This window comes from Oryctolagus cuniculus, chromosome 18, assembly GCF_051225735.1.
Source record: "Oryctolagus cuniculus isolate XC-2025 breed Fujian yellow rabbit chromosome 18, ASM5122573v1, whole genome shotgun sequence".
Classification (NCBI taxonomy): Eukaryota; Metazoa; Chordata; class Mammalia; order Lagomorpha; family Leporidae; genus Oryctolagus; species Oryctolagus cuniculus.
The window spans coordinates 7,995,015-8,125,589 of NC_142884.1; the positions used below are offsets into that span (position 1 = coordinate 7,995,015).

Consider the following 130,575-nt stretch of genomic DNA (forward strand, 5'->3'; position numbering starts at 1 on the left):
ACCTTGCGGCGCCGGCACACCGGGTTCTAGTCACAGTCAGGGCGCTGGATTCTGTCCCGGTTGCCCCTCTTCCAGGCCAGCTCTCTGCTGTGGCCCGGGAGGGCAGTGGAGGATGGCCCAAGTGCTTGTGCCCTACACCCCATGGGAGACCAGGAGAAGTACCTGGCTCCTGCCATCGGATCAGCGCTGTGCACCGGCTGCGGCGGCCATTGGAGTGTGAACCAACGGCAAAGGAAGACCTTTCTCTCTGTCTCTCTCTCTCACTGTCCACTCTGCCTGTCAAAAAAAAAAGTAATATGCCTTTGGGAAAAATACACGTACAAACACACACACCTCTCTGAGATAAACCAAAGTTCTGGAATGGTCATTACTTTGGATGTTTTTTTCACTTTTATTAGGTGGGGCCTGGTGACCCTGGGTGGCCCAGTCTGGCCTCCTTGCTGCCCTGGGGGCCCAGCTTCCCTGGTACAGGCTGTGGGGAAACCTGTCCTGTCTGTCTGTCTGTCTGTTCCTCGTGGCTTCTGGTTGCCACCACCCCTCTCCTCACCCACCCGCTGCGTTTCTCCCTCCCTACCCCAAGGATTGGCTTATTCACCTGGCTCAAGGGAAATAGCGCCGGGAGGTCTTGTGTCCCCGACACACACAGCTGAGACTGGCTGTCCCACCCAGAGGAGGGCCTGGTGTGTCACGGCCAAGTGGGGCCTGGCCTGGGGTGGGTGTATCATGGCCATGGGGGTGTGGCACGGGGCGCACGTGTCACAGCCACAGGGGCCTGGCACGGAGCTCAGCTACTTTCCATCTGTGGCCATGGCTCTGCCCTGAGAAGCGCGTGCCGCAGGTGTTCAAGGTGGCCAACTCGTGGGGTCATGAAACCTGGGGCGGGGGAGACCCCAGCTGGGACCAGTGAAGACTGACACGATGCGCAGGTCACATCCATGATGGGAAACTCCAACTCCCACTGGCGACGTGACGGGGAAGTGGGTGCAGGGCCGCTGCGATGAGCATCAAGGTTGTGGCACAGAGGGAGAGAGCAGGGGCCCAGCCGTGAGCTCGCAAAGACAGGAAGGGGACGGTGGCCGAAGAGCACGGTGCAGTGTGTGAGTGTGTGTGACTTGAGTGTGTGAGTGTGTGTGTATGTTTTTGAGTTTGTTTGAGGGTCTGTGAGTGTGTGTAAGGGTCTTGTTAGTGTGTCTTGTGTGGGTGGGTCTGTGCGTGAGTGTGTGAATATTTGAGTCTGTGAATATTTGAGTGTGAGTGTGTGTGTTCCTGTGACAGAGTGTGAGTGTGTGAATGTACCTCTGTGTGTGTCTGCTTATGTGAGAGTAGGTGAGTGTGAGTGTGTCTGTGTGTGGGGTGTGTGTGTGTGAGTGTGTCTGTGTGCGAGTCTGTGTGTATGTGTCTCCTGTGAGTGTGTTTGTGTGAGTCTGTGTGTGAGTGTATGTGTGTGAGTGTGTGGGGGTGAGTGTCTGTATATGTGAGTGTGTTTGAGAGTGTGTGTCTGTGTGAGTGACTATGAGAGTGTGTGTGAGTCTGAGTGTGTAAATGTGTGATCGCAGGTGTGTCTGTGTGTGTGTCTGTGTGTGAGTATATGAGTGTGTGTGTCTTGTGAGTGTGTCTGTGTATGAATGTGTGGGTGAATCTGTGTGTGAGTGTGTGAGTATGGGGTTTGTGTGTGAGTACCTTGTAGTGTCTTCGTGTGTTGGTGAGTCTGTGTGTATGAGTGAGTCTGTGTGAGTGGGTGTGAGTCTGCGTGTGGGTGAGTCTGTGTGTGAATATGTGAGTGTGTGAGTCCGCGTGTGTTAATTGTGTGAATATGTGATTGTGGGTGTGTCTGTGTGTGAGTGTGTTGTGTGTGTATGGGAGAGTCTGTATATGAGGGTGCCTGTGTGTGTCGGAGTGGGTGGGTGTAAGTCTGTATATCAATGTGTGATTGTGTGTGTGTGAGTGTGAGTGTGTGTGGCAGGGGTGGGGAGGGGGTGTAGGAGGATGAAAAGAGGAAGAGCTGACATCAAGAAGGGAGCGCTCACTAAACCCACTGAGGAGTCTGCCGCCATCGGACCAGGCTGTGAGGAGTCTGCCGCCATCAGACTGGGCTGTCAGATTCTGCCACCATCACACTAGGCTGGCCCGAGCACGAGAGGGCGCAGGTGAGAGCGCTGACGTCACTGTCACCCTCAGGAGCCCACACAACAGCTGCGCCCACAGACTCTGGGCAGGAGAAGGCGCAGCACATCAGGCCCTGACCCCGGATGCTGAGGACCGGGGAAGGAGACAGCGGGGAACGCGGAGCGGGTGCTGTGTCCTGACTCCGCGGTCTCCCTGCACGGCGACCTTGCTGCCTTGCTCCACACCTGCGTGGACGCCCCTGGCCGGCCTGTGCCCAGGAGGACGGTTTCCTAACGCGCTGTCTGCAGACACCCACGGCCGAGTTCTGGGTGGGTGATGGCCACGTCCTTTATCCCTGATGGTTAACCTTGACTGCACAGTCATCACGGGGAAGATGTAGCCTTCGTCTGCCCGTCGTCACACTGAAGTCTCTCTTACAAAGGAGAAGGCGGATCATGGGTTTCCCGGCACCCTCCCTGGACTCCACGAGGTTGGGCCCTAGACTGAGCTCCACGGTGGCCGCCTGGCTCCGGTTGCCTTCGGGATACCCCACTGGGTGGGAGAACGTCTCCCTTGGGACAGCCCTCCTGAGTGGGCCCGAGCTTCCCGGCTGGCACACAGGACCCCCGGGCCACGAGGACCCACGTGGGAGGTGCCCCGGCCCCAGCCGTCCCTGAGGACAGAGGCCCCCACCTCCATGACACTCAGGCTGCAGACGCCCTGCTTCCTGCCAGCTCTGACTGCTGCTCGGGAATCCAAGGTCTGGCTTCTTCCCAGTGCTCGGGGCTCCTCCCTGGACGGGGGCCGCGGAGCTGCCCCCTCGCCCCCGCCCCGGGACTGGCCCTCGTGTCTCCTCCCCATCTGCGTCGACTCCCGGGGGATGTCACTCTGATCTGAACATGACCTGGCTTCTCCCGCTCCGGGGACCCCGAATCTCCACCTGCAGTGTCTCTGGGGGTGGGAGGACGGCTGGAGGCAGATGACCCCCGCCTCACTCGCTGTCCCACGTGGGCCCAGTTCCCCTTAGGCGGGGACCACAGCTCTTGCTCAGCCCCGGCTTCCTGTCGAGCTGCCTCGGCCCCACCCCACGCTCCGGGCACTTCCTTCCCACAGTGGGTCCTGGACGGCGACTCTATGCTGCCCCTGCTGCTGCTGCTGCCCCTGCTGTGGGGGGGTGAGTGGGCCGGGGGAGGGGGAGGCACAGGTGGGGCCGGGCAGTGGCTGAGCCTCTGTGTCCCCCTGCCCAGGGTCCCTGCAGGAGGCTCCCGGGTACGAGCTCCAGGTGCAGCGGTCGGTGACGGTGCAGGAGGGGCTGTGTGTCTCTGTGCCCTGCTCCTTCTCCTACCCCACGTCCTACTGGGGTTCCTCCAGCCAAGTCTACATCTTCTGGTTCCGGGAGGGGGACCACATCTACTACGATGCCCCTGTGGCCACAAACCATCCACAACGGCCAGTGAAGACGGAGGCCCAGGGCCGATTCCACGTCTCCAGCGACCTCTGGACCCCCAACTGTTCCCTGAGCATCAGAGACGCCAGGTGGGGGGACACAGGGTGGTACTTCTTCCGCGTGGAGACAGGACGTGATGTGAAATACAACTACGTTGAAACGAAGCTGTATTTGCATGTGACAGGTATGGCAGGGGACCCGGGTGAGGCCGGGGGCTTGGCCACCCCGTAGTAGGTCAGGGGCAGGGTGGGCTGGGCTGCTTAGAAGGGATGTGGGGTCAGGACCCAGCCTGGGGCCCGAGGCCCGGGTCGCTCTCATGGTCGCCCAGGTCCCCCACCCTGGGCCAAGTACCTGCCTCTCTGCCCAGCCCTGACCGAGAAGCCTCACGTCCACGTCCCGGCGTCCCTGGAGTCCGGCTGCCCCACGCAGCTGACCTGCAGCCTGCCGGGCTCCTGCCCCGGGGGGAGACCGCTCTCCTTCTCCTGGGCGGGGGAGGCCCTTGGCTCTCGGGACCCCAGGACGCTGCGCTCCCCACTGCTCACCTTTACGCCGAGGCCCCAGGACCATGACACCAGCCTCACCTGTCGGGTGAACCTCCAAGGAGCTCGGGTGACCACAGAGAGAACCGTCCAGCTCAATGTCTCCTGTGAGTGCTGGGGTGAGGGGTGACTGCTGGGCCCCGGAGGGCGGTGGGAGTGGTGTGTGTGTGAGTGTGTGCTTGTTTGTGCGTGTGTGTGAGTGCGTATGTGTGTAGGGACAGAGATGACACTAGCTTGAGGAAGCTTGCGTGTCTCTGAGCCTGAGGAGTGTGGGTGTGGCGTGGTCAGCAGACCCCGGCCTTTCCTTGGGTGCCCCCCGGTGCACGCCCCGCCCACCCTCACCTCTGACAGGGCCCTCTCTCCCGGCAGATGCTGTGCAGAACCTCACCGTCAGGGCCTTCCTGGGAAACAGCACAGGTACAGAAACCTCTGCTCTTGGGGATGCCAGTCTAGGGGTAGAGGTGGGGCGTCAGAGCTTGAATGGAAACAGAAGACAAAGGCCAGCATCCTGCAGCGCTGGCATCCTATATGGGCGCCGGGTTCTAGTCCCGGTTGCTCCTCTTCCAGTCCAGTTCTTTGCTGTGCTCTGGGAGGGCAGTGGAGGATGGCCCAAGTGCTTGGGCCCTGCACCCCGTGGGAGACCGGGAGGAAACTCCTGGCTACAGATTGGTGCAGCTCCAGCCATGGCGGCCATTTGGGGGGTGAACCAACGGAAGGAAGACCTTTCTCTCTGTCTCTCTCACTGTATATAACTCTACCTGTCAAATAAAAAAAAAGGAATCAGCACCCTTCACGTGTGTGCTCATGTACACACACACACACATGCACACATACACATACATGCACTTGCATTCAGGCACACATGTGCCCACATGCATGCACTCATGTGTACCCACATGCACATACATGTGCGCATATATACACATGTGGTTGTGTGTGTGCCATGTGCACTCGCATACCCACATGTGTATATGCATATGCATGTATGTATGCATACACATGCATGTATGCAAATACACATGCATGTATGCAAATACACATGAACAAATGCAAATACACATGTGCTCACATTTACATGCATATGGCCATGTGTATGCAGTGTGCACTTGCATAGCCACACATGTATGTGCATATACATGCTTGCACATATGCATGCACACACGTGCAAACACGTGTGCACATATCTATGTACATGTGCACACATGCACTCGTTTGCATGCACAGTGTATGGATATGCACACACAGACACATGCACATACACATCTATGCACACAGGTGCACAATATACTTACACACACATACACACATGCTCACACATCCATTCACAAAGACATGCACACACACGCATGCCCAAAGCCATGGGGAAATGCACACTGCCCATCCCCCACCCTCCCTGTCCAGTTCTAATCACAGGCACCAAGGCCAAATCCACTGCCAGCACACTTACGTTGGCTCAGGCTCTGGCTCTGATCCTGACACCAGATTTCACAGTCAGGAGACAACGAGCCCAGCCCCCGCAGAGGTCCTGGGTGAGCCGGCCAAGTGTGTGGGGGCGGCTGGACCTCAGGGACTCCCAAAGTGGTCCCTGCACCCCACTTTCCTCAGCTTTAGCTCAGTCTATGGGGGCTGCATTTCTGAAGACCCCTGTAGCTTGCAAAGTCATCAGGGCTGCCTGTTCCCCTGCCCTGCAGCCCACGCCTGCCCTGCTGTTCCCCTGCCCTGCAGCCCATGCCTGCCCAGTGGGGTTGCTGGGCCTCTTCTGCACAGCTCCCTGAGGGTGTGAGGCTCGGCCTGTGGGCCAAGAGGGACCCCAGGGCATGGGCTTAGGGAGGGGAAGGGGTGCCAGCCGGATTCTGGGGAGGGGCGAAGATGGAGGCCGTCCGCCTCCCTGCACCGCCCTCCACGCCTTCTCTCCCCAAAGGCTCCCAGATCCTGAAGAGCGGCTCAACCTTATCCATCATGGAGGGTCTGGCGCTGCGACTGCTGTGCCAGGTGGACAGCAACTCCTGTGCAAATCTGAGCTGGTTCCAGGGGTCTCCAGCCGAGAATGCCATCCCCATCTCCACCAACAACAGCCTGGAGCTGCCGCAGGTGCAGCCGGAGCACGAGGGGCTGTTCACCTGCCTCGCCCAGAACCCGCTGGGCTCCCTGCAGGGTTCCGTCAATCTCTCTGTTTACTGTGAGTTTGGGGGCACCTGGGGCCAGAACCCCACGACATCAAGGACAGAAGGGGCCCCCTGCTGAGTCCTGTGCCTCCTCCCTCCCTCCTCACAGACCCCGCACAGCTGTTTGGCCCCTCCTGCTCCTGGGAGGCCGGGGGTCTGCGCTGCAGCTGCTCCTCCCGAGCCCGGCCCGCCCCCTCCCTGCGCTGGCAGCTCGGGGAGCGGCTGCTGGCGGGGAACAGCAGTGGCAACAGCAGCCACGCCTCCTTCACCGTCACCTCCAGCTCCGCCGGGCCCTGGGCCAACAGCTCCCTGAGCCTCCACGGGGAGCTGGGCTCCGACCTCAGGCTCAGCTGCGAGGCCCGGAACGTCCACAGGACCCACAATGTCACCTTCCTGCTATTGCCAGGTCAGGGGCCCTGTTGGGGTCCTGAGTGGTGGGCGGTGGGAGATGGGGGGCTGGGGCTTGGCAGGACAGGGTCCCCCTGTCTCTGGGCTGAGCAGGAGCTAAAGCAGCCTCCATAAGGAGGAGGAGGGCAAGAGACATTCCTGGGCTCAAGGCAACTCAGCACCCTCTTTCCTGCAGGGAAAGCGGCCTGGGAGGGAGGAGTGGTTTCCACCGCCCTTGCGGGAGCTGGAGCCATAGCCCTGCTCGGTCTGTGTCTGTGCCTCCTCGTCTTGGGCATGTAAGTCTCCGTCTCGGCGAATAGTTGTAATCTAGGGTCTTTAATTCAAAGAGCACCTGTTCTGTGATTGGCAGAGAGGCAAGACAGGTGCTGATGGGGTACACAGGGGTCAGGGCGCACAGGGCCACAGAGTGACTGAGCCATGGTTCAGGGTGTGACACAAGCAGATCTCACGGGGCGGTGCTGGGACAGGGGATTCTGACTGGAGGTTTGGAGCATATAGGCGTGGCTGAGCTGCTGAGCGGCTGGCCCCCGGGCAGTGACTGACCGTCCACGCGGGCTTAGGGTCAGCGGCAGTCCAGGCGGTTGTCTGGGGCAGGGGTCTGGAGGGACTGCACCCAGGAAGCAGACTCGGAAAATCAGAACCTGTCAAGGGTGTGACAGAGTCCAGCCTATGTGCAGAGTGGACGCCAGGATGATTTAGAGGACAAGCGTTCCCTGCAGAAGGCATGGGGTGGGGGTGTGGGAGGCAGGAGCAAGGCCACTGAATCCCAGACAGCAGAGCTGAGCCATCCCGCCTGAATGAGTCGCACTTTTGACGCGATGCAGCTGCACTCAGGAACTGTGCCCTTATCGCCACGAGCCATTTCAGAACTTCCCCTGCCCCCGCCCCACCTCCACCCCAGATGAAAACGGAACTGAAGAAAGAAGGGAGGGAGGGAGGGACGGAGGAAATCCCACACCCCTGGGCTGTCGCCTCCCAACTTTCCCACAACTGGAATCTGTTCTCTCTCTCTATTCTGGGCACTTCCTGTGCGTGGAATTATAAATATGTGGTCCTCCTTGATTGGATTCTTTGCTTAGCGCTGCGTTTTCCAAGTCCATCCAAGCTGAAGCGTCCAGCAGTACTCCACTCCTTCCTATCCATTGTCCAGACGGCCCACGCTTTATTTGGCCCTTCTCGTGCCGATGGACATCCGGGCAGCTGCCACTCCTTTGCTGTTACGAGCAAGACTGTTAGAGATCCTATGGGAGCGAGTTTTTGTGTTAGGGGAGGTCTTCAGTAAAGGAAGTTTCGTCTCAGGCCACCTTGACCGAATCCCGGCTCATCTGGGATCACTCGGGCACTGGATACCTCGGCCGTCTTTCTCATGGTCTTCCCAGGGGCGGGGGGGAAGCCTGCTCCCACGTCCTGAGCCCTCCCTGCTACAGCATGCCGGTTCTTCTCTTAGAGTGAAGATCTGTAGGAAGCCAGCCGCTGGGAGACCGGAGGGCGCGGAAGACGAAGATCCTGTCATGGGTTCCGTCACCTGGGTGAGTGACGTGGTGCCCGAGGGCCCTTGGTCGTGCCCGCTGGGCGAGTCCACGCGGAGCTCCTCCGTGGTCGCCTGGGCAAACACGTGAGCATTGTCCTGTGGCTGACGGATCGTCACCTCCCAGCCAGTCTTCTCCCTAAGTAAGGCTAAGTGGCTCTCTGCTCCTCCTCGTCCGCCTGTTTCCTCTCTGCTGACCGCCAAGCCCAGCTGGCTTCCTGGACACAGGTTGCCTAACCATCTCCCCGGAGCTGTCGCTTCCCAGCCAACCTGGAGTTGCAGCGTTGTCCGTCCCACGGCTTCACCCCTGGTGATGGCCACCCCAGCCTGCTCCTGGCCCTGAACCCGCCCTGTAGTCTGGCCGCGCAGTCCTGTCTGCACACAGACTGAGCCTCTCACAGCTTTCAGCCTTTCCACGTACAATCCTTGCCCCATTTCCACCAGACTTCCTTGTCTAACGCTTGTAGCTCCGATCTCAGTACCTCCTACTCTTCTTCCCCTCCTGGTTCATGTCCGCGCCTCCCTCCTCCACGTGCCCCCAGCTGCACCTGCACCCCTGTTCTGAGAGTCTCAGCATGCGCCATAGCACTTACCTCCTCCTCATATTGTGACGTTCTTGAGAACAGGAGCCACTGTGTTTTCACTTACTCTATTCCTGCCCAGTATATCCCCTTCCTATTCCTTTTATAAAACCGAGTCCATATTGACCTAAATAGAAGTATTCAACATGGGGACCGGCGCCATGGCTCACTTGGCTAATCCTCCACCTGCGGCGCCAGCATTCCATGTGGGCGTCGGATTCTAGTCCCGGTTGCTCCTCTCCCAGTCCAGCTCTCTGCTGTGGCCTGGGAAGGCAGTAGAGGATGGTCCAAGTGCTTGGGCGCCTGCACCTGTGTGGGAGACCAGGCAAAAGCACCTGGCTCCTGGCTTTGGAACGGCACAGAGCTGGCCGTAGAGGCCATTTGGGGGGTGAACCAACGGAAGGAAGACCTTTCTCTCTCTCTCTCTCTCTCTCTCTCTCTCTCCCTATCTGTCAAATAAATTTAAAAAGAAGAAGTACTCAACATGTCTATTTCACAACCAGGCTGTTACCACTAGAGCAAGCATTGTTCACTCATGCTTCCTTATTTCTTCTATTTCATTTATCTTGTGATAAACGCTGATGTCCTGAAACACTGATGATAACCTGTATCTACTATCTTGATCCTTGTTCAATCCCCAGTAACCATCGCTCTGAGTCTGGTCTTCCTAGTCTGAGACTTACAAAAGTTCAGGGGAAAAGTGAATTAAGAGATACGTTTACTGGGGTAGATATTGGGCACGGCAGTGAAGTTGCCTGTTGGGTTGCCCGCATTCCGTATCAGCACCTGGTCGGAGTCCTGGCTCTGTGTCTGACTCCAGCTTCCTGCTCATGCACACCATGGGAACTAGCAGGCGATGGCTCAAGTACTTGGGTCCCTGCCACCCACAGGGGAGACACAGACTGGTTCCTGGGCTCATGATTTCAGCTTGGCCCAGTCCCAGCATTTGTAGGCATTTACCTAGTGAGCCAGAGGATGGAAAGATCTCTATCTGTTTCTGTCTGTCTTTCAAATAAAATTTTTTAAAAATAGTAAAGGTACACTTATTTTGCAGCAAAAAAAAAAAAAGTTGAAATCCGTGCTTAGTTTTGTTCGTGTGTGTTTTTGAAGACCTGTTGCACGCCGGGTTGAGCCGTTCCTGAACCTGCACAGAGCGTCTTGCTCCACGTGCTCTTCCTGAGCTCGCCTTGTTGACTCAACAGGGTATTGTGACGACTCACCCACAGTATTGCACAAAGGTGCAGCTCAGTCCTCTGCCCGGCTACTTGATAACTCGCTTTAGAGTTGTATCTGTTACCTGAGCTCCTGCTCCCAGGCATGAGGCGCCCCTCTGTCCTCGGGAACATTCTTATTCACATCTCATATTTACATGCAAGAGTGTTGGGTTGCAAGGTGTGTGTCCATCTTTACATCACAAGCTCTTCAAAAAGACCGCATCCACCGTCCACTTAACTCCCGCCTGCGCTTAGGAGACTTTGCTGATCTGCAGTCTCTCTGGTATTTGCTTTTCTGTTTTCTCAGGGTTTTTTTGTCATCTTACTATGGGATTTATTTGCATTTCCTATGTTACCAATGAGGATAAAAAACAATCTTTCTCCCTTTTCACTGTCGTATGCACACCTCTTCTACGAGATCTTGGTTATGTATCTCTAGAGCACATCTTCCTACCAAGTGCTTGATCTTTCTGAATTTGTTGCAGGGCTTTATGTATTTATACCATTTTTCTACTTATATCATAAGTCTCATTCCCCAGCAGGTGGCTTGTCCTCATGTTTCCTAAGGTGACCGATGATGAACGTAAGTTCTTAATTGTAATATAATCATATTCACCAATCTTGTCTTTGCTATTGAGGGCCCTTTGGGTCTCATTTAGGAAATTCTTTTCCATCCTGGCATTCAAGTATCATTTCTACTAAAAGCGCTGCATTTCCCTTTTCATATTTAAGAATCTGATGTATCTAGAGTTGATTTCCATGTGTGATATACAGGGTTGATCCATATGTCCCTCCAGCTTGTGATCAGCTCCTTCCTCCTCCATTGATCGGCCACAACATTTCTGCCAGATATCCATTCTATATACATGTAGGCCTCTTGCTGTGACCTTAACTATCCTTTTTTAAAAAATATTATTTATTTATTTGAAAGGTAGAGTTACAGAGAGGCAGGAGAGAGAGAGAGAGAGAGAGAGAGAGAGAGAGAGAGAGAGAGAGAGGTCTTCCATCCACTGGTTCACTACCCAATTGACTGCAATGGCTGGAGCTGTGCTGATCTGAAGCCAGGAGCCAGGAACTTCTTCCAGGTCTCCCACACAGGTGCAGGGGCCCAAGCACTTGGGTCATCTTCTACTGATTTCCCAGGCCACAGCAGAGGGCTGGATCAGAAGTGGAGCAGCCGAGACTCAAGCTGGCACCCATAAGGGATGCCGGCACTGCAGGTGGCGGCTTTACCTGCTACACCACTGCACCAGTCCCTTAACTTTATTCCAGTGGTCAATTTTTCCATCTCTGGATCAGAACTATCTAGTATCAACAGAATGTCAGGAATCATGGAAAGATGGAATGGACAGAAACTTATTTTGGTGCAAAATTTTTTGAAATATATGCATAGGTTTTTCACAATATGCGTTTCTTATGAACTTTTTAAAGATGCCTCATATAATCTCAAAAATGAGTCCCAGGGGCTAGTGATGTGAGGCAGCCCATTAAGCCACTGCCTGCAATACCGGCATCCCGTATGGGCGCCAGTTTGTGTCCCCACTGCTCCACTTCCAATCCAGCTCCACGCGGATTGCCTGGGAAATCAGCAAAAGGTGGTCCAAGTGGTTGGGCCCCTGCTACCCACATGGGAGACCCAGAAGAAGAGCCTGGCTCCTGTCTTAGGTCCGGCCCAGTCCTGGCTGTTGGAATGAGCCAGCAGATGGAAGATCTCTCTCTCTCTCTCTCTCTCTCTCTCTCTCTCTCTCTCTCCCTCCCTGTCTCTCTCTCTCTCTCTCTCTCATTCAAATAAAAAAATATTAAAAAATTAGTCCCTATGTCTAATAGAATAAGATCCTTCCTTGATCTCCTTCAGTAATGTCTTGGCTAGTATTTTTTGATCCACTTAAATGTTACAATCAGTTTGCCAGATTCCAAAAAACACTCCTGTTGGCGTTCTGATTGGAGTCACACTGAGCCCAGATCTCAGTTTAGGAAGAATTTGCCTATCCATGAGTTCAGGTCTTCTCATCTGCAGCAACAGATGTATCTCCCTTGTTTGTGCATCTTCACTGTTTCCAGGAAAGATGTGGGTTTGCCTAACACAGCTCTCACCGTCTCTTGCTGTGTTTCTTCCTGCACGCTGATAGGGCTGTCTTTTCTAGAAGTGTTTTTTCTGATGCTTACTGCTGAAATGCAGAATGAAACATCCATGTTTTCTTTCTGCAAGTAATAAATCCCCAAGTTGGTCTTGGTGTCATTTAAATCTTGCTGTTTTGATTGCCGGAGAAATCTTGGATTTTTTTTCATCTGCCTGCTGATGGCTGTTTTCAGAAACGGAGACGCCACCTGAAAACGTGGTGGTATCCTTACGTTTAACTTTCGCGGTGTGCGGATCCAAAGCAGCCGATGCAAACCTAAAGCTGTCTCCTTGGAGAACTGACTCATCTTCTGGGGCCTCAGGTTCTGAGAAGGAAACGCTTGGCCTCATGTACGCCCTGCAAGTAGAACCAAGCCGAGTTCAACCCATGACCGGCTTTCCCGGATGCTTGCTTTGAAGGGGAAGTGAGCACACAGCCGCATGTGGCAACAGGCGTCCGAAACCTCGAGCTGTGACTGCACCAAGCTGCTTTTCATTTCCCTACCGTTTGTCAACAGGACCTTCTCCGGTTCCCCTCCCACAGCGGTGGGGTTGAATCCCCCGCTGAGTTCCTCTCAAGTCTCCATTGGGATGGTGCATCCCTTCACAGGGACACTCGGCCTCCTCTGGGGTCAGCTGTCTGGGCGCTGGGAGTCACCTCCATTCTCTCACTGCATGCAGCAAGTGACCAGCCATTTTTAAGATTGATCTAAATCCTTCCAGCTTGGGAAGCCTCTTATTAGTTCAAATAATTTGTATATGACTTTAAAATATCAAACATTCATCCTGGGTATTATTTAAAAATCTGTTTTTTAAAGATTTATTTTTTTATCTGAAAGGCAGAGTTACACAGAGAGAGAGGAGAAGCAGACAGAGAGAGAGGTCTTCCATCCGCTGGTTCACTCCCCAGTTGGCCTCAATGGCCAGAGCTGCACCAGTCTGAAGCCAGGAGCCAGGAGCTTCTTCCAGGCCTCCCACACAGGTGCAGGGACCCAAGGACTTGGGCCATCTACTGCTTTTCCAGGCCACCACAGAGAGCTGGATCAGAAGTGGAGCAGCCAGGACTCGAACCCGTAACCGTATGGGATGCCGGCACTGCAGGTGGCGGCCTTACCCGCTACACCACAGCACCAACCCCTTTAAAAATCTTTTGATACCTCAGATTACATGATTATATCATCTGCAAAGTCCTAACAGCCCATTTCTTCCTGTATCTAAGCACTTCATTCTGATTTCTTCTCTTCATTTGCTGTCTCCAGTCAAATACAAGTGGTAAACCTGGACATCTTTCATTGCTCCTGATTTGAAAGGAAATGGCCAACAGTCTACCATTTAAATTTGTCTTTGTTAACTTTGATGAGGTCAAGGAAGTCCCTTTCTATCTCTAAACAACTTTGAGTTTTCTTTTTCTTTCTTTTTTTTTTTTTTTTTATTTTTTGACAGGCAGAGTGGACAGTGAGAGAGAGAGAGACAGAGAGAAAGGTCTTTCTTCCGCTGGTTCACCCCCCAGTGGCCGCTGCAACCTGTGCGCTGTGGCTGGCGCACCGCGCTGATCCGAAGGCAGGAGCCAGGTGCTTCTCCTGGTCTCCCATGGGGTGCAGGGCCCAAGCACTTGGGCCATCCTCCACTGTACTCCCTGGCCACAGCAGAGAGCTGGCCTGGAAGAGGGGCAACTGGGACAGAATCCGGCGCCCCGACTGGGACTAGAACCCGGTGTGCCGGCGCCGCAAGGCAGAGGATTAGCCCATTGAACCACGGCGCCAGCCTAACAACTTTGAGTTTTCATCACAAACTTCTTTGAACCTTTCAAATGCACCTGCTAACAGGATTTTCTCCCTCACTCCATGTATCAGCCAGCTTTGCATCACTATAAATTCCTGAGGCAGCTCAGTTTCTCAGAAGAGGTCTGCTCACGGTGTTGGAGGTTGAAAGACTGAGATTGGCTTGGCCTCTGGTAAAAGCAGCAGATGGTGGAGGGCGCACAGAGGAAGGATCTCACGTGAGCCAGGGGTGTTGGAGAGGGAGTGGACCCAAACTCCAGTTTTTATAATAATCCTTTTGTGAGAACCCAGCGGGTCCCATGGGAGCTAGCTGTGAGTCACACCCTCATGACCTGAGGACCTCCCACCAAGCCCCCTCCCCTAAAGTCCCACCCCTGTCCAGTGATGCCACCCAACAGGGCTTTGTGAGATGTTGAACGCTCTGTGAGCAACCGTGAAAGGTTTTGCAGAATCCCCCGGGGAGGAGCACGTGGCACGTGGCGCGTCTGTTGTAATTCTGTAGTAGCTTCAGTTTGGGGGCCTTTTGCTTAGCCCTTTGGCACCCCCAGGCGTGGCTTCAATGGACCCGCCATTTTCCTCTCTCCTCCTGTTCCCTCTGTTGAGGCATCAAGATGGCGTTGAGAAGTTGGGGGCTATTCCCCCAACTTCTACTACCTGGAGAGGAGTGCATACAATTGGACTAACATGGATCTTGAATGATTAGAAAATGTCGCTTGTAGAATCATTTGGGCACGGTGCTGTCTCCGGGGGCAGTTTCTTCGATTCCATCATTTTGTGTGTTCTTCAGTGAGCTTTGTGTTCTGGGACTCGTTCATTTTGTCTCATCCAAGGTTTGTAATCTTTTCAGAGAGTGCTATGGGCGGTGCTCTCTGGTGTTTACATGGTTTGTTGAGATGGCTTCTCCCTTCATATTCGTGACATTGGTCATTTGTGATCCCCCGCCCCAGGTAACTCGCTTGCCTATTTCAAAGAACCAACTGTTTGGATTGTTGGTTTTCTCTTTGTATCTTTGTTTTCTATATTTATATTCATTTTCTTGTGTTCTTTATTACTCTCTTTGTTTATTCTGATGTCTTTACTAATTTTAAGGTGGATACCTAGTTTATTAATCTATAGTTCTCCCTTGCTTATGAAGCAGTGATGGATAACTTTCTCACAAACATCACTTTTGCTCAATCCACAGATTTTGGTGTATGCTGTCTTTATATTTTTTGTTCTGGGTATTTTAAAAACCTATAATTTCTTCTTTCAATCAAACTATTTGGGATTAAAAAATCTAAGTGTTTACAAATGTTTAAACATATTTCCATGATTAGTTTATTGTAAGATGATTTTTTTTTTGGTCAGGATACTTGGTTTTTATGAGATCTGTTTTTTTTTTTAATTTGTTAAGTTTTTTAATTTGTTAAGTCTTGTGGCTTGTATGTATATATTTTTGTATCTATTTCTTGTGTGATTAAGAATAATGTGAATTTTTTATTTCTTAAATGCTGGATAAGATTACCAGGTCACTGCATTAATTTTAATGCTCAAATACTCATACTGATAGATCTTCCTGACTTACTGATATTTGAGAGACACGTGTTGAAATCTTACAATGTTAATATATTGGTCAATTTCACACGTGTTTCTTACATTTGATTTATAAATTAAAACCATATATTTTGGAAGAGTTTTTCTCCTCATCTGAATATCTTATCACATGTAGTGATCCTCTCTATACTCATTATTTTTAAAAAATATCTATCTATCATCTATCTATCTATCTATCTATCTGAAAGGCAGCGTTACAGAAAGACAGCGAGTTAGAGAGAGAGAGAGAATTTTGCAGCTACTGGTTCATTCCTCAAATGGTCGTCATGGCCAGGGCTGAGCCAGGCTGAAGTCAGGGGCCTGGAGCTCCATCCTGGTCTCCTATGTGGGTGGCAGGAACCCTGTACTTGGGTCATCTTCTGCTGCTTCCCCAGGTGTATTAACAGGAAGCTGGGTCAGAAGTGGAGCAGCCAGGACTATGGGATGCCGGCGTCATAGGAGGTAGCTTAACCCACTGCACCACAACATACCCTACATTTGGTATTTTTTCTTGGAAGTCTAGTTCCAAACAGCTGCATCAACTTGTCGTTGGTTGGTCGGTTGTCTGATGCTTCTCCATGTTTTTTTCTCCCAAAATTTTATGTGTTTATGTTTAGTAGTAACTTCTGTAAAACGTGTATAACTAAGCTTTTAAAAACCCAATTTGACCTCATCTGTTGAGTTTATTCTATTGAAAATTTATCGTGAATATTGATTTATGCAAATTTCTTCTACTATTTTACCTTCTACTGTCACGTGGTTTCATGTTTTCAATATTTCACTTTTGTCCTTAGTTAAAAATTAATGTGTCTGGCCGGCGCCGCGGCTCACTAGGCTAATCCTCCGCCTAGCGGTGCCGGCACACCGGGTTCTAGTCCCGGTCGGGGCGCCGGATTCTGTCCCGGTTGCCCCTCTTCCAGGCTAGCCCTCTGCTGTGGCCCAGGAGTGCAGTGGAGGATGGCCCAGGTGCTTGGGCCCTGCACCCCATGGGAGACCAGGAGAAGCACCTGGCTCCTGGCTCCTGCCATCGGATCAGCGCGGTGCGCCGGCCGCGGCGGCCATTGGAGGGTGAACCAATGGCAAAGGAAGACCTTTCTCTCTGTCTCTCTCTCTTACTGTCCACTCTGCCTGTCAAAAAAAAAAATTAATGTGTCTGTATTACTCATAGCAGAAGGACTTGAGCGTGCTTTTATATTTCCTGGTCTCTCTCCACCCCCACCCCACCCCCCCGCAATGTTGATGCTTTGCTGCAGATCTGAGTTTTTATCCTGGATTGTTATAAACACACTTAACTTTTTTTTATATTCTTTGGTATTTAAAAAAAAATGCAGTACACATTTTATACCTTTATATCCCAGCCATACCACCAGATTTCCTTTCTGTTTGTTTTCTCATTTTATTTGAATTTTTCCATTTGGGTTTCTCTGTATCAAGGCTTCTGAAGTCTCACGTGTCTGAAAATGCGTCTGAGGCCCTCACATTTCGATTTCACCTGGCAGAGTGTGAACACTGGGACCTAATGTCCCATCAACCCCATGTGAGGTCGCTCTCAACAGAGCGGCCATGAACCCTAGCGCAGGCGCTGGAGCTCCAGGGGTTTGGTCAGGGGTGTACACAAGATCCTTCTTTATCCTGACGCATGGCCTGACGCTTAAGTGCCCATCCCGGGACCAAGAGTCCCTCTCGCAGGAATCTCACTCACACCAGCAGGCAACTCCGTGGCTGCCGTCTCACTGACGTCCATTGTGCTCACACCAGGAGCCATGGGAAAGGTCGGGTCGGTGTGGCAGTGAGATAAGGCAAGGACTCAACAGACACAGGAAACCCCAGGAGCAGCTTGTTGGTCACAGACCCCAGAGAAAAGAGGGCGCCTGCCCCTCAGGACCCACGTGTGTACCTTTGGGGGGCTGGGGACATCAGGACAGCACAAACAGCAGGTGTGGAACGTGAGGGCGATCTGGCTGCAACATCTGTCACCCCATTGATCGCCAGGGTTGATTTGGCTGATCTGGCTGGCTGGGCGGGTGTCCCCTTCCTCCCTCACTGCTCCATGTGTGTCCCTCCCGAAGCTGCACGCTTGGTTGAAGAGGACGACCTTCCCCGCTAGAGGAGGACCGGTCTTCGGTCAAGGGTATACGAGTAGCTGCGCTCCCCTGCTAGAACCTGAAAACTAGCTCTCAAATAGCAGGTGTGGGGAGAGTGGGACTTGTCAGTGTGGAGCAGGCAGGCATGAGTGCTGTGCAGCCACACTTGATTGACAGGTGGTTTCTGCATCGTCCATGCAGGGGTGTGAGGGTGTGCAGGCAGGTCAGGTAGGTTGTCCATAGCTGTCCCACGGGGACGTGGTCACCAGGAGGCGGTTGTACAAGGCAGAGATGTGGACTAACCATCTCCAGGGACAGGCAGGAGGGTGGCAAGGGTTTCCAAGCCCCACTTCCGGCTGCATAAAGCTCAATTCCTTTCCAAAACGGACGTCAAGGCGTCGTGAAGCTCCAAGAGGTCGCTGCACCACCCCTGCCTCGTTGTCCCTGCCTTGACTGTGTTCTCTCCCCTCCCCTCCCCCCAGGATTCCCGGCAGAAGGCCCCCAAGCCAGACGGCCCCCAAGAGCAAGACTCTCCCGCGGATGCCGCGCCTCTCCCACAGCAGCCACAGGAGCTCCACTACGCCTCCCTGAGCTTCCACGGAATGAAGCCACGAGAGCCTCAGGAACAGGAGGCCACCAGAGCCACGGAGTACTCGGAGATCAAGAAGAGCAAGTGAGGACCCGGCTGTGGCTCGGTGCTGCCCGGAGGCATCACGGCTTTGTGGGGGGAAGGACATGGCTGGGACTGACCATGGAAGCACAAAGAGCCCTTGTGACAGCGTCACGGGGTGCAAAGAAGACAGGCCATGGGGTTAGGGACACTTGGGTTCATATCCAAGAGCCAGCGCTATCTAAGAACGCATTGCTGTCAGCAATTCGCTTCCCTTCTCCGTGCCTTGGTTTCCCACTCTGTATGTCCCAGAGTCCTACCTCTGTTGTGAGTCCTACCTCAAAGGTCGCTGTGAACATCGAAGGAGTGAGCGCATGAAAATCGGCCAACAGAGGCTGTGTCGCACAGCGTGTGCTCAGCGCTTCCTTGAACAGGAAGCTCCCAAGGTGACTGTGCACAGAGAACCTGGCGGCAACACGTAGGCGTGGCTCCCCTCCTCAGGACCACCGGGAAGGCTCTCAGGGAAGGACCAGCCCCCCATCTGGAACTCAGCTCCTCACGTGGCATCTCCTACCCTCTCCAGAGTCATCTCATCACCCAGCTTCTACCTCTCAATCCTTCTGCAGGTCCCCTCCCCCACAGCAGCCTCTCCCCCCATTCACGGGATTCTCTGGGCTCCTTCTAAGAGCCAAAGTTCCATTTAAGTCTCTCTGGCTTTACATAATACATCACAAGTACCTCCCCACCCCCTGGAAGGCACTTAGAGACCTTCATGGTCTCCCTGCCAACTATTCATCTGCCCTCTCCTCCGGACCCACCCTTCCACGCCTTTGCCGTTGGGACCCCTCCTCCTGAAAGGCAGAAGGCTCATGCCACCTCGTCCTTCAGACATGAGCTCCTGGGGCCAGCGCTGTGGCACAGAGGGTTAAAGCCCTGCCTGCAGTGCCAGCATCCCACCAGTTCAAGTCCCGGCTGCTCCACTTCTGATTCAGCTCCCAGCTAATGCACCTGGGAAAGCAGCAGGAGATGGCCCAAGTGCTTGGGCCCCTGCACCCAGGTGGGAGACCCAGAGGAAGCTCCTGGCCCCTGGCTTCGGATTGGCTCAGATCCGGCTGTTGTAGCCATTTGGGGAATGAATCAGTGGATGGAAAACCTCTCTCTTGTCTCTACCTCTCTGTAATGCTTTCAAATAAATTTTTTAAAAAATATGAGCTCACGAGTAGACTTGGGTTGAGAGGGTGGACTGAAGAAAGACCTTGTACTCTTCCTCCTCTAAAGTCAAATTAATTTTTTAAAAAAGTGCTAAACCTGAGACCGCCATTGTGATGTAGTGAGTTAAGCCACCGCCTGTGATGCTGGTATCCCATGTGTGCCAGTTTGGGTCCCAGCTGCTCCACTTCTGATCCATGTGCCTGGGAAAGCAGCAGGAGATGGCCCAAGTGCTTGAGCCCTGCCACCCACGTGGGAGACCCAGATGAAGCTCCTGGCTCCTGGCTTGGGCATGGCCCAGCCCTGCTTATTGTAGCCATTTGGGGAGTGGGTAGAAGATCTTCCTCTCTCTCTCTCTTTCTCTCTCTCTCTCCCCCCCATCTCTTTCTCTTTCTCTCTCCTTCTGTGTCTCTGCCTTTCAAATAAAATAGCTTTAAAAAAAAAAGTACTAAAAGTTCTCCAGCAGCTCACACTGATGATAATATTATTTCCTGGACTTTGGAAAGTGACCAAGAGGAAAGGAGTGGACAGTCTAGCATGGGTCTGGGAGGACGCTGATTCCTAACACCCACTCCCCAAACCCCATTGTCAGTACTGTAGGTGGAGTTGCGATTGTTTCGGCAACAACAGGGTAGATTGCTCTTACCAAGCTTACATTGGAACTAACAAAGTCCTCTGGAAAAAAATGAACAAGAAAAAATTTTTCACTCGGAAAGGACAGAAAGTCTGAACATTTGCCAGGTCAAAATCTGGGGTGTGGGAGTCTGAACCCAGAGAATTAAGCAGACTGTCTCAGCCAAAATTTCCAGGGGCGTTTACCCATACTGACAACGCGATCTTTGGTTCTGTGCACCTGGAAAATTTTGGAAGAAAAAAATAATTCCCCTAGAAGAGAGTAAGACAGCAAGCTAATAAAACATCCCTTTAACTAACAATCTCAATGCATTTGACGTCATTGGAATTAAAAATGTTTTGTCCAAGATCACTTCGGCCAGACAATAGGAGGCAGACTGGAAGGAGAGACGATTGTGTCGTGGGGCAGCAGGGAGAGGGCCTGGTAGACAGAGAATCCCAAGATCAGCAACGCCAGCACTTGGCTCCTCCCCTCTCCTCAGCCAGATCATAGAAAGAGTGATCCTTAGGGGAACAGGAACGGAAAGATGGAAGGCTGACCACATGAGCCCAGCCCTCTCTCACCGTGGCCCTTGCTTCCTCCTTCCCAAGAGGAACCCGGCCTTTAGATGCCCTCGGATGTGGGTGCCTCGCTGGCACAAGGCCCAGGGCCTCACGCCTGTGAATTTTAGCCTGTGCCCGAGTGGAGAGTGCCCCAAATCCAGAGCCCAGCTGCGCTCCAGAACCACGGACAGCGCCCACCCTGCAGCCACCTACTTCCCCAGCTAGCACGGTGGATGGCACACCTGCTGGGGGCAGAACTCTGGCCTCCCTCGCATGCAGAGACTGTGGGAGGGGAGTGGGGACATTCGATACTACAGGACATGTGCTGGTGGGCGGGGCACCCAAGCTCCTCCCCAGTCTCCCCTTGAGAGCCCCCTCCCTCATCCTGGGAAAGAGGGGACTTAATTTCACAGAGATGATGCGTTTCTCACTGGCCACTGGGTTCTCTGTCTCTTGGGTCTGACACTACCCTCACCCTCTCCAGGAAAACCTTGGTGTCAGAGTCTTTTCTCTCTCGTGGGCAGATATTTTGCACTTGCTGTTAATCCCTTCCTTGTGCTGTCATGGAGCTCTGGACAAAACAATATTATGGGGCCGGCGCCGCGGCTCACTAGGCTAATCCTCCGCCTAGCGGTGCCGGCACACCGGGTTCTAGTCCCGGTTGGGGCGCCGGATTCTGTCCCGGTTGCCCCTCTTCCAGGCCAGCTCTCTGCTGTGGCCCGGGAGTGCAGTGGAGGATGGCCCAAGTACTTGGGCCCTGCACCCCATGGGAGACCAGGAGAAGCACCTGGCTCCTGCCATCGGATCAGCGCGATGCGCCAGCCGCGGCGGCCATTGGAGGGTGAACCAACGGCAAAGGAAGACCTTTCTCTCTGTCTCTCTGTCTCTCACTGTCCACTCTGTCAAAAAAAAAAAATATTAAGCGGGATCCTTTTCTGTGTCTGACTTTATATCAAGTCCTGCTCGGCTCACACGAAGGGAAGTATGAGAAAGCTGGTTGAGAAGTTATGGTCTTGGGGCCGGCATTGCGGCGTAGCGGGTAAAGCCAATGCCTGCACCACCAGCATCCCATATGGGTGCCAGGTGGAGTCCCAGCTGCTCCACTTCCAATCCAGTTCCCTGCTAATGCACCTGGGAAAGGCAGCGGAAGACGACCCAAATGCTTGGCCCCTGACACCCATGTAGGAGACCCAGAAAAAGCTCCTGGCTCCAGGCTTCAGCCTGGCCCAACCCAGCTATTGCAGCAATCTGGGGAGTGAACCTGCAGATAGAAGTGCTCCCTCCCTCTCTCTCTTTCTCTCTCTCTCTCTCTCTCTCTGTAACTCTTTCAAACACATAAATAATTCTTTAATAAGAAGTTATATGCTTTAAAAATGATTGCATAATTTGCTTGAAAAACAGAGAGACAGAAAGCAAACAAGCTCTTGTGTGCCAGTCTACTCTCCCCCACAACAGCCAGGGTTGGGTCAGGCCAAAGCCAGGAGCCCAGAATTCAATCTGGGTCTCCCAGGTGGATGGTAGGGACCCAAGAACTTGAGCCATCATCTGCAGCCTCTTAGGGTCTGCATTAGCAAGGAGCTGGAATTGGTGGTGGAGCTAGGGCTCGAACCCATGCACTCTGATGAGGGATGCAAGCAGCTTCAAGTTGCAGCTTCAAACACCTGCCCTGAGAAATTGTGTGTGTGTGTGTGTTTAAATTATTATTTATTTGAAAGACAGAGAGACAGAGATCTCCCGTCTGTTGGTTCGCTTTCCAGAAGCCTGAAACAGCTGGGGTTGGGCCAGGCCAAGGCCAGGAGCCCAGAACTCAATGCCAGCATCCCCTATGGGTGGCAAGGACTGAGCTATTCCAGCCATCGTCTGCTGCTTCCCAGGGTGCACATCTGCAGGAAGCTGGAGTCGGAGGGAAAGCAGTGACTCAAACCCAGGCTCTGATACGGCACGCAGGCGTCCCATGCACCATCTTCACTGCTGCACCAGATGCCAGCCCTCATCCCCGGGCAGAAGGGACTGATGGGGCAAAGGCCAGAGAGTGAGTAGCCCTCCTCAAACCCATGGTGCTGCCCTTGCCCCAAGCGTGAACAGTAAGAGGGTTGCTGAAAAGGTGTCTTCACGGCAGGTCCTTGGTCTCCATCGTGGAGTACAACGTGGAGGAGACGCAGGGCAGAAGTCATGTGTGTGAAACCCAGGACATGATGTAGGACAAATATCCCAGCTCTGTCGACACACGCAGGGCAGAAGTCATGTGTGTGAAACCCGGGACATGATGTAGGACAAATATCCCAGCTCTGTCGACACACGCAGGGCAGAAGTCATGTGTGTGGAACCCGGGGTACAGTGCCGGACAAACATCCCGGCTCTGTTGACGCACGCAGGGCAGAAGTCATGTGTGTGGAACCCGGGGTACAGTGCCGGACAAACATCCCGGCTCTGTCGACACACGCAGAGCAGAAGTCATGTGTGTGGAACCCAGGGTACGGTGCGGGACAAACATCCCCAGCTCTGTCGACACACGCAGGGCAGAAGTCATGTGTGTGGAACCCGGGACATGATGCGGGACAAACATCCCGGCTCTGTCGACATACGCAGGGCAGAAGTCATGTGTGTGGAACCCGGGGTACGGTGCGGGACAAACATCCCGGCTCTGCCTTCTTAGTCTGGAATGTCTATAGAAGTCTCTCTCTTTCGGTTTGTTGAAGGGGCTGACACACAAGCGGACCACAGTCCTCCTACCCCCATAGGCCCAAAGCTGCAGGGCGGGACCAAGGACTCCCGGCCAAATCCAGGTCCTCGGGGACCTCCCGGCCACCCACTGCTCCCGGGCAACAGCAATGCCAGGGATGGAGGAGGGCAGGACATGCTTCCTCCGAGGAGAGGACGTCTTGGGAGGCACAAATAGAAAACACCGTCTCTGAATGTGACAGGCAGGGGGCGCCCATCTCCTCCCGAGCAGCAGTGCCACGGCTGCTGGGCCTGGGAGACACTTCTCCTCACCCGGGAGGTGCAGTGACCAGACAGGAGTCTCCAGCGGGCGGATTCGCTGCCTCTGGGACCTCCGGCCAGCGACACCCCAGGGCTCTGCGGACAGCGCAGGTGTGTCGCTGGCTCTAGCAGAGGATTTGAGAGGTGGGCAGAGGCGGGCCCACGTGAGCAGGGCAGGTGCACTCCCGACTCCATCTTCCCAGGGCAGGAGCGGCCAAGTGGGCGATCATTATCCAGGCCGGCTCAGCTGTGCGCCCGAGGTCTGAATCCACGGCACCCCCGTAACAGAGACACCAGGAGAGACCGGGGGTGGGGGGACTGGGTGAGGATGGGAGGCGGCTGGGGAGAAAGGGTCAGTGCCACCATCTCTGAGGGGTCACACCCGATGGAAGTCCTGAGCTCCCTGTCCAAAGATCCTCCCGCTACACCCAAGGAGCTCCGCGTGGGGATGAAATGAGACCGTGCAGTACCGGCTGTACACAAACCGCTGAACGAGGAACGTCACCATGGAGACCGTGAGTGACACCTGCCCGTCAAGTCAGGAGACTGTTCATCCCACTGCAAGCACCCGGTGCTCAGGCATCCCCTCCCGCCTCAGCCGCCCAGGTCTGGGGCGCAGCTGCTATAGGGTCCCAGGTCGCTGGTTCCCTGTCCCCCTCCCAACCCCAGTTGGGAGGCCTGGGTGCAGGTAACTCAGGTTTATTCACAGTCACAGGCAGCCCTGACCCCGGAGGCCCCGCAGTCACAGGAGGACGGGGCCCCCTCCGCGTCCCCCGGCGCCCCTTGGGCCCCCTCCACACCCCCCTCCGTGTCCCCCTGGGCCCCCTCCACGTCCCTCTCTGCGTCCCCCGACGCCCCCTGGGCCCCCTCCACACCCCCCTCCGCGTCCCCCGGCGCCCCCTGGGCCCCCTCCTCGTCCAGCCCGCGGCGGCCCTTGCCGATGGCCAGGCGGGGCCGGCCGCGGTTCAGGCCGTCCAGGAGCGCGCAGGCCTGGCAGAGCGCACGGCTGGCCAGGGCCCCGCAGCGGGAGCAGGCGCCGGGGCGCGGGGGCCGCGCGGCCGGGGCCAGCGCCAGGCGCTCGGCCGAGTGCACGAGGTCCAGCACCACGGACGGCCGCGCCGCCTCCAGGCGCTTGAGCAGGTCGCGCGCGTGGCCGCGGAAGGCCTCGGGCGCGTACACGCACTCCTCGGAGAAGTAGTCGAGGCGGCGGAAGTGCGCGTACAGCACCACCTCCTTCTGCGAGGCCAGCTGCAGCGGGCGGCAGCGCGGCAGGGCGCCCCCCTCGCCCCGCGAGCCCAGGCCCCCGCCGCGGGCCAGCCGCGCCGCGTCGCCGCGCAGGAAGTTCATGAGCACCGTCTCGGCCATGTCGTCCGCGTTGTGGCCTGCGGAGGGGAAGAGACGGGAGCCGGTGAGCTGGGGCGCGGAGGGAGCCACTGGTCAGGGGGGAGCAGCACCCGGACCCGGAGGGACCCCCCAGAGCGCGTAGCGAGGGCTGTGGAGACCGCCGGGTACCGTGGGCGGGTGGGGGCCACCACAACCTCCCCTGGCCCAACCTGGGGGTGCCTTCGCTTGCCACCCACTACTTTGTTGCCAGGCCCTGGCTGATGCCCTTTCGCGTGGGAGTGAAGGTGCTGCATGCTAGGGCCGCGTTTCAGCCTCCCTTAAGAGAAATCAAATGACATCTAATGGAGATACTCAAGGGACCGCCGGCTAGGCAGGTTAGGGTGTGACTGCACAGTAGACTCCGCCTTCACGCTGCGGCTGGCCACCTTACGGTTGGGCTTACAGAGTAAAAGCACTGGTCTTAGGGCTTCCCAAGCTGGCCCTCGGTCCAGGGCTCTGCCTGAAGGGGTTCCTCTAAACACATCCTCTCCGCCCTTGGCCATCCTTCCCGTCATCCTCTGAGCCTTTGGGCCTCCCGGCCACTCGGGAGAGCCTTCCTCACTCCTCGCCTTTCTCCACGTGATGAGCGCAGAGTCTGGGTTATTTTCCTTGGTAGCACTTATCAGGTTATAATTATGTATGTGGGAGTCGGGCAGGAGCCATGATCGGCCACCATTTGTGTGTCTATTTATTAACCTCTAGACTGAGCGTTTACTCGGGACTTGTCTAATTCCCACCCGATCTAGGCTCCAGATGGTATTAACATCCCATTTTACAACACTGGAAACCAACACTGGCTAATGCATAACAAACTTGGTATGTGGTATACATTAAATGCTCAATAATTGCTTGTTAAAATCATGATTGAAAGGCAATAAGAGTCATCAGGGAGAAGTCAACGGAAAAATAAGTTAACAGGCACTGTGCTTTGCTGACACATGGCTTCTGATGGAGTCCCCACTTCTCTTCTCTCACTTCCCTTTATGAAAAGGACACGGAGAATGTAATTTAAAAATAATAATAAGGGACCGGCACTGTGGCATAGCAAGTAAAGCCACCCACTGCAGTGCCAGCATCCTATATGGGCGCAGGTTCCAGACCCGGCTGCTCCTCTTCCAATCCAGCTCTCTGCTATGGCCTGGGAAAGCAGTGAAAGATGGCCCAAGTCCTTGGGCCCCTGCACCCTCGTGGGAGACCCAGAAGAAACTCCTGGCTCCTGGCTTCGCATCAGCGCAGCTCTCTGGCCATTGTGACCAATTGGGGAGTGAACCAGCGGATGGAAGACCTCTCTCTCTCTCTCTCTCTCTCTGCCTCTCTGTAACTCTGCCTTTCAAATAGATACATCTTTTAAAAATAAATGTAAAAAATAGAATCACGGTTCCAGCCCCTAGGGAGTAGCCCCCTGACCCTCCCCCTTGGCCTGGTGTCCTAAGATGACCACGACTCTAAGCTTGTCACTGGCCCCACTGCGCTCTCCAGACACACACCCAAGACCTCACCCATGAACCCTCAGAGGGCACAGTAGATGGTGGAGCATGCGCACATTCCGACTCCCACCCGGCTCCGCCCCTCGCGCCCAGACCATGGTCTCCTTTCCAGGTCCCGGGCATGCGCCCTGCGCCCCATCTCAGGGCCCGCCCCCACCTACGCATGCGCTCACCCGTCACGATGTGCGTGGCTCCCACGCGGCGCGCGCCCTCCTCCAGCGCTCGGCGCCGCAGCACCCCGCAGAAGGTGCAGCAGGAGCGGCTGCGGCCCGAGCCGGCCGTGCTGCGGGCCACGGCGTCCATGGTCCAGCCGCCGAAGAGGTCCGCGTAGGCCACGATGGTGAGCGGCAGCTCCCAGCGCGCCGCCTGGCGCCGCACGGCCGCCAGCGCCGCGTCCCGGTAGCCGCCGATGCCCTCGTCCACGGCCACGAGGTGCAGCGTGAGGCCCAGGCGCGGCGCGAGGGCGCGCAGCACGTGCGCGAGCACGGTGGAGTCCTTGCCCCCGGAGGCGCCCACGGCCACCACGGCGCCCGGCGGCAGCAGGCGGCCCGCGAGCACCGTGCGCAGCACCTCGGCCTCGAAGGCGGTGCAGAAGCAGGCGCCGCACAGCGCCTGCCCGGAGCGCGGGCGTCGGAGCGCGGCGCGGGCCTTGCCGCAGGAGGCGCACGGCGGGGCGGGCATCGCGCGGGGCGGCGGCCTGTGCTGGGCGGAGAGGGGAGAGGCGGGTCACGCGTGGGTTCTGCGGAGCGGCCCTGCGCGCGCGAGGCCAGGGACGGGTGCGCGGGCCGAGGGGCTTCTGCGGGGGGAGGAACCCGGAGGGGACCCGCGGGGTCTAGCACAAGCAAGCCACCGCCTCCGAGGAGACTTTGGGGCTTACACTCGCTATGCACCGAGGAGAAGCCTGAAGAGCAGGTATCAGAGGAGGAGGAGAGACGAGCAGGTTACATCCGGAGAGGCCGTGTCCTGTGCCCGGGGATGAGGGGGCAGCAGGTGCATGGCCTCCAGGAAGACAAGGTGCCTGGCATTGCCCTGGGCCGCCCGGGCTGTTCAGGAGCTTGGGGTGTGGGGGCCGCGTCGCCAACTCTGGAGACAGAGGGAGGCCGGGGACTGCGGCGACGTGAGCAAATGAAAGGCTTCGCTTCGATACCGCCCAGGGTAGGTCTGAATGCAGTCTCTGAGCAGGGGGAACGCCTCCTCCAGGGAGACACAGAGGCAGCCTGGATTGCACCTCTGCAAGACCAGCTGGTGGGCGTGGGGGGCTCCAGGACTGGCCTCAATCCTGCTGTGGTATCAGAGTCCCTCACAGCCTCCCGCGGCCTCATCCAGACCCATTCTACGTCTTCCCCTCTTCCCTGCCTCGCCCAGTCAAGACTCCAACCCTCCAGTCACTCCCTCCTTGGTCCTGCCCACCTGGTGCCCCACGGCAAAGCCACTAGACTGGGTTTCCTCCTCCTCGCACCGTCATTTCTAGCCCAGACGGCTGCCATTTGCAGCAGGTGCAGCTGCTCCTAGGACTGACCACAGTAGTCGTGTTAGGACTCTTATCTACGGGGCAAGGACCCGGATCAGAGGCTGTATAGGCGTCTCAGACTCCAAAGCCCTGCGTCCTGTAGCCAAACAGCCTTCCCCTGCAGTAGGGCACCACGCTTCAGTAACTCAGGCCAAGGACTCTGGGGTCCAGGAGTCTGAACGGCTCTTGCTCTCATCACTCGTCACTCTCCCGCTGGGTGGCTCCAAGCTGTAGCCAGCCCGCCTTGTCCTCCCAAAGCCACACCAGGACTTCCAAACCCCGGATGCCCAAACAGAGCACAGATTACGTCCTGAAGCTAACCCTGTGTCTCTGTGGTTGGCACCCGAGCTGTCCATCCCGGTCTCTGCCCTCCACCTCCCCTAGTCTACACACACTCCTCCACAAAAAAGCAGGTGGGAACCTGCCCAATATGTGCTCAACATCCTGCCGTGGTCAACGCTAACCGCCAGTGAGGCCAGTCTCTTTCAACCACACTGGTCTCTACCTGCCAACACCCAAAGAACGCTCCGGCTTCTGGGGGCTCACATCAGCTCCTCTCTCTGTCCAGAGTCCCTTTCCCGGTCACTGAGCCCAGCGCGCAACCCTTGCGATGCACCTGCAGTGGCCATCAGCATAGCTCTGTAGCTGGGCAAGCCCCCCCGACCATGGCAGTCTCTCCTCTTGCTTGTGTTTCCCCTCTTGCTGAGGTCCATGGTCTCCAGGTCCTGCCCAGCACCCCTCTTTCTCCTTGTGGATGACTCTGTCTCCACCAGCCCAGTCATCCGAATGCCCCACCAAGGATCCCCCCGCTGGGCCTCCGCTCGCATCTTGCCAGTGCCCACCCCAGCGGGAGAAACTGAATTGAGCTATTCCATGTCTCCGAGGAGCAGTGCCACCCGCACCCAGCAGCCCAGCAGGTCAGGACTCCGTCTTTGTCTTCTGAATCTACAGTCCTCCAGTCTTAGGTCTGGTCCTCATCGCCGCCCCAGCCAGACTCTGAGTCCATGGGCATCTGAGGTCCTGTGTGGTCTGGGACCACTGAACTCAGCCAGATGAAACTTCAGTGGGGTTTTTCAACCCCCTGGGACCTCTGGCCAGGCTGGGACACCCTGATGAGCTCTGTGAGGATCTAGATCTGCAGACCTGGGAGCTGTGGCCAGCAGGATGAGGGGGAGGGGCACGGAAGACTGTTCCCAACAGAGTGAACAGCAAAGACAAAGGGCCTGCAGGGCAGGGCGTGGCTGTGATCCGGTGGCTGCCAGGGGTGCCCAGGCTGGAGGCTGGCGAGACAGAGGCTTGGGGGTTGGCGGAGTGAAGAGCTTGGGTTTTATCCCGAACCACAGAGGGCCGTGGGACAGGCTCAGGCAGGGCAATGACAGGATCGGATTGATATCTGAACAGGATCGCGCGGGGTGCCGGTGGCAAGGACAAGAAGCAGGCAGGCCAGTGAGGAGGCTGGGGCTGCGACCCGGGGGAGGGGAGTCAGAGTCTCACACAAGATGTGGCTGGGGGAGGGGAGAGCGGATGAGATACAGAGACCTGGGTCTGCACCTGCTGCGAATGGCAGCCGTCTGGCTACAACGCGGAGCTGGCAGCTTGAGCCCTTGGAGAGAGAGTGGGGCCAGTGTGTGGGGAGGAGGTGGCAGGTGGGGGAGAGGGTGGGCTTGGTGAGCCAGAGAATCTGGGATCTTCTTTGGACTTGGAAATGTTGAGGTCCCTGGCTCTGGGGAGTGTTTCCCGACCCCTAGGCTTGGGTCTGGCGCCTCCCACAGCTAACTGAGCGGCCGCCCGCCCGGCCTCTGCCAGCCCTGAGCAACCAAGCCAGAGGAGGGTGCGCTAGCGCCACATCCAGACTGGAGGGCGAGAGAGAGGAAGAGTCAGGCCGGGCCGCGGAGTGCAAAGCTGCGTGGGGCACTCCTGCCCGGACAGTCACTGGGCGAACAGAGAGAGAGGACCATCTGTCCAGGGGTCCCCACCAGAAGGCACAGGAGAGACGTAGACCACCACCCCCAACTCTTACAGAGGTCCAGGATTGGCCCGCGGTGGGAGGAGGGGGCGCTTGCTTACCTGGGCAGAACCGGCGCTGGAAAGTGCAGGCTACCGGAAAACGTGGAAGCTGGTGAGAGGACTACGACTCCCAGGGGGCTTTGCGGATGCTCGCCTACAACTCCCAGGTGCCCGTGGGGGCGGCTCGACTCGAAGCAATTACTGCGGTCCGACTAGCCGGGCCTACAATTCCCGGCGGCCCTCGCGGCGGCGCCCCGCGCGCGGCTCCCGGCGTACCCTGGGCGGATGCGACCGGTTTCCCGTCTGCGCCTGCGTGCGAGTGCGTTGGGCTTCTGGTCCCTCCCGAAGATGGAGCGGGTGGCCTCAGGGTGTCTGCTGTCGTGGGAGTATCAGCAGCGTTTGCTGCGGATGAGGCCAGACCCGGGCTGTGCTGAGCGGATGCCGTCGCGAGGGAGTGCGGAGGGGGCTTCTGCCCGCGCCGCGCCGTGCCGGCGTGGGAGTGGGCGTGGGCGCGGACGGAGGGGCGCGGGACGGAGGCCCCCGTGCCCGCGCGGAGCTGATGGCCGGGGGGACGGTTTGCGGTGAACAGTTACGCCCCGTGCCCGGTGCGGTGCAAGACGGAGGTCGGGATGAAGAGCAGGTGAGACCGGGCCCTGGACCCCGGGCCCCCTGCCGGACCCTGGACCCCGGGCCCCAACCCCGACCCCCTGCCGACCCCCAGCCCTGGACCCCTGCCGGACCCCAGCCCCGGACCCCCTGCCGACTCCCAGCCCCGGACCCCCTGCCGACCCCAGCCCCGGATCCCCTGCCGGACCCCAGCCCCGGACCCCCTGCCGGACCCCCTGCCGACCCCAGCCCCGGACCCCCTGCCGACCCCAGCCCCGGACCCCCTGCCGACCCCAGCCCCGGACCCCCTGCCGACCCCAGCCCCGGACCTCTGCCGACCCCAGCCCCGGACCCCCTGCCGACCCCAGCCCCGGATCCCCTGCCGACCCCAGCCCCGGACCCCCTGTCGACCCCAGCCCCGGACCCCCTGCCGACCCCCAGCCCCGGACCCCTGCCGACCCCAGCCCCGGACCCCCTGCCGACCCCAGCCCCGGACCCCCTGCCGGACCCCAGCCCCGAACCCCTGCCAACCACAGCCCCGGACCCCAGCCGACCCCAGCCCCGGACCCCCTGCCGACCCCAGCCCCTGACCCCCAGCCCCTGAACCTCTGCCGATCCCCAGCCCCGGATCCCCTGCCGACCCCAGCCCCGGACCCCTGCCAACCCCAGCCTGCCCCGCCGTCACTGCTCCTGGGTGGGGGTGGGGACTGAGCGCAAAGGCAGTGGCGTGGCCCCCACGCCGCTTCCCTCCTGCGGGCTGGGGGCGGCGGTGGCCCCCAAGCAGCAGGCGCTGTTTGGGCTCGGTGAAGCCTCCTGAGCAGACACGGCTTCCTTTTCCTGGCCGGGCCCAGTTTTAAGTTCCTTTAAAATCAGAAAGCGAGGTGGGAGTTGTGGGCTCCGTAGTTCCGCACGGGGAGGGGAGCAGTGAGTGAGTGGCCCCCCAGGCGGCGTCGGGAGCTGGTTCTGGTTGTCCTGGGGGCAAGGGCAGATGGGGCCAGGTGTTGACAGGTGGAGACGGGGGCGGGACTGAACGTGATGCACGGGTGTCGATAGTTCATAAGCAGCTAATCGGGCCAGAGAGCCCTCCCCTGGGTGTATCCTGCTCTCCCTTGGTTTCCTACCCAGACTGTAATGTACAGCACTCAAGCAGTTGTTTTTTTAAAAGTCGGAGTTACATAGAGGAGATGCAGAGAGAGAGAGAGAGAGAGGTCTTCCGTCCGCTCGTTCACTCCCCAATTGGCTGCAATGGCCGGAGCTTTGCCTATCCGAAGCCAGGAGCTTCTCCAGGTCTCCCACGCGGGTGCAGGGGCCCAGGGACTTGGGCCACTTTCTACTGCTTCCCCAGGCCACAGCAGAGAGCTGGATCAGATGGAGCAGCCGGGACTGGAACCAGTGCTCACAAGGAATGCCAGCACTGCAGGCGGTAGCTTTACTTGCTGCGCCCCAGCGCCAGCTCCTCAATTGTGTATACGTTGGATTTAATCTTTGGAAGTTGGCTCGGTTGAGTGTCCACAGTGCCTAGCTCCACAGCACTCACGTACTTCGGGGTGGGAAATTGTCCAAAGAAGGTGGACCTCAGATTGGGTAAGGAGACGGGGGTGCCGCCCTCGGCCAGCCTGTGCGGTTCCTTGCTGTGCGTACTCTGCTGCGGGTCCTCGGGTGAGTGGACTAACCTCTCTGTGCTCCCATGTCCTCCCCTGTGACGGGTGTCAGAGCGGCTGTTGGGAGGCCGGGTGAGGAATTCAGTCCAGTGCTTGGCCGGAGAAGGGCTGGATACAGGGGATGTTGGCCCTGTTGGACCCAGTCGTGACTGGACAGCTCACTGGACAGCCCCCCTGGTCCTCGTGGCCACGCCCATCATCAGGCTAGCATGGCGTGGACGGAGGCCTCTCCGGCGTCTTTGGAAGCATCTCTGTCCCGTTTGTTGCCGCCCGTTGGCTTGATGATGGGGAGGGGTTGGGGGATGGCCTGGGGTCTCCCGCCTGGCTCCCAGGGGGTTTGCGGGCGGTCCCCGGGTTTCCCAGCGACAGAGCTTTGCTCTGTGTGTTCCCACTGCTGGCCCTTCGGCTCCACCCACACTGACCCCCGCCGCCGTGCAGGTAGCCTCTGCACCCGGTGACAGCAGCCCGTGGGCTGTCGCGGACCCCCGTCCCTTCATTGGAGGCCCTGGCGCCTTCTGTCAGTTTCAGTTCTCTCTGGTCCGGGAGCTTCTTGAGCGTGGGTCCAGTTGGGTTTGAGCTGGGTCCCCTGCGTGGCTGCCCACGAGGCCTGGTGCAAACGGCAGGGTGCTCGGGCCCACCCGGGCTGCTCCCAGCTTGTCCTGTCGCATGCCTCCTTATCCTACGCTTCACTAAACACAGAGCCCAGCACCAGAAGCCGTTGTCATGGCGGTGTGGTAGGTGGGGACAGAGGCTCTGGGCCCCGGTGCCTGGTTTGGGCTGGAATGACGTCTCCTGGCTGTGGGGAGCCACGAGCGAGAGGAGGGGACGGCACCCCCGCAGCCCCGGGGTTAGAGCCGCAGTGCCCAGCCGGAGGTGGCTTTGCCCTCCAGGGCCCATTCGGCAGAGACCAGACCATGGGGTGGCTGCAGCTGGGGCTGGGACGGCCCTCGTAGAGAGACGCGATCAAGGTGTGGGCGGTGCTGAGGGGGAGGACCTAGGGTTAGTGGGTGAGAAGAGGTGGCAGCCGGGGGTGGGGGTGCTGGCGACAGCTCTGAGCCTCAGCAAGGACTCGGCACACAGCAGCTGCCGGTCCCGGGCCCTGGCCCGCCAGGCTGCCTGCCGCCTCCGCTCTCCCCTCCCCGCGCACGGGCCGTGACCGCCCGCCGGCTTGCAGGCACGGCGAGTGCAGAGCCGGTCTAGCGCGCATGGGTGGTCTGGGCGCGTGACCCCTGAGCTCTGGAACCTGGGCTTGTCAAATACGGACTTTGGAGGAAAAGCCACGTAAACGCGCTCATACTTTTCACGTGAGCGGCGCGTTGGGACGGTACCGTCTCTGCTGTGACGGGCTAGAAGTCACGTGAAAGTTAGCTGTCCCTTCTGGTTGAGCCCCTTGAGCGTGGCTGCTGGAAAGTCGGGTCTGACCGCGTGGCGTTGCTGGCGGCCAGCACTGGCGCCGCCGCAGGTGTCTCGGGACAGCCGGATCTACCCCGGCCCCAGACGTTCAGACGGCAAAGGAACTTTCCCGGCAGGCTCTGTTCGGCGAGTTAGGACATGATGCTGAGACGGGGTCAGCCTGCGTGTGTCGTGGGTACGGAGGCACGGGCGCGCTGCGGTCGGCTGAGCGCCCTCCGCGGGAACCCCGCAGCCGGCTGGGAACCTTTGTGCCGCCCCCTCACTCTTCCTAAGCTGGCCCTGGCGCTTTTCAACAGTGAGACTTCTTACTGGGAGGCAGAGACCGTCTGTGTTTTACCAGGTGGCTGAGACGAGGCCCGCCTGTCGACAGTGCGTGTTGCGATGGCCTGACCTGATTGGCTGCGTTTGGGTGATTTTCAGAACCTCCGGGGACAGCGCCCGTTCGACGGCGTCACTGTCCTGGACCCGGGTGTTTCGTGCAGTGTGTGACAGCCGCGTGCCTGGAAACATTCCACTTAGGCGCTTTGTGAAAAGATGGGGTTCACTAGGCTGTAGCACCTCGAGTACGTACCTCTCAATGAGTCAGCCTTCCCCGAGAGGTGTGGGATAGGGAGGCCGGGCCGTGTGTCCCCGAGAGTGTGGGGCCCAGGCCCCTCTGCCGTGCCCTCTCCAGGGAGACGGGGCCGTGTGTCCCTGAGAGTATGGAGACCAGGCCCCTCTGCCGTGCCCTCTCCAGGGAGATGGGGGGGTGTCCCCGAGAGTGTGGGGCCCAGGCCCCTCTGCCGTGCCCTCTCCAGGGAGACGGGGCCATGTGTCCCTGAGAGTATGGAGACCAGGCCCCTCTGCCGTGCCCTCTCCAGGGAGACGGGGCCGTGTGTCCCCGAGAGTGTGGGGCCCAGGCCCCTCTGCCGTGCCCTCTCCAGGGAGATGGGGGGTGTCCCTGAGAGTGTGGGGCCCAGGCCCCTCTGCCGTGCCCTCTCCAGGGAGACGGGGCCATGTGTCCCTGAGAGTATGGAGACCAGGCCCCTCTGCCGTGCCCTCTCCAGGGAGATGGGGGGTGTCCCCGAGAGTGTGGGGCCCAGGCCCCTCTGCCGTGCCCTCTCCAGGGAGATGGGGGGTGTCCCCGAGAGTGTGGGACCCAGGCCAGCCCAGGCCCCTCTGCCTCGCCCTCTCCAGGGAGATGGGGGGTGTCCCCGAGAGTGTGGGGCCCAGGCCCCTCTGCCTCGCCCTCTCCAGGGAGACGGGGCCGTGTGTCCCCGGGAGTGTGGGGCCCAGGCCCCTCTGCCGTGCCCTCTCCAGGGAGATGGGGGGTGTCCCCGAGAGTGTGGGGCCCAGGCCCCTCTGCCTCGCCCTCTCCAGGGAGACGGGGCCGTGTGTCCCCGGGAGTGTGGGGCCCAGGCCCCTCTGCCATGCCCTCTCCAGGGAGATGGGGGGTGTCCCCGGGAGTGTGGGGCCCAGGCCCCTCTGCCGTGCCCTCTCCAGGGAGATGGGGGGTGTCCCCGAGAGTGTGGGACCCAGGCCCCTCTGCCGTGCCCTCTCCAGGGAGACGGGGCCGTGTGTCCCCGAGAGTGTGGGGCCCAGGCCCCTCTGCCGTGCCCTCTCCAGGAAGACGGGGCCATGTGTCCCCGAGAGTGTGGAGCCCAGGCCCCTCTGCCGTGCCCTCTCCAGGGAGATGGGGGGTGTCCCCAAGAGTGTGGGGCCCAGGCCCCTCTGCCGTGCCTTCTCCAGGGAGACGGGGCCATGTGTCCCCGAGAGTGTGGAGCCCAGGCCCCTCTGCCGTGCCCTCTCCAGGGAGATGGGGGGTGTCCCCAAGAGTGTGGGGCCCAGGCCCCTCTGCCGTGCCCTCTCCAGGGAGACGGGGCCATGTGTCCCTGAGAGTGTGGGGCCCAGGCCCCTCTGCCGTGCCCTCTCCAGGGAGATGGGGGGGTGTCCCCAAGAGTGTGGGGCCCAGGCCAGCTCAGGCCCCTCCGCCTCGCCCTCTCCTCTTGCCTGACCGAGGGCCCTGAGGGAGCTTCCAGCTGCTGCCTCCTCAGCCTGGCTCAGAGCACAGGGCTGGGGAGGAGGCGCCTGGCCAGGACCCCAGTGGTGGGGGAGGGGAGGAGGCAGGGGACACTGTGGGGGACCCTCCTGCTCCCCCGCTCACTGCACACACACGGGGTTGCAGGCACAGCGCGGTAGCCAGGGTGCTGTTTCCACACGTGAAAACGTAGTTTACTGTCGGACAGAAGAGTGCATCAGTTGGGAAGAGTGGACGTACGCTCTGGCTCTGACCCATTTCTCCCGCACGAGAGTTGCTGGTGGTTCAAGACGTCCACTTCTTAGAACTGTCCGTAACTCAGGGCAGCAGTTTTAGACGTGCCGTTAGTTCCTCGTCCTTGGCTCACCTTCCCACGACAGCGGAGACTCTGTAGCTCTGTGGTGGACTTTCTGAATTCCTTTTCTCATCTTGCTCAGAATTATATTTTCATAATCCAGAGGCCCAAGCACAGTAGCACTGTGTCTCACGGTCACCATACTTTGTTTAAGATTTATTTTCATTATTTGAAAGAGTTGCCGAGAGAGGGGTCTTCCATCCACTGGTTCACTCCCCGAATGGCTGCAATGGCCGGAGCTGGGCTGATTCAAAGCCAGGAGCCAGGAGCTTCTTCCATGTCTCCCACGCAGGTGCAGGGGCCCAAGGATTTAGGCCATCTTCCACTGCGTTCCCAGGACATAGCAGAGAGCTGGATCAGAAGTGGAGTAGGTGGGACTCGAACCAGCACCCACATGGGATGCCGGCACTGCAGGTGGCGGCTATACCCACTATGCCACAGCGCTGGGCCCACAATCACTATGCTTTTGATAGGAATTCAAAATGTGGAAAAAGAAAAGTCATTTCTTGAAGTTGAAGAAACTCCGTTGTGTGCTTCTCGTGCGGTCAGGGGTCTTTTTGTACTGGGTTCTCCAGGAAACGAGCCACACTCGTGATGGCGCAGCCCCTCCTGTCCCAGCGCCAGGAGGAGGAAGGGTGGAAATACCCTCACACTCGGAGGACTTGGGGCCGACACGCTTGCTGTCGGTGACTCCGCAGAAGCTACCAGAGAATCTGCCTCTGAGACCACGCAGGCCCCCAGGCGTCAGTGCCCTGAGCTCGCCGGCGCTCCTGCCTGGGAGGAGGAACGGTGTCCCCGTCACAGCTGGGCTGGCACCTGCTGCTTGCGGAGCAGCCGGGCACCGTCTGCTTGTCACGGGCTGCCTTCCGCTCGGGGAACAGGCCCGTGAGCTGCTGCTGGGCCGACTGCAGGTTGCTCCCAAGGCGTGCCTTGGTCTCCCCAGGACGGCAGCAGATCTCGCCGTTGTGGACCGTTGTCGTGTGAGCGCGAGGTGCGTTTCCTCCTAGCCCGGGCCGTCTGGTGTCTCTTTGGTAGTGAGAACGGCAGCGTCTGCACCGGGGAGGGTTGCTCGGAAGCCTGGGTTGGTCTCTAGGACGCCGTGCTCTGCGTGAGCACCTTTCCCACTGGAAGCTGGGAGACACCGGCCGGCAGGCCTGCAGCTGCAGTAAGGTCTTGTTTCCTGGTGCTCTCAGGATTCAAATCCCGGAGCCTGCTCAGCAGCGAGGTGCTGTTCCAGTCCGTCTGAAAACGTGCGTCCTGTTCGGTGGCAGGGATGCCGCTCAGTCCCCGCTGACGAGCACCCTGTGCAGTGCTCAGATCCTCCCATTTGGCGCTGGAATGATGGGGCCAGCGTGGACCGGCCCGCGTCTGTGCAGGGACCTCCAGCCACAGGCATGCTGGGGTGGACCCGGGGAGCTAGAATCCTTCCCTTTCCCTGCCGTTATCCCCGAGAGTTCCAGTTCCTCTGTAAATACAGAACCTTTTATTCAAGTGTGAGTTCAGGGCCGGCGCTCTGGCGTGGCGGGGAAAGCTGCCACCTGCAGTCCGGCATCCCATGTGGGCGCCGGTTTGAGTCCCGGCTGCTCCACTTCCGACCCAGCTCTGTGCTGTGGCCTGGGAAAGCAGTAGAAGATGGCCCAAGCCCTTGGGCCCCTGCACCCGCGTGGGAGACCTGGAAGAAGCTCCTGGCTCCTGGTTTCCTGATCCGGCCGTTGCGGCCATCTGGGGAGTGACCAGCGGATGGAAGACCCCTCTTTCTTCTCTGCCTTTGCCTCTCTCTAACTCTGCCTTTCGAATAAATGAAATAAAATATTTTTAAAAATTAATTAGGGCCGGCGCTGCGGCTCACTAGGCTAATCCTCCGCCTGCGGCACCGGCACACCGGGTTCTAGTCCCGGTCAGGACGCCAGATTCTGTCCCGGTTGCCCCTCTTCCAGGCCAGCTCTCTGCTATGACCCAGGAAGGCAGTGGAGGATGGCCCAAGTCCTTGGGCCCTGCACCCCATGGGAAACCAGGAGAAGCACCTGGCTCCTGGCTTCGGATCAGCGTGCCGGCCACAGCGGCCATTGGAGGGTGAACCAACGGCAAAGGAAGACCTTTCTCTCTGTCTCTCTCTCTCACTGTCCACTCTGCCTGTCAAAAATAAAAAAATTAATTAATTAGTTAAAAAAAAGTTCAAACAAGGTCTCATCAGGCATCAGCTAGAAAGAGAGTATCCTAGGATTCAGTTCTTCACCCGATAGCTAGGGGGTCCATGAGTCCGTCTCTGTCCTCAGTGAGTTTTTGGAAGAGTAGAGACTGAACTTCCCCAGGGTACTTCTCAGGGACAGGAGGGAGGGAGGGGTGTGCAGGGACACGGGGACAGGGAGGGAGAGGACAGGGACAGGGAGGGAGGGAGGGGTGTGCAGGGACACGGGGACAGGGAGGGAGAGGACAGGGACAGGAGGGAGGGAGGGGTGTGCGGGGACAGGGAGGGAGAGGACAGGGACAGGGAGGGAGGGGGACAGGGAGGGAGGAGGAGTACAGGGACAGGGAGGGAGGGGTGTGCAGGTACACGGGGACAGGGAGGGAAGAGGAGGACAGGGACAGGGAGGGAGGGGTATGCAGGGATACAGGGAGGGAGGAGGAGTACAGGGACACGGGGACAGGGAGGGAAGAGGAGGACAGGGACAGGGAGGGAGGGGTATGCAGGGACACAGGGAAGGAGGGGGTGGACAGGGACAGGAAGGAGAGGGAGGGGGTGTGCAGGGACCCAGGGTGTCCTCTCCAGGTCACCCTCTAGTGGTGAAGGCGGAGTGTGGCCTCTGGGAGTTTCTCGCCCTCTAGGGTTAGATTCCTGGTGCAGTGGGGTGGGGGCTGGCGTGGGCACCGGAGGGTGTTGAGCAGCATCCCTGGCTCCCACCCGCTGGAGGCCAGCAGCACCCCTCCCCCGCCAAGTCGCAGCAGTCTCTCAGGCTTTGTCAGATAACCCTTGGGAGGGGGAGCAGAATCTGCTGCAGATGGAGCAACCTAGAAGGCTGGCTCAGATCCTGTGCGGCCCCCGCCCTGCCCACAAGACCCTTCCCATTCAGGCTTTGGTTGCCACCCTGACCTCATTCTCCAGCATCAGTGTCTCCGCCCCCTCCAGAAACAACACTCCTCCTCGTCCTCCTCGTCCTCCCCGTCCTCCCCGTCCTCCCCGTCCTCCCCGTCCTTTTCCGCGTCCTCCAGGGCTGCCCTTGGGTACCTCCCCCAACGCCCTCCCAAAAGCTGCCTCCCACTGTCCCCGTTCTGCCCACCCCGTTGCCCTAGTTACTTGCAGATGTTCAACACTCCCCGAAATGACATTTTGGGGTCCGCTGTCTGCGAGAATGTGGGTTTCAGGGGACCGAGGTTTCGTTGGTGCTGTGTGCAGCCTTGGTTCCTGCGTTAATACCTAGTGTGACGTGAGAGGCGGGGACCGATGGCCGTGCTTTGGGCTCTCGGTGCCAGAGGCCCGGGGCTGAGTCGTGTTGACCGGGACACAGGTGGGATGTGACACGGGGACAGCGAGGGCCGAGCCAGGGCAGAGCGCAAGTGCAGAGGGAACACTGGCGCGCTCTTGGGGGGCCAGCAGGAGCTTACCCTGGGTCGAGGGCGTCTGGGCCATTCCACCTTCTGTGCTTGCAGACGTGGGGCTCAGAGCTGAGCCACGCCCGAGCTCGCCTCGGACAAGCTGCTAGGCTGCTGGGGAGGCTCACGGGGCAGCCGCGGTCCATGAGGTCCCATCACGTCGGAGGGAGCTCGGCCATCAGGGCAGCCACTCGGTGCCACTCGGGTGAGGGTCCTTGGCTGTGGGGAGGAGCCCCGTAGAGCGCCCAGAGTGAACAGCGGTGGCGTTGGGTCGAGGACCCAGCCTGGCCGTGCCCTGATCCGTGCGCCCCGTGGTCCTGGCACGGCAACCCGAGGCCAATGCTGCCAGACAAGGACACTTGGAGGTTTGGGGTTGCTCACCCCAGAGAGATGCCCAGCTGGTGGCCAGTGTGACCAGAGGGTGTGGACTGGGGAGGCCGGCATAGAAGTTACCCGGCACGCGCACAGGCAGCCTCCTCACAGCCGGCCTGATGCCGCGTGGCCCTCGCTGCCCTCCGGTCCCCGCTGTGTGGAGCCCACAAAGCCACTCAGGGGATCTTGAATGCAGGAGACTGGACATGCGCCCCGCGGGGCTGGGACAGCGCTGGGGCTGCAGGGGGAGCAGTGACCCCTGCCTCCTTTCCCAGGGTGAAGCCACGGAGGGGGCTCCTGCCGCTGTTCCTGGGGGTCCAGCTGCTGCTCGTGGGGGCATTCCTCTACCAGGTCCAGCGCTGCCGCAGCGTCGGCTCCCTCCTGCGCCTCCTGACTCAGGCCAGGCCCCAGGCTGGGGGACAGCTGCCCTCCATGGCCCCGTACTCCTCGCCCGGAGTCCCCCACCACGACGTCTACGCCAACCTCAGCCAGATCCGCCCCCTGGACGTCAGCCAGGACGAGCTGCCCAACTGCCCTGAGGTCTCACCCTACGTCAGTAAGCCTGGGGTGGGGCTCCTGACCTCCATCACTCAGCCTGGGGGGGCTCCTGACCTCCATCACTCAGCCTGGGGGGACTCCTGCAAGTCCAGCACTCAGCCTGGGGTGGGGCTCCTGCATGTCCATCACTCAGCCTGGGGGGGCTCCTGACCTCCATCACTCAGCCTGGGGGCGGGGCTCCTGACCTCCATCACTCAGCCTGGGGCGGGGCTCCGATCTCCATCACTCAGCCTGGGGGGGCTCCTGACCTCCATCACTCAGCCTGGGGGGGGGCTCCTGACCTCCATCACTCAGCCTGGGGGGGCTCCTGACCTCCATCACTCAGCCTGGGGGCGGGGCTCCTGACCTCCATCACTCAGCCTGGGGGCGGGGCTCCGATCTCCAGCACTCAGCCTGGGTGGGGCTCCTGACCTCCATCACTCAGCCTGGGTGGGGCTCCTGACCTCCATCACTCAGCCTGGGGGGACTCCTGCAAGTCCAGCACTCAGCCTGGGGTGGGGCTCCTGCATGTCCATCACTCAGCCTGGGGGCGGGGCTCCTGACCTCCATCACTCAGCCTGGGGCGGGGCTCCGATCTCCATCACTCAGCCTGGGGGGGGCTCCTGCACCTCCATCACTCAGCCTGGGGGCGGGGCTCCTGACCTCCATCACTCAGCCTGGGGGCGGGACTCCTTCACGTCCATCACTCAGCCTGGGGGGGCTCCTGACCTCCATCACTCAGCCTGGGGCGGCACATTCTGAAGTGCGGGGTGGGCAGGAACTGAGGGGGTGCGGAGGGCACCCCACCCAACCGCCCTGGCCTCTGCCTGTTTCCAGGCGGCCCTGTAAAGGTGACGATCCCGGAGAACCTGACGCTGGAGGTGCTGGTGAGGAGGAACCCGCTGGTGGAGCCGGGCGGGCGGTACTGGCCGCCCGACTGCTGGCCCCGGCACCACACGGCGGTGGTGGTGCCCTACCGCGGGCAGGCCCGGCAGCTGCAGCACCTGCTCTTCCACCTGCACCCGTTCCTGCAGCGCCAGCAGCTGCACTACTCTATCTACCTGGTGGATCCGGTGAGGGACGTGACGGAGGCGGGCGCCAGAGGGCAGAGGAGCAGCGCGGGGGCAGGGGAGGACCGGCCTGGGCCCGGCTGCCGGGAGCCGGTGTTGCCTGGTGGGGAAGGCAGCGCTGAACCTCTGTATCCAACCCAGGTAAACAGCACTGCCTTCAGCCGAGGCTGGCTGCGCAATGTGGGCTTCTGGGAGGCCCTGCAGGACGGGGACTGGGACTGTGTCTTCCTGCACGCCGTGAACCTGCTGCCGGAGGACGACCGCAACCTCTACACCTGCGACCTCTTCCCCGCCCACGTGTCCGTGGCCATCGACAAGTTCAACTACAGGTAGGGGAAGCCTGGCCAGGCCCTGCCTCACGTCTGCAGGTGGGGAACGCCGTGTCAGTTAGGGGAGTTGGAACGCGTGGGCGGAGAGGGGGCTCCCTCGTGGCCTGGGGGCACAGGAGGGGCCTGTGGGAGGATGCAGGCGAGGCGGGGTCAGCACGGAGCCATCTCGGGCCCCAGGGGAGAGACCGTCACAGGGCGAGCGGACGTGCAGGGCCTCCCGTGCCAAGTGCCCTTGCTTCCCTAGGCTTCCCTACCGGGGCTACCTCGGAGGGGTGTTCGCCCTGCGCCCCATTCACTTCCTGAGGATAAACGGCTTCCCCAACTCACACTGGGGCTTGGATGACGAGGACAGCGACATTGCTGCCAGGTGGGGGCCCGGGGCAGGGCGGGGCTGCGGGTCCCACCGGGATGGGGGCTGGGCCCTGGTGTAGCGGGGTCCCTGCTGGAGGAGACGAGCGTCCGGCCTCACCCCCTCCCTCCCACCCCCGGAAGGGTGAAGCTCAGCGGGCTGCTCCTCTCCCGGCCCCACCTGCTCTTTGGCCGCTACCACATGCTGGAGGGGCAGGACGCTGGCCCTGGGCACGGCGTCCAGAGGTGAGTGTGGAGGCTGGGGGCTGGCCCCGGGCGCGGTGTCCAGAGGTGAGTGTGGAGCCTGGGGGCTGGCCCCGGGCCCTCCCTGCGGCGTGGTGTCTCACAGGTGCACCCCTGGTCCCCCAGGCCCGGTGTCCTGGCCCGCATTCGCCAGAGGTGGCAGCAGGATGGCATGAGCTCACTGGGCTACAGGCTGCTCACCAAAGAGCGGCAGCCGCTCTACACGCGGCTTACCGTGGACGTCGGCGTCCGGGCCCCGGGAGCACCAGTGCCGGGCTGAGACACAGCTGCAGGTAAGGACCCGGGTGCGGAGCCCCGGCCCCGTCCCTCCTCCCTCCTCCCTCCTCCCTCCTCCACCCCCCCTCCTCTTCCTCCCTCCTCCCTCCCTCCTTCCCTGCCTCCGCCCTCTTCTTCCTCCCTCCTCCCTCCCTCCTTCCCTGCCTCCACCCTCCTCTTCCTCCTCCCTCTCTCCCCCCTCCTCTCCCCTCCCTGCCCCCTCCTCCCCCCTCCTCTTCCTCCCTCCTCCCTCCCTCCCCCCTCCTCCCCCCTCCCTGCTCCCTCCATCCCCTCAGCTAGACCCCGGAGGCCTTTCTTAACGGCACCCACGGGGAAAGGGCTCCCGCAGTGAGCGAGCTTGGAACGGGCCGGCTTTTGCGGGGAACAGGTGCACGAGGCGGGTCTAGACTGGGACTTCACTTTGCATAACAGAGTTCCGTTTCAGAAACTGTTTCAGGAGCAGTGAGCTCCCTCAGTTAGTGAATCGTAACAGCACGTGTGTGTGTAGTGCGCACGGTGGCCAGGCCCAGCCAATGCCCTCGTCCACAAAGGCCGGCGCCAGGGCGCAGGGAGTGAGGCCCCCACCCGCCATGCCAGCATCCCACACAGGTGCCGGTGTGAGTCCCGGCTGCTCCGCCTCTGATCCAGCGCCCCTGGAACACCTGGGAAAGCTGCAGAGGCCAGCCCCAGAGCCGGAGCTCCTGCACCCACGTGGGGGCCTGGCTGGAGCTGCTGGCTCCCGGCTTGGGCCCGGCCCAGCCTGTGATGCGGCAGGCACTGGCGCTGAGTGGCTTGTGCCAGGGCTCGGCACTGAGAGGGACAGCAGGAGGCAGCTGAGGCCCTGGGGTGTCCCTCCCGGGCGACGGGCAAGGACCGAGAAGGGCGCCTCGCCCTGACCAGGGTCCGTCTCCCCGGACTCAAGATTGAGTGACAGCTGTCCACAGGGCCCTGTCCGCAGGTCGCAGGTGCGCAGCTCCGTGCACACCGCCGAGTGGCTGCGGCACCTGCGCCCCAGTGGTGCCCGCACTTCCAGCTCACTCGACAGCTGGGGTGCGGCCCCCGGAGGGTCACCGCCGAGACACAGCGCGGGTTTGCGCTCCAGAGCCCAGCACAGCCCGGGTCAGACCCCGCCTCCCGGACAGTGCCTCGGACCTGTGCGGGGCCCTCATCACCCTCAGAAGAGTCCAAGACGGGGATCGGAGGTGCCTGCCTCCCCCACGCTGTGGACTGAACTCTCCCTCCTCAGTTGCACACCCAGGCAGGTCCGGGACACAGGGTCCCTGGAACTCACCGGGCACTTGCTCTGCCCAAGCGATGGCAAGTGTTTCGTGGACTCCCCACCCCCCTCTCCCCTGTGGGTAAGGCCCAGTTCTCATCTTGCCTCTAGGTGCTAGAACCGGGACAGAGGAATCCAGCGTCTTGAGCAGGAGGTGCGGAGAGAAGAGACCGAGACGTAATCAGACCCAGGGATCCGGCTCCCGGGGCTGCCTCTTAGAGATTATATTGTTCTGCTACTCCGCGGTTCCTGGTATTTTTTCCTAATGCAGAAAATGTGGGGAAGAGAGTGGTGAAAACTGAGCGACTGGCTGAATCATTACAGCCTGTCAGCCTCGTGGGGTACTGCGCAGCCTCCAGAAAGTCGTAGAGTTTTAAATCAAACATGCATGTGTGTGATACAGACTGGGTCTTACAAAGGAGCGACGGGAAGGTTGGTGCGGTGGGTAAAGCCACCACTGGGTGTCTGCATCCTGTACTGGAGCACCTGGTTCAAGTCCTGCCTCCACTTCCCATCCGGCTTCCTGCCGATGCACATCCTGGGAGGTGGCAGGTGACGGCAGGTGCGAGTCCCTGCCACCCACACGGGGCCTGGCTGGAGTTCTTGGCCGCTGCCTGGCTCTAGGCATTTAGGGAGTAAACTGGGAGATGGGAGATCTCTCTCTCCCTTTTTTTTTTTAAAGATTTATTTATTTATTTGAAAGAGTTACACAGAGAGAGGAGAGGCAGATAGAGAGAGAGGTCTTCCATCTGCTGGTTTGCTCCCCAGTTGGCCGCAATGACCAGAGCTGCACCAATCCGAAGCCAAGAGCCAGGAGCTTCTTCCAGGTCTCCCACATGGGTGCAGGGGTCCAAGCACTTGGGCCATCTTCTACTGCTTTCGCAGGCCACAACAGAGAGCTGGATCGGAAGTGGAGCAGCGGGACTAGAATTGGCGTCCACATGGGATGTGGGCACTGCAGGCAGCACCGCTACGCCTCAGGGCTGGTCCCTCTCCATTTCAAATAAATGAAAATCAATGATGATAATTTAGAAAGAAAAAGAAGAGAGGGTCCCATATAGGTATATGATCATAGCGGGGGGTGTGTCTGTGTGTGTGTGTGTCATGTGTGGAATCATTTTCTGTAAAGAGCCCAGTATTAATATGTTCAGCTTGGAGGCCATATCTGCCACAGCTGCTCAGTTCTGCCCTTGGAGTGGAAAGCAATGCCAGACTCCCCCCCCCCCCCACCTTTATGTATATATATAAACGCACAGGACTGTGATTTATTAAGGAAAAAAGGATTGGTCGCTTAGATTTCGCCGGTGGCCACAGTGTGGTGACTGCCGTTTGTCTTCTGGATCGAGTGTAGGCACTGATTATCTGCCGAGAGGCCGAGCAGAGACGTGGGGTGTGCAGGGGGGGTGGAGGTGAGCTGACTGTGAGGCAGGAGCTACAGTGGGAGGGCCACTGCACTCCCAAACCACGCTGATGCTTTTGTCACAGGTGCACGTCCGTGTGTCTAATAAGTCACCACTATTGTATTTATACTTATTACTATGAAATAATTATTATGACGCAACCTCACGATGTATATTCAACAGAGAATAAATTTGGAAACAGTTACCTGAGGTTGTTTTTAAAAAATAGCCCCGATTTTCCTGCAGCAAAGCCTGCTGGACAGGAGAGTGTGATGTGCACACACACACACGCACGCACGCACGCCTTCAGATTTTCCCATGAAAATGGACTCATCTTTTCATTCTGCTTTCTCAGCCTGAAGCGTCTTCACACGTGCTTACAGATTGCAGTCCTGTGTGTAGTGCACGTATGCACAGATGTGTGGACCCACATGCACGTGTGACGTCCACGTCTACATGCGGGCGCACACTCGCGTTGTGTCGTGACGTCGGTCCTTTGCTGGCACTGCAGGGGTGCCGTCCCCACCACGGCAGTGTCAGTGAACCTGCCTGTGGACGTGGTCTGTGCGCTGCCCTCCTCTAGAGCAGGCTTGACTCTGCGGCAGCTGATGACCTACAGGCTGACGTCCACATCCTTCCTAGAGCCGGTTCAAAATGGGTGCTTCCGCTGCTGCCTAAACGTCCTGTTTGCCAGTTTCCCCTCCGTAAGGTAACCGTGACCGTGGGCTGTGTGCGGATTCTACGGTGTAGAATTGGGCATTCTTGGGAGGTTCTCCTGTCCTGAGGAAATGATTGAGGAGCGCGCTGCTGCCGCGGGAGCCCTCCCTGAACAGTTCCCCATGGCCGCGGCGTGCGCGCAGCTTCTCCCCTGTGACCCCCGTGATGACTCGGACGTGAAGATTTCCCACACCTGTGGCCCTGGTGCGGCCTCTCTGCTGTGCCACCACACGTGCCTTCTGAGCGTGGCCTGCCCACATCCGGCACACACGTGGGACCCTTGCCCTGACCGGATTCTCGGGGGCCGGCCGAGCGACGGCTTCCCCGCATCTGCTGCAGGCGTGCTGTCTCTGTCCACTGCACGCATTTGTCTCTGTCCGCTGCACGCGTGCTGTCTCTGTCCTCTGCACGCGTACTGTCTCTGTCCGCTGCACGCGTGTTGTCTCTGTCCGCTGCACGCGTGCTGTCTCTGTCCTCTGCACACGTACTGTCTCTGTCCGCTGCACACATGTTGTCTCTGTCCGCTGCAGGCGTACTGTCTCTGTCCTCTGCACGCGTGCTGTCTCTGTCCTCTGCACGCGTGCTGTCTCTGTCCGCTGCACGCGTACTGTCTCTGTCCTCTGTACATGTGCTCTCTGTCCACTGCAGACGTGTTGTCTCTGTCCGCTGCACGCATGTTGTCTCTGTCCGCTGCACGCATGTTGTCTCTGTCCGCTGCACGCGTGCTATCTCTGTCCACTGCAGATGTGTTGTCTCTGTCCGCTGCACGCGTGTTGTCTCCGTCCGCTGCACGCGTACTGTCTCTGTCCACTGCAGACGTGCTGTCTCTGTCCGCTGCACGCGTGCTCTCTCTGTCCGCTGCACGCGTGCTGTCTCTGTCCGCTGCACGCGTGCTCTCTCTGTCCGCTGCACGCGTGCTGTCTCTGTCCGCTGCACACGTGCTGTCTCTGTCCGCTGCACGCGTGCTGTCTCTGTCCTCTGTACACGTGCTGTCTCTGTCCGCTGCACATGTGCTGTCTCTGTCCGCTGCACGCGTGCTGTCTCTGTCTGCTGTGAGTTTTCTGGTGCGTTCCGGGGGTGCAGCGTCGGGAGCGGCCTTTGGTACACGCACTGCATTCATGCAGCTGTCTCTGCTGGGAGTTCTGAGGACAGGACCCGTGACAAAAGGCTTGTCTGCATTGTCTGCATCCCTGGCGGTGCTGGACACGGCGACTCCTGGGCAGGGCTCTGCACGCGTGCAGTGGGAATCGGACGTGTGAGCGTGGTTCACGGCTGAGCTCTTTTCTGCATCATCGGTTCCTTTGCAGTTTTCCTCTGGCCACTGCTGCCTGCGGGCGCTGGAAGTGCCACGGGCCAGTCGCTGCGGCTGCTGCTGGCACTGCCTCGCATGTGCCGTGGATTCCGGGTTAGGCTGCAAGGGCTTACGCCGGGGCCTTTGCGAAGTCTTGTCTGGAGAAGGAAGGCGGGCCGCAGGGTGATTTTCCGGGGTCCTTGTCACCACTGTCACTGTCTACTCAGAGTTGTCCACGAGGACCTCGGCTGGGAAAGCTCACTTTGATGTTGCTGCTGCTCTGTGCGTGGCCAGCAGCCAGCTGCAGTTGTTTTTTGTTTTTTGTTTTTTAAAGAATGAATTTATTTGAGTAGTAGAGTTAGAAGAGAGGCAGAGAGAAAGGTCTTCCATCTGCTGGTTCACTTCCCAGATGGCCACAACAGCCAGAGCTGCACCAATCTGGAGCCAGGAGCTTCCTCTGGGTCTCCCACGCGGGTGCAGGGGCCCAAGGACCTGGGCCATCTTCTACTGCTGTCCCAGGCCACAGCAGAGAGCCGGATCGGAAGTGGAGCAGCCGGGACTCAACAATAGAACCACCTAATGCATTTCCACACCCTCCCCATGTTGATGTGACCCATCACTGGGTCTGTCAATCATCTGTCCAGCACTAGGCGCGTGCCAACCAGCATTCCATGTAATGCGCACAGAAATTCATACGATCCTCCCGACAACCCCCAAGGCGGTAAGACCTATCATCCTTGTTCTACAGATGCAGGGGAGACAAGGACGGTTACTTGGCCAGGATCACTCTGAGGACTTTGAACACGGGCAACCTGGTTCCGTGGTGGTGGCAGTCTGCATGGCCGGATTTGGGATGACAACTGTAGCATGAACTAGACCAGGACAGCACTGGTAGCTGGCCAAGGCTTGAGGGAGGGCTCGGGAATACAGCCGTTCAGTAGTTTCCATGGCTACGTCCCCTGCTTTCTGTGGTTGGTAGAAACAATGTTGAAGTCCTCGGTCCTCTGTTACAAGTTCAGGCTTCTCCCATCCTGACTTGGCCAAGCTGTGAAGAAGAGCCCAGCCCCAACTCTCAAACTGTGAAGCTGCCATTGTCCCCCTGAGAACAAGGAGTGGGCGTTTACCCCAAGAAGGGTGTCCTGGACGGGTGGGTGAGCAGGCTGGCCCTGGCATGTTCCCCTCTCTTCTGTGGAAGTGAGCTCATCTCTCCGTTAGCTGTAACCTACTGGACACACCTCTGCAGTGCACTTGAGAGGAAGGGAAGGGAGGCGCGGGTTATTCCAACAGTCCAGGCTGCAGCCGGGAGCAGGGACACAACCCAGGCTGCCCGTGTGGGTGAGGAACCCGGTCCTTGAGCCATCAGCGCTGCCCAGGGGCTGCCTCAGCCGACAGCTCAGCGTGGGACTCGGAAGTCATACCTGCTGGGCTAAGTGCTTGCTTTCGCTTTCCTTGTTTGTTTTACGGCCAAGAGTGGGCGTCCACGGTCATCTGATTTACTAAAATGCACACACAGCAGGTGCTCGAAAATGAAACTGCTGGACCTGTGGCCGTGCTTTGCCAGACTTCAGTACTGAGTGTGCTACCGCCGTCGCACCTCACTGCTTTTTGTCTTTCAGGCACTTTGAGAAACTGCATCCGAGCCTCCTGTTCAGAAACCGCATCCGTGTTTCACCCTCTTTATAAAAAACGAGTGTTTATCAACGTTCTCATCAAGTGCACGATGTCATCGGGGAAGGCGCACTGTCACTCACATTGAGCAGCGTCCTCGCCCTCCCCTCTCCGCCCCGGCCGCCCACCACTCCGCTCTCCCTCTGTGGACCTGACCACCGTGGCTGCCTCATGGAAGCAGAGCCATGTTCTTGTCTCACGTGTCCAGCGTGTCCCACACAGCACAGTGTCTAAGGCTCGTCCGTGCCGTAGGGTGTGTCGGAACCTTGTCCTTTCTAAGGCTGGAGCACCCCGGCGTGTCTGCCGGCCACGCGTGTTATCGTTCACCCGCGGACGGGAGGCCTTCATTCAGATCTCGCCCATGAGCAGCGCGGCTGTACAAGTGTCTGCTCAAGTCCTGCTTTCAACTCTGGAAATGGCAGAAGTGGCACTCCCGGGTCCAAGTCCTTTTCCCATCTTCCAGTTGGATGATTTCCTGTTCCATTTTTCACTCTAAGATTTATCTTGTTTATTTATTTGAAAGACTGATGGAGCAGGGCGGACAGAGAGAGATTGACTTTACAGCTCCTCACTCACTCCCCAGATGGCTGCAACAGCCCAGCTAGGCCACACCAAAGCTGGGAGCCATGAGCTCCATCCGGTCTCCCACGTGGGTGGCACAGGCCTAAGTACTTGGGCCTTCCCAGGCACCTGAGCAGGGACCAGATGGCTGCAGTGGCCAGGCTAGGCCAAGCCAAAGACAGCAGCCAGAAGCTTCAGCCCGGTCTCCCTCGTGATTGATGGGGAAAAACACTCAAGCCATCTCCACTGCTTTTCCCAGGCCATTAACAGAGAGCAGCCAGGACTCGAATCGACGTCCCTGTGGATGTCGGCGCCGCAGCGTTGGCCCCAAACGGACAGATTTCTTCGGGAAACATACTCCCCGAGTGTGTAGGCATGATTGGGTTTGTGTCTGTCCTTGTCCATCTCGGTCTGGGTGAAGTGGAAACCCAACAGTACTGACCGGCTTCTGCCACTAGAGGGAGCCCTTCCGGCACAGTCAGGTTCGCTGCGCGGGACTCCCCAACAGGGCGAGAGCCCACTTCCGGCTGCACCTGCCTATGGCGCAGAAGTGGTTTCCTTCTCGAGCCACGGTCCTAAAAGACGGCCGACGAGGGCCTAGCGTAACTTCATAAAGAGTGAGCGACACACCAGCAGTAGTTGCTGCGGGCCACCTGCTGGATCTGGGGACAGGTTTGCAGCCAGGGGTCACCTGCACATTGCACTGGGAGGGGCTGCCACTGCCCAGGCTGCGTTTTAGCCCCAGGGGGAGGGGGTGTCGCAGCAGCTCATGCACGACGGGCAGTTCGTGCCCAGTTTCCGTGATAGCTCTTAGTTGGACCTTCAGTCTCTTCTACAGCTTTTAAAAAATCATTTGTTTGGTTCACTTCCCAAGTGCCCCGCACTGGCAGGGCACCCAGGTGGCAAGAACCTGGCTGGCACTGTGGCTCACTAGGCTAATCCTCCGCCTTGCGGCGCCGGCACACCGGGTTCTAGTCCCGGTTGGGGCGCCGGATTCTTTGCTGGTTGCCCCTCTTCCAGGCCAGCTCTCTGCTGTGGCCCGGGAGTGCAGTGGAGGATGGCCCAAGTGCTTGGGCCCTGCACCCCATGGGAGACCAGGAGAAGCACCTGGCTCCTGCCATCGGATCAGCGCGGTGCGCCAGCCGCGGCGGCCATTGGAGGGTGAACCAATGTCAAAAGGAAGACGTCTCTCTCACTGTCCACTCTGCCTGAAGAACCTGACTACTTGGGCCATCACCTGCTGACTCTCAGGGTGCATATTAGCAGGAAGCTGGCTGGAGTCAGGAGTGGGGCTGGGACTCGAACCCAGGCCCTGGAATATGGGACGTGGGTGCCCCAGCCAGTGGCTTCGCTGCTGGGCCCAATGGCTGCCCCCCAAGCCTTCAGCCTCTCCCAGCGCCCAGGGATAAGTCAGAAGGCTTCACGCAGAGACCTGGGGGTCTCTGCTCGGGCACGCCAGCGTTTTAAATCTGTGGTTGTGCATGTAACTGAGCCTGTGAGGGTGATACACACATACTCCGTGCCCCTTGCGAAGACTGCTCGTGTCTGTGGGGCAGTGTGACGGTTTGACTCCTGTGTGCATCATGTGATCAGATGGGGAATCGGCACACCCACGCTGCGCATCCCAGAGCCCTCTCCTAGCACCCGGCACAGTGGGCCCCAGAACTCCTCTCCCTGTGGGGTGTGGCACTGCACCGTCAGCCATCTCCACGGGCCTCTGCTGAGCGCTCTCCCCCACTCCACGTCCCACGTCCCATGTGTGAGCTCGGGCAGCGTGTGTCCCTGCCTGCCTTGTGTCACCTAGAGCGATGTCGTCTGGCTCCTCGCGTCCGTCGCAGGGGACGGGATCTCCTTCGTGGCTGAGTAGTCTCACTGTGTGTACTGGTGCCGGCTGATCCCGCGCCCTGGCTGTTGTGGCTGGTGCTGCAGCTAAGGTGGAAATGCCGCCGGCTCTTCCACGTGCTGACTTCGTTTCCTTTGTATTTCCACTCGGGTCGCGGGGTCACGTGGTCGTCCTGCTTCTAATTTTTTTTTTTTTTTTGAGAGACAACCACATTGTTTTCCGTAGGGTCTGTGCTAACAGTGTATGTGCCGCTGCTGTAGAATTCTTTCTGCACACACTCCCCAGCAGCAAGATCCGAGTCCTGCGTCGACTTGCTCTTCCCTGAGCGTCCGTCCGTGTTCCTCATTATTGTTTCATACTCACCCACTGGCCACTTGTCTTCCTGCTTCTGAGAAACATCCATTCATGTCTCCAGGTCATTTTTTTTAAAGATTTATGTATTTGAAAGGCAGAGTTACAGAGAGGCAGAGACACAGAGAGAGGTCTTCCATCTGCTGGTTCACTCCCAGCTGGCCACAACTGCTGGAGCTGCACCGATCCAGAGCCAGGTCTCCCACGCGAGTGCAGGAGCCCAAGACCTGGGCCATCTTCTACTGCTTTCCCAGGCCACAGCAGGGAGCTGGATCAGAAGTGGAGCAGCCGGGACTCAAACCAGTGCCTATATGGGATGCCGGGACTGCGGGCAGCAGCTTTACCCACTAGGCCACAGCGCCGACCTCGGGGAAATTTTAAATGGTGATGTAATCCTGTTCACCTGTTTCGTCTTTTGTTTCTGTGCCTTGAGGTCAAATGCAAAGAGATGCTATCCCCAAGGCCATGTCCCCTTCTGTGCGCATCACATCTCCCTCTGCCAGCCTCTGCCCAGGCTACCTGTGATGGGATTTAGGGGCCACGTGCCTAACCCAGGATGATGTCTCTGGGGCAGGATCCGTAACGTAATCACATTGACAAAGACCCACTTGCTCTGGCCGGTGCCGCGGCTCACTAGGCTAATCCTCCGCCTTGAGGCACCGGCACACCGGGTTCTAGTCCCGGTCGGGGCGCCGGATTCTGTCCCGGTTGCCCCTCTTCCAGGCCAGCTCTCTGCTGTGGCCAGGGAGTGCAGTGGAGGATGGCCCAAGTGCTTGGGCCCTGCACCCCATGGGAGACCAGGATAAGTACCTGGCTCCTGCCATCGGATCAGTGCGGTGCGCCGGCTGCAGCGGCCATTGGAGGGTGAACCAACGGCAAAGGAAGACCTTTCTCTCTGTCTCTCTCACTATCCACTCTGCCTGTCAAAAAAAAAAAGACCCACTTGCTTCTGCGGTCACATCCGCAGGTTTCGGGAGCTGAGAAGGAGCCTCCTGGTGGCCTCCACTCCCCCAGGGAGCAGCCGGGGGTACTACGCACCCCGAGGATGCCCACACCTACCCTGCACCCCACGGATGCCCACACCACCCTGCACCCCCCCCGCGGATGCCCACACCACCCTGCACCCCCCCCCCCGCGGGTGCCCGCACCACCCTGCACGCATTGCCCCCTTCTTCCTTCTGCACCCTGCTCCTCCTCCCCCGCACGGCACACATCTGGGGACACAAGGGCTTAGTGTCCTGAGAATGACACTGTTAGGAGACCGACAATAGAAAGTTAGAGGGGCCTGCGCTGTGGCATAATGAGTAATGCCACCGCCTGCAGTGCTGGCATCCCATATGGGCACCAGTTTGAGTCCCGGCTGCTCCACTTCCGACCCAGCTCTCTGCTGTGGCCTGTGCATGGCCCCGGCACGGGGGCTGCTGGTGGCCATCGGGGAAGCCGCTGCTGACCTCTGCCTGGTCCTGCTCAGGCAGGGCTGCCCCAGGGCCAGAGCGGGAGTGGGGAGGGCAGGGGCCTGGGGCTGCATCCCGGAGTCCTAGAGCTATGGGGGGGGGTGGTTAGGAGGCTGAGCTGCAGGTGGGAATGCCACATGGACATCTGTCCCTGACTCTGGCCAGGCATCCGGGGCTGGGGGGCTGCTCTCTCCCCTCAGCTGCTCCCCCAGATCCCTGCTGCCCACTGCACCCCATCTGGCCACACGGAAGGCCCTGGTCTCTCTCAGAGCGAGGTCCCGCAGCAGCCGGCATGGGGGATACAGGCACGGAGGCGCCTTAGACTCTCAGATGAGGGAGGCCAGCGTCTCACTGGACACCGCCCCCACAGTGGTCCCAGGATTGCTCTCAGCATAGCCCAGGCTGAGCCGCCCACTTCCTCCCCAAGCCCCCTTCCTGCGTGACGCTGATGGCACCGTGACTCCAACTTTAAAACCAGACCAGGGCATGCGGCCCGCTCTGACCTCCCCCCTGCGCCCTCCCCAGAGCCACAGATGACTGCTCCCTGCTTCTTCTTCATCCTGGCCGCGGCCCTGCCCGCAGCCCCGCCTCCTCCCGGAGTTGCTGAACCCACGGCAGCTCCAAACCTCAATGGCCTTTTTTTGCAGACAGAAATGCTGGTCTTCAATGTCATATGAAATCGAACGAGATTCTGAGTGGCCGAATAGGGATGAAGAGAAAAACATCAGAGGACTCCCGTTTCCCGGCTTAAGAGCCTGCCCCAGAGAGGGGCGGCCCCTGGGAGGCAGTGGGAGGGGCGTGTGCTGTCGCCATCGCACAGGAGACCTGGAGCGCTCAGCGTGGGGTCCCCGTGCCACCCGGCAGCTCCACTCCTTGGGAAACACCGGGAGAATAGAAAATCGACGTCCAAACCAAAGTATGCACATGGGTTTCTGTATCCGCGCTGTTCTCGTGGGCCAAAAGGTGGAAGGCACCCAAACGCACCTCCGCGGGCGACGGGCCGTGCACAGTGTGGCGCACCAGAATCAATCAAGTTCTAACTCATTCTGCCGGCCGGGTTTACCCTGGAAACGCTCCCCTAAGTGGCAGCCCAGCCTGCAGAGTCCTGGAGCTTTCTGGAGGGCACAGAAAGCATGGTTCCATTTACAAAGCCCCGGGGGATGGCAGGCGGCCCCGTGGTCACCGGCGCGGAGGCAGGCGGAGAGGTGGACCACTTCTGGGGTGGTGGGAACGGGCAGAAGTGATGGTCACACAGTAGGTGCATGGACTAAACGCCGCGTGGACAGGGTCAGCGAAGGCCAATGAAGGTCAACAGGGTCAATGAAGACTTCTATGTTCATCAGAAAAAAAAAAACCCGCAGAGACGCTGGGGGCGGGAGGCAGCGAGAGTGCGCACTGCGCAGTTCCCTTCCTAGGAAATTCAATAAACCGACTCAATCGGTGCGGATTAAAAATACGGATTCTGGCTGTCTCTGACCGGATGTGGAGGCAGAGACGGGTGTGGGAGGGCCCAGCGGCAGGTGCTTTCCAGGGCTGCGGAAATGCTTGGGCTTTGGGAAGTGCGTGGCCAGGCGGGCCGCGTTGCCCACCGGTTCCTCCTAGGTGCGGGGAGGAGAGCGCGCTCGCAGCCTCCTTTGCAAGAGCAAGGTCTGCGGGACGCGTCCCGTTCCCCCCCGCCACCCGAGCTGAGAGCAGCCCGCCCCTGGAACCCAGGACAGCGCGGACCCCGAGGGCCTGGGTCAGCCTGCGCTGGGCGGGCGGTGCGCCCCCTGGTGGCGAAGCCCTGACTGCGGCACGGACCCAGAACCCGGGCCCGGGTCACATCCTGGGCTGCTCCTGGGGTATCTGAGAGACAGAGGCGCCTCGGCCAGACCTGGACCCCACCCATCGCTGGGACCCCTCTGTCATCCTTTCCCAAGCCCTCACCTTCCCGGCTCCCCTCTGCATCAGCACAGCCCTGGCTGCAGCCCTGGGCCCTGGTCTTGACCTTGTGGATTTATTTTTTTTAAGATTTTTTTTTTAAAGATTTTATTTATTTATTTGACAGGTAGAGTTACAGACAGTGAAAGGGAGAGACAGAGAGAATGGTCTTCCGTCTGCTGGTTCACTCCCCAAATGGCCGCAACAGCTGGAGCTGCACTGATCCAAAGCCAGGAGCCAGGAGCTTCTTCCAGTCTTCCACAAGGGTGCAGGGGCCCAAGGACTTGAGCCATCTTCTACTGCTTTCCCAGGCCATAGCAGAGAGCTGGATTGGAAGAGGAGCAGCCAGGACTAGAACCGGCGCCCATATGGGATGCAGGCACCACAGGCGGAGGATTAACCTACTGAGCCACAGCGCCAGCCCCTGATTTATTTATTTATTTGAAAGTCAGAGTTACACAGAGAGGAGAGAGAGAGAGAGAGAGAGAGAGAGAGAGGTCTTCCATCCAATGGTTCACTCCCCAGTTGGCTGCAACGGCCAGAGCTGCACCGATCCAAAGCCAGGAGCCAGGAGCTTCTTCCAGGTCTCCCACGTGGGTGCAGGGGCCCAAGGACTTAGGCCATCCTCCACTGCTTTCCCAGGCCATAGCAGAGAGCTGGATCGGAAGAGGAGCAGCCGGGACTGGAACCGGCGCCCATATGGGATGCCGGCACTGCAGGTGGCAGCTTTACCCGCTATGCCCAGACCTTTGGGAATTTAGGGAGAGGAACATGGGCGCCCCATGCTTGCAGAAGGAAAGCAGGAGCCTTTAAAAGCCGGTTTGGGAAGCAAAAAGCTGGGCGGAGAGCTGGACCCCCGTGTCGTGTGTGTGTGTGTGACCAGGAGTGGCCGTAGGCCTGGGGGTCACGTGCAGGGAGGGTGGGAAGTTCTGAGAAGCCACAGAACACGGCGTGGGTGGGCCATCGGGAGCCATGGCGTCCGCCGCGAGCCGTGAGAAGGAACTAGCCGTGGGAAAAGCGCTCTCGGAGGGGGAAGAGCCGGGCCGCAGCGGGGAGGCAGAGAGCCGGCGGCCGGGTGGACGCGCTGGCGAGGCGAGGAGGCCCCGAGGCGCGCCCAGGGGAGGTCGGCGTGGGCCACAACTTGGTAGGGTCGGAGGGGGAGTTTGGGTTTTCTTCTAAGCGCTCGGAGACACCATGGAAATGAGTGAGCGACGGGTTCCGGCTGCGGTGCAGGCTACAAACAACCCTGCTGGGAAGGAATCGGGGAGAGCCAGTCCCCCGCAGGCCCCGCTGCCGCACGGAGGGGTGCTGGCGGTGGCTGGGACCTGCACGGTCCTCCGTCGGGGGTCACTTTGCAGCCCAGGGCGCAGGAGGCAACCTAAAAATGCCTGCGGGCGGTTCTTGTTTGTCCCAGATCGGACGGCAGGGGGCGCTCGTGGTATCTTGGGAGTGCAGCCAGCGGGGTGGGGGTGGGGGGCCGCTCTGTCCCCTACAGCAGCACTGGACGGTCCCAGACCCAAAATATGGACAGTGCGGAGACTGAGAAACCCTGCACTTTTTAAACATGATGACTGTTTTGGCTGATCGTTATTTGAAAGGCGGAGGCAGAGACAGAGAGGCAAGTCACTCTCCAAATAATTGAACCAGCCAGAACTGGGCCATGCCAAAGCCAGGAGCCGGGACGTCCACCTGGGTCTCCCACGTGGGCTGCCTCCCAGGGAATGCACCGGCCGGAAGTTGGGTCGGAGGCAGAGGCGGGGCCGATCCCAGGCCCTCCCATGTGAGAGGCGGGGGTCCCAAGAGGGGTTTTAACCGCTACACAAAATGCCTGCTCCTAGTTGGTACTGATTTCAACTTTACTTTGAAGCAACTATGAAATCACAGGAAATTGCAAAGAAATGATGGGGGAGCGTTCCCAGGAACCTTGAGCCCAGCCTCCCTCAGCGTCAGCTGACAGAAGTGTGGGTCAACGTGCAAAACGGGGAATCATGGTTGGTAGCTGGTGTGCTCTCATTTGTTTTGAATAACTTTATTAAGATTTGTTTTGTTTATGTGAAAGGCAGAGTTACAGAGAGAGGGGGACAGAGACAGAGAGAGAGAGAGAGGTCTTCCATCCGCTGGTTCACTTCCCAAAAGGCTGCAACGGCCAGGGCTGGGCCAGGCGGAAGCCAAGAGCCTGGAGCTCCATCCAGGTCTCCCACGTGGGTGCAGGGGCCCAAGCATTTGGGCCATCCGTCACCTGCTGCTCTCCCAGGTGCATGAGCAGGAGCTGGATCTGAAGTGGGGCAGCCGGGACTTGGATGGGGATGGTGGCGCTACAGGCGGCTTAACCCATCAGGGCACAACACCGGCCCCTTTATAATAACTGCTGGAACCGACCCACACCCTGGATGTGAGGACAAGGGCAGGATGGGGACAGGAGCCCCGTCCTGGCCTCTGTGTGCCAGCAGGAACTGGGGTCCCCCTATGGAGGTGTCCCAGCAGCTGGGGCGCTGTGGGCGGTGGGGCGCCTGGCGCTTGCCGTACGTGCGGCTGACAGGGTGAGCACCGTGTCTCTGCATGATTGGGTCAGAGCAGTTTCCGGGCTGAGGGGCTGAGGGAACGTCTGGGAGACTTCATTTAGCTACGTTCCCCCCACCTCCGGCTGTGTCGTCACCGCCTGGCGCGCCTGCCAGCAACGTCAGCTTCAGATAGCGGGTGTTCCGATCACAAGTCAGTGTTGCCCAAGCGAGACGGGTGGGGGCCAGGGGTCAGTGTGCTCACCAGGTTGGATGAAGAGGTGGGGCAGAGACCAGCCCGGGATTGCCAGGTTTAGAACAAAAATGCAAAATGCCTCGTTACATTTAAATTCGGGAGTTTAAAAAAAATGATTTTTTTGTCTTTTTTTTTTTTTTTTTTTTTTTTTTAGTGCAAGTATATTGTACACAGTGTTTAGGGCAGGGAGCAAGACAGGCCACAGGGTGTCCGTTCTTTATCTGCAAATTTTATTGTGCACTCCAGCACGGAAGATCACTCCCTCCAAAACCCCTTCTTCTTCTGCCCCCCACCACCACCACCACCACGGGGGCCTCCCCAGTGAGAACTCTCACTTCTGCTTCCTCAATGACCAGGGCCCAGAGGGAGAGCCCCCACCCCCACCCCCACCCAGCCACAGCCTCCCGGAGCCAGACACAGCCTCCCCTCCCCTCCCACCAGCGGCGTCTGGGGCAGGACCCCATCTAGCAGGCGGCGGGCAGAGAGCCACGTAGGCCAGGGGGCCGCGGGGGGTGGGGGAGGCCCCAGCCACGAAGGGGGAGGGGGTCCCACCGCATCTGGGCTCCCTTCACGCCTCGGTTCCCAGGGCTCAGCTCCCGCCCTCGGCTTCCCCTTGGGTACAAGCACGGCTGGGGAATGCGAGGGTGCCGACCGTGTCCCAGTGCCTCCTAAAGCCACAATGCTGCTGCCTCTGCTGCTGTCCCTGCTGTCGGAGGGTAAGTGGGCCGGCGCCGCGGGGGCCTGGTCGGGGCTGGGGCTGCGGGTTGAGCCTCGGTCTGCCCACAGGGACCCAGGCTCAGGAGTACCGGCTGCAAGCGGCGAGCTCCGTGATGGTGCAGGAGGGCCTGTGCGTCTTCGTGCCCTGCTCCCTCACATACCCCCAGGACAGCTGGACTTCTGATACCCCGGCGTACGGCTACTGGTTCAGAAGCGAGACGCACACGATTTCCGGTTTCCCAGTGGCCACAAACCGCCCAGATAGGGAGGTACAGGCGGACACCCAGGGCCGATTCCTGCTCATGGGCGACCCCAGCCAGTACAACTGCTCCTTGCTGCTCAGAGAGGCGCGGAGGGAAGACTCGGGCTGGTACCTCTTTCGGCTGGAGAGAGGGCCCCAAGTGAAATACAATTTCAAGCAGTGGCTCTACCTGGATGTGGCAGGTGTGGAATCTGATGGGAAGCCCCGTCCCTCCCACTGGGGAAGGACCTGGGCCGGGCCAGAGGGGTTCCTCAGGGCACCCCTGGAGAGCTACACCGTCCCCTCTCCCACAGCCCTGACTCAGAAGCCAGACATCTTCATCCCCGGGATGCTGGAACCCGGGCAGCCGGCAAACGCCATCTGCGTGTTTAAGTTGACCTCTGAGCACTGTCCAGCCCCGACCTTCTCCTGGACGGGGGCAGCCGTCTCCGCCCATGCAACCCAACCGCTGCGCTCCCACTTCTCAGTGCTCAGCCTTACCCCCCGGCCCCAGGACCAGGGCACCGGGCTCACCTGCCACGCAGACTTCGCGGCAAAGAGCACCCAGGAGACTGTCCACCTGCGCCTGGCCTGTGAGTGCGCAGGGGGCACGGGGAGGGAAAGGCGTGGCATTCCAGGTGCTCCCCCGCCCTGGGAGGCGGTGGCCACGCCGCAGGTCCTCTGGCCACTCCCGCTGCTGTGGCGCTGCTCGGTCACTTCTGCTCCCTGCTGGTCACCCTTGCCTTTCCCCGCAGGGGTCCTCTCTAGTGGTGGGAACAACACGCCCTCCCCTGCAGCTGCGTGAAGCCGCTGCCTGGGGTGCCAGCATCCCATCTGGGAGGTGCTGGTCCAGTCCCCGCTGATCCAGCTCCCTGCTAATGCGCCTGGGAAGGCAGCGGAAGGTGGCCCAAGTGCTGGGCCCCTGCCATCCACGGGGGAGACCTGGATGGAGCTCCAGCTCCTGCCATTGTGGCCATCTGCGCACTGACCAGTGGATGGAAGATTCTCTCTCTCTCCCTCTCTCTCCCTCTCTCTTCCTCTCTCTCCCTGTCTCTCCCTCTCTCTCTCTCTCTTTCTCCCTCTCTCCCTCTCTCCCTCTCTTTCCCTTTCTCTCCCTCTCTCCCTATCTCTCTCTCTCTCTCCCTGTCTCTCCCTCTCTCTCTTTCTCCCTCTCTCCCTCTCTCTCCCTCTCTTTCCCTTTCTCTCCCTCTCTCCCTGTCTCTCTCTCTCTCTCTCTCTCTCTCTCGTCTCCCTGTCACCCTGCCTTTCAAATAAATAAATACATCTTTATTTAAAAAATCCACACCCTGAAGTCAGCTGACGATCCTGTTGCAGATGCACCCAAAGACCTTGTCATCAGCGTTTCTTGGGACAAGGCATCAGGTACTGCGGGTCCTGGGCCAGTCCTCTTTGGGGGTGAGGGCCTCAGGGAGTGAGGGGTGTGCTCCTCTCTGAAGGGTCCCCCCACCCCGTCTCTGTCTCTCCCCCCAGCCCCGGAGCCCCTGGCAGGCGTCCGTCTCCTGGAAGCCCCAAAAGGCAGGTCCCTGCGGCTCCTCTGTGCGGCCGACAGCCAGCCGCCCGCCACGCTGACCTGGCTCCTGGGGGACAGAGTCCTCTCCCGCTCCCTGCCCTCGGGCCCCACGTCCCTGGCGCTAGAGCTGCCCAGGCTGGAGCCTGCGGATTCGGGGCACTACACCTGCCACGCTGCGAACGGGAGGGGCTCCCAGAACCGCAGCCTGGACCTCGCGGTACAGTGTGAGTGCGACCGGGGCTCGGCTCCACGGGGGGGGGGGGGGGGGGCTGGGGACAGGGCAGGGCTGGAGCCCCAGGCTTCAGGGGCCCCTCTGCGGCCTTGGGGTGGTTGTGTCTGGGCCCCCTCCCTTCCCTAGTCCTCAGGGAGCTTCCTCTGCACAGACAGAAGCCCCGCCCCCCTGAGCTGCTCCCCGTCTCATTTCAGATCCTCCGGAAAGCCTGACAGTGATAGTTTCCCAAGGAAACAGGACAGGTGGGAGAGGGGCCCCAGCAGCCGGGGCCGGGGCCTCCTGGTGCCCGGCGTGGGGGTGGGGGCCGGGTGTCTGGAGTCGCGCGTCCACCCTGCTTCTTTCCTCCCCCAGTTCTGGAAAACCTTGGGAACGGCACGGCCCTCCCGGTCCTGGAGGGCCAGAGCCTGCGCCTGGTCTGCAGCACCCACAGCCAGCCCCCAGCCCAGCTGAGCTGGGCCCGGGGCACACAGACGCTCAGCCGCTCGCAGCCCTCAGAGCCGGGGGTCCTGGAGCTGCCGCGGGTGCAGCCGGAGCACGAGGGTGCGCTCACCTGCCTCGCCCAGAACCCGCTGGGCTCCCTGCGGGTTTTTCTGAGTCTCTCTGTTCAATGTGAGTCTGGGGGCCCCTGGGGCCAGAACCCCATGATATCAAGGACAGAGGGGGCCCTCTGCTGAGTCCTGTTCCTCCCCCCTCCCTCCCCGCAGACCCCCCACAGCTGCAGGGCCCCTCCTGCTCCTGGGAGGCCGGGGGTCTGCGCTGCAGCTGCTCCTCCCGAGCCCGGCCCGCCCCCTCCCTGCGCTGGCGGCTCGGGGAGCGGCTGCTGGCGGGGAACAGCAGTGGCAACAGCAGCCACGCCTCCTTCACCGTCACCTCCAGCTCTGCCGGGCCCTGGGCCAACAGCTCCCTGAGCCTCCGCGGGGAGCTGGGCTCCGACCTCAGGCTCAGCTGCGAGGCCCGGAACGTCCAGGGGGCGCAGAGCGTCACCATCCTGCTGCTGCCAGGTCAGCGGCCTTCGGATGCCGAGGCTGTGTGGCAGGTGGGGGGAGGGGGCCTGTGGCCTGGGCAGATAGAGAGAACGGAAGACCTAAAGCCTGGGCGCGGGGAGACGGGACGTGGCTGCGGTGTGATGATGCCGTGGACGCCTGAGTGCCCGGTGCGGAACGGGCTTGGCCAAGCCTCAACCCGCCCCCGCCCCCGCAGATGAGGGCCTGGCCTCCGTGGCATTCTCCAAGGGGGTCTACCTGGGCATCGGCGTCACCACCCTCCTCTTCCTCTGCCTCATCCTGATCATGTGAGTCGAGGGGCAGCCCTGCCCGGGTCTGGGGTCCTGGGGAGGGGAGGGGCCACAGCACACGCCAAGGCGGGACTCCTCCCCTCAGCGTGAAGATGCTAAGGAAGAAGCCGGCCCAGCCAGCGGTGCCGAGAGCCAAGGTGTCGCGGAGCAGCACCATCCTGGACTACATCAACGTGGTGCCCAAGGTGACCTGCCACCCCTCCTGCCTGGCACTAAAGCTGACGACCCCTCCCCCTTTCCTGACCCCGGCACTGACGCCCTAGGAGACCTCGGCAAGTCCTCACGGCCTGCTGTGTTCCCCCCGAGAGTTAGCTTGGGGACAAGGACACAGACACCTGCTCAACATAGCCCCCACTCCATTATCACCATCGCCGGTGACATTACTAACCACGATTAACTTTTTTTTTTTAGATTTTATTTATTTATTTGAGAGGTAGAGTTACAGACAGTGACAGGGAGAGACAGAGAGAAAGGTCTTCCATCCACTGGCTATAGCTGGGCCAATCTGAAGCCAGGAGCCAGGAGCTTCTTCCAGGTCTCCCACATGGGTGCAGGGGCCCAAGGAGTTGGGCCATCTTCCACTGCTTTCCCAGGTCATAGCAGAGAGCTGGATCGGAAGTGGAGCAGCTGGGATTAGAACTGTGCCCATATGGGATGCTGGCGCCACAGCGCTAGCCCCACAATTAACTTCTTAACTGTTACTATCACTGAGAGGTGGTATGTCTCAATTATTAAGTGTGTGTGTGTGTGTGTGTGTGTTGGGGGCGGAGTCTGAAGTCAGCCCACCTATTCAAACCCTGCTCTCCTCCTGTGTGTTCCTGCCCAAAGCGCTCGGCTCCTCCGAGTCTCCGTTCCTTGACCTGGACCCCAGGGATCACGGTTGCACCTGCTTTCTAGGCTTATTCTGGGCGCTTAGCACCCTGTGCCTGTGAGGCGTTCAGAACAGGGCCTGGGCCCTGGCGCGGGTTCAGGAGATGGCCTCGCCCAGCTCGTGCGTCATCGGCCCAGGCTCTGGGAACCGCTGCTCTCCCCTCTGCTTCCGCCCCCCACCGTGCGATACAGACACCGCCGCTGCCGCAGCTTTCTCCCTGTGCTGGCTCCGTATTCAGTCCCGCTGTTAACACCCGCAGAGCTGCAGAGGGGGAAGGCTGGGTCGGCTGGGTGGATCGCTCGTCCTGGCTGCGGTGGCCAGTGCTGCTTGCACGCAGGACTGCAGACGGCTCTCGGACGCACTCTTCCTGCCCCGCTCTGTTCCTTCTTGCCACTTGCCGCTAAGGCGTCCTTGTGCTTTGGTTGTCTGCTGTCTGCCCCGCCACCCGAGGGCTGTGACCCCCGGCCCGGAATCAGCGGAATCATTCTTGAACAAGTCCGTGAAGGGCGCCTGTTGCTCCCGCAGGTTCGGACTCAGAAGGCCAAGCCGGGCAGCCCTTCTCAGACCCCTGCCCCGGGCGCCCACTCCCCAGAACCCAGGAGGAAGCAGAAGGGGCCCCACGGCCCAGCACCCACCGCGCCCCCGCAGGCCCCGCGATCCGAGTGTGGGCAGGAGGAACTCCATTACGCTGCTCTCAGCTTCCCAGGCCCCAGGCCCTGGGCCGCCTCCACGTCCGCCGAGACCCACGTGGACTATGCAGAAATCAAGTTCCACTGAGGGCTTTAGAACCGGGACGCTGGTGGCGGGTGGGGGCAGGTACAGCAATAAACAGGTTGCAGCGAACACAGTGCAAAGCGTCTGTCTGTGTCCTCCCGTAGGCTGTCCCATGCACGCCCAGGCATCTGGAACATCTTAACATATCTGTCACCAATGGCTCCTCCTCGGTCACCAGTGGGCCTTGGTTGCTGGCCAAAGCCTCCATCCGGGTACTGAATGAGATCAGGACCCAGCTCGGAACCTGGCCACCAGAAACCAGTGCACACAGACTCATTGTGTGGGATCATCCAACACAACCTTCTCACTTCATAGACAGGGTGGAGAGATGGGCCACAGTCCTGCCTTCGGTTGCCCGGCTGGGATCCAGACTGGGACAGACCCTGTAATGGGCAAGCACCTGCTGCCCCTTAGGCAGTCAGAGGCCGCCAGGTGGGCCTCGGGCAAAATGAGGAACTCTAGTAGCTCCGTAAAGGTTGAACGGTTCCGCTCGTCCCGCCCCACACCCTTCTGTTGCTAAACCTGGAGCATCTGTCTGACTTTGGAAACTATGACTGCGTTGCTAGGCAACCTGTCTGACCCGGGGTCAGGTACTTCACCAAAGGATGTGTTACGATCCCTACTTCTGGGCCAGTGCCGCAGCTCACTAGGCTAATCCTCCGCCTTGCAGCGCCAGCACACCGGGTTCTAGTCCCGGTCGGCGCGCCGGATTCTGTCCCGGTTGCCCCTCTTCCAGTCCAGCTCTCTACTGCGCCCCAGGAGTGCAGTGGAGGATGGCCCAAGTGCTTGGGCCCTGCACCCCATGGGAGACCAGGAGAAGCACCTGGCTCCTGCCTTCGGATCAGCGCGGTGCGCCGGCCGCGGCGGCCATTGGAGGGTGAACCAACGGCAAAGGAAGACCTTTCACTCTCTCTCACTGTCCACTCTGCCTGTCAAAAATAAAAATAAAGATCCCTACTTCTGGACTTGGAAGGACCCTGTGCAAGCGAGCAGAACAAGGACTCGGTGCACACAAACCAGGCCCGAAGCCCGGAGGCCCAGCTCGACCTCGGGGTCCCCACTCCAGCCGGCTGATTGCGGACAACTCCAGGAAGTGTAAACAGAACCCAGCTCTGGGCTCTGGTGAACGCTCTGTGCGTACGCCCCTCCTTTAACACTGTCTTAGACGTTATGCCACTCTCCGGTCAGCTCTGATGATTAAAACAGGGGCTGGCTGGCGATGCAGGCCACGTCGGCACCTGCCAGCACCAGCGTCCGTCCCGTCTGAGTGCCGGCTCAAGGCCAGGCCGCTCCACCTCCGACCCAGCGGAAGACGCAGTGGGACGCAGTTCCAGACTCCTGGCTTTGGCCTGGCCCAGCCCCTGCCAGCGCAGGGGAGAGTGAACCAGCAACTGGAAGATAGATCTCTCTCTCTCCCCCTCTATGTAACTCTGCCTCTCAAAGAAGTAAATAAAATCTTTAAAAAAGAAAACTCAGCCCAGTCTTAATCGGAACCTCAATTTAAATGCCATCTCTCCCTTCCCCATCCGATAGGAGTTCCCCTCTAGAAGGGAAGTAGACCAGTTGGCTCGGAGATAATTTTTTTTTTTTCTCATCATTTCCACTCCATGGTCTAGTTTCTCAAAGTAGTGGGGCCTAAAGGAGGAACAGCCGAACGGATCACGTGACTCTTGACCTAACTTTGCCACCGCGGTGACCTCTGCCGGCTGCAGCTGCTTCTCTGGCCCTCATGGCTGGCCCTGGGCAGGCAGGGGTCCAAGCACAGGCTCCCTTGTGCAGCCAGAGCACAAGGACTCGGGTGGGCCCGGTGAGCTTCTCTCCGCTCCTCTGTGTCCGCACGCGGAGCCGTGCCCCTCCCCCAGTTCTTACCCTGCCGCCAACCCCACTTCGGGCAGACGCCGCACAGTTTCTTGGCGCCCTCTGCGGGGCAATACGCTCAAGCCCAGGGACCTCCCGACCTCCGGTGTGCCCACCCCCACCCGACCCCTGGGCAGTGCTTGGAGGCGGGGGCTTCGGGAGGTGATCAGGTGTTGAGGTTGGACCTGTTGTGCATGGCATTACAGAGAGACCCTGAGGGGTGGGCACTGCGCAAAGCCGGGACGACCCTGCTGGAGACGCCCACATCCCCTGGAGGCCGGCTGCACCCCAGAACGCGAGGAGGAGACCGCGGCTTATGAGCTGCCCACGTGGAGACCCCTGACAGCGGCTCGCGGACAGCCTGCGCGGTGGGTGCTGACCGCGCGGCTCCTGTCCTGCGGCCACGATCGCTCCAGGTGGGGATCCCCGCCTCGGCCTCCACATGGCTCCCTGTCCGACATCTGTCCGCACCCCTGAAGCACTCCGCGTGTACTGGCCCCACCATCGCCCCGGGATGCCCGCGGGCCTCAGGGCCAGCACTCGCTGGTCTCTCGCTCCCCACATCATCTCCCAGCGATTCCCCCTCCCAAACGTCAGGGCCACGCTGCTCCCTCCACGCTCCAGCGACACCGGGAGCGTGCGCGCGCTGTCCGCAGGCGTGTGCTTACAACGTAGACACCGTGTGACACGCGTGGGGGGCTTCATAACACGCTGCACGCGGAGCCCTCGCAGGCGCTGCCCCCAAGGTGCGACTGAGGCTGGGGTGACCGCCCCGGGCGACACGGCCTCTCGGGGGGGCGGAGCCGGGACGCGGCGCCAATCCACACCCACCCACGATCGCGGTCTGACCCCTCTCTCTCTGTCCCCTCTGCCACTATGTCCGAGCCATCCGGCCCCCGCACAGGGCTGAACACATATCTAGCTGTGCTATGCACCTGCTGTTGAAATGTCTCCAGGGGCCAGCAGGTTAAGCCGCCCGTGGGCGCCGCTCCACCTCCGAGCCAGCTCCCTGGCAGTGCGCCTGGGAGAGCAGCAGAGGGTGGCCCGAGTCCTTGGGCCCCTGCACCCACAAGGGAGACCGGATGCAGCCCCCGGCTCCTGGCTTCAGGCTGGGGCAGCCCCAGCCATCTGCAAGCCGACCGCTGCCCACCAGGGCACAACCGCGTGTCCCACCACTGCTCTGGGGCCTGTTTCCATCACTCCCCCGCCAGCTCTCGTGCCCGAGACGGGCTCGCTCCGCGTGGAAAATCCCTGCACCCTCCAAGGCCCCCCTGGTGGACGTGACGGCGCTGGGAGGGGCGCGGAGAGCGGAGACCCCCCCCCCAGGCCTGGGAGCGCGCGAGGGAGGGGAGACGACCCCCGGCTCCAGGATGGGGGCGCAGAGGGGGTGTCAGGGCAGCGGGCGGGCAGGGGCCGGGAGAGGCGCCCCGAGGCTCCCAAGGGGTAGAGGTCGAGTGAGAGCCGAGGGCTCAGGGGGCAGCAGCGGCCCCGCCCCAGGTAAGGGGTGAGGGTCTGCGAGCCCCTGTGGACCCGGGCCGCCCCGAGGTTGACCCGAAGCGCTGCACGGGTCCACGGGGCTCCCCGGAGGCAGATGCCCGAGCCAGATTCTCCCGTCAGCCCAGGTCCGCGTCTCCCTTACAAGGTCTGCTCGCCCTCCAGGCCGCGGACGGGTCTTCCCCGTAGCTGCCGCCGCGGCCCACTGAAGCGAGAGCAAACAAAGAGAGGGGCAAACAGGCCTCACGAAGGCGCCAGCCAATCAGGGGGCGAGAGCGAGGGCGAGGGCGGGACTCAGAAAAGCAGCCAATCTGACGCCCTTCTCTCTAGGAAAGGGGCCGGTAAGGCGAGCTCTCCCGCCAATCAGAGCGCAAAGTGATGGCTCGCGTAGCGTCACGGAGCGCGCCCCCGCCCCCGACGCGGGAGTCGATTGGTCCCTTTTCAGAACTTGCCAGTCAATCCGAAACTGACAGATATTTCCTTAGCGACCGAAGATCCCGCCTCCGCTCTGATCGCAGTCGTAGAAACCGTGAAATAAGTCACCAGCGACCCGTCACGCTGGGATGACGTCATCGCGTGAAGACAGCGACCCGGAAAGCGTAACAGCTCGCCCAGAGCGGAGGGACGTGAGGCAACAAGATGGCGGGGCCTCGCCTGGAAATCTGAGGTCGGGGTTCTCGTCAGAGCGGCTGGGACGGAAAGAAACGCCCCGGGCGAAAGCTCTGGGCTTGGCCGCCCGGCGTCGCTCACATCGTACAGCCCAGAGTGGCCCTGGCCCCGGGACTTCCTGCCCCCCCAGTAGAGCCTCCGACTGCCCAGTGCTCTCACGTCTTATGACGTCACACCTCTGCTTACCAACGTCATCGCAATACCGGAATTAGGAAATAGAGCTATCCAAAGTCTTGAGTGTAGCCTCTGACGTCCAACACGAATGCCCTCAACTATGAAAAAATTTTCTTTGCACCAAAATAAACGATGCGTGGATTTCAACATGTTTTTGCATCAAAATAAACTCTGAAGTCCATTTTTCCAAAAACTTTTGGAAATCTGTGATATCATGTGATATGGGGGAATTGGGCAGGGGGATAGGTAGGAACAGGCAGGCTAGGATCTACCAGCTCTGCATTTTAGCTCGACCCCCTTCCCCGTCAATCCAGCACACCCACTTTCCCGTGACGCCCCTGTCTCATCCAGGGCCAGGAAGGAGGAGATGCCATGATGGCCGCGTGGAAGTTATATTCCATATGGAGGTGCCATGAGACCCCGAGAAAGCTTAACTCCACCGCGTTCCTATACTCAATGAGGGCAGCGCCTGGGCCAGGCAGTGGGTCCTCCCCTGGCCTCCTCCCACTCTCTCTCCTCCTAGACAACTCTGTGGCCCTCACATGACAGCTCGCTCTGGGCGCAGTGGCCCACGCTCACGCGTGAACGTGTGTCCACTCTCTAATAAAGCCTGCTCTCACTTGTGCCTCCGCTTTGCATTCTTATCTCTGTGGGGGGAGAACCTGGAATAAACACTAAGATACAGGGGGCTGGCGTTGTGCCATAGTGGGCTAAGCCACCACCTGTGATGCCGACATCCCATACAGGCACCGGTTCGGGTCTCGGCTGCTCCACTTCCCACCCAGCTCCCTGCTAATGCGCCTGGGAAAGCAGTGAAAGATGGCCCAAGTCCTTGGGCCCCTGCACCCATGTGGGAGGCCTGGATGAGGCTCCTGGCTCCTGGCTTCGGCCTGGCCCAGCCCTGGCTGTTGTGGGTCTCCACTACAGACTATAGAGCTCGGTTGCCTGGGTTCGAATCCCAGCTGGGCCACTCACGAGCTCTGTGACCATGGACACCTCTCTCAGGTACAGCTGGGTGACCCATGAAATCTGGGTTAGTATCAGTCACTACAACAGACTCCAGGTTAGAGAGCCACTGACCCTGTTGCTCCTCAACCCTCACGGTGACCAGCAGAGACAGCAAGGGTGGCAGGTGGGAGAAGGCCGTGGAGACTGGATGGCTGCACGCCGCGTGGGAGCCCAGAAGCCGGCCAAGTCAAGTCAAGTGTGGACCTCAGAGGTCAGCTTCTTAGCTGCCGATGGACGATAAGAACACGGTGGGGGTGGGGAGACACGGTGCAGAGTTTATGGACTCTTCTGTGTTACCCGTGCCTTTTCTGTAACTGCCAAAGTACTGCACAACACAACACTGCTACGAGGCTAACACTCCCAGCCCACCTGTTTTCCGCTCTGCCTCAGGAGCGGCCCAAGGCCCTCGTGCCCCCGCCCGGACTATCCCTCTGCTACTAAAGTATTAACTCTAAGGACCCCGGCGGGAATGGGGCATGGGAGGAATGGGGCGCCCAGGACTCCCGGGTCCGAGTTGGGAGCCTGGAGTTCTCAGGTATGAAAGAGCGGGCCGGAGGCCTGGATTCCAGGGTCTGACGGAGGAGGCTGGGGCGTAGAGCCCTTGGCCTGAGCCGGGAAGGAGCTGGGGACTTGGACCCCGGAGTCCCAGGGCGGAGGGGTTTGCATGCCGGGAAGCGGCCGCTCAGTAACTAGACCCGGCCAGGGGCCTGCACCCTGCGCGCTCCGGGAGCCACGCCCCGTCTCTGGCCCAGCGCTCCCCTAAGGCCCTGGGCCGTGGAAGTTGCTAGAAGACGCTGAAACACCTCCCCTCCCCCAGTGAGGATGGAACAGCCAAAGGACGGGCCTGAGTCCGAGAGGTGAGTTGGACAGGCCCCGAGAAGGGGAAGGGACGGCCAGCGAGAGAGGTCGCCCCGCAGCCCTGGAGGGCATCAGAAAAAATGGGGGGGGGGGGGCGGGTATGATCACATAGAAGCGAACCTTGCAGGGTTTTGGTGAAGGAGCTGAGCGAGAGGCCTAGAAGTAGGGAGAGAGCTGGAAACACGTTTTCAGGCAGGAAGCCCAGGACAGCCGTACGGATGGACAGCCACTGTCCGTGTGGATGGAGCACACGCCAGGCGCGGCCCTTCCACTGGTACCGACCAAAGCCGTCTTGAGTGCGAAGAATGCGGGGTCCCCACGGTGAACGAGACTGGGGTGCGAGCTGAGCGCCGAGTGACGCTGGGGTTCCTGGCAGAGTCGCTGTCGCGGTCAGGAGGGGACGGTGAGAAGTCAGAGGTGGGCCCAGGCGGGGAGACAGGTGCAGACAGCCAGGCAGCGGGACGGTGGAGACGGGGAGCCCCTGTCACCTGCCTTCTCGCCCTAGGAACAACCTGCCCCTGCCGTCGCCTGGGACTGAGTCATGGCCCCCTGCGCCCGGCCCAGCCCTGCCAGCTTCCCTCCTCGGCACCCCAGACCCAGCCCACCTGGGGCTCCCCGAGAGCCTGGCCTCGGTGACGGTCCCCATCCGCCTGGACGCCCTGTCCTACCTCCTGCACAGCGCCCTCCTGGGGGCCTACAACCTGCAGCAGTCTCTGCCTTCCTGTGCCTGCTCCCCCCACTCCTGCTGTCCCCAGCCCTGCACTGCCAGGAGGCCGCCCAGGGGACGCGGCGGCGAGTGGGAAGCCTGGCGCAGGCCGGGCCGAGGCCAGGCCCATCAGCGGTGGGGCTCCGGGAGGGCTGAGCAGCCAGAGAGGGGCTGGCAGGGTGGGCCTGGGGCTGGCCCCAAGACCCGATCCATGACACCGCCATCGCCGCCGCCGCCGCCCACCCAGGATTGGAAAAAGGAAGAGGCACCCCTGGAGACGCCACCCGCTACTGAGGACTGGGAGACAGAGTACTAGGACCCTGCGGGGTCCGGCCCCCAGGCCTCTTGTCCCCCCACCCCACCCCCAGGGGGTTTCTCCTGGAGCCCAGGGGAACCTAAGCCTTGTGAGATTAAACCCCAAGTTCGCATCGTCCCCACCCCCTAAGCTACAGCCTCAGGGCTGAGTCCGACAAGTTCCCTGGTGGAACTTGGAATCCCAAGCCAGCCAGAAGCCCTGCACCTCCCCACCCCACCCCCGTGCCTACACCCACCCCTGCCCGCTCTGACACCAGTGGCACCTGCGGCCAGCGCCCTACCCTCATCCCTCGCCCCGCTCCTGAGCTGGAAGCCGGTCCCTTGGCGTCTCCAACCCCAATCCCATCTGTGCTCTCCTGACTGTATTCCCAAGCCCTTGCTTCCCTTCTTCTCCCCAATCCCATGCCCTCAACCCTTGCCCCCACCTGCCGCCCAGCTCTCTAGCCTCATTCCTGACCCACCCAGGAGTCACCTCTAACCCCATCCTGAGCTCTAGCCCCAAGCCAGGCCCAGTCTCCAAACTCCCCCTCCTCCCCTTGGCCCCTCCCCACAAGGAGCCCATTGGTCCAGCATAGCTCCCGCCTCCACACACCTGTAGCCCCCGCCCCCTGCTCTGTTTGTGCTCCTTGACTGACAATAAACGGAGAGCTGCCGCTGTCTCCTGTGTGTGCTCCCTTAGCAGTTGGGCTGGCCCGGGGGGTGCTGTGAGCAGGGCTTGTGGAGAGGGAAGAAGGGTCACGGAGCGGGGCCGCCCGGGAGCCCCTGGATCCCTGCTTCAGCGCATTCCACTTGGGGCCTCTGCCACCGCTGCATTTCTGCCTGCTGGAAGCTGCTGGGTGGCGGGGCCATTGTGGGGGAGGCTTAAGGGATTTGGGGGATCCACGGGGCCAGAGAGGCCCGCATCCTGGCACAGCTCAGTCCGCACAGAGGGGCCGAGGCAGAAGGAGGGCTTGGGGCAGGTTCTGCCACTCAGGTAGGCACCAAGCATGGGACTTGCAGCCCCTTCTTCCCCAAGACCCAGGGCTGCAGGCTCCCGGCTCCCTCCCCTCCCAGGGACCCAGGAGTCCAGGCCCCCAGCCTTCTCTACCCCAGGACCCAATGCCGCTTTCTGCCAGGGTCCTGGGAGCCCACTCCCCACCCCCTCCCCCCCAGCACCACTTCTCCCAGGAGCCAGGAGTCTGGCTCCCCACCCCCTCACTCCCCTTCCCTGCAGGTCACCATGTACAGCTTCATGGGCGGAGGCCTCTTCTGTGCCTGGGTGGGGACCATCCTCCTGGTGGTGGCCACGGCGACAGACCACTGGATGCAGTACCGGCTGTCGGGGTCTTTCGCCCACCAGGGCCTGTGGCGGTACTGCCTGGGTAGCAAGTGCTTCCTGCAGACGGAGAGCATAGGTGAGCCTCGGGGCTGGGGGGGAGGTCTGGGATCGGAGCCCGAGGACCCCCTGAGTTCCGGAGGGAGAGGCCTGTGGCACAGAGAGGGAAAGGGACCACCCCAAGGCCACTCGGCAGGGAGGAGACAGAGGTGGGATTTCAGGGTGTTCAGAAGCCGGGAGGACCCTCAATATGGCAAAGACTAGGCAAAGTGGCTTGTACCACCTGCAGGGTGCCAGGCCAGCCGTGTAGTAAGTTTATATTTATAGACATACTGGTTTGTATGAGTAAGACTTGACCTCAAATAGCCATTCTCTTGAGGGGGTTGGGGGATGTGACAGGCCTGGGCGGGAGGCATTGACTAATACATTAATGTTACATTGTACCGTATATTGTATAATAATCATACATGATATACATTGTATATATGTATGGGAGACATAGGGCCTTTGCCAAATGTGGGGCAGCCAGGGCAACTCCTGGCCACTTCTCTCATACGTGTATACAATATACATTATGTAATAAATCAATCGTATAAAATATGCTGTATTCCCGGAAGGCTGTTCAAAAAGTTCGTGGAAAATGCATATTGTGAAAAAAACTATGCAAGGACCTCAGCAATATTTTGGCATCAAAATAAACGGAACTTTGATTCCACTTCTCCACGAACTTTTTGACGCACTGTTGTAGAGGTGTTAGTAAGTTACGAGTATATTGTATGTTACCACGACTGTTATGGTAACGACCGGCTGTGCACTCTTCTACACATTTTCCCTGGGTTAACTCCTTTCCCTGTCCCTGAACTAAGAGAGCCATTCGATGGTTTAGCTGATAAGACTTGACCTCCAGCGGTCATTCTCCGAGGGGGGATGGGAGAGCTGTCACCTGTCCTGTCTCATGAGCCAGCCCCAGGGAGACAGCAGGACACCTGTGCGCCCCAGGAGGTCAGCTGCAGCAGGGGCAGTGGCGAGGCTGGCCCTGGCTGGCGGCCAAGTGGAGCAGGAGCCCTCACCTTGCTGGATCCAGGGGCTCGACCCAGCTGTGCCTTTTATTGGCTCTGCCTCAGTTTTGTTTTAAGTTTCCGAATCCGTGGCTGGCATTTAAAACATCTGGAGCGTTCTACATCCACACCTGGACCTGCAGTCCTTTTTGACAAAGAAAACCCCCATTTCACACGCCCCCTCCTGGCACCCCCCGCCTCCGGCAGCGGGCTCTGAGCAGCAGCGGCCTGTTTGAAACAGGGTGCCCCCTTCACGGGCCCGTTAGGAGGCAGAAGCCGCACAGGAAAGATTTTCGGATGGGCGGTACTCGGACCGCTGGCACCCGGCGCATCATGGCCGGGCCACCCCAGCCTCCGCCCGGCTGCTGCGCCTGGCAGAGCCCGTGCTCTGGCTTTGTAGCAGTAAGCAGGGTGAAAAGTGTGCTCTCCACTGGGGCGCCAGCGCCGCCACACAGAGGACAGAGGCCAGCAGGCACCCGGAAGCCCTCCAGGCTTTCAGGTTCTCAGAGCCATCAGCCTTCAGGTGCTGGGGCTGCCTGACAGAGCCCCGGGGGGGGGGCTTGAGCAGCAGAAATGGGTGGGAGGCTAGAACTGCATCACTGAGGCGAGGCCGCACCGGTTCCTCTAGAGGATGGCGAGATGAGCCCATTCTGTGTCTCCCCTAGCAGCCGCTGGCCGTCTTCCGTGTTCTTTGCTTGTGGGAGCCGCACCCCAGGCGGTCCCTGCCTTCATCCTTACATGATGCTTTCCATGTGCGTGCACGTGTGTTGGAATTCTGTCTTGTAACATAAAAAATATCACCGATTTCATCTGCAGCAACCCCGTTTCCAGATAAGCTAGCAGCACGGGTTAGAAATTAAAACCTAGAAAGACAAGACGCTGAGGTCACCATTCAAGCCCTAGCAGCACGAGGCACGAGACTGCGTTTCGCAAGCAGCCCTGGATTTTCCTCTGGGCAGCAGCTCCCGGCTCGAGCTAAGATGATGTTTGTCCCAGGTGCTCCGAGAAACACAAGAGCCCTGTGGCCCAGAGCGTGGGCTTGGAGCCTGGGTTTCAATTTTTTTTTTTTTTTTTGACAGGCAGAGTGGACAGTGAGAGAGAGAGACAGAGAGAAAGGTCTTCCTTTGCCGTTGGTTCACCCTCCAATGGCTGCCACAGCCAGCGCGCTGTGGCTGGCGCACCACACTGATCCGAAGGCAGGAGCCAGGTGCTTCTCCTGGTCTCCCATGGGGTGCAGGGCCCAAGCACTTGGGCCATCCTCCACTGCACTCCCGGGCCACAGCAGAGAGCTGGCCTGGAAGAGGGGTAACCGGGACAGAATCCGGCGCCCTGACCGGAACTAGAACCCGGTGTGCCGGCGCCGCAAGGTGGAGGATTAGCCTGTTGAGCCGCGGCGCCGGCCGGGTTTCAATTCTAAGCCCTGCTTCTGACTATGGGACCTGGGCAAGTTTGCTTCACCTCTCTGAGCCTTGGTGTATCTCCGCTGATAACAAAGAGGCTAAAAACGGTGCTTCCAGCACAGGGCCCTGCAAGGAATAAATAAAATGGTGCTTGGGAAGAGAGCCTGGCACAGATGGAAGTTGCTAACTGAAAGAAGAGATGAGCAGTGCTCCCAGGGCATCTCCTGGATGGCTGGTCCTGAGAGAAACTCAAGAAAGGATTGGTTGAGTGCTGGGCATTCAGTTGGCCAGTGCACTTAGTGAGCACCTATTATGTCCCAGGGGCTAAGCGTGCTGGGGAGTCAGCAGTGAATGAGATGCCAAGGTCCTCGTTCTTACAGAGCTGAGAACTTAGTTGGGGAGAGACAGATTGCACACGTGAGCTGAACACCAATAAACAGGGCGGAGTCAGCCACTGGCCAATGGACAAGAAGAAAATGAAAGTGAAATGTGACTGAGGGTGGTGACGGGCTAGCAGGTGATATGGGACTCTGCATTCCATCATTCACCCAGCAAGCATTTTCCCCAGAGGGGAGACAGCCCAGGGCAGGCAGAACTGGAGCTACGCGTAAGCCAGATGCCTGGCGGTGGAGGGGGAGGAGGAGTTTGTGTTTGCAGAGGTGAGGGAGGAGCTGGGTGCGGGCTATGGAGAAGGGAAAGGCAGCCTGGTCCCCGAGGTAGCGGCATTGCCCAGCGGGGGGAGGAGGCCTGGGCGTGACGCAGGTGCTCCCACAGCGTACTGGAACGCCACCCGGGCCTTCATGATCCTGTCTGCTCTGTGCGCCACCTCCGGCATCGTCATGGGCATCCTGGCCTTCGCTCAGCAGTCCACCTTCACCCGCCTCTCCCGGCCTTTCTCTGCCGGCATCATGTTTTTTGCCTCCAGTGAGTGGTCCCCCCACCCCATCCCTCTCCTCACTCCCACCTCCCTACCCATCTTCAACCCCCACCCATCACCCCAGCACTGCTCCCACCCCCTCCACCTCCTCATTCCCTATCCCAACCCCAAACCCAACTCCATGAGTATGCCTAACTCCACCACGTTCTGACGCCAGCTACACCACAGCCTTGAGGGCACAGCCCCCAGCCCACCCATCTGTCACCCACACCGTGGACCAACTGGCTACACATTCGGGGCTTCCCAAGACCTTGTCAGGATCAAAACCTGGCTGGAAGCTCACAGAACTCAGCCAAGTGCTCTCCTTACAGCCACGGGACACACTCAGGTCCACACACACGAGGACACACACAGAGCAAAGCCCCCTGGGCTCAGAGGCCACCCACCCAGGGAATTGGATGGGCTCCCAGGCCAGCTTCAGTTCCCACCAAGCTTTGGTGCCCAAGGGTTCATTGGAATTGCATGGTGTGGACATGGTCTTTGACGAAACTTACTGTCCAGCTCCCCTCTGCTGTCCAGGGGTGGAGCTGGTGTCAGGTGCCTCAGAGCCAAGGCTGGTCTCTCTGGTGCCCATGAGTCATCGTGTCCATTAGCAGAAGCTCACGTGAACAGCAGGGACTCTCTTGTTGCTCGAGAAATTCCAAGGATTCAGGGCTTCTTCCCTAGCAACTAGGGACAACCATCAGGAAAACACTTCATGGTGGCACAACCCTGCCCCACCCCCATGCCAACCCCACCCCTACTCCCGCTTTCAACTCTGCCCCACCCATACCCTGACGCCATCCCCTACCCAACTCACCTCTACTCCTGTCCCCAGCCTTACTCCCCACCCCCATCTCCAAGCCCAACCCCAGCCCCGGTCCCGTCCACACCTTCCCGCCCTCTCTCCCCGACCCCAGCCCCGGTCCCGTCCACACCTTCCCGCCCTCTCTCCCCAGCCCCGGTCCCGTCCACACCTTCCCGCCATACCCCAGCCCCGGTCCCGTCCACACCTTCCCGCCCTCTCTCCCCAGCCCCGGTCCCGTCCACACCTTCCCGCCTTACCCCAGCCCCGGTCCCGTCCACACCTTCCCGCCCTCTCTCCCCAGCCCCGGTCCCGTCCACACCTTCCCGCCCGACCCCAGCCCCGGTCCCGTCCACACCTTTCCGCCCTCTCTCCCCAGCCCCGGTCCCGTCCACACCTTCCCGCCCTCTCTCCCCGACCCCAGCCCTGGTCCCGTCCACACCTTCCCGCCCTCTCTCCCCGACCCCAGCCCTGGTTCCGTCCACACCTTCCCGCCCGACCCCAGCCCCGGTCCCGTCCACACCTTTCCGCCCTCTCTCCCCAGCCCCGGTCCCGTCCACACCTTCCCGCCCTCTCTCCCCGACCCCAGCCCTGGTTCCGTCCACACCTTCCCGCCCTCTCTCCCCGACCCCAGCCCTGGTCCCGTCCACACCTTCCCGCCGACCCCAGCCCCGGTCCCGTCCACACCTTTCCGCCCTCTCTCCCCAGCCCCGGTCCCGTCCACACCTTCCCGCCGACCCCAGCCCTGGTCCCGTCCACACCTTTCCGCCCTCTCTCCCCAGCCCCGGTCCCGTCCACACCTTCCCACCCTCTCTCCCCGACCCCAGCCCTGGTTCCGTCCACACCTTCCCGCCCTACCCCAGCCCTGGTCCCGTCCACACCTTCCCGCCCTCTCTCCCCGACCCCAGCCCTGGTCCCGTCCACACCTTCCCGCCGACCCCAGCCCCGGTCCCGTCCACACCTTTCCGCCCTCTCTCCCCAGCCCCGGTCCCGTCCACACCTTCCCGCCCGACCCCAGCCCCGGTCCCGTCCACACCTTCCCGCCCGACCCCAGCCCTGGTCGCAACCATACCTCCCTGGCCTCTCTCCCCAGCCCTTTTCGTCCTGTTGGGGCTGGCCATTTACACTGGAGTCACCGTCAGCTTCCTCGGCCGCCGCTTCGGGGACTGGCGTTTCTCCTGGTCCTACATCCTGGGCTGGGTGGCTCTGCTCATGACCTTCTTCGCAGGTAGTGGGGCCGAGGGGTGGGAAGGCTGGGGGGTGACATGACGGCGGGGGTGGGGGGACCCACACAGACTCCACAGCACTGAGTCTGAAGGCGGGCTCCATGCCTGGGATGTGGGGGGGGGGGGGGCGTGGACAGCCCAGGGAGGAAGCGTGCGCGGTGTTGCGGTCTCCTGGGGGTGGGAGCAGGTGTCGATTGGGATCTGCTTTCACACAGGGATCTTCTACATGTGCGCCTACCGGATGCATGAGTGCCGGCGCCTGTCCACGCCCCGCTGAGCCCAATCGGAGCCCCCAACTCCATCTGGAAGGAAAAAAATGCAGTCGCTGAAGAGGAGGGGGAGGGTCTAGAGGCCAGAAATCCTGGTTTCTGGGAGCATGACGGGGCTCCCTCCTGGGCCAGGGTGGGGGCCCCTGACTCCTGTGTCCCAAGGAGGAAGGAGGAAGAGTGGGGCCTGGTGGGAGGGAGTGGAGGAGACGCAAGGCCCCCGCCTGCCAGGCAGGTGTTAGAGATGTGGGATATCCTGTAGAGTGACATTTTGGGATCTAATAAACCTGACGTGAAACTACCAAAGTGTGCAGCCCGAGTGGTCAGGGTGGGGCGAAGCAGCCGTGGGTGGGGTAGGGGCGCCGTAGGGGTTGGCGGTCGGGACACAGAGAAATCACCAGGACTTAACCACAGTGCAACTTCTAGGAGATGGATGTGTAGGAGAAAAGACAAAGGAAAAACTGCTGTGAGGCCACAAGCCTGCTTGCTCCCCCCTCCAGCCAGCTGTCGCCCCCCCCCCCAGAAAACCAGAACTCCAGCCCCCACCTGCGTCTTTTCACACACTGCCCAGACCTTCCTTGCCTGTCTCTTTATTCCCGGATTCCTTAGTTTCTGCAGAAACTGGTGCCCACTAACGTTGAGAGGTACTGAGGCCCAGCCTATCACAGTAAGACAGCTTATCAAGATCAGTTATAGCCAAGAGTGTTTACTGGGGCCAGTGCTGTGGTGTAGCAGGTAAAGCTGCCACCTGCAGCGCCCACATCCCATATGGCCGCCGGTTCTAGTCCCAGCTGCTCCACTTCCAGTCCAGCTCTCTGCTGTGGCCTGGGAAAGCAGTAGAAGATGGCCCAGGTCCTTGGGCCCCTGCACCCACGGGGGAGACCCGGAGGAAGCTCCTGGCTCCTGGCTTCGGATGGGTGTAGCTCTGGTCATTGCAGCCACTTGGGGAGTGAACCATTGGATGGAAGACCTCTCTCTCTCTCTCCTCGCTCTTTCTGAGAGAGTAGAAGTATTTGTGAATAGAAGTATTTACTGGGCTTTATTCCAGTAAGATTTATAGGAATTGCACTGATGGTGTAACTCAAGACTCATATGTGTAACTACTCACTCAACATTTCCACTCGAAGAGACACCTCAAATGTCACAGATCTAAAAACAGCTCCCTGATCACTTGCTCAGCGCTGCCCCCTGCCCAGTGCTCTTCCCACGGTGGGGCCCAGTGCTCCTCCCACGGTGGCCTCTGTCTTAAGAAGTGGCAGTTCCCTCTTTATACAGCTTCTGAAGCCAAGAGCCTTGGGATTCTCGACTCCTCTCCGTCACAGCCAACATTTGATCCATCGGCAATAGTCTTGGCTATACCTTCCAGCTGTATCCAGATTTATCTCCCTCTGGCTCATCCCCAAGTGGTCCAAGCCACTGTCACCTCTCACCTGAGTTAGAGCCTCCTAACTGTCTGTCCCGCCTCTGCCCTCATGTTCCGCCCGTCCCCTGCAGGTACAGTTTCATTGAAATGTGATTCAAGGGGCTGGCGCTCTGGCATAGTAGGCTAAGCCTCTACCTGGGGCACCAGCATCCCATACGGGCACTCCTCTTCCCTTCCAGCTCTCTGCCATGGCCTGGGAAAGCAGTGGAGGACGGCCCAAGTTCTTGGGCCCCTGCACCTGCATGAGAGACCCAGAAGAAGCTCCTGGCTCCTGGCTTCGGATCAGCGCAGCTCCAGCCATTGTGGCCATCTGGGGAGTGAGCCAGTGCATGGAAAAAATAAAATAAAATAAAATGGGATTGCTGGAGTAGGGAGGCGTTTGGGGCACCACTGGCACAGCATCCTCTTGGGTGATCAGCACCGTTCTAGTGCGAGTGAGTTACCTATTGTGGAAGTTTGGCCCCTTTCTCTCTTCTGCATGAAAGGACATAGCTAAAAACCAGCAAGTGGTGGGACTGGCACTGGGGCACAGCAGGTTAAGCCTCTGCCTGCGATGCCAGCATCCCATATGCTCACTGGGTCAAGTCTCGGATGCTCCACTTCCAATCCAACCCCATGCTAATGCACCTGGGAAAGCAGAGGAAAATAGCCCAAATGCTTGGGCCCCTGCACCCATGTGGGAGACCTGGACAAAACTCCTGGAGTCAGGGGAGACCAGGTGGGAGCTTACAGCTGAACCCGCCCGGTGGAGCTGTGCACACAGCCGCAGCGTGTGGGAGGCCAGCCAGCTGGAGACACTCACCTGAGACATGGAGTGATCAGTCTCACAGGCGTGGGGCCCCTGCCTACTCTGTCACTCGGGCTCCAGCCCCTCCAACGGTCAAGTTGATGGAGCATGGAAAAGCGCCCTTGCATACCTAGTGTGGCCCCACGGCCCCCAGGCAAAACAAGGACACTCGTAGCAGGTAAGCTTAGATGCTCTTGGGCACCACGAAGGCAGGGGTTTGTACTGCTTTTGGTCACCTGTGCACCTCCAGTTTCCAATAAGACAGCACTTGGTGTCTGGAGCTCACTCTAAGGAGTATCTGCTGTACCATCAATGGTTATGAGGATGATTAGTGGTGATATGTATGGACTTTTGGGGTTTGCTGTAATGATTGAGATTTGCTATCTTTATACCAGACCACATTAAATACTGAGTGGGCCCCAAAAGAAAGGCTGGCTCCTTCTATAGTAACTGTAATGAGATTCATGTTTTTTTTTTTTAATTTATTTTTTGACAGGCAGAGTGGACAGTGAGAGAGAGAGAGAGAGAGAAAGGTCTTCCTTTGCCGTTGGTTCACCCTCCAATGGCCGCCGTGGCCGGCACGCTGCGACCGGCGCACCGCACTGATCTGATGGCAGGAGCCAGGTGCTTCTCCTGGGGTGCAGGACCCAAGGACTTGGGCCATCCTCCACTGCACTCCCTGGCCACAGCAGAGAGCTGGCCTGGAAGAGGGGCAACCGGGACAGAACCTGGTGCCCCGACCGGGACTAGAACCCGGTGTGCCGGCGCTGCAAGGCGGAGGATTAGCCTAGTGAGCTGCGGCGCCGGCCCCGAGATTCATGGCTTTTTAAGAACATTTGTGTACTTATTTGAAAGGCAGAGATATAGATAGAGAGAGACAAAGAGAGATCTTCCATCTGCTGGTTCACTGCTCAAACGACTACAGTAGCCATTGCTAGGCTAGGCCAAAGCTGGGAGCCTGGAACTCCATCTGGGTCCCCCACATGGGTGACAGGGACCTAAGCACTTGGACCGTCCTCTGCTGCCTTCCCAGGTGCATTGGCGGGGAGCTGGAGTGGCTGGGACTTGAACCGGTGCTCATGCGATGACAGCATAGCAGGCAGTTACTTAACCTGCTGTGCACAACACCTGGTACATTTTGCTTTTGGAAGACCCAAGCTTTTAAGAGAATGCAGGTTCACTGAGGACATGGCTGCTACCGCCTTGTGCAACACTGCATCCTTAAATTCCATGAGATCCCAATCTGATCCAAGATCCTCGAGGTCTGAAAGGAAGCGTGGGAAGTAGTAGAAGAAGGAGCACCCCAGGTAAAAGAGTCTAAGAGACCCTGGTTGGGGTAGAGGGTGGGAAGACTAGGGATGGAGCGCTGGGACTGTGGGCTGGAGGCGTCGGCTCTGAAGACAGATTCAGCACCAGCAGGAGCAAGACCCAGTTTCTGGGTGGTCAGGGCCACCACCACCAGTCCAGCTCCATACAGAGCCCCACACAGAGTGATGACCTCCGGGCAATGACGTCATGGGTGATGATGCCACAGGGGTTCTGTGGATTTCGGGGCTGCTGAGGTGACCCCGAGACTGGGGAAGGATGGCAAGGACTAGAGAAAGCTGGGAGAGGTCTAAGGGATTCAGAAAAACCGGCACTGCTCGGACGAGGCCAGTGGAGATGGGAGGAAACCAAGGATTCGGGCAGTGTGGTTGCCTAGGGAGCCACAGGCAACTCCATCTCCGAGGCCTGATTCGCTGCCTGGCTGTCGCGCCCTTCTCGGTGGGCTCTGTCTGCCTCTCCAGAGGTGTGCGCTCCAGGGGCTCGGAGAACCAGGGCCTCTGTTGGGTTGCAATTCCTACATGGGCAGAGACTTGCTGCACCCAGGTAACAGGCAGGCCACCTGGGGACTTGGGGGTGGGGCTGGTGGGGTGCACTTGAGCGTAATAGACCTGGACTTGCAGGTGGTGGAAATGGGCTGGTTAGGTAGGAGTTATGGGGGCTGGGAGGGGGAGAATGAGGGAGAGAGCGGGGGTGGGGCCGAGGCTGGAGAGGAGAGGATAGAACTTACGGGATGAGGACAGGGTTAGGCTTGGAGAGGGAGCTGGGATAAGATGGAGAGGGTTGGTTTTGGGGATGGGTGGGGAGTTAAGTTAGGGGTTGGAGGTGGGGTGAGGACGGTGTTGGGGGTGGTGTTGAACCTATAGCTGGTGTAGGCAGGGATGCTATGTAGATGGGGATGATCTTGAATTTGGGAATGGGATTGAACTCTGCTCTTTCCACGCTGCTCATGGCAGCTTCGTCTGCCTCCGGGAGCCTGTCCCTGTGGACATGTCCTTAGGAGCAGCTGCTGTCTTCACGGCTGAGTGTCTGGGGGCTTGCAAACCAGGTCTCCAACAAGGGAGAAGCTCCGGCCTCCTGGTCCACTCTGGCTCTGCATTCACCAGCTGTCCTGGAGCCGCCAGCCCAGTGAATGGTTACGACTGAGCCCCTTTTCTGGAATGTTCCCTGCTGCCCTAGAGGTTGAGTTGTCCTGGGCTGTGGCACCTGCACCTTACACCTGCTCACAGGCGAGGGGTCACCCAGGTCCTGATGCTGGTGCCGATGACGATGAGTGCTTGGAGGGCTGAGGGTCCCGCCCCGGCGTCCCTGGGACCCTCCCTGGCCCGGGATCCCACCATCCTAGCCCTGATGAAGAGGCCTACCATGCTGGGGGACCCCGTCCAAGCAGAGCTGCCTCTGGATTCTGTTATCTGTGAGGATGTGGGCAGGACTTCCTCCCCATAAACCTTCCAGAATTGCAGCTTAACAGGGTTTGCCTGTCCCGGGCATAAGCTCCCAAATGGGAAACCCAGGAGCCTTAGCTCTCCCACCTGCCCCTTCCTCCCTTAGGGCCTGGAGTTGGGACTACCCCCCACCCCGCTTCCTCTGGTGGAGACCCTAGAGAGGGGCCCCTTCTGTCCCTGGAGGACAAGTTGCAGAACCACAGGAAAGAGTGACACATCCCCAACTGTCCCCTCTGGCCACATCTCCCCTCCCAGTTAGCTCCTGCCCCAGCCTGATTGGCCATTTCCCACTTCGGAGGCCCTTAGCTTCTCTCTCTCTCTCTCTCACCCCTTCCAGGAAGCCCTGTCTGGTATTGAGGGTTTCTGGGGTGGGACGACCAGAACCTGCGACAAGAGAGGCGAGCTCTAAGCCACCACCCAAACCACCGATCCGACACCCCCAGAGCCCTCCCCCAACCCCGGCTAGGAGGGGAATGGACCGTTGTCTGTGCAACCCAGGAAGGGAGGGTGTGTGAAGAGCTGGCTGCTAGAAACTGTGAAACCAAACCAGCCTCCACACTCCCGACCGCCTGCCGGCTGCCAGTGCTTTCTTGAGCTCTGAGGACCCCCGGGGTCTGCGTGCACAGCCCCTCCTCTCTCCAACACCCAACGCGCACCCCATGGAACCCTACAGGAGCCTTGCCCTGCTGGTTGGCTGCCTGGGCCTGGCATGCACAGTGATCGCTCTGAGCACCGATTACTGGTTCGTGGCCGTAGGGCCAATCTCGGCTCACTCAGGGCTGTGGCCCAAAGACCCGCAGGACCCAGTGGCAGGTAAGGGGGTCGGGGCTGTCATGGGGTGGGTCACCGGGAGGTGCGGGCACTAAGTCTTGTCTCTAAGCAGGCTACATCCACGTGACGCAGACCTTCAGTGTCCTGGCTGCCATGTGGGTCCTGGTGGCGGTGGCCTTCCTGGCCCTGTCCTATGTCCGCTCGCTGTCCGCCCTGGGCCGTGGCCACCTCATCTCCACCATCTCAGCCTTTGCTGCAGGTAAGGACTTGGGCCGGACCTGGGTGCTGGGACCCCCTGAGTCCCTGTGCCCAGGCAGAGCTGTCTCTCGCCCACAGCGCTCTCCATGGTCGTGGCCATGGCCGTGTACACCAGCGAGCGGTGGGGCCAGCCTTCACACCCCCAGATCCAGACCTTTTTCTCCTGGTCCTTCTACCTGGGCTGGGTCTCAGCCATCCTCTTGCTGTGGGCAGGTAACCACCCAGCCTTCTGCCCCAGGGACTCTGGGTGGGGAGGACCCAGCTGGGCTGGGGGGGGGGGGGCAAGTGTTTAAAGGCTCTCTGGCACTCCAGGTGCCCTGAGCCTGAGCGCTCTCTGCGGCGTGCGCCGGTCTGGCTATGAAGCCGTGTGAGCAGCAGCAGCGAGCGACGCAGGATCAATTCGGAGCCCGGTTCTCCAAAAGCCTCGCCCGGATTAACGCCTGGCCTCCCCCCAGCCCCCTCCCTTGTCTCTGCATTGATCCAACAAAGATTTGCTGGTTTCTGGCTATTCTGGGGTGAATCCAATCGAGATGTTACCGTAGGTGCTCCTTGAAGGCCGAAGGTGGCCCCCTCCCCTGGAGAAGCCAGGAGTTTTCAGTGAGTGGAGAAGGTAGGGGTGGGCAGTGGGAAATGCAGGTGAGAGGCAGGTGGGAGCCAGGGTCTCTAACACCACGGGAGGGGGTGCTTCGCGGGAGGACAGGGCTGGTCTGGTCAGCGCGGGAGATGAAGGAGCCAGATTGAGAGCGTGGGAGCGGCCGGCGCCGCGGCTCACTAGGCTAATCCTCCGCCTTGCGGCGCCAGCACACCGGGTTCTAGTCCCGGTCGGGGCGCTGGATTCTGTCCCAGTGGCCCCTCTTCCAGGCCAGCTCTCTGCTGTGGTCAGGGAGTGCAGTGGAGGATGGCCCAAATGCTTGGGCCCTGGACCCCATGGGAGACCAGGATAAGTACCTGGCTCCTGCCACCGGATCAGCACAGTGTGCCAGTCACAGCGTGCCTACCACGGCGGCCATTGGAGGGTGAACCAACGGCAAAGGAAGACCTTTCTCTCTGTCTCTCTCTCTCTCACTGTCCACTCTGTCTGTCAAAAAAAAAAAAAAAAAAAACACAAAAGAGCGGGAGCACGACTTGGGGATCCAAGGGCTGCGTGCAGAGGCAGACCCCCATGCCTGGTCTGTGGGAGCCACACTGAGCGCCAAGTCCTGGGGGCTCCTGTGTAGGGCCCGGGGAGAGGCCTGCGGCTGGAGATGGGGTCTGGGGCTCCCTCTGAAGCTGCGGGAGTGGGGTGCTCACCTGGAAGAGGGTACAGGGTGGAGCCTGGGGGGAGACCCCCATACACGTCGGGGTGGGGGAGGGAGACGCCTGCCTGGGGCTCTGAGAGGGCACAGCACAGAGGACAAGGGGAGAGAAGTCATCTAGAAGATGGCTCTCACGCTCCCTCCCAGGCCGGCTGTGTGGCTCTGAGCTTGGGGTGGGGGTATCCCTTTAAACGGCCCCCGGGGCGGGGCCCTGGAACTCCTGTGCCTCACAGAGACCCCGGCCCCCAGCGGGCCCCTCTGGGCTCCGTGTCTAAGGCGGCCTGGAGAGCTGGGTGTTGTGAGTCACTCAGGAGCGTGTGTGTATGTAGGGGCGGCCGGCGGCACTGGGCAGATGGGGCTTCCTGGCCACATGGGGCTTCCTGGCCACAGGTCTCAGGGTCCCCAGGCGGGACAGTGGGGAGGCTGGGGCGGGGGCAGGGCGTCGTGGGGGTGCCCGGGAGGTGGTGGTCAGTCCTGCCCGTGTGGCCCCTGCAGCAGCCTCCTTGGCATGGGAGTGAAACACAGCCTGCAGATGGGCGGCGCGTTCCTCAGCTTCCTGGCCAACATCCTCACGGTGCTGTCCACCGCCAGCAACTACTGGACGCGCCACCATGGGGGTCACAGCGGCCTGTGGCAGGAGTGCAGCCACGGCACCTGCTCCAACATCCCCTGCCAGAGTGAGCGGCCCGGGGCCGGGCGGCGTCCGCCCTCCGCGCGCGCCACCTCCAGGCCTCTCGGTCCGCGCCCGGCCCCGGGTCGGGGCGCCCAGTGCGGCAGGCTGACGCGGCCCGCTCGCCCGCAGCCATGCTGGCCGTGACCGGGGCGTGCATGGTGCTGGCGACCGGCTTCGGCATCGTGGCCACGGTGATGGGAATGAAGATTCTGTGCCATCAGGGGGAGTCGCTGCGGGGCCAGGTCACGAGCGCCTTCCTCTTCCTCGCCGGTGAGACGGCAGCGGCGCCCGGGGGCGGAGCTGGGAGGGGAGGGCGTGGCCTGACAGACGGGGCGGGAGGCCGCGCGGAGGGGCGTGGCCTGACAGACGGGGCTGGAGGCCGCGCGGAGGGGCGTGGCCTGACAGACAGGGCGGGAGGCCGCGGGGAGGGGCGTGGCTGGAGGCGTGGCGAGGCGTGGGCGGGACGCGGGGGCGTGGCTGGCGGAGGGGCAGGGCCCGGGGCGGACGGCGAGGCGTGCGCGGGCCCGCGGCGGCCCCACCTGCGCCTGGCCACGCTCACCCGAGGCGCTGGCGGGCCGGCCCAGGGTTGCTGCTGCTGATCGCCTTGACGGGCTACACAGTGAAGACTGCCTGGAAGAACGACGTCTTCTTCTCCTGGTCCTATTTCTTGGGGTGGCTGGCTTTACCCTTCTCTATTCTCGCGGGTAACCTGGGACGCGGGGAGAGGGGGCACTGCCCTGGGACGCCCCGCCCTCGCCAGGGCCCGACCCCAGCCCCGCCCCTCCCGGGGCCCCGCCCCCGCCCAGCCCCGCCCCCGCAGAGCTGGCCGAGCCGCGCGCCCCCAGCCCCAGCGCCTGGACCCCCTTCCCCTCCCCGCCCCGCCCCCGCCCCGCCCCCGCAGAACTGGCCGAGCCGCGCGCCCCCAGCCCCCGCGCCGGGACCCCCTTCCCCTCCCGCCAGGCTTCTGCTTCCTGCTGGCGGACATGATCGTGCAGAGCACGGACGCCATCAGCGGCTTCCCGGTGTGCCTGTGAGCGCAGCCCGTCCCGACGCGGAATAAAGGAACGGATTTCGGCCACGCGGCTCCGCGCGCCTCTCGGGGGGACAGGGCCACGGGGGGCGGGGGCCGTGCACGCGGCTGACCTGGGGTCGTCCCCCGGGGTCACGGATACAAAGGGCGCGGCGACTCGGAGAGGCGGGCAGGCGGCCCGCCCCCGTGCGACCTTTCCCCTAATTTCCCGCCACGCCCCCTTCTGGCCACGCCCCGTCCCCCTCCCGTTCCAGACCGGCTCTCAGTGGGTCCGCGTCCGCTGGCCACACCCCTCCTTGCCTCCGGCCTCCTGATTGGTCACTTTTCCGGGCGGGGCGCGGACTGTGCAGCCGCGGAGTGGCGGGCGGCACGGCGCGCAGGCGCAGAGAGGGACGGGGGCGGGGCGTTCGGGCGGGGAGGTCCGGGGTGCCGCCGGCCCCGGCCGCTGGCTGCTGCGGGAAGATGGCGGAGCTGCGCGCGCTCGTGGCTGTCAAGAGGGTTATCGACTTCGCCGTGAAGGTGACCGGGGCCTCCCCCCTTCCTGCTTCCAAGTGGTGCCCCGCGGCCGTGGGCTTCCGGGATCACGAGCGCGCCATGGGCGGGGGTCTGCTCGTAACCCCTGACCCAATCGTCAAAGTCACGGGCAGACGCCGAGGACTGTGAGGTCGCGACCCCGTGCAAACTCTCCCGATGACTGTCCTAGCGGCCGGAGCAGCCACGAGCCTTGCTTAACGCGGGGAAACTGAGGCACGGCGCGCCCACCCGGCCGGGGAGGGCCAGGGCCGAGGGTCCCGTCCACGACCCCGCGGTTCCTCGCTCGGACTCGGCGCGTGGCTCCGAGGCGAGCTTTCTGACCGCAGCCCCCGGAGTGTGCAGACTGGGGGGACCCCCAGAAGCCGGCGTTCCCCCTCCGCGGCCCCCGGGGGTGAGCGCCAAGGCTCTGGCTGGGGAGGGGCCGACGGGGGTGAAAGGTCAAGCTTGGGGGTGGTGGGGCAGGGGCTTCAGGTCCCCAGAGCCCGGCTTGGAGGCGGGAAGCAGCCCCTCCGTTTCTCTCGTGCTTGGCCTGAGCTGCCCATGTGGGTCCGCTGTGCCAGCAGCGCGGGCGCTCACCTCTGGGTGCCCCCCCAGCCCGTCCCGGGGCGCTGAGGCCCACGGGGGCCCTGTCTTCCCCAGAGCACCCAGCCAGGACAGAAACCCAGCCAGGCCAGCCCAGCTCCGGACCGCCTGCCGCTCCCTCCCGGGCGTGGGCCAGGGCTGAGTGGCGCTTCTCCAGGGGTCGCGCGACCCCGCGCTCCTGCTTGGAGCCCCCTCCCCTGGACTCCTGCAGCCCCCCGGGGCTCCCTCCGCCCCGGGCCTGGGCGCAGATCTGTCTCCACTCAGTCCAGCACAGAGCCCGGCGCACGGGTGCCTCCAGCGTGTTCCGCCCGGCCTGCACCTGCACCTGCACACTGCCCCCCTTCCATCCCGCTAGGCGTGTCTGTCGACGCCCCTTTCGGAACAAACGGGATCCAGACACTGCAGCTACCGGAACACCAGGCCCGGACGCTGCCTGCACCCCTCCAGGGTCCTCTCTACCTCCCCTGGCCCCTTGCCCTAGTCTCCTCGCACACCCGCAGTCTCTCCCCTCAGCCTGGCCTTAGGGATCCCGGCGGCCCCGCTCAGGCGGCCATGTCCCCTCTGGGACCCTCACCCCACCTGCTCCTCCTTTCCCTGGCTCCGGCCCCCCCTGCTTCCGGTCCCAGCGTCACCACCTCCAGGAAGCCCTCCATGCACCTCCTCAGGTTACTGAGGTGTGTCTCAGGGCCCCTGCAGAACCCTGGCTTGCCTCTACCGCCCTCCCCCCCACACACCAGGCCCTCGTGGCCACACCCACCTCCCACCCCCAGCCTGGCAGCTGTTGCACTGCTCACCCCGTCGTCACCTCTGTGGGGCCTTCTGTGGTCGTGGTCGCCTGCTTGAAGCCACAGCCCCAGAGTCCCCCCCCGCCCCCCCCCCCCCGCCGGACAGTGGAATTTACCCCGTACTGCTTTAGTGCCTGTCCCCTTCCTCTGGAATGGGCAGTGGCAAGAGGTCGTGGGATGTGTTCGCCGCTGGCAGGTGCACCACTGGAAACGGGACAGTGCGAGGCGCGTGCTAGGTGGTGGCTGGCGCTGCTGGAGGCCGCGGGGGACACTGTGGAGTCGCTGAGGGCAGGTGCCTGTTTCGCGGTCCGAACGGCCTCTGCCCCCCTCGGGGCTCCCGCTCTGGCCGTGTGTGGGAAGGCAGGTGCCTCTGTGTTTCCCGATCCGAACGGCCTCTGCCCCCCCCCCGGGGGTGGGGCTCCCGCTCCGGCCGTGTGTGGGAAGGCAGGTGCCTCTGTTTCCCGGTCCCCACGGCCTCTGCCCCCCTCGGGGCTCCCACTCCGGCCGTGCGTGGGAAGGCAGGTGCCTCTGTGTGTTTCCCGGTCCCCACGGCCTCTGCCCCCCCCTCGGGGCTCCCGCTCCGGCCGTGCATGGGAAGGCAGGTGCCTCTGTGTGTTTCCTGGTCCCCACGGCCTCTGCCCCCCTCGGGGCTCCCGCTCCTGCCGAGCGTGGGAAGGCAGGTGCCTCTGTGTGTTTCCCGGTCCCCACGGCCTCTGCCCCCCCCGGCGGGGGGGCTCCCGCTCTGGCCGTGCGTGGGAAGGCAGGTGCCTCTGTGTGTTTCCCGGTCCCCACGGCCTCTGCCCCCCCCCGGCGGGGGGGCTCCCGCTCCGGCCGTGCGTGGGAAGGCAGGTGCCTCTGTGTGTTTCCCGGTCCCCACGGCGTCTGCCCCCCCGGGGGGCTCCTGTGGCACCCCCTCCGGCCTGTTTTCTCCAGATGTCTCATGGGAAGGTGTGCTGGCTGCCCCTCCTGCCCCCGCGTGGCCTTGGCTGCTGTGCTGGCTCTGTGCCCCAGCACGTGGCCGGCCACGCACAAGGACAGCCTGCATCCAACCCAGTCCCTGGGGGCTGTGTCCAGGGTTCGAGAAGAGTTGCCAGGAATCTACAGGGAGCCTCCTGGACACAGGGCAGCCGGTCCCGAGGCCCTGTCCTCCCTGCCGGGGCACGCTTGGGGACAGACCGCAGGTGTCGTGGCCAAGGCACATGGCCTTCCTGCCCCTCGGTCACTCCATCTGAAGTGAGGGTGGGACGGGCAGTGGCCAGCCCACAGGCCTCCAGGTGAAGCGATTAACATGCCACAGCACTGCCCGCGCGGGCCCTGGCTGCTTTGGGTACTCCGAAATAAACGAGACCAAAAAACCCAAAAACCCTTCTTACCGATTCTCAGGCCAGCCAGGGTTTCCTGACTTAAACGACACAGTGCCTCCAGGCCTCAAAGGCCTTCCACGGACAGCAGGTGCTGGGTGCTGAGTTCTCACCTCTGTGCCCTGGGAGTCGGGGGCCGGGCCCCCGCCCCGTCTCCTCCTGGCCCCTAAAGAGAAGGTTTCCCATTCTGTTTCTGTGCTGGTGAGTGAGTGGGGGCACAGGGGCCCGGGTCTAAGGAGCAACCTATGTAAGCTAATGGCCCTGCCTCCCTCCCCCCTCCCCCCACTCACTCCCTTCCCCTCCCCCTCCTTCCTCCAGGGCAAACTCACCTCCCTCAGTCCCCTGCAGCTTCCTTTGGGATTGTATTTGGGGCCCAGGGCAAGCTCATGTCAAACGGGGAAGGTCCCATGGCCAGGCCGTCTGTGGGGGCCATTATTGCACCTGTCACGGCGGCCCCCCTTGAAGGCACCCTGCCTTCTCTGGTACCGGTACTGTGGGCCAGGCCGGCCCTTGCAGAGCCCCAGAGTCAGCCACGCCCAGGGATGGTGACAGGGCTCCCACATGGCGCCCCTGCAGCACCTGGTGGCCAGCAGCGTCTCCATTTGTCCTCAGGAGGCCGTGCAGGTCCTGCCCCGGAGCTGAGAACAAGGCCTGGGCTGGTGCGGCGAGGCTAAGGTTACCCGGGACACCCAGGCGGCCGAGATGCCCGTGGCCAGCTCACGGCAGGGTCAGGCCATGACCTCCGTGTCGCCGGGAGCCAGCAGCTCCGGGATGCAGGCGGGGCTCACGTGGCCGCGTGCCGCTCACCGGGCCGGGGCCTGTGTATGCTGTGTCTTTAGGCCTCACTTGGGGGTACTGTAAAGTGCGGGTGTCACAGCCAGCAAGCAAGCGTGAGAAGCCTCAGCCCGAGGAGCAGCGGGGCTGTGACCTTGACCCTGTGTTGGGCGGCCCGGCCCTGCCTCCGAGTTGCAGCCGGCTCTCCCTGCAGCTGTGATGGGGTGGGCGCCAGGTCCGGGGGGGCGGGGCCTGCCCTGTGGCCTGACCCTGCGCCCTTCCCCTGGCTGGGCAGATCCGGGTGAAGCCTGACAAGACCGGCGTGGTCACGGATGGCGTGAAGCACTCCATGAACCCCTTCTGCGAGATCGCCGTGGAGGAGGCCGTGCGGCTCAAGGAGAAGAAGCTGGTGAAGGAGGTCATCGCCGTGAGCTGCGGGCCGGCGCAGTGCCAGGTAAGCGGGGCGGGGCCCTGGAGCTGCGGGAGGCGGGGCTGGGCTGGGGCCGGCGGGGGCGGGCCAGAACTGGGGTAGGAGGTCATCGCCATGAGCTGCGGCCAGCGCAGTGCCAGGTGCGCGGGGCGGGGCCCTGGAACTGCGGGAGGAGGGGCTGGGGCGGGGCTGGTAGGGGAGGAGGGGCCATAGGGGGCGGGGCAGGTACACGGGGTGGGGCCCTGGAGCTGCGGGAGGAGGGGCTGGGGCCGGCGGGGGCGGGCCAGGACTAGGGTAGGAGGAGTGAGCTGCGGCCAGCGCAGTGCCAGGTGTGTGGGGCAGGGCCGGGGAGGGGGCGGGGCCCTGGAGCTGCGGGAGGAGGGGCTGGGGCCAGGCTGGTGGGGGAGGAGGGGCCATAAGGGGCGGGGTCAGCCCTGGGGCTGCAGGAGGAGGGGCCAGGGCTGGGGAAGGAGGGGGTGGGGCTGGGTAGATGCCAAGTGGAGCCCATTGGTCCTCCGCAGGAGACTATCCGCACGGCTCTGGCCATGGGCGCTGACCGTGGCATCCACGTGGAGGTGCCCCCCGCAGAGGCGGATCGCCTGGGTCCCCTGCAGGTGGCCCGAGTCCTGGCCAAGCTGGCTGAGAAGGAAAAGGTGGACCTGGTGCTGCTGGGCAAGCAGGTGGGTGCGCCGCCCCTCCCCCTCCACGCCCGGCCACCTCACCCTGCTCAGGAGGGCGGGGTGTGAGCCACACCGCAGGTGGCCCCGGGGGAGCTGAGCATCTGGCACTTAACAGTCAGCCCTGAGTCTGAGGGGGAGGGCAGGGTCACGCTGGGTCACCGAGGTCCCTGGAGGTCCTCGGGCGAGACGGGCGCGGAGGCTGTGACCTGGTCCCCGGCTGCCGAGGCCGCGTGCCGGGGTCAGCTGTGGCAGAGAGAGCCCGGAGGCTGTGAGGATTGGGCTGGGGCCTGGAGGCCGAGGGTCTGGGGAGAAGTGGGGCCGGGACGCCCCGCAGCACACCGGCGCTCCCAGCAGGGGGCGCCCATCCTCCTGGCGGCTCCTCAGCCGGGGGAGGGGTGAAGAGGGACGTCATTAGAGCCTAAGCAGACAGGGGTGAGAGGAAGGGGGAGTGGGGGCTGGGCGAGTGGAGCGGGCACAGGGGCAGCGGGGTCCTGGGGCCCAGCGCGGAGACAGGGTGCCCAGGTGGCCTGGTGGGCTGCTCCCCGGGCTCGGCTTGGGGTTTGCACCTGCGGGCTCACGCCTAGGGAGTGAGCAACACCGCTTTCCCAGGGCCAGCTTGAAGCAAGTTCCCATGCCCGGAGCCAGGGGCCAGGGTGTTCTCATGGGAGGCATCTGTGAACATTTATACAGGGGCGAAGGGGGGCACAGGGCCCCGGACAAGTGGCCGCTCACCTCTGGGCCCTGCTCTAGCCAGAGCCCCGGCTGGCGCCCGGGAAGCCGCACTGAGCCTCGCGCGTGGCTGGCCTCTTCTCTCCCGCAGGCGATCGACGATGACTGTAACCAGACGGGGCAGATGACGGCCGGGTTTCTGGACTGGCCACAGGTGAGGCGCAGCAGGGCGCACCTGCTCGGGACCGGCCGGGCTCTCCCCACTCCTCGGGGGGCCTCCTGCCTTCTCTCGCCTGCCGGCCTCTGTCAGCCCCTGCTTGGAGGGGCCTCCCTGCCCCGTGTGAAGTGCTCGTGCCCACCCCAGCCCCAGCTCCCCCAGTCCAGGAGAAGGAACAGGCCGAACTCGTGGGGTAATGCTTTATGTAGTCCCATTGTATCTAAAGTCTTATCAAACATGTAATCAATATCTTACAATTTTTTTGAATTGTCTTCAAAATCTCCCTGGTAGTACCTGATACTGCACACCCCAGTCCAGACGCTAAATTTTCATCAGAAATTAGGTTCCCAGACCAAGGACTTGGGCCATCTTCCACTGCTTTCCCAGGCCACAGCAGAGAGCTGGATCGGAAGTGGAGCAGCTGGGACTCGAACCAGCGCCCATGTGCGATGCCGGCACTGCAGGCGGCAGTTTTACCCATGATGCCACAGTGCTACCCCATCCAATATCAGTTCCAATTATTCCTCTCCCGTGCAACCCTCATTTCAGCAGCCGCACGTGGACAGGGGCCGTGGTTCTACATGATTCTGCAAAGCACCCGCCCCGTCTCTCTCCTGCCGTCGGGTCACGGTCTCCCTGTCCCTTCCTCCCCGGTGTGTGGTTACTGGGTCACCGCCCTCTCCTCTGCCAGAACCTCGGGCCACGGCCAGGGTCACGGCCACGGCGTGTCCGAGAGCCAGGCCCGGGGACGCTCGGGTGTGGCTGCGGCTCCGTGATAGTCACAGCAAGACCTGGAAGGTCTGTGCAGTGACTCAGCGAGGGGAGAGAGCGTGCGCTAGATGGAGGGTGAGCCGCAGCAGGCGCCTGGGGAGGAAGTGCTGAGTCAGGCCGAGGCCAGCACTCCAGGCTCTTGTTGGCTGGGTGGAGGGGCTCATGGGAGCTCTTGGGGGGCCGGGTGAGCAGCTCCCTGATCCCCCAGCACTGGCTGACGGTGGCCCTGTTATCCAGCTTCCTGGCCTCAGTTTTCCACATCTGTAAAGTGGGAATGATAGAGCTCCCGCTGGTTGTTTAGCGGTGGGCCCCTGGGTGCCCGCAGTCGCTAAGGTGGGGAGCGGGCACTCCTCACCGACAGGCCCCCAGGACATCTGCCTCCACACCCCGGGGGATACACACCCTTTCTACAGTTGTTTGTTTATTTTTTAAGACATTTTTAAATTTTTTGTTTGAAAGGCAGAGCTAGAGAGAGAGAGATCTGTCTGCTGGCACACCCCCAAAATGGCCACAACAGCGGGGACTGGGACCCCATCCCGGTCTCCACGCGGGCGCAGGGGCCGAGCACTCGGGCCATCTTCCGCTGCTTCCCCAGGAGTGGAGCAGGGGGCTGGCCCCAGTGCCGGCCCAAACCGCGCTCCAGCGTGGGGCGCCTTAACCCGCCGGTCCCGGATGTGTTTCTGCCATTCTCTCCTGCGACTCTGTGGCCCCCCACCCCATCCTGACCCTCGCGGGATGTCCTCTGCCGCCTCTTCACTCACCCATGCGTCCAGGCACGCAGAGGCCAGCCTGCGCCTGACCTAAGGCCCTCGCCCACTCTCCCAGGGCACGTTCGCCTCCCAGGTGACGCTGGAGGGCGACAAGCTACGGGTGGAGCGGGAGGTCGACGGGGGCTTGGAGACCCTGCGCCTGAAGCTGCCCGCCGTGGTGACCGCGGACCTGCGGCTCAATGAACCCCGCTACGCCACGCTGCCCAACATCATGGTGAGTGCTGGAGGGAAGCGCCGCTGACAGCCCAAACAGCCAATAGAAAGCTTCCCTGGGCAGTCAGTCCAGCCAATGGAAAAAGTCCATTGGTAATCGGCCAAATGAAGAGGATTCATTGGGTCACCTGGCTCTTTAAGGCGGGTTCATGAAGTCCTTTGGCTAACAGGCAGAGTTCACTGTGGTTAGACAGATGGGCTCATTGGGTCAGCTTGGCCCACAGAGAGTTCAGTGGGTCATCCCAGCCATGGGGAGGGCTCACGGGTCATCCCAGCCATGGGGAGGGCTCGGGGGTCATCCCAGCCATGGGGAGGGCTCAGTGGGTCATCCCTGCCATGGGGAGGGCTCATGGGTCATCCCAGCCATGGGGAGGGCTCGGGGGTCATCCCAGCCATGGGGAGGGCTCGGGGGTCATCCCAGCCATGGGGAGGGCTCGTGGGTCATCCCAGCCATGGGGAGGGCTCATGGGTCATCCCTGCCATGGGAGGGCTCAGTGGGTCATCCCTGCCATGGGGAGGGCTCGGGGGTCATCCCAGCCATGGGGAGGGCTCAGTGGGTCATCCCTGCCATGGGAGGGCTCAGTGGGTCATCCCTGCCATGGGGAGGGCTCGGGGGTCATCCCAGCCATGGGGAGGGCTCAGTGGGTCATCCCTGCCATGGGAGGGCTCAGTGGGTCATCCCAGCCATGGGGAGGGCTCATGGGTCATCCCTGCCATGGGAGGGCTCAGTGGGTCATCCCAGCCATGGGGAGGGCTCAGGGGTCATCCCAGCCATGGGGAGGGCTCGGGGGTCATCCCAGCCATGGGGAGGGCTCGTGGGTCATCCCTGCCATGGGGAGAGCTCGTGGGTCATCCCAGCCATGGGGAGGGCTCAGTGGGTCATCCCTGCCATGGGAGGGCTCAGTGGGTCATCCCAGCCGCAAATCCATTGAGCGACTCCTACCAAGAGGATGGGTTTGCCAGTGCCGTGCTGCCTGAGAGGGGAGGCCTCCCGGGCCGTCCCAGCCACCAGGACCCGTGCACGGTGGGCCTGGCCCCGGGGGAGGTGGCCGCAGCAGCCCTGAGACCCATGCCCCCCTCCCCCCCCCCCGCAGAAAGCCAAGAAGAAGAAGATCGAGGTGCTCAAGGCCGGGGACCTGGGCGTGGACCTGAGCTCCCGGCTGTCCGTGGTCAGCGTGGAGGACCCTCCCCAGCGCACAGCCGGCGTCAAGGTGGAGACCACCGAGGACCTGGTGGCCAAGCTGAGGGAGATCGGGCGGATCTGAGCCGCTCCCCAAAACTCAGCAATAAAACCCTGACTCGATGCGTGGCCCTCCTACCTCGTGCCCCGGAGACCGGGCTGGTTTTGATTCATCCAACAAATATTTATTAAATCCCCGGTGTGCCAGGGCGGTGCTGGCGGTGCCAAGGGGCGGGCTGAGTCACGTGCGGTCCCTGGCTGAAGGGGATGGATCGGGGCGCCTGGGACGCAGGGGGGCAGGGGTGGCGGGCACTCAGGGCCCTTGGGAGCCCAGGCGGGGCAGCCGGCCTGTCCTGTGGGGTCAGGGAGGCTTCCACAGGGAGAGGACATCCAGGCTGTGTGCAAAGGTAGGGGCCAGCACAGTGGCCTAGCAGGTGACGCCGGCATCCAACACAGGCGCCGGTTCGAGTCCCGGCTGCTCCACTCCGATCCAGCTCCCTGCTAACGCGCCTGGGAAAGCAGCAGAGGATGGCCCAAGTGCTTGGGCCCCTGCACCCACGTGGGAGACCCGGATGAGGCTCCTGGCTCCTGGCTCCTGGCTTTGACCTGGCCCAGCTCTGGCCATGCAGCCGCTGGGGAGGGAACCGGTGGATGGAAGCTCGCTCGCTCGCTCGCTCCCTCCCTCCCTTTCTGTACCTCTGCCTTTCAAATACATAAAAATAAATGTTAGAGAGAGAGAGGAAGGTGAGAAGGACTTTGAACTGTGCCACATGTGCCGGGGCGCCCACATGCCGAGGCGTGGGGCGCACGGGCCGGAAGGAAGCCAGAAGCCACAGTTCCGGCCAGGCAGACCGTCCCAAGCTTGGGCTCCACGCTCGCCTCTGCCGGCGGCGCGGCCTGGGCTGAGCTCTGCGCCCTCCCACGGTGCCCGCAGATGTACGCCTGACAGAACGCACCTGATCCGTCCCTTGTGTCATCAGCGTGGTGCGAGCCGTGCTGGGGCAGGGTCACAAGACATGGCCAAGCAGAGAAGCCCTGAACTCAGAGGAGAGAGCACTGGGACGGCCCCCAGCCACAAGTCCAACCTCCCCCGCTGGCCCCCTGACCGCCTGAGCCCGCCTCCTGGTCCGTGACACCAGGGCCCAGCCCGCAGGAGCGGGGCACTGGGGAGGCTCACGCAGGGGAGGCCCTCGGCGTGGGCGCTGGCAGAGCCGAGTGGCTGTTATTACACTGCTCCTCGATAAGGGAGACCTGAAGGGCCAGTTGTGGTTGAGCCGGGTTGGAGGTGGGCAGGGGGCCATGGGAGCATCCCAGGTAGGGCCAAAGGCTGGCAAGTGCGAGAGGGCCCAAGGACGGCGGGAGGGGCCGAGGGTCAGCACTGGACAGGGACGGAGCAGGCACGGCGTAGACGTCTCCAGAGGGCAGTGAGCGTAGAAAGACCCTCAGAGGGACCCGGGAGGAGGGAGGGGACGGGCCACCAAGGGGAAGGGAGGGGGCAGGAGGAGTAGGATCCAGAGATGGGCAGTAGGGAGGGGGTGGGGTCTGCCAGCTTCTGCACAGGCGATGGAGCCACCCTGGAGTTTTGTGGAAAATCCGAGAGGGGTTGGGAGTCGGGAGGGTGCAGAGCTCAGCGGGGCCCAGGCTGCGTGGGGCCCCTGGCACGTGGGTGGGAGGCGGCCTTGAGAGAGCCCAGAGCCGAGGAGGAGGAGGAGGAGGCTCAGGTGTGGCCTGCAGGCCAGGAGCCACGGAGGAGGAGTCTGAGCTGAAACCCGGGCTGTTGGAAGTGGGAAATCTGAAAGGTCACCTCACCCTCCTCCAGGAAGTCTTCCTGGCTTTGATTCAGATCTCCCCATCTCCCCCCTCCAGGCATGGGGAGCGGACAGCTTTCCGGCTGGGCCTCCCACAGATGGAGATGGTAATGGAGATAGGTGGGGTGGGGTGGGAGTGCAGCCGCCAGACAGGAGTGGGGGCCACGGGCACCTCCCGCCGGGCCTGGCTCCCTTCCCCGCCCAGGAAGCTAAGCCACCCGTCCTGTCCGACCCGTCCGACCCGGGAGGGACAGCGAAGGCCCTGGGTCTCCTTCCAGTGTCCTCCCGGGGGTGCGGCCAGCACCATGGACACCTCGCGGGCTCCGCGGCTCCTGCTGCTCCTGGGTAAGTCCCTGCACAGCCCCCTCCCCACCGGCGCCCCCTGCAGCCTCCCCCAACACCATCCGTGTCTCCTCCGCAGCCTGTGGAGTAGGGGCCCTCGTCCCCACAGCCCCTTCTGGACCTCGGCAGGGCAGCACCTCCACCAAAGCCCCCAGCTGGAAATCTCCGGGCCGGGCTCCAGATCCAGGAGCCTCTGCCCGAACCCCTGGCCGGGACTGGTTCCAAGAGGCCCTGAACTCCAGCGCGGTTTCCGGCTCCTTCTGGTCCAACGATTCTGCCGAGGTTTCCAGCCGGGGTTCCATCTGGTCCCACACTGCAGACCCCGACAGCCACCAGGGGGCTCCCTTCTCGGTGAAGACCCCAGCTTCAAACACCTCCGCTCACGTCCCAGATACCCAAGGACTCGGCAAGACCCCAGGTTCTCAATCCCCGCCTGGGACCCTGGATCTTGAACCCTCTGCCCCCAGACCAGAGCCCAAGGTCTCCGTGGAAACCCAGCCAGCGGCCAGCTTCTCCCAAGTGGCCGAGGGGCCCCTCGCCGTGCTGGTGGGGACCACCATCCGGCTCCCTCTGGCTCTAGCCCCCAGCCCTGGGCCCCCCGCCCCTGGCCCTCTGGTGGTCTGGCGCCGCGGCTCCAAGATCCTGGCCGCTGGGGGCCTGGGGCCCGGGGCTCCTCCCACCAGCCTGGACCCTGCCCACCGCGCCCGGCTGCGGTTCGATCAGGACGCAGGCGGCCTAGAGCTCGCTTCTGCCCAGCTCGAAGATGCAGGGGTCTACAGGGCCGAGGTCATCCGGGCCGGGGGCCCCTGGCAGATTCGGGAGTTCACGGTGGGCGTCTATGGTGAGCGCCTCCCCACACACACCCCCGCCGGCGTCCGGAGCGCAGGCTGCAGGGCCTGCTCTGCGCTGACCCCTGCGGGCACGACATGGGGGTCCCTCCCCGGGGCAGAGGGAGGGAGAAGGCGGGCCAGCGGCCCAGAGAGCTGGACAGTGGGGCTGCGGGAGATAGGGCCCGGGGACCCGGCTCCCGACCGGCCCCTGAGTCTGGTCTCCTCTCCAGAGCCCATACCCCAGCTGTCCGTGCAGCCCCAGGCCCCGGAGACGGAGGAGGGGGCGGCCGAGCTCCGGCTGCGCTGCGTGGGGTGGCGGCCGGGTCGCGGGGAGCTGCGCTGGAGCCGCGACGGACGCGCCCTGGGGGCGGCGGACCCCGAGGGAGCTGAGCCAGCCCGCATCCGCGCCGACGGCGACCAGCTGGTCATCGCGCGCCCGGGGCGCGCCGACCACGCCCGCTACACCTGCAGCGTCCGCAGCCCCTTCGGCCACGCGGAGGCCGCGGCCAACGTCAGCGTCTTCTGTGAGTCGGGGGGCTGAGTCCCCGGGGGCAGGGGCGCGCGCGGCCCGCAGCCCAGCCCTCGCCGTCCCGACCCGCCCCCCCCTCCCCGCAGACGGCCCGGACCAGCCGGCCATCAGCGTCTCCTCGGACCGCGACGCCGCCCCGGCTGTCTACGTCTCGGCCGGCAGCAACGTGACCCTGCGCTGCAGCGCCCCCTCGCGGCCGCCCGCCGACATCGCCTGGAGCCTGGCGGACCCCGCCGAGGCCGCGGTGCCCGCGGGGCCGCGCCTCCTGCTGCCCGCGGTCGGGCCGGGCCACGCCGGCGCCTACGCCTGCCTCGCCGCGAACCCGCGCACCGGCCGCCGCCGCCGCTCGCTGCTCAACCTCACCGTGGCGGGTGCGTGCGGCCGGGCGGGGCCGGGCCAGCGGCGCGGGCGGGGAGAGGGGCGGGACCACCACAGCGGGCCGCCTGTGGGAGGGGCGTGGCCAGCGGGGTGGGCGGGGAAGAGGGAGGGGTGGGGCCACCTGTGTGGGGGGCGGGGGGCGGGGAGAAGGGCGGGGCCAGAGGGGTGGGGCCATCGCAGGGCAATGGGGATGCCTCAGGTAGGGCGGGGCCGGCGGGAGTGGGCGGGGACAAGGGTTGGGGGCCCACGCGGCGGGGCGGGGAGGCCTGCGGGTGGGGCGGGGTTATCTGTAGTGGGGCGGGGAGAAGGGCGTGGCCAGCGCGGCGGGGCCGCCTTGGGTGGGGCGAGCCCAGCTCAGGGGCGTGGGGACGCCTTGGGTGGGGCGGGGCCAGCGCGGAGGGGCGGGCACGCCTGTGGATAGGGCGGGGTCAGCGGGACTGCGGAGGTGGGCAGAGGGAAGGGACTGAGTGGGCGTGGCCATAGTGGAGTGGGGAGCCACGGGAGGAAGCGGTGCCGGTGGGCGGGGGGCGTGCTCCCGCGGAGCCGGCCGGCGGGGCGCCCTGTTCGCGAGGAAGCAGTTTTCCCAGGAGCGGGCGGCGGTCAGCGGGGCGGGGGCGAGGCTGGGCGAGCGAGCGGCGGGGCCGGGAAGCAGCAGGTGCGAGACCCCGCCCTCGCCGGCCCCTTCCCTCCGCAGATCTGCCCCGCGGGTCCCCGCAGTGCTCGGTGGAAGGCGGGCCCGGGGACCGCAGCCTCCGCTTCCACTGCTCGTGGCCCGGCGGGGTCCCCGCCGCCTCCCTGCAGCTCCAGGGCCTCCCCGCAGGCATCCACGCGGGGCCGGCGCTCTCCACGCTGCAAGTGGACGTTCCCGCCCACCCCCGGCTCGCCGGCGTCCGCATCGCCTGCCTGGCCCAACACCTGGTGGCCACGCGCACCTGCACGGTCACCCCGGGTGAGGGGGGGGGCTCGCCTTCGCTGGGGAGGGGTCGCCTTCGCAGGTGCTGGGGGGAGCCGAGGGGGACTTTGAGTCCAGGGCGATTTGTCCACTCCTGACCCGCTTCTAACCCGCTTCTACCCCGCCCGGCCCGCAGAGGCTCCGCGGGCGGTGCTGCTCCGGGCCCTGGTGGAGCGGACGCCGTCCGGGGAGGCCGAGGTGGCGCTGGAGGCCGCCGGCTGCCCCCCACCCGCGCGGGCGACCTGGGCCCGGGAGGGGCGGCCGCTGGCTCCCCGGGGCGGAGGGCGCCTGCGGCTCAGCCAGGACGGGCGGCGGCTCCTCATCGGCAACTTCAGCCAGGCTCGCGACCTGGGGAACTACTCCGTGCTGTGCAGCGGGGCCCTGGGGGCAGGCGGCGACCAGATTACACTCTCCGGTGAGCCCCCGCCCTCAGACCAGCTCACAGGTCTCAGCCTCCTCCCTCAGACCCGGGGGTCCAGCCCAGCCCCTCCTCCCTCAGACCCAGAGATCCAGGCCCAGCCCCTCCTCCCTCAGACCCGGGGGTCCAGGCCCAGCCCCTCCTCTCTCAGACCCAGGGGTCCAGCCCAGCCCTCCTCCCTCAGACCCAGAGATCCAGCCCCAGCCCCTCCCTCAGACCCAGGGGTCCAGACCCAGGGGTCCCTGCTCCTAGCCTCCTCCCTCAGACCCAGGGGTCCAGCCCCTCCTCCCTCAGACCCTGCCCCTCCCCCCGCCGGGACAGAGAACCAGCTGCTGTCCTCCCCCCCCCCCCCCCCGCCCCCAGGCCCGGCCGTGTCCTCGTGGCGGCTGCAGCGGGCCCAGGGGGCGGCCGTGCTGACCTGGGACGTGGAGCGCGGGGCCCTCATCAGCAGCTTTGAGATCCAAGCCCGGCCCGAAGCCGCGGCCTCCAAAGACTGGGTGTCCCTGCTCGTCCTGGGGCCTCGCGAGCGGTCGGCCGTGGTGCCCCTGCCCCCTCGGAACCCGGGGACCTGGGCCTTGCGCGTCTTGCCCACGCTGGGGGTGCAGCCAGGGACTCCGACACAGAGCCGGATCTACCGGGCCGGTGAGTCGGGGCTGCGAGCGCCGCCTGTTGGCGGCCCGCGGGGACTGTAACCAGATGCCGGGAGCTCCCAGGTTGAAGCGCAGGTGTGGCCGGGCGGGGGCTCCCGGGGGCGAGAGCGGGGACACGCTGGCGAGGCTTGGGGTTCGGGCCTCAGACCTGCGGGTCTCCCCGGCTCAATGCTCTCTGCTCGCCTAAGATGCCATAGCACCCAGAGTCCCCAGCCTTGGGGGGGGGGGTCAGGGGTTTTTTTTTTTTGAGATTTATTTATTTGAAAGTCAGAATTAGAGAGAGAGAGAGAGGTCTTCCATCTGCTGGTTCACTCCCCAGATGGCCCCAACGGCCAGAGGTTGGCTAATCTGAAACCAGGAGCCAGGAGTTTGTTCCAGGTCTCCCATGCGGGTGCAGGGGCCCAAGCACTTGGGCCATCTTCCACTGCTTTTCCAGGCCACAGCAGAGAGCTGGATCAGAAGTGGAGCAGCCGGGACTCGAACCGGCGCCCGTATGGGCTGCGGCTTTAACCTGCTGCATCACAGCGCCGGCCCCTCCAAAAATGCTCTTCTAACCCCTCCACTTCCTCTCCCGCCCATGTGTGGGTCGGACACGCCTTCTCCCTTGCCTGGTCTCTCTGTGCTCCACGCAGAAGCCACAGTGACACTAACAGAGCCCCCCGCTGCGGCCCTGCCAAGTCCCCAGGCCCTGGGCACCCGCCCCCAGCTTCAGGCTGTGCCGTGCTCCCCTGCACTGGACTCTGCTGCCTCCGGGCCTTTGCACGCCCTGTGCCCTGCTCTCGGAGCGCCCTTCGCTCTCTCCCGCTCCTCAAACGTGGCTGCTGGGGACCCCCCCCCCCATCTTGGCACAGCGTGTCATTACTGCTGCTCAGGTCTGAGTGTCAGACCCGCCAGGACGGGACGCAGCCTGCCCGGCTCCCCGCCGCCCGGGCTCAGGAGTTGTTAAGGGAACTGGGAGTGCGGGGGGCGGCTGGGACTCCAGGGTCCCCGGGCAAACGCTGAGCTGGAGGCTTAGCACACCTGGCTCCCTTCTCTTGGTCTCTACAGGCCCGACCCTGGGCCCCGGGGCCATTGCTGGCGTCGTCCTGGGCACCCTGCTGGGCCTGGCCCTGCTGGCCGGGCTCCTCGTCCTGTGCGTCTGCTGCCTGCGCCGCTTCCGGGGTGAGCGGGGCCCCTGGGAGGGCGCCTACCTGGCTGAGCCAATCAGCGCAGTCCTAGGTCATCCGTCCTGCCTTCCCGCCGCCACAGCAGCCAATCAGAGCCATGCTCCACCCCTTGGGCCAGCTTTCCTTGCCATTGGTTGGGTGGGCCTGTCGGAGCAGCAGCCAATCGCAAGCCTCTATTGCTCTCCCTCCGGTTTCTCAGACAAGACGCCTCCGAAGCGGCCTCCCGCCCTGGCCCCCGTGGCCTCCCCGCCCGAGAAGACGCTCCCGAGTGTGGCCCCTGCGCAGCCCCCGCGGCCTCTGGGCTGCAGAGCCCCGCCCGCGGCCCCTGTCCCAGCCAAGGCCCCCCAGGTGGGTGCGGGGAAGCCGCGTCCTCCCGGGGCCAGGGCCGGGGCGGACGTCGAGACTTGGGGTCCGGGGCATGAGGCGTGCTCACTTCGCTTGTCTGTCGGTCGGCGAAACTTCCACCAACAAAACCCACGGGGGGCGGACGTGGCTCCCCGTTTACGTGGATGGCAAGAGGAGAGACCTCGGGTCCCCCCAGAAGGGCGGTGGGCTGACTTCTGATCCCCCCCAGGAGGGTGGTGGGCTAATCTCTGCTCCCCGCCAGGGGGGCGGTGGGCTGACCTCTGCCCCCCCCAGAGGGTGGTGGGCTGACCTCAGGTCCCCCCAGGAGGGCGGTGGGCTGACCTCTGTCCCCCAGGAGGGCGGTGGGCTGACCTCTGATCCCCCCAGGAGGGTGGTGGGCTGACCTCTGCCCCCCCAGGAGTGTGGTGGGCTGACCTCTGCCCCCCCCAGAGGGTGGTGGGCTGACCTCAGGTCCCCCCAGGAGGGCGGTGGGCTGACCTCTGTCCCCCAGGAGGGCGGTGGGCTGACCTCTGATCCCCCCAGGAGGGTGGTGGGCTGACCTCTGCCCCCCCAGGAGTGTGGTGGGCTGACCCCTGCCCCCCCCAGAGGGTGGTGGGCTGACCTCAGGTCCCCCCAGGAGGGCGGTGGGCTGACCTCTGTCCCCCAGGAGGGCGGTGGGCTGAGACCTTCTCTTTCTCCATGAAGGCCGGGCAGGTCATCCCTTTGGCTCTCCGAGGGGGTGGAATTATTGGTTGTGTGGCTTAGCCCCCGAGGATGCTGGGAGCCCGGCTAGTTTCTGGAAGTTTCCAGCTGGAGCTGGGAAATGGTATTTGGGCGGCCTTGACCCCCAGGCTGACCCCGTCTCTCTGTTCCAGGCCCCGGGCCCCGGGCCAGTGCTCTCGCCCCGCGGGGGCCCAAGGACGGTGCGGACGGTGCGGACGGCCACGCAGGTGTGAGGCGGCCGACTTCCTGTTTCTCCCAGAGCCTGCGGGACCCGAGCTGGGACCCAGGAGTGAGACTCCGGCCCCTCCCCCCACGCCCACGGGAGAAGGCCCAGCTGATGTGGGCGGGGCCGGGCCCTGCTGCCCGCAGCCAGGCAGGTGCCCGCGAGGGGGCTGGCGCGGCCTCGGACAAGTGCCCCCAGCCCGCCCCGCGCCTCCATCTGCACATCACCTCCGTCTTCTCCGGCCGCCCAGGTGGACCCAGACCTCCCAGGGTGCCGGCCAGAGCCTCCGGAGCTCCCGCCGAGCCTCCCCTGGACTGGGAGCCTTCTAGAACGTTCTCTGCCCTGCGTTGGCTTCTCAAGCCCAGCATTGCCATCACAGAAGACCCTGCCTCCGCCGTGGGCATGTCAGGCCCCAGCGTGCCTGGCCCCCGCCTCCTGAGAGCTCCCGAGAGCACCCGACGGCTTGTGTCCCCAGCCTGAGCTTCAGGAAGGCAGAGGCCTGGAGCTGCCCCACCATGAGCCGAGAGCCCGCGCCTGTTAGCCGGGCAAGGCCCGGGCGCCTGCTGCCCCCCGGCACCCGGCGGCCTCGTCTTTGCTTCTAGTTTTTTTTTGTTTTGTTTTGTTTTTAGCATTTTTAACTTTTTTTTTTCTTTTTTTTTACAGGCAGAGTGGACAGTGAGAGAGAGAGAGACAGAGAGAAAGGTCTTCCTTTGCCGTTGGTTCACCCTCCAATGGCCGCCGCGGCCGGCGCACCGCGCTGATCCGATGGCAGGAGCCAGGAGCCAGGTGCCTCTCCTGGTCTCCCATGGGGTGCAGGGCCCAAGCACCTGGGCCATCCTCCACTGCACTCCCTGGCCACAGCAGAGAGCTGGCCTGGAATCATATTTATTTTCATTACATTAGAAAGGCAGGCAGAGAGGGAGAGAGACGGAACGTGGCAGAGGGAGCAGCCAGGGCCGGGGCAGGCCCACGGCCGGGGCCCAAGGACGCGCGCCAGCGCCAGCGCCTCCGGGGCCGCACCTCAGCAGGAGGTGGGTGTGGAGCAGAGCCGGGACTTGAACCCAGGCGCTCTCGAACCCAAGTGGTGTCTTAGCCGCTGCACCCCGTGTCCGGCCCTCCGGGTGGGCTTCCCATCTGGAATGTAAGGAGCGGACAGACCCGTGAGGATTCTTTCACTTGCAAGTGAAACACAAGAACAGAACAGACAGGGTGCTCACGTCAGCTGGCCCAGCGGTGGCCTCAGCCGGGCCCGGCCCTGGAGCCGGATCCGCCACCCTCACTGGGTTGGGACGTTTTCTTTGCGCATGTTGCCTCCTGTTACAAGATGGCTGCTGGAGCCCCACTCTCCATCATCACACCATGGCATCCAGAGACACAGGAAGGGAACAGGGCTGCTTTCCAACACCCACCCACCCACCCCTCTGTGCGTCTCCCTCTCTGGCCGTTGGGCAGGCTCATCTTGTGAAAGTCGTCAATACACACAGTCACATTGTCAAGCCTTAACCAAAATAAAGCCAGGAGTTGATTAGAGCTGGGTGGGGGTCATGGAGGAGTCGCCCGCCGGCTCTCAAGGACCGTTTATTCAGGAACGGCTCTGCCCCGCACGGCGGCCGTGCACAGAGAACGCAGCTGCCCAGCCCCTGCCTGTCCAACCTTGGGTGACCCGGGATAACCTCCCATCATCCTCTCTTCCACCTTTAAAGCAACTCCCCTGCCTCAGCCTCCTTGCACGCGCGTCCCCACGACAAGGCCCGGACCGAGCTTTGGAGAGCCTCACCGTGTCGTTTAGGTCGACGGCCCCTTTGGCCAAACAGGCCGTCCCCACAGCCCCCAGATCTCGCGACGTGAGGGAGCCGTTGAGCCCAGTGTCCCGCAGAACACCCCCCCACCCAGCACACACACCCTTCGCAGCCCCCGGGGCCTCGTGTCCAGCTCTGAACCAGTCACGGAGGGCAGTGGCCTCCCCCAGTCTGGGGCCCCTCCGTGACGGGTCACTTCCAACCGTACCAGAGAGGAAGCAGGGGGCCCGAGGGGCGCCAGCGACCCCCGCCCCTCCTCCTCCACCCATCAGACCGCCAATGACGTGCGCATCTGCAGGCGGAGACTTTGGAAAAAGGCGTTTATTGGTGTGGTGGTCTCAACACTCCCCATGAGTCGGAACACACGGCCCCCAGGGCCCCCTCCCTCCCTGGGCTCCCTCCCCCTCCCCCTCCCCCTGCCCGGGGCCCCGGGAATGGAAGACAATGCGGGATGGGGCCCACGCCCCCGTCTGAGGTACAGTCACTGCCCCTTGCTCTGCCCTCTTCTCCACCAAGCTCTGGGTGCTGTGGTTTGGGGTGGGTGCTGACAGTGGGTCTCCCGGGAGGCGGAACTGGGAACGTGGCTCAGGGCGGCTGGGTGACGCCTCTTTCCCCCTGCTGTGTGTGGTGTGCTGAGCCCACCGCTAGGGGGAGCTCCAGGCGGTCTCCGGCTGCAGGACAGCTGGAGCCCCGGGGACTATTGCTGGTCAGTCGCTGGTGTGTGTGTGTGTGTGTGTGTGTGAGTGTGTGTCTGAGTGTGCGTGAGGACGGTCTGGTCAGCCTTGGGGAGGAGCCGCTGCCCGAGAGCCAGGACGTGGTCGGCCAGTAAGCCCACAGGTGTGGGCCAGCTGCAGGTGGCAGAGGGCGTGGCGGTGGGGAGGGGCGAAGCACTGAGACAGGCTGGCAGCGGCGGCCACCAGCCTGACCAATGGATGGAAGCACCGATCGGCCCAGGGACGGGCCAGAAAGTCCAGGGAGGGAAGGGACAGGGGGACGGGGGAGGTCTCAGGCCCCGGAGCCAGCGATGGGGCCTCTGGCTGCAGGCAGCTGGCGGGTTGACAGCAGCAGGGGCCCAGAGCCCCGATGGAGATGGCCTGCGTGCTCACAGAGGCTGCGGGACAGCTGGACAGGGGAGCGTGCCGCCCCGCCCACTCCCAGCCTACCCAGCGACTGCCCTTTCACAGGGAGGGGTGGAGGTGGGCGAGCGTGCATAGGTGGGGACAGCGGGGAGCCCAGTGCCCCCTGCGAGGCCCCATACCTACCTCCAGCCAGAGGGGACGGGACAGGTTGGGGCCAGGGGCACGGGGGTGGCCGGGGAGGGAGCACTGCAGAGCCCACCCCCCACTCGCTCGCTCGCTCTCTCACACACACCCGCACTCGCACACACACACACACACACCCGCACACACGAGCCAGTAGACAGCCTGAGCTAAGAGAGGGGTGTGGGGTGGCCGGGGGTGGGTCACAATCGGAGACGTGAACGGGTGGCGAGAATGGCTGTAGAAAGATGCATAATTTTGCGTTATCCCTCACAGTGATGGGTTCTCTAAAGATCTTCCTCCTCCTCCTCCTCCTTCTGCTCCTCCTCCTCCTCCTCGGTGGCCAAGAGCTCTTCCGCCCCCTGGAGACCCACGGCGTCTGCTCCCCCTCGCTTGGCCTGAGGCCCCCTGCACGGGCGCTCGCCTACATCCTCCACCACAGCCAGCCCAGGGCCGAGAGCAGGGTCAGGGGCCCCGGGGGCCTGGGCGCCGAGTTCTCCAGCGATCCTGGGCCTGCGGGGAGAGACCAGGTCAGGGAGGGGGCCCCTGAGGGGGTGTCTCCCAGCGGGGGGGGGCACCTCTGTCTGCGTCTGCTCCGCTGTCTTGGCCTGGCGCCTGTGTCTGTCTGCTGTCTCTCAGGTTCTGTCCGCCCAGCACTTGCACCGCTCAGCCTGCAGTCCATGTGTCCACAGCCCGGCCGCGGGTCCCCCCACCCCTGACCCTCAGAAGTCATGGGCCTCCTGCCATCCAGCCCTCTGGAAGGGGTGGGGACCCTGCTTTCTTGCCTAGGGCCACTTGAATGTTTATAAAAAACCACACCAAATCATCAACTTAAAAATCAGCCTGCTACTGCGGCCGGCATCCTGGCGCAAAGCCGTTGCCTCCCACATATGGGCGCCAGTTCAAGCCCCGGCTGCTCCATTCCCGATCCAGCTCCCTGCTCATGCACCTGGGAAAACAGTGGAAGATGGCCCAGGTGCTTGGGGCCCTGCACCCACGTGGGGGACCCGGATGGAGCTCCAGGCTCCCGGCTCCAGCCTGGCCCAGCCCTGGCTGTTGCAGCCATTTGGAGAGTAAACCAGCAGATAGAAGCTGTCTCTGTCTTTCTCTCTTTGCCTCTCTTTTGTAACTGTGCCTTTCAGATAAATTATTATTATTATTATTTTTAATTATCCTGCTGTAGAGGATTTCCAGGGCCTTCTACCTCCTGCCCTCCTGTGTGGTGTTCAACAACAAAATCTTCAAGGCTTGGGCACGGCCCGCAGCAGGTGGCTGGATGGACTTCAGCGCCCCATCCCCCATGCCTCTGGCTGCTCAAGCCAGACTCTCAGAACCCCACGACTGGTCTCCTCCCACGGCCAGCCCCAGAGCTTGGCTCACAGGCCCTACGCCCCTCCAGCTTCGTTAACAGCTTCCAGCGTCCGTGTGGTCCCTCCTTATCCTTAGCGAGATCCAGAATCTTGTTTGTACGGACAGGTTGGGAACTCCTCTCCGGAATGCTGGAGGCCAGAAGGCGTCAAGGTTTCCAGCTCTCTCTCTTACGGATGTTGGAGTACCCGCGTATACATAAGAGAACTTGGGGAGGAGGAGCCCAGGCTAAACAGGAAACGCACGTCTTTCATGTACACAGTGCCAGGAGGTAATTTTATACACGAGCTGTGATAATCATGTGCATTTTGGCTGTGACCCATCACAGGAAATCAGGTGTGGAAATTCTCAGTCGTGGCCAAGTGTTGGCGCGGAAAACGTTTGGGATTTGGGGGAGGGGCGCACTGTGGAGCATTTTGGAATTCAGGTTTTGGTGTTAGAAGTGGTCAGCCTGTCTCCTTGTTCACTGCTAAGACCACTTGCTCAGGAAGTCCCCAAACTTTGTCTCTTTTGTGCATTCCTGCGTCCCCCAACTCCCAGCCTTGAGTAGGTGATACGGGTTGACTTGGGTGGGCTTAGTATCCGTCTCTGTCCTAAGCTAGCTCAGCCTGGGCAGCCCAGGCAGGCCCCGCCCCAGAAGGCCCCACCCACCCAGCGCCCCGCCCACTCCGCCCCGCCGCCGCGCGCAGACGCACGCAGGAGCCGCATGGAGGCGCTGGACGCTCCGAGCCGGTTGGCCGCGCGACACGTGTAGTTGCCGTAATGCCGGGCGCTCACGTTGGCGAAGAGAAGCATCGAGCGGGTGCGCTCCGTCTGCACCTTCAGGCCCTCGGCCGTGCCGCCGCTCAGCCTGCCGGGGACCCGGGTCAGAGGCCGGGGGCCGTGGCACCCGAGACCCCCGGCGCAGAGCGCACCAATCCCGCGCCTCGCGGGAGACCCAGCCCTCAGCCTTCCGCCACCCCCGCCTCGGGGTCCAGCCCTTCCAGGACCAGGGGCTCCCAGCCCCAGGCCTCCCCCTCCCCGTGCCCATCACCGCGGGACCCGCGTGCGCCTCCCCGGGGCGCCGCAGCTCCCAGGCCCTGGGAGCCGTCCCCGCGCCCGCGCCGCCCCGCAGCCCCGCAGCCCCGCAGCCCCGGCGGGGTCCTCACAGTCTGTCGTCCTTGTACCACTGGAAATCGGCAGGCGGCACCGCCATCGCCTCGCAGCGCAGGAGGGCGGCCCGGCCCAGGGCGGTGCGCGCGCTCGTCACGTCGGTGATGGTCGGAGGATCTGGCGGAGGGCGAGGCTCAGCGGGGTCCGCAGGCCGCGTCTCCGCCCCCAGCCCCGTCCTCCCCGCGGGGCCCTCCTCCGGGCGCGCCCGGGGCTCACAGTTCACGGTCACCAGCACGCGGCGGCTGTCGGGCGCCGAGTTAACCCCGTTGTGCGTCACGCACTCGTACTCCCCGGCCTGGCCCCTCTGGATGTCGGAGATCTCCAGGATCTCGCCCTCGGAGGTGAAGCCATCTGCGGGGGGAGCGGGCAGGGGAGGCGGACGCAGACACTTAACACGGGACAACACGGGCACAACACGGACACACATCAGCGGGGCGGGCACAGCAGGGCCTGAGTGCCCGGGGCCGGGCCGAGTGAGGACTCTGGGGCTGAGCGATGGGAACCCGGCGCGGGGAGGGAGGCAGGGGCTCGGGAAATCCAGGCATCTAGGGGCTCCCGGCCAGGCTCCCTGATGCAAAGCTTCCTGGGGGCTCCGGGTAATAGGACTCAGTGACGGGCACCAGGACGGTGCTGCTAAGACCTAGCACCTGGGCGCTATGTTTGGAGAGGAGCCCCTGAGCGAGGGTCTCTGCGGGGGAGGGGGCGGAGGGAGCTCCCGGAGGTCGGCCCTGCAGCTGCCCGAGGACGTGCATGGCTAGCGAGGGCCCAGGGACGCCGACACTGCTGTTCAGGAGCCACGGCACCCAGCAGGAGAGGCAGGGAGACGGCCAGCAGGTGGACGCGTGGCCAGGGCCCTGGCTGGAGCCTGGCTTACGGCATGAGCTGTAGGGCTGTGCTGGATGCAGGGAGGGTGTTAAGGGGGCGGTAGTGGGGCCGGCTGGGGCCTGGCCGGTGGCTGGAGGCAGTGGCCCAGGCCTGGGACCACGGTCAGGTGGAGCCAGTGGCGGAGGCTGAAGGATCTGGGGTCCAGCGGATCAGGGTGCTGAGGGGGAAGCGAACTCATCCAAAAGGAGTCCTGCTGCGGGTGTGGGGAGCTGCGGGGCCCAGGCTGCTGGGGGAGGGGGAGAGGCTTTCGGGCTGGGGCAGGGGTCCTCACCTCGGAGCTGCCTCCAAGTGACCGTGGGCTCTGGCCGCCCCACGGCCAGGCAAAGCAGGTTCACGTTGCCACCCTCGTTCACCGTCACCGGAGAGGAGATGTTCACAATGCGGGCGGGGACTGCGGGCAGGGGCGGGCAGTGAGGGGCTGGGTGTGCCCCCTGGAAGTCCCGCCCACCATGGCCACTCATCCTGGGCTGTCTTTCCTAGGAGCTTGTCACGATCCCACTGGGCTCTCTCTGTCTTTGGGCTTCATCCCCGTCCCCCTGCTCCTGATGCTGGACAACGCTGGCCCCTGAGTTCCGCCCTGCCCCTCTCCCAGCCTCTAGCCCCCTCTGTGGGTCCTCCCAGCTTCAGCTTGGCCGCTCTGGACTCTGCCCCCTGCACCCCTGGCCCACGGCCCCGCACGTGCTGTGTCTTGTCTGTTGCTGGCCCCGTGTCCAGCCAGAGGTCGTGTCTGGGAGGCCATCTCTGAGCCTTGCTTTGGACAATCAGTGGCCCGGGGGCTGTGCGTCCCTGTCCTAGAGCAATGCCTGCACACAGCAGGCGCTCGCTCAGTGCAGCAACCCTACCCCATGGCTCTCCCGTCCCCAGGTGTCTCTGTCCATATGACGGCCCCTGCTCTGTGTCCATTGTCCCCGTGGATGTGTCTTGGATGGGGGAGCGGGGTCCAGCAGGTACACCCTGGGCGGCTGAGCCGGCGGGAGCTGCCCCCCACTGCTCTCTGTCCTCACACGCCCCCTCCCCACCCCGCCCAGGACCCCAGCGTGCTCACCGTGCACGATGAGGTAGACCTGAGTGGTGTACGGCTGGTGGCGGGTCTGGAAGGAGCAGGTGTAGAGGCCCTCGTCGCCCAGCCCCACCTGGGTGATGAGGATGGAGAACTCCTCGGGCGTGTTGATGAGCAGCCGCACGCGGGGGTCGCTGGTCCAGCGATCGTTGCCGGCGTACAGGATGTTGGAGCGGTTCAGCCAGGCCACGCGGGTCACGTGCTCGTCGATGAAGCAGCTGGCGGGGGCGGGGGAGAGGGTCTCCACCAACTCCCCCAGGGCCCTGCGTCCCCCACCCCCACCCCCGTCAAGGGGGCCCCCAATACACCTGCAGATCCCTGCTGCAGCCCCAGGAGGCAGGCAGTACCTGTGCCAACCGCACGGGGGAGCAGTTGAGCCCCGGAGAGGGAGAGAGGTGAGGCCGTGCGCAGGACAGAGGCACAGCTGGTGGGTTCTGAATGATTGCTGTGTGTCATAGACCCAAATGAGGTGGACAGTCTGGGGGGAAGGGACAGGGAGGGGGGTGGGGATAGAGACCCAGAGAGAGACACAGGGACAGAGACCCAGAGAGAGACACACAGAGGCAGAGACCCAGAGAGACCTGGCTGGGAGAGAGACAGGGGTAGGGGGACAGAGACCCAGAGAGAGGAGGGGCAGGGAGCCCTGGCTGTCACAAAGCCCCAGGCTGGGCCGTGGTCTCTACGTGTGTGCCTTAAATCCGTGCTGCAGCACACAGCGTGGCCACCACCTCTCCACCCCTCTGACCAATGGGACACCAAGGTCCCAGCTGGAGCCGGCTCATAGTCCACACCCTAACGGACTGGCTGCTGCCAGGGCCGGCGTCACCCTCCCCATGCCTGGCTGTCCCCGGAGTCAGGAAGCTGAGGCTCTGGGCTCTGAGGTCTCGCAGTCCCCGTGCTGGGAGCTACCTGAGGGTGGCGTTGTCGCCTTCGCACACCGTGTAGTTGTCGGCGGGAGAGTTAAACTCCAGGCTCTGGGACAGCAGGCCTGTGGACGGATGGGAGGGCAGCTCAGCCTGGCAGCTTGGGCAGGGCATGCACACGTGGGCACACGCTACACACGTGTGTACACAGCAACATACTCCTATGCCCACTGCCACACGCCACTTTTGGTATTTCTAGGGACACGCACATGGTGTGCACACTCAGAGTGGACACACACAGCGTTTCCTTCCCACGGACCTGCACGGCTCCCGGGCAGACTGGATGAGTGGCTCGCGTAGATGCAGAAGCCTGAAATGACCCAATCGCACACACACAGATGCACATGCAGCTACACGCATGGAAGACACGCAGACACGTGTGCACATTGAACAGACACATGCTCCGAGCGCCAAGGGAACCCTATGCGCAGAGTCGTTACACAGCTGCAGACACAGATGCACAGCAGACATGCATCGATGTGCAAACGCACAGACACACATGCACACAGACAGACATATGCGCTGATAACACGCACACGGGCCAACACACAAATACACGTGTGCACAGACATGGTGCATGGGCACGCCCCTTGCACCTGCAGATCCACACGTAGCTAACACATCTCATCCACACAGATGACACTGGGCATTATAAGACACACATGCACCTGTGTGCCAGCACACACACACACACATCAGTACAGAGACACACTGAAACTCACGCCCCAGAGCCGCTGTGGGCAGGTATCCCACAGAGAGAGACACACACACACATCTGTCACAGCCGCATGGGTGCACACTTGCCAGTGCACGCCCATGCCCGCCCGCACACTCCAGTCCAGTGCGCCTGCAGGCCTATCACCCCGCCATCCATCTCTCCGTGGACCGTGGCCAGTGGCTGGACCTGGGCCAGGGAGTGGAGGCTGGGCACGCGGGGGCGGCGGAGACACCAGGCAGAGAGGGAGGGAGGCGGCCGGATGACCTTGGACGCCTGGTGCTGGCGGGCCCTGCGGGGGGCTGCCCTGCCCCCAGCCCAGAACGAGGAGCTAATTAATCTAATGAATTAATTGCCCGCGCTGTCCCAATGACTCCCGGGGGTCCTCTCCATCAGCAGCTCTTCAAGATGGGGCCTGGGCAGGGCCAGCTGCAGCAGGCAGGCCAGGGCCCAGGGCTCACCAGGGCCCGAGCCGCGGCTGGGCTTTGAAGATCCCAGGACGGAGGGAGGGGGCTCGCCCCGCCGAGGCAGCTGTGTTCCGTGGATGCTACTATACGCGGCCAGAGGAGCAGCAAGGGATGCACGCGTCCACACACACACACACACACACACCCCGTGACAGCCCCGTGCAGAGGGTCAAACGTGCATGTTTTCATGACAACACACCCGGCTCCACCACACACACCCAGCCGCCGGTGCACAGGAAGTGACAGCTTCCCCAGGACGCGTTGTCACGTCCAGTCCCAGGGGACAGCCCCAGGCCAGGCTGCAGGTGCACACGGGTCATCCCACATGGTTCTGTGCACGCCGACAGCCCCCACCCCATGGAGCTGCAGAGTCCTATATGGGGTGGTCTCTCTCTCACACACACACTCACTCACACACCCCAGCTTGACTGCCACACCAAGTTACCCCCCGCCAAGGGGCTGCTCGCCACACCCCCACCTTGGAAAGCCCCGGGCCAGAGCCACACAAAGCAACAAAGGGTCAGCTAGGTCCGCACATCCGCCTACGCGCCAGGGCTGCCCACAGTCATGCCGTCACCTGTGATCAGATCACACGCGGCTACACACGCACACGGAGGCTGAGTCACAGAACACGGGCCAGTCCCCCACGCACACCGAGGTCCCTTCCCAGGCTGGCCACTGCGGGCAGACGCTGCCCCCTGCCCACGACTCCTCTCCTGCAGAATCGCGTCCTAGGCTGGGGTCTCCAACCTCGACATTTGGGGTGACACCGTCTAGTGCCCCGTGCGGTGCTGGGCAGTGTCCCTGGTGCCACCCCAGACACTGCCGGATGCCGCCGCCTGCAGGAAGCAGAGGGACAGCCCCACAGGGCAGCGAAGCCAGGACCCACCCAGACCCTGTGCCACCCACAAAGCAGGGTGCTGGGGTGCAGACTGAGCCACCACACACCCCAGCAGACAGACACGCCCCTTGCCACGGGGGTCCTTCCCCTCCGTGGCTCCCTCGGCCCCCAGGTCTGGATCCCGGCGCCTGTCGAGGTGGCCTGCCCCTCTGTCTCCTCTGGGGCCTGTGTGGCCCAGCTCTGCATCTGCCCATCTCACTGGCCCTCCACCAACGACCCCTCCTCCCCCAGGGACCTAGCGGAAGGGCCTCCCTGAAGGGTCCCGAGGCCTGGCTGGGAGCCCTCCTAGGAGACGTGGGAGGAATCCAGGCATGGGCTGTCCCAGGCGTGTGTGTCTGTCTCACTGAATCCCAGAGCCTGGCAGGACCAGGAGACCTGTCCATCTGTGTGACCTCCTTCTCTGTCCTGTCAGTGAGGTGTGGGGTGTCGGTCAGACTGGCCACTCATTTGTTCTGGGATGACCTTAGTGCCCAGCCCCTGTCTGCCACAGCCCCAGTCACCAAGGACTGTGTCCCTAACTTGGTCCGGGCAGGACCTGGGTTGGACACGCCTCCAGGGCTTGCTTCCATTCAGGTCTGTGTCCCCAGCACAGGAGGCCTAGGAAAATATTCATGGAGTGATCGACGATAAATGGATGTCTTGGGACAAGTTTCAGCTCGTGGACTCCTACTCATTCTTCAAGACCCCAATGCAAAAGCCCCTTCCTCCTGGAGGACCTCCCTGACTGTCCACCCTGTCGGTCTGGGCACTCTGATTTGGCCAACAGGGCGCCCACAGTGCCTCTCTCCCCTGAGGATCTCAACCTAGGTCGCATCCAGCTTAGAGCCCAGAGGTGTTTGTGGAGAGGAACAGATGGTCAGGATGAGCCCCAGTTTCCCTATAGGAAAAAAAAAAAAAAGGAGCCCCTTCCTCCAAGGGCTTTTGCAAAGCATTCTGGGAAACGTGCAAGCACAGGGTTAGCTCAGAGCATGGCCTGTGAATGCGGGTGCCCCTGACTGCACCTGCTTTATAAAGAGACGCCCAGCTGGCCCTGGCTTGGCTCCAGTTGCCGGGGGTTGGGGGTCGGGGGTCGGGGCTGTGTCTGGGCTGATCACACCAACCCAGCCTAGCTCCGCAGCCGGGAGAACAGGCTTCGAATCCTAGCCCTGCCGCTGGGTTGCCCCAGATCCGTCCTCTCGTGGGACTCACGCCACCCTCCTTGGGCTACAGGGGGCTCACGGCAGCGGGGAGGGGTGGCCCCAGTCAGGGTTCAGATCAGCGCCCAGGGCTGGCTGGCTGAGCACGCGTGTGGGACCCCCAGGCCCTGGCAGCAGCGAGGGTGCACGCAGGTGAACTCATTTAGGAGTGGACATTGCCTGGCGATGACGACTCCCGCTCCCCGCCAGGGACCTGGGCAGCCCTCAGAGCCACGGGCGGGAGGCGTAGCTGGATCCGAAAGACTCTGGCTGCGACAAGGGGCTGGGCCTGGTGCGTAGAGCACAGAGGAGCCCCCGGCCCCCGCCTCCTCCTCTGTGCTGCCTGGGAGTCTGGGGGCCTTTGCGTCCCTGACCCCAGAACACAGCTTCCGAGCCAGGAGCCCCGGACCTGGGTGCTGCCCGTGGGCTGTCTCCTTCTGCCGTCCCGACCCCGGGGCCTTTGTCTCTGCTGTGCCCCCGGAGACCTCCGAAGGGCTGACTTTTTTGTGCCCTGTGAGATCCGCCAAGTCCCACGCCCTCGCTTACGTTCCTGCTACTGCAGAGCCGCCTGCTCTCTCGTGGTTTTCTACCTTTGCTGTTCACGTCTCTCTCCTTCCCACTATGCCGACAGATCCGGGAGAGCGCGCCTGTGAGGCACAGCCCACAGCCCGGACCAGCAGCTGTCCCGGGGACAGCGGGTCCGGTCATGCCAGGGCTCGAACCCAGGGCTCCCGGGCTTGCCGCCCCGCACCCCCCAGCTGCCCAAAGCACAGCCCCCACCTCATCCTCACACAGGAGGCTGCTGCTCGGTTTTGTTGAGTTGTTTTACAGTAGGACGACGTAGCCGCTTTTGTGAATGAGTGTGGACGTGTGCGTTGTCATAGAAAAATTAAAGGTAGATTAATATTTACAATGCCGCAGGGGTTTTGTTAAGCGGGGGGAGGGGGGAATGCCAGTTGCAGAGGAACTCACTTATTTTGTTTCTATTTTGGAAAAGCATCAACACACGGAGCAACCCTGACCTTTGCGTGGGGCGCCCGCCTCCCTGCGGGAGAGAGAAATCGGCAGGTGCACCTGCTTCTTGACCCCTTCTCTCAAGTGCAGGGGCGGCTGAGGGCAGGTGGGGGCCTGCTGGGATTCGCTCTGATCCCTGGGGGACTTCCCCGTCTCTCTGAGAAGGCCTCTGGGAACTTGGGGAGCGTTGTGAGCAGGAGGGGAGGCGAGAGGTGAGGCTGCGTTGCCACGGGCGCTTGGCGCTTGCTCAGGCAGCCTGAACTGTCGCCGGGCGCACGTGGCTGGGGCTGCGGTGCTGGTACCCTGTGCTGCCTCAGCCCACCCCCACCCCACCCTCAGCTCTCAGACGGGGACCCCAAGACCAGAGGTGGGAAAGGACCAGGGCAAGGTCACGGAGCACCTGCTGGCTCCACCGCGGCTCCGACCCCAGGATGTGGGTCCTGTGTGACGTCGGGGGTGTTCAAGAAGCCAAGTGGGGAGTTAGCTTTGAGGAGGAAGGGCAGGGAGAAGGAAATGGTCGGGAGGGGGGGGGGGGAGAAGTCAAGAGACAAGGACAGGCGAGAAGAAAGAGGTGGCAGTGGCGGAGATACCAAGGAGGATGGAGCCCAAGTGGGAAGAGACTGACAGGTGGGCGAGGCAGGGAGATGGGGTGACCGGGTGCCGACAGCAGCAGGGATGGGGAGGCGGAGACAGAGCGGGGAGTCCCTGGAAATGGCCGAGACTGAGACCTCCAGAGACCAGAGACAGCGAGACACAGCGGCCAGCATGTCCAACACTGGCCCAGACAAATGGGGCAGGCTGCGCGGGGGAGGACGGGGGAGCTGACGCTCTGGTCCACGCCACTCCCCGCCCGATCGGGCAGATCTGCGTGCGTGGCCGTGGGTGTCTGCGGGGCCAGCATGGGCTCGGGCGCTGTGACCGTGCTAATGTGGCTATCACGGCTCCGTCTGGGTGGGCGCCAGGCCCACAGTGGCTGCCTCCCCAAAACTGCTGGGGTGTCCGGCCCAGGGTCCCCGGCCGAATGTCCCCGACTCTTGGATGGAGGCAGGGCCTGCGGGAGCCGAGCAGAAGCAGCACTGAATCCCGGTTCCCTGCCCCCTCAGCACCTGCCCGCTGCCCGCCATGGTCTTCCTCTCGCCTCGCTGTGCTGGGCAGGGGGTGCGGGGCATCTCCTTAACCACCCCTCCCGGCCTGGGGAGGGGTGAGGAGACCCCAGCCAGACACACGCTGTGCAGCCCGGCCTGCTCCACTGGAGACCACCCACCCTCACCCGTGGGACTGACGTTAACCCTGTAATCCTGCCTTAACCCTTCCCTGCCCCCTCCAAGGTCCTCTGTGTCCATCCCTCACTCCCTCTGCCCCCGGAGCCCCGATTTCCCATGAGACCTTCAGAATCCGGGTCCCCAGCACAGCACCCTAACTTTGGGATCCCCAGCTCCATTCCCCAACACGGCCACAGCTCCCCCCCCACACCCCCCGACAGTGCCAACACTCTCTCAACCCAGGTCACCCAGCTGGGGGCCGGCAGCCCCCTCCCCTGCTTTCCTGTGGACACCCTCCTCCCCAGCTCTGCACACCCCAGCCCCCAGGCAAGGACTTCCTGGGGGACCCTCCCCCCACCCCCGCAGAGGCCAAGCCCCCTGACCCGGCGTCAACCCCGACCCTCCCACCCCCCCCATCCCAACTCATTTGGCAATCCAGCTCTGGGACCCTCACCCCGGCGTCTGAGCCCCTGCCGGATCCGGAGCCGCAGACTCCCGCCCTCTGGCCGGCCCCGGGCGCCCGCGACCCTCTGCCCGCCTGCACACCCAGGCAGACCTCCGCCCCTAGGCCCGGGCTGCGGCCCCAGGACGCCGACCCCTGCCGCCAGGCGCGCATCCCGACGGCCGAGGACCCCAGCCCCGGTCGGGGCGTGCAGCCCCCACCCCGTCCCCGGGCCCAGACTTGGGCGTCCGGGGGCCTCCCCTCCCCGGCCCCGGGACCCAGCCCCGCACCCCCACCCACACCCCGCCCGGGACCCCGGCTTCCCGGCCGAGCCCTCCCGCCCCCGGCGCTGCGGTACCTCGGCTGATGACGGCCAGGCCGGCCAGGGCGGCGGCGGCGAGAAGCCGGAGCCGGGCCCCGGGCGCAGGGGGGGGCATCGCGGCGGCGGCGGCGCGGAGGGGGAGGGGAGGGGGGGGCCGGTCCGGGGCGCGCAAGGCCTGGGGGGAGAGGGGGAGGGGGAGGGGGACCCCGCCTGCGGCTGCACCGGCCCGGGGGGCGGCGGGGGCGGGGGGAGGGGGCTGGGGGGGCGCGACGAGGCGGCCGGAGATGCTGCAGACCCGGGGAGGGGGGCGGCGCTGACGGGCAGGGAGACCGGCCAATCAGGGGAGGCGGGGGGCCGGGGAGGCGGGGCCGGGGGGGTTGCTTGTTGGAGGGAGAGGCCTTTGTTACTGCGGCCCGGCCCCCGCCCCGCCCGCCGCGGACGGCGCGCGTCTCCCCACCCTGGCTAACACCCGGGGTCGGGACGCTTCTGAAACGCCAGCTCCTCCTCCTTCGGCTCCCACTCTGGGCCGGCCCAAGACGCAGGCGTCAGCGCCCCTCTCCGCCTCCCTCAGACCCAGGGGTCCAGTCCGGCCCCTCCTCCCTCGGACACAGGGGTCCAGCCATGGCCCTCCTCCCTCAGACCCAGGGGTCCAGTCCGGCCCCTCCTCCCTCAGACCTGGGGGTCCAGTCCAGCCCCTCCTCCTTCAGACCCAGAGGTCCAGCTCCAGCCCTCCTCCCTCAGATCCAGGGGTCCAGCCCCAGCCCCTCCTCGCTCAGACCCAGGGGTCCAGCCCCAGCCCCTCCTCCCTCGGACCCAGGAGTTGGCACCCCCAGCGCCTCCTCCCTCAGACCCAGGGGTTGGCACCCCCAGCACCTCCTCCCTCAGACCCAGGGGTCCAGCCCCTCCTCTCTCAGACCCAGGAGTCCAAGACCCCAGACTCCTCCCTCAGACCCAGGGGTCCAGCCACAGCCCTCCTCCCTCAGACCCAGTAGTCCAGTCCCAGCCCCTCCTCCCTCAGACCCAGGGTCCAGCCTCAGTCCCTCCTCCCTCAGACCCAGGGGTCCAGCCACAGCCCTCCTCCCTCAGACCCAGTAGTCCAGTCCCAGCCCCTCCTCCCTCAGACCCAGGGGTCCAGCCCCCAGCCCCTCCTCCCTCAGACCCAGGGGTCCAGCCACAGCCCTCCTCGCTCAGAGCCAGGGGTCCAGTCCCAGCCCCTCCTCCCTCAGACCCAGAGATCCAGCCCCAGCCCCTCCTCCCTCAGACCCAGGGGTCCAGCCCCAGCCCTCCTCCCTCAGACCCAGGGGTCCAGCCCAGCCCCTCCTCCCTCAGACCCAGGGGTCCAATCCAGCCCCTCCTCCCTCAGACCCAGGGGTCCAGCCCCCAGCCCCTCCTCCCTCAGACCCAGGGGTCCAGCCCCAGCCCCTCCTCCCTCAGACCCAGGGGTCCAGCCCCAGCCCTCCTCCCTCGGACCCAGGGGTCCAGCCCCAGCCCCTCCTCCCTCAGACCCAGGAGTTGGCACCCCCAGCGCCTCCTCCCTCAGACCCAGGGGTCCAGCCCCTCCTCTCTCAGACCCAGGGGTCCAGCCCCCAGCCCCTCCTCCCTCAGACCCAGGGGTCCAGCCATGGCCCTCCTCCCTCAGACACAGGGGTCCAGCCCCTGCCCCTCCTCTCTCAGACCCAGGGGTCCAGCCCCAGCCCTCCTCGCTCAGACCCAGGGGTCCAGCCCCCAGTCCCTCCTCCCTCAGACCCAGAAGTTGGCACCCCCAGCGCCTCCTCCCTCTGACCCAGGGGTTGGCACCCCCAGTGCCTCCTCCCTCTGACCCAGGGGTCCAGCCCCCAGCCCTTCCTCCCCCGGACCCTCACTTGGAGAGGGATGCCACGTTTGTCCTCCTCCATCAACTCTCATGGATAAAACACCTGGGGGTGAAGTTTCCTTGTTCTGCAGCCCAGCTCTCTCGCCCGGGGGATGGTAGGGGAGTGTGTGTGTGTGGGGGGGGGGGGACTGGAGGGCCTGATTTTGGGGTGGGCACGGGGTGGAGAAGCTGATCTTCAGGCTCCTCCTGGGGCTTGATGGTGTGACCTTGGGCGTGCCCCTTGGCTCCCAGGGCCTGGGTGCCTCCCCATGCTGTGCACTGGCCTCCCTTTCCCAGACTCCAGGACAAGGACCCCAGGGGCTCTGCCCAGCACCCCAGCCCGCCCCCTCCTCCCCACCCCCATTGTGCCTCCCTCCCCTGGACAGCGTCCACCTGCCGCAGGCGGACAACAGCTGGGCTGCCTGTTTCAGGATCTTCCAGGCGGGAGCCTTAGAAGCCGCTCAGCGGGGGCGGTCCGTCCAAGTTCAGGTGCTCCCCCGCCCCCGGCAGGCAGAGAGGCTGTCCCTGGCCCCACGCAGCTCCCTCCCTGCCCCGTCTCCACCTCCGCCTTCAGATCAGCCGTCACTTAATGCAGGAACCAGCTGGGCCAGTGCCTGGCTCCCGCGCCTGCCCGCGGTGGGGTCCTCGTGCTGCGGCCTTCTTTGTTCTTGAGCAAACTCGGGACTTTTGTGCTGGCTGGACTTTTGTGCCGCCCTGGCTTTTTTTATCCTTTTTATCCAGGTCTCACCTTAAGAAGCTACTCCGGGGGCGGCGGGCTTTGCGGCTGGCGTAGCAGACCAAGCTGCCTGCGACACCAGGGATCCCAAATGGGCACCAGTTCGTGTCCTGGCTGCTCCACTTCCAATCCAGCTCTCTGCTATGGCCTGGGAAAGCAGCAGAAGATGGCCCAAGTGCTTGGGCCCTGCACCTGCATGGGAGACCTGGAGGAAGCTCCTGACTCCTGGCTTCAGTCTGGCCCAGCCCTGGCCATTGTGGCCATTTGGGGAGTGAACCAGCGGATGGAAGATCAAGCTCTCTCTTTCAAACAAACAAATAAATCTTGGAAAAAGCAAAGCAGGCAGCCCGACTCTGTCCTGGCCCTCTGCCCTTCCTAGCTCTCATGGTTCATGGTTTTCACTCATTCCAGCAGGCACGCTTTGCCGGCTTGCTTCTGTCCAGGGCTGACACATCCTCCTTAGGGGGCGACTTCCTAGTGCACCGGCCAGGCAGAGGCAACACCCAGGGCCGGCAAGAGGCCCGCCCAGATTCGCACATGCACTGACCACTCGCTGGAGTCGGCTCGTGCTGGCTCAGGAAGGCTGATCGCTAAATTGCCCAGGTGTTGAGCAGTTATTCGCCTGAGATCGGCCCCCGCAGGACTCTGTACACCAAGGCAAATGGCAAACCCACGACTCAGTTCCTTCTAGCCCTTGGAGAAGCAGCTTAGCAGCACAGCACTCTGCACTAGCCAGTCGGTCAAGGGACTGTGGGTCTGAGGGAGGAGGGGCTGGGCTGGACCCCTGGGTCTGAGAGAGGAGGGCTGGCCTGGACCCCTGGGTCCAAGGGAGGAGGGCTGGGGCTGGACCCCTGGGTCTGAGAGAGGAGGGCTGGGCTGGACCCCTGGGTCTGAGGGAGGAGGGCTGAGGCTGGACCCCTGGGTCTGAGAGAGGAGGGCTGGGGCTGGGCCCCGGGTCTGAGAGAGGAGGGGCGGGGACTGACCCTGGGTCTGAGGGAGGAGGGCTGGGGCTGGACCCCTGGGTCTGAGGGAGGAGGGCCATGGCTGGACCCCAGGGTCTGAGGGAGGAGGGCTGGCCTGGACCCCGTGTCTGAGAGAGGAGGGCTGGGGCTGGGCCCCGGGTCTGAGAGAGGAGGGGCGGGGACTGACCCTGGGTCTGAGGGAGGAGGGCTGGGGCTGGACCCCTGGGTCTGAGGGAGGAGGGCCATGGCTGGACCCCAGGGTCTGAGGGAGGAGGGCTGGCCTGGACCCCGGGTCTGAGAGAGGAGGGCTGGGGCTGACCCTGGGTCTGAGGGAGGAGAGCCATTGCTGGACCCCTGGGTCTGAGGGAGGAGGGCGGGGGCTGGACCCCTGGGTCTGAGGGAGGAGGCAGGGGCTGGACTCCTGGGTCTGAGGGAGGAGGGCTGAGGCTGGACCCATGGGTCTGAGGGAGGAGGGCTGGGGCTGGGCCCCAGGGTCTGAGGGAGGAGGGCTGGGGCTGGACTCCTGGGTCTGAGGGAGGAGGGGCTGGGGGCTGGACCCCTGGGTCTGAGCGAGGAGGACTGGGGCTGGACCCTGGCCAAGGCCGAGTATCACTCCCCTCTGAATTCAGGGCCCTTCAGACACGGGTGAGGGCGGGGGCCCCCTCTTGCAGGTTCCAGGCCCCATGGCAATGAGTGCTCACTGCTTTGCGTACTCTCTCCTTGGCGTCTTATCTTCATCCCGTCATTCACAGATGCCGAAGCAGAGGCAAAGGGAATTTTTAAAAAAGATTTTATTTATTTTTTTGAGAGGTAGATTTACAGACAGGGAGGGGGAGACAGAGAGAGAGGTCTTCCACCCACTGGTTCACTCCCCAGATGGCCGCAATGGCTGGAGCTGGGCTGATCGAATGCCAGGAGCCAGGAGCTTCTTCCGGGTCTCCTACATGGGTGCAGGGGCCCAAGGACTTGGGCCCTCTTCCATTGCTTTCCCAGACCATAGCAGAGAGCTGGATCGGAAATGGAACAGCCAGGACTTGAACTGGCCCTCATATGGGATGCTGGCACCACAGGCGGAGGCTTAGCCCACTATGTCACAGTGCTGGCCCTGGCAAAGGGGATTTTCAGCATTGCCCAAAACCATAGACATGGCAGAAGTTATCAGTCACTTATGTTTATCTAACAACAAACTTGTGTCCTGAATATATAAAGAGTTCCTGCAAATCAACAAAAATGAAACAACTGTTTTTTTTTTAAATGGGTGAAAGTCTTGGAACAAGCAATATTCCAACAAAAAGAGGGATTCCAATAACCACATGAAAAAGGTACCCAACACGGTGCATCATCAGGGAACTGAAATAAAACCCACAGTGAGCTATGGCAACTCCCCCAGCAGAGTGGCTGAGATGAGAGGGGCTGACAGCAGCAAGTGATGGCAAGGATGGGGAGCACCTGGCACCGTCTGGGCCATTGGTGAGCACCCCAACAGCGGTATGGCTTTGGGTGACGGTTTGTCAGCCTTATGGAAGCCGCATTTCTCTGATGAGCCAGCGATGTCCCCTCTAGGTGTTTATCAGTGAGAAATGACAACTGTGTAGCCACACGGGTTCCAATGCAGCTTTACAAAGACAGCTCCAAACTGGAAACCAGCGAGGGTGACTGTGCCTTGCACCGCCACTAGGGGCGAGTTAGTGAGAGGTGCTGAGCTGTGGATGGATCTCAGAGACAGAGAGTGGGAGGTGACAGGTACGGAAGAGCAGGCACGGTGTGATTCCACCTGCAGGAAGTTCAGTAGCAGGCAAAAGCAGCCCATTCTGGTTGGAGGGAGTGGCCTGGGTCGGGGCGGGGCCAGCGGGGAGGAGCCTTGGGTGGGGGGCTTGCTTTGCTTCGGATCCGAATGGCGGCCTAGGGATGGAGAGGAACTTAACAGAAAGATGTCAACATGGAGGTACGATCTGTATCTACAAGGTCCCCTGCCTACTAAAACTTATTTCTAACCGCAGAGTCAGCATCCCTGGGGCTTTCACGGTCATTCCTAGCAGACCTACAAGGCGACACTGAGAGGCCAGGGGGCTGCGGCCAGCAGGGGGCGCTCTGGGGCCGGTTGGAGGGGACCCGACTCCAGCTTAATAGCGCTGACTTCACGCGGGCGACTTAACACCTCTGGACATTTTGCAAAAGACAGAAAACAGGACGGGTCCTTTCTGAAACACAAGGCGATCTGTGTGTGGCCTTTGCCGGTTTGCACGTGTGGTCTCCAGGGGCAGGGCTTGTGTGGTGCAGAACAGGTGTCCGTGAGTGGCAGGAGTCACGTTGGGGCTGCGTGTGTGTCTGTGTGCTCCTCACAGATACGTGTGTGTCCTATAGAAATGCACGCTGCTGGCCTTTCGCAACCACGACTTCCACGTTGGTGGCTTCAGCCAACCGCAGGTCAGAAAGCAAAGAACCGTGCACCAGTACTGATCGTGTTCCAACCGAACGTGTTCCGACCCGTTACATTGTATCAGGTATTAGAGTTGATGGCAGGGCCTGGGAGGCTGGGCGTGGGTTCTCTGGATATTCTGTAAATACCAAGGGACCAGCGTGTGTGTGTGTGTGTGTGTGTGTGCCTCTTTGTTTCTATTTGGATACATACTCCCATGCAGCTGCCACAGTTAACATAGGAGCCCTTTACTGCATCTGTTTTACACCTCAATACAAAGAAAAGAAGTGTCCGGTCCCAGCTGACCCCTGCTGTCTACAGAGGCCCCCCCCACCTGCCTCGGGGGCCCTGGATTGTCATTGCCACCCTGAGCTGCCCCTCCGTGTTGATGGCCGCCTTGGTCGGGTGTGTGATGGGGTCTAGGCCTTTTGCTATGTTACTAATAGCTCGCTGACTACTCGGTCAAGGTACGCCGGGAGCCCTGGGCCCTATGCCTGCTTCCAAGCTGGGGTGACCAGGCACGAGGGACCCCCAGCCAGGGAGCAGCAGGTGCGGACTCCACACGCTGATTTGTCTTTCACAGGGGCTCCCCGACCTGGCGCCTGCCCCTCAGCAGGCAGGTGTCTGGCTCTCCTGGGGCTCCCCCCTGATTTTAATGGCTTGGGCCGCTGATCCTTGTAGAAAGCCCCACCTGACTCAGCCCCGTCTCTGCCTGGCCCGCGGAGGGAGGCCCTGGTCCTCCTGCCGTAGCGCCCCCTGCTGACGGAGCCCGGCAGGCACACACTGCGGAGGGAAAGCAGGGAGGGTCACACCTGGGGCGGGACGGGGGGGGGGGGTGTTGCGGCTTTGAACAGCCAAGAGCGTAACGCAGGGAGAGCGGCCCTGGCGCGTGCAACACCCTGGGATCCGGGTGACGATTTTTGATTTTTTTTATTAAAAAAAATTAGAGCCGGCGCCGCTGCTCAATAGGCTAATCCTCCGCCTTGCGGCGCCGGCACACCGGGTCCTAGTCCCGGTCGGGGCGCCGGATTCTGTCCTGGTTGCTCCTCTTCCAGGCCAGCTTTCTGCTGTGGCCAGGGAGTGCAGTGGAGGATGGCCCAGGTGCTTGGGCCATGCACCCCATGGGAGACCAGGATGAGTACCTGGCTCCTGGCTTCGGATCAGGCCGCAGCGCGCCAGCCGCGGCAGCCATTGGAGGGTGAACCAGCAGCAAAAGGAAGACCTTTGTCTCTCTCTCTCTGTCCACTCTGCCTGTCAAAAAAATATATATATATTAGAGGCTGGAGTTGTGGCACAGTGGGTTAACACCCTGAAAACAGTGGAAGATGGCCCAAGTCCTTGGGCCCCTGCACCCGTGTGGGAGACCCGGAAGAAGCTCCTGGCTCCTGGCTTCAGGTTTGTTGCTCCCCGTCTTTGTGGAGGAACGACACAGGACCCTGCGCTGTTCTTTTGTCTGCTCGGCCCTCCCCGGGTTTGCTGCTGGTTCTTCCCGGGTTGGCTACCATCCCTTCCACCTCCGTGGAAGGGCGGTTCCCCCTGCCACTTTCCCCACTTCCGCGGGGGAGCGGCACACCGCCGGCCGGCTCTCTCGGGGGCTGCACAGGTGTTCCTTCAGATAGATGTTCCCGGTGCATGTTGTCTCTCTCCTCCTTTATAGTCCTCTTCCACCAATCCCAACTCTGCTACCCACACGCCGAGTACGCTGCTCTCCTGCAATCAGGAGCAGGTCCTGCTGTTTATTGGTTGAACTGGAGGCAGCTGTGTAGAAGCTGTTTCCTCCTCTCCCAGCGCCATATTGTGGGAGAGCAGATGCATAGAATAAGTCTTAATTCCAGTAACTTAGTCTAGTCCGAGTTGCTCCCCACAAGGTTGGCACAGCTCTGGCCATTGCGGCCATTTGGGGGAGTGAACCAGCAGGTGGAAGACCCCTCTTTCTCTGTTTCTCTCTCAATGTCTGTAACTCTAGCTCTCAAATAAATAAAATCCAAAAAAATAAAAATAAAAAGCACCTGCTAGACGCTGGCTGGCGGTGACAATGAACTTGGCGTCCTTTCTCTGGAGTGCAGCTCGGCAGATAAGGCAGACGGCCCTCTATGGTGGGGGCCCTGGCATCCTTCCCCCCACAAATGTCCCCAGGGAGGGGCCTCCTTGCCCCCCCGTTGGGAGCCACTGTTCCAGAAGGAACCACGTGTGTGTCTGGGGGAAGGGGACCGAGGCAGGACCTTTGTGTCTCGTCTTACTCACTTTCATAGATTAGCTCATGCCCCCCAAATAGCTCATTGCACCAAGCTTGCAGCTAAATAACAGTAGCTGATGTCAGAAGTGGTGCTGATGAGCCCTCAGCATCCGTCGGCGGGGTCCCCTGAGGCCTGCACATCCTTCCAGAACGTCCTCCCCTGCCCCCCCCACACCCCCGGGAGCCTGCCTCCTCAGGGGGCTCCTCCGTGGCCTTGCTCCTCTACCTCCTATGCCTTCCTTGTTGTGTGTGCGCTTGCTGTGGGCTGCAGGTTTTCCGGTGGTCTTTGCACTTGCTTTGCCGTCTTTCTCCCTTGTGGACTGTAAGCTCCCTGCGGGCAGGGCCCCTGTCTGTCTCCTTCAGGGCTGGGTCCTCGGGGCCCGCCCCTCTCCCGGCTAAACTCCCCGCGTCTCCAAAGACTTCCCTCCCCCACGGCCACTTTCCCTGGATGAGGCCAGGTGTGGTCACCCGCTTTGGGACGGCCCGCAGTTGCGTCCCATCCCTGGAGAGCCTGAGCAGCCTCTGGCCTCTCCTCGTCCCTCTCTGTAGGGCGTGCAGGGCCTCGGGGAGGCTGTGTGTGTGCGTGTATGTGTGTGTTTGTGTGTGCACGTGCACAGGCTAAGCTGGAGTCCCCAGGGAGGGAGGCGGTGCCCGCGGAGGGAGCCTGCCAGTGATCAGTCGAGTTTATTGTGTGATTGCTTCAAACAAATTAACACAGCCCCCACCCCGCCCCAGCTCACTCTGTTGTCTTAATCAGCCGGCTTGGAGTGAGGATTGCCCTCAACAGCCGAGGAGTGCCTGCCTCACCCCACCAGCTCACGGCCCAGGAGCAGCAGGGAGCCCCCTCCAGGGCAGGGGGTTGTGGCGCGGTGGCCGGGGACCCCTGGCCCCCTCGGCTTCCACCTCCCATCCAGCTTCCCGATGGTGCGCCTGGGAGGGGAGACCCGGGTGGAGGTCCCGGCTGCAGGCATCTAGGGAGTGAACCAGCAGATGGAAGACCTCTGTCGCTATGCCTTGCACATCCTCAATGAGAATTCTTCAAGGGATTCCACCTGTGGACGAGAGCATCCACGGCTGCCCCAAGGACTTCGGCGGAGTCCATCGGGCTGGGGGTGCTGGCGCCAACAGAAGCATGCCCCTGCCGGGTCTGGGGGCTGGGACTCCAAGACCAAGGTGTCAGCAGGTGCCAGCAGTCTTGGGGCGGCGGGGAGAGCGCCTCCTGGCTCCTGGACAGCGGCTTCTCCTGCATGGCCATGGGAGACAGATGCAGAGAACTTGATTCCCCGCCCCTCCCCCCCGGCCCATGGAGGCCCCACCGTCATACCCCATCACCCAGGGCTGAGTTTCACAATGGGTATTTGGGGTGTGGGGTGACGCAAACATTCAGACCCCAGCACCTGCCTCCCCTGCTCCCCCCCACCCCGCTCCGTCCTGCACCTGTTGCATTTGGTGGGACCACAATGGCGGCTGCAGATGGAGCAGCCACGCTGTGCTTGGGAGCCTGGCTGGGGACTGGGGGGGCCCCTGCCCTGCCCGAGCCCCAAGCTGCTGTTGCGGCACCACTCTAGGCTGGGGGTGGAATCACCAGGACCTCAGCTCCGTCTCACAGCCCTGCGGGTCCTCCTGCAGATGACACTGGCGCTGGGGATGCCACTGGCCCGCTAGGGGCCAGGGCTGAGATGCAAAGCTGGCGGCCAGCTCCAAGGCCCAAGGGGCCAAGCACGGACATGGACCCTCCCACGCCCATCCCCTGCAGTGACCTGGGTGGGGCGGGGGGAGGGGCAGGGGTGGTGGCAGCCCCATCCCAGGCCTCTCTCTGAACCTGCAGAGTACGGGGCACACAAGGAGTTAACTGTGTGACTGGGAGAGAGAGGGAGATTGATTGGGGGTGAGGTGGGAGGGGCATCTGACTGCTCCAGGAAGCAGCAAAGCCACAGATCCACTCCCAGGCTGCACTGCAGCCTCTGCCAGCCATCCTGCCCCGCTTGGCTCCCAGGAGCAGGCGGGAGAGCAGGGGCACCTCAGGCTGTGAGACCTCAGGGCCCCGCCCCCAACCTCCTGAGCTTCGGCTTCCCCATGGGTACAGGGCCAAGGGACAGCGCTTCTGTCTCAGAAGACAGGGGTGTGGCCTGTGCAGGGGGGAGCTCCTTAGCCTCTCTCAGCCTCAGTTTACTCATCTGTACAATGGGCATGATTGCCAGACCCAAAGAGAAGGTACAGCAAGGGCGGAGAACAGGGGCAGAGCCCAGACCCCGGCAGCAGAGATGGCCCAAGTCCTTGGGCCCCTGCACCCACGTGGGCGACCTGGAAGAAGCTCCTGGCTCCAGATCGGCTCAGCTCTGGCCATTGAGAAAAGTTGGGGAGTGAACCAGTGGATGGAAAACCTCTCTCTCTGTCTCGCACATAGAATCTTAAAAAAAAAAAAAAAAAAAAAGGCAGGCAGAACAGATGGGGAGAGAGGGAGAATTGGCAACGGAGGCAGAGAAAGACAGATGTGGAGACAGGGGCCAGGTGGGGTCAGGAACGGGAGAGAGGAGGAGGGAGACAGGAGCAAGGCACAGGTGTCAGCTGGGGAAGCTGTGACGCCGCCATCACCAGCCCCAGCCTGGTCCCCGAGGCCGGGGGACAGCTTTGAAGGAACGTACGGGAGAGTGAGACTCTCCTGCCCAATCCTGGCCGCCTGGGTAACCAGCCCAGGTCCCTCTCTGTGGAGTCTCCGATCACCATGCTGGGAGAGGTGCCTGGCCTGGGCTCCCTCCCTCAGCTCCGTCCTGCACCCCAGCACCAAAGCTGGCTAGGGACAGCCCGACTGGCCCAGGAGGACCACATGGAGGCCCTGGGGAGCTCCCCCACACCAGGAGGGCATGGGAGCCATGGCACAGGGACCTCTGTGCTAGCAGTGCCCCAGGCCATGGGGGCTTCCCGCCACACTGCACCAGTTTCAGCTCCAGAGGGCAGGGCTGAGCTGCAGGACACCAGCCCCTGGGGACAGTACCCTCAGCACCCTCTCTGGTCAGCCCGGTATCGCTGGCCTTGACCCTGGGGAGAGAGTTCAGGCACAGCTCCCAAATTCATCTTTATTGGCTGCTGCTCCTGTCCCCCGCCCCGCCCCCGCTGTGCCTGGCATGGTCGTCTGTGTCCAGGAGAGGGCAGCAGGACTCTGAGGTCAAACTTGCGGACAGCAGCACTGTGGCTGCTGCGTGTGGGAGTCCTTTGTGGGAAGGGGCTGGCTCCTCTCTAGCCCCCTTCTGAGGGTGGGGGCTGTCTGCTGAGGCTTCGCCCCCACCTGGCCCGGGGCACCTCCTCCAGTTCACCCACTCACTGTCTCATCTGCCCTGCCCTGGCTGGGACTCACAGCCCCCCAGGATGCCCCCTGTTCCCAATCTTGCAGCTTCCAGCGCCAGGAGCCCCACCTCCCCTCCCTGTGGGCCGGCCCAGCTCAGGGGCCAATGCCCTGTGTGTGTGTCGCCCTCAGCTGCTCCCCGGCCACGCAAGGCTGTGACTGCCCAGGCAGAGTCCCACGGGGCAGGACAGCCCAGGGCCTGAGCCACGTGAGGACTGGTGGTGGGGGCTGTTCGTGGCCAGGTGAGCGAACACGTGGCA

The 130,575-nt window shown here is 62.1% G+C and overlaps 11 protein-coding genes and 1 long non-coding RNA gene across 21 annotated transcripts; 10 read left to right on the top strand and 2 right to left on the bottom strand.

Moving 5' to 3' along the window:
* Positions 1–3,010: 3,010 nt before the first annotated feature.
* Positions 3,011–19,452, top strand: LOC100351300 (sialic acid-binding Ig-like lectin 5). The gene is made up of 9 exons (XM_002722346.6): positions 3,011–3,280; positions 3,354–3,737; positions 3,921–4,199; positions 4,462–4,509; positions 6,014–6,271; positions 6,367–6,663; positions 6,841–6,940; positions 8,113–8,194; positions 18,027–19,452. Exons 1-9 carry the CDS (start codon positions 3,241–3,243, stop codon positions 18,219–18,221), a joined length of 1,683 nt encoding a protein of 560 aa, XP_002722392.5. The 5' UTR covers positions 3,011–3,240; the 3' UTR covers positions 18,222–19,452.
* A 4,752-nt stretch (positions 19,453–24,204) lies between these two features.
* Positions 24,205–30,097, bottom strand: LOC100351047 (cytoplasmic tRNA 2-thiolation protein 1). 2 transcript variants are annotated; one of them, XM_089318860.1, is made up of 3 exons: positions 29,969–30,097; positions 26,565–27,093; positions 24,205–24,903 (listed from the first exon to the last, which is right to left on the bottom strand). In XM_089318860.1, the coding sequence occupies exons 2-3, from the start codon at positions 27,070–27,072 to the stop codon at positions 24,221–24,223; spliced, it is 1,191 nt and encodes a 396-aa protein (XP_089174986.1). In that variant the 5' UTR covers positions 27,073–27,093; positions 29,969–30,097; the 3' UTR covers positions 24,205–24,220. The 2 variants fall into 2 exon arrangements, with proteins under 2 accessions (XP_089174986.1, XP_089174987.1); XM_089318861.1 differs by having other exon boundaries at positions 26,565–27,088; positions 29,969–30,034.
* Positions 24,810–26,239, top strand: LOC149120757 (uncharacterized). The gene is made up of 2 exons (XR_016224580.1): positions 24,810–24,929; positions 26,029–26,239. It is a non-coding gene; the product is annotated as an uncharacterized LOC149120757 (long non-coding RNA).
* On the top strand, positions 28,631–52,235 carry LOC127488250 (beta-1,4-galactosyltransferase 3). Of its 3 annotated transcripts, none has more exons than XM_089318859.1 (8): positions 28,631–28,818; positions 40,199–40,479; positions 41,298–41,533; positions 41,672–41,859; positions 42,104–42,226; positions 42,352–42,453; positions 42,577–42,743; positions 48,159–52,235. In XM_089318859.1, the coding sequence occupies exons 1-7, from the start codon at positions 28,688–28,690 to the stop codon at positions 42,728–42,730; spliced, it is 1,215 nt and encodes a 404-aa protein (XP_089174985.1). In that variant the 5' UTR covers positions 28,631–28,687; the 3' UTR covers positions 42,731–42,743; positions 48,159–52,235. The 3 variants fall into 3 exon arrangements, with proteins under 3 accessions (XP_089174985.1, XP_089174984.1, XP_069919052.2); XM_089318858.1 differs by lacking the exon at positions 48,159–52,235 and adding an exon at positions 44,114–45,607 and having other exon boundaries at positions 28,632–28,818; XM_070062951.2 differs by lacking the exons at positions 28,631–28,818; positions 48,159–52,235 and adding exons at positions 30,214–30,548; positions 44,114–45,607.
* A 5,875-nt stretch (positions 52,236–58,110) lies between these two features.
* SIGLEC10 (sialic acid binding Ig like lectin 10) lies at positions 58,111–68,018 on the top strand. Of its 3 annotated transcripts, XM_070062931.2 has the most exons (12): positions 58,111–58,451; positions 58,548–58,677; positions 58,748–59,122; positions 59,234–59,512; positions 60,255–60,302; positions 60,411–60,674; positions 60,877–60,924; positions 61,034–61,291; positions 61,387–61,683; positions 61,883–61,973; positions 62,062–62,161; positions 63,373–68,018. In XM_070062931.2, the coding sequence occupies exons 2-12, from the start codon at positions 58,641–58,643 to the stop codon at positions 63,622–63,624; spliced, it is 2,049 nt and encodes a 682-aa protein (XP_069919032.2). In that variant the 5' UTR covers positions 58,111–58,451; positions 58,548–58,640; the 3' UTR covers positions 63,625–68,018. The 3 variants fall into 3 exon arrangements, with proteins under 3 accessions (XP_069919032.2, XP_089174983.1, XP_069919033.2); XM_089318857.1 differs by lacking the exon at positions 58,111–58,451 and having other exon boundaries at positions 58,478–58,677; XM_070062932.2 differs by lacking the exons at positions 58,111–58,451; positions 61,387–61,683 and having other exon boundaries at positions 58,479–58,677.
* Positions 68,019–69,645: 1,627 nt separating this feature from the next.
* C18H19orf84 (chromosome 18 C19orf84 homolog) lies at positions 69,646–70,890 on the top strand. The gene is made up of 2 exons (XM_070062962.2): positions 69,646–69,680; positions 70,187–70,890. The coding sequence occupies exons 1-2, from the start codon at positions 69,646–69,648 to the stop codon at positions 70,701–70,703; spliced, it is 552 nt and encodes a 183-aa protein (XP_069919063.2). The 3' UTR covers positions 70,704–70,890.
* A 711-nt stretch (positions 70,891–71,601) lies between these two features.
* LIM2 (lens intrinsic membrane protein 2) lies at positions 71,602–77,989 on the top strand. The gene is made up of 5 exons (NM_001099962.1): positions 71,602–71,675; positions 71,916–72,096; positions 75,250–75,399; positions 77,290–77,424; positions 77,638–77,989. Exons 2-5 carry the CDS (start codon positions 71,922–71,924, stop codon positions 77,697–77,699), a joined length of 522 nt encoding a protein of 173 aa, NP_001093432.1. The 5' UTR covers positions 71,602–71,675; positions 71,916–71,921; the 3' UTR covers positions 77,700–77,989.
* A 5,056-nt stretch (positions 77,990–83,045) lies between these two features.
* NKG7 (natural killer cell granule protein 7) lies at positions 83,046–84,203 on the top strand. Of its 2 annotated transcripts, none has more exons than XM_070062964.2 (4): positions 83,046–83,479; positions 83,550–83,696; positions 83,774–83,908; positions 84,008–84,203. In XM_070062964.2, exons 1-4 carry the CDS (start codon positions 83,326–83,328, stop codon positions 84,064–84,066), a joined length of 495 nt encoding a protein of 164 aa, XP_069919065.2. In that variant the 5' UTR covers positions 83,046–83,325; the 3' UTR covers positions 84,067–84,203. The 2 variants fall into 2 exon arrangements, with proteins under 2 accessions (XP_069919065.2, XP_089174988.1); XM_089318862.1 differs by having other exon boundaries at positions 83,191–83,479; positions 83,811–83,908.
* A 1,295-nt stretch (positions 84,204–85,498) lies between these two features.
* On the top strand, positions 85,499–86,739 carry CLDND2 (claudin domain containing 2). Its single transcript, XM_070062963.2, has 4 exons — positions 85,499–85,667; positions 85,793–85,933; positions 86,248–86,367; positions 86,624–86,739. The coding sequence occupies exons 1-4, from the start codon at positions 85,499–85,501 to the stop codon at positions 86,695–86,697; spliced, it is 504 nt and encodes a 167-aa protein (XP_069919064.1). The 3' UTR covers positions 86,698–86,739.
* A 398-nt stretch (positions 86,740–87,137) lies between these two features.
* Positions 87,138–95,782, top strand: ETFB (electron transfer flavoprotein subunit beta). Of its 3 annotated transcripts, XM_089318863.1 has the most exons (7): positions 87,138–87,212; positions 90,568–90,630; positions 91,025–91,183; positions 91,681–91,839; positions 92,660–92,722; positions 94,322–94,480; positions 95,574–95,782. In XM_089318863.1, exons 3-7 carry the CDS (start codon positions 91,079–91,081, stop codon positions 95,742–95,744), a joined length of 657 nt encoding a protein of 218 aa, XP_089174989.1. In that variant the 5' UTR covers positions 87,138–87,212; positions 90,568–90,630; positions 91,025–91,078; the 3' UTR covers positions 95,745–95,782. The 3 variants fall into 3 exon arrangements, with proteins under 3 accessions (XP_089174989.1, XP_069919059.1, XP_069919058.1); XM_070062958.2 differs by lacking the exon at positions 90,568–90,630 and having other exon boundaries at positions 87,138–87,618; XM_070062957.2 differs by lacking the exon at positions 90,568–90,630.
* A 1,619-nt stretch (positions 95,783–97,401) lies between these two features.
* VSIG10L (V-set and immunoglobulin domain containing 10 like) lies at positions 97,402–105,850 on the top strand. Its single transcript, XM_070062930.2, has 10 exons — positions 97,402–97,812; positions 97,889–98,650; positions 98,870–99,163; positions 99,255–99,539; positions 100,241–100,495; positions 100,635–100,913; positions 101,280–101,558; positions 102,614–102,727; positions 102,932–103,080; positions 103,953–105,850. The coding sequence occupies exons 1-10, from the start codon at positions 97,566–97,568 to the stop codon at positions 104,031–104,033; spliced, it is 2,745 nt and encodes a 914-aa protein (XP_069919031.2). The 5' UTR covers positions 97,402–97,565; the 3' UTR covers positions 104,034–105,850.
* Positions 105,851–105,999: 149 nt separating this feature from the next.
* On the bottom strand, positions 106,000–118,912 carry IGLON5 (IgLON family member 5). 2 transcript variants are annotated; one of them, XM_070063324.2, is made up of 8 exons: positions 118,804–118,912; positions 112,456–112,534; positions 111,532–111,764; positions 110,758–110,877; positions 109,818–109,952; positions 109,598–109,718; positions 109,145–109,299; positions 106,000–107,594 (listed from the first exon to the last, which is right to left on the bottom strand). In XM_070063324.2, exons 1-8 carry the CDS (start codon positions 118,880–118,882, stop codon positions 107,506–107,508), a joined length of 1,011 nt encoding a protein of 336 aa, XP_069919425.1. In that variant the 5' UTR covers positions 118,883–118,912; the 3' UTR covers positions 106,000–107,505. The 2 variants fall into 2 exon arrangements, with proteins under 2 accessions (XP_069919425.1, XP_089174990.1); XM_089318864.1 differs by lacking the exons at positions 106,000–107,594; positions 109,145–109,299 and having other exon boundaries at positions 109,818–109,989.
* Positions 118,913–130,575: the final 11,663 nt, after the last annotated feature.

Excerpts from the sequence above, each read along its gene's own strand:
- LOC100351300 (XM_002722346.6), top strand. The coding sequence starts at position 3,241 with ATGCTGCCCCTGCTGCTGCTGCTGCCCCTGCTGTGGGGGG. Across the intron at positions 4,200-4,461 it reads CGTCCAGCTCAATGTCTCCT|ATGCTGTGCAGAACCTCACC; the intron begins GTGAGTGCTGGG and ends CTCTCCCGGCAG. Across the intron at positions 4,510-6,013 it reads CTTCCTGGGAAACAGCACAG|GCTCCCAGATCCTGAAGAGC; the intron begins GTACAGAAACCT and ends CTCTCCCCAAAG.
- NKG7 (XM_070062964.2), top strand. The coding sequence starts at position 83,326 with ATGGAACCCTACAGGAGCCTTGCCCTGCTGGTTGGCTGCCTGGGCCTG. Across the intron at positions 83,697-83,773 it reads CATCTCAGCCTTTGCTGCAG|CGCTCTCCATGGTCGTGGCC; the intron begins GTAAGGACTTGG and ends TCTCGCCCACAG. Across the intron at positions 83,909-84,007 it reads CATCCTCTTGCTGTGGGCAG|GTGCCCTGAGCCTGAGCGCT; the intron begins GTAACCACCCAG and ends CTGGCACTCCAG.
- CLDND2 (XM_070062963.2), top strand. The coding sequence starts at position 85,499 with ATGGGAGTGAAACACAGCCTGCAGATGGGCGGCGCGTTCCTCAGCTTC. Across the intron at positions 85,668-85,792 it reads CTCCAACATCCCCTGCCAGA|CCATGCTGGCCGTGACCGGG; the intron begins GTGAGCGGCCCG and ends GCTCGCCCGCAG. Across the intron at positions 86,368-86,623 it reads ACCCTTCTCTATTCTCGCGG|GCTTCTGCTTCCTGCTGGCG; the intron begins GTAACCTGGGAC and ends CCCTCCCGCCAG.
- C18H19orf84 (XM_070062962.2), top strand. The coding sequence starts at position 69,646 with ATGGAACAGCCAAAGGACGGGCCTGAGTCCGAGAG. Across the intron at positions 69,681-70,186 it reads GACGGGCCTGAGTCCGAGAG|GAACAACCTGCCCCTGCCGT; the intron begins GTGAGTTGGACA and ends TTCTCGCCCTAG.
- LOC127488250 (XM_089318859.1), top strand. The coding sequence starts at position 28,688 with ATGCCCCACCAAGGATCCCCCCGCTGGGCCTCCGCTCGCATCTTGCCA. Across the intron at positions 40,480-41,297 it reads TGAGGTCTCACCCTACGTCA|GCGGCCCTGTAAAGGTGACG; the intron begins GTAAGCCTGGGG and ends GCCTGTTTCCAG. Across the intron at positions 42,227-42,351 it reads GACAGCGACATTGCTGCCAG|GGTGAAGCTCAGCGGGCTGC; the intron begins GTGGGGGCCCGG and ends CACCCCCGGAAG.
- SIGLEC10 (XM_070062931.2), top strand. The coding sequence starts at position 58,641 with ATGCTGCTGCCTCTGCTGCTGTCCCTGCTGTCGGAGG. Across the intron at positions 59,123-59,233 it reads GCTCTACCTGGATGTGGCAG|CCCTGACTCAGAAGCCAGAC; the intron begins GTGTGGAATCTG and ends CCTCTCCCACAG. Across the intron at positions 61,684-61,882 it reads CACCATCCTGCTGCTGCCAG|ATGAGGGCCTGGCCTCCGTG; the intron begins GTCAGCGGCCTT and ends CCGCCCCCGCAG.
- ETFB (XM_070062957.2), top strand. The coding sequence starts at position 87,156 with ATGGCGGAGCTGCGCGCGCTCGTGGCTGTCAAGAGGGTTATCGACTTC. Across the intron at positions 91,840-92,659 it reads TGGTGCTGCTGGGCAAGCAG|GCGATCGACGATGACTGTAA; the intron begins GTGGGTGCGCCG and ends TCTCTCCCGCAG. Across the intron at positions 94,481-95,573 it reads CCACGCTGCCCAACATCATG|AAAGCCAAGAAGAAGAAGAT; the intron begins GTGAGTGCTGGA and ends CCCCCCCCGCAG.
- LIM2 (NM_001099962.1), top strand. The coding sequence starts at position 71,922 with ATGTACAGCTTCATGGGCGGAGGCCTCTTCTGTGCCTGGGTGGGGACC. Across the intron at positions 75,400-77,289 it reads CATCATGTTTTTTGCCTCCA|CCCTTTTCGTCCTGTTGGGG; the intron begins GTGAGTGGTCCC and ends CTCTCTCCCCAG. Across the intron at positions 77,425-77,637 it reads GCTCATGACCTTCTTCGCAG|GGATCTTCTACATGTGCGCC; the intron begins GTAGTGGGGCCG and ends GCTTTCACACAG.
- IGLON5 (XM_070063324.2), bottom strand. The coding sequence starts at position 118,882 with ATGCCCCCCCCTGCGCCCGGGGCCCGGCTCCGGCTTCTCGCCGCCGCC. Across the intron at positions 109,953-110,757 it reads CACTTGGAGGCAGCTCCGAG|ATGGCTTCACCTCCGAGGGC; the intron begins GTGAGGACCCCT and ends CTCCCCCCGCAG. Across the intron at positions 109,719-109,817 it reads CGTGCTGGTGACCGTGAACT|ATCCTCCGACCATCACCGAC; the intron begins GTGAGCCCCGGG and ends GCCCTCCGCCAG.
- LOC100351047 (XM_089318860.1), bottom strand. The coding sequence starts at position 27,072 with ATGCCCGCCCCGCCGTGCGCCTCCTGCGGCAAGGCCCGCGCCGCGCTC. Across the intron at positions 24,904-26,564 it reads AGCCACGCACATCGTGACGG|GCCACAACGCGGACGACATG; the intron begins GTGAGCGCATGC and ends TCCCCTCCGCAG.
- VSIG10L (XM_070062930.2), top strand. The coding sequence starts at position 97,566 with ATGGAGATGGTAATGGAGATAGGTGGGGTGGGGTGGGAGTGCAGCCGC. Across the intron at positions 99,164-99,254 it reads GGCCAACGTCAGCGTCTTCT|ACGGCCCGGACCAGCCGGCC; the intron begins GTGAGTCGGGGG and ends CCCTCCCCGCAG. Across the intron at positions 100,914-101,279 it reads CGACCAGATTACACTCTCCG|GCCCGGCCGTGTCCTCGTGG; the intron begins GTGAGCCCCCGC and ends CCCCGCCCCCAG.